At 41.9% G+C, this 144179-nt stretch overlaps 1 long non-coding RNA gene across 1 annotated transcript; it reads right to left on the bottom strand.

Annotated features, from left to right (window-relative positions):
- Nucleotides 1-31793: 31793 nt before the first annotated feature.
- On the bottom strand, nucleotides 31794-92841 carry LOC123365911. The gene is made up of 4 exons (XR_006577823.1): nucleotides 92605-92841; nucleotides 51676-51790; nucleotides 49534-49605; nucleotides 31794-31897 (listed from the first exon to the last, which is right to left on the bottom strand). It is a non-coding gene; the product is annotated as an uncharacterized LOC123365911 (long non-coding RNA).
- Nucleotides 92842-144179: the final 51338 nt, after the last annotated feature.

The following is a 144179-nucleotide window of genomic DNA, read 5'->3' as shown; positions in this document are numbered from 1 at the left end:
TTTTGCACCCCAACTGTTCTTGGACTCCCAAACAGCAGCCCTGGTGTTTCTCATTTTTATTTGTTAATCTTGGTCTGCTAGTAGGTTGCTGATACAGAACTTTCCATGATAGCCTATTCCTTTCCAGGATGGCTTACAGCAACATGCTCTATTTGGAGTTCCCATTGAGAACAAATTGTAAGCTTCAGCGGGTGCAGAATACAGATGCAGTGCTCTTTAATGGAGCAGATTGTCACAAGCTCATAAAACTTGTGCTGTCTGCATTATATACCTGACTATATTAAAACCAGTTTAAAAAAATGCAGACCTTTCTTCTTCCAGTCCATTAGCTTAGCCACCACAAAAGAAATCATGGACTTTAAATTGGTCTGTTCCTGTAAGACTTCTCAAATATAAAACCTAAATCTATAGGCCTATCAATATTTTACAATGCCATCAGATGCACTTAAAAGTTTATACTGTCAGTACTCATGCATAATTTGCTGTTTCTTTGCCTTAATGATTTTTTTTAAACCTGTTTCTGGATTGCTAATTTGTCTTTTTTATTAATTTTTTATGAATGATTGATTTTTAATGGATACTGTATTTGAAATAACATCCTATAATACTGAACGAGTTTGTCCACCTCTAGCAGATTGCAAGAACTCAATCATAAACATTATAGACAGGAATGCATATTAATACACAAGTGGCAGTAAACAAAGGAGTGAATGGATTCACAGTTCCAGGAAAGGCATATTATGTTTGGATATAAAATTCTTATGAATTAGCTTGTCCAACTGGAGTAAGATGGAAACATTCTTGACAATGTTAGTGCATATTTGACATTCAACAGGAGATTAATCAAGCTAGTCTGGAAACTTTTAATGTAATACAACTTTGTTTATTGTCTTTCAGGCAAAATGCAATCCGCTGCTCTTTGAGAGTTAAAAAGTAATAGCAGCTTTGTTGATCCATCTATACTATGAACCAAGTGCACAAGCAAACAATATGCATTTCAATATGCAAATGTAAAGTCATAGATTTAGAAACAAAGAATGCAGGCCATACTTACAGGATCTGAGACTCTATCCTAGGAAGCAGTGATTCTGAAAGAATATGTGCAATTTATGATGGCTAACCAGCTGAGCATGAGCTTCCAGTATGATGCTATGGCCAAAAGGGTCAATGTGAAATTTGTATGTATAAGCAGGGGAATATAGAATAGGAGTACATTGGTTATATTACCTTTCATATTTGGCACTAGTGAGACTGTGACTGGAATACTGTGACCCATGTTGATGTCCAGAATTCAAGAAGGAAGTTGAAAAACTGGAGAGGGTTCATAACCACAAGACTGACTAAAGGATTGGGAAAACATGCCTAATAGTGATAGACTCAAAGAGCTCTGTGTGTTTACTTTATCAAAGAGAAGGTTAAGGAATGACCTAATCACAGTGTATCATTATGAAGATGGGGAACTGAAATTTAAGACGAGGGTTCTTCAGTCTAGCAGAAAAAGATATAACAAAATCCAATTTTTGGAAGCTGAAGCTAGACAAATTCAGATTCGCACATTTTTAACAGTGAGGATAACTATTGGAAGAACTCACCAAGAGATTCTCCCTCAATGGCAATCTTTAAATCTAGATTGGATGTTTTGTTTTATGATATGCTCTAGTTCCAACTGGAATTAATTCAAGTAAATCCTATGGCCTGGAGGTCAGATTAGATTACCACAATAGTCCCATCTGGCTCTATAATCTTTGAATTTATGAAAATTGAATGTTTTTCCTTCATTTATTCTGTTTTGGGGGTTGTACTACGTCATTTGTTAGATTTCTGAATTCAAATGACTCTGCATAATGTGAAAAATTGGCTGAAGATGATAGTTCAAAAATTAAGCAACACAGAGTAAGTTAATTCAGTGTCAGAGTTATATCTTTATTATAAATCTGGGATGCCAAAAAGGACTTTGGATCCTCATCACAAGAAAATATACACATTTTCATATCTTCAGAGCTGCAATTTTGCAGGAAATAAATCGGAAAGCCCAGGGAGATCAAATCAGTAGGCAAAATAAAAGTAATGTCTTTCAACAAGCATGAGTAACCTCAGCCCCATCATTAAAAGTATTTATCCTTTGCTCTTCATAAAGAAGATTGTCTTTCTATTTCCATAAACATCTCACCAGTCTCTCCTGATCAATAGATGTGTTACAAGAAACAATAAAATAAAAAGTGGTTGAGCAGATATAATTGAGGGCACATAAATAGTATCTTTATTAGGTATTCAAAATTCCTTTGAGACCGAAACAGGAGAGTTCAAAATGTCAAGAGAATTAGAAAAAACAACTTTGAAAAGGTTGCCTCAGCTGTTACCAAAGGAAACCCCTGTGAATAATATTTGTTTTTATGTGGTATTCCATGGTCTTTATCTTTCTATACAGAAATCACTAGTCTTTATAAGGACTCACGTATTTCCATTTCAGAAACTGGCTCTAAATTTCCCTCTGTTTCTTTCCCATCTCCTCCATCCTAATTTCTACTTGGGAAGTTCTACCAGTTAAAGCATCCAGTTTTGATGTACAAAGTATGAATTTTAGTTCTAATCCCATAATAGCCAGAAGTTGTTTTGAAGAGAAAAAATGGATTACATATCTCTATTGTTCTATTTGCAAGATGGACTCTGATCAGGGAAGTTACAGACAGTCTCTGTTTTCTCCTTAGGTTTCATGAGACGTTTGGGGATAATATGTTTATTTAATGAGCCCCCTCCTTGGACTTTCTATTTTTTAGAAGACTGGATACTAGATTACATCTCTAATCATTAGGATGGGGTATGCCACTACAAAATATATCACCAAAAAGAATGTACACATTTAATAAAATTTCCTACATGAGCCATAATGGAAACCAATCAAGGCTCAAATTTCACTTCAGATCATCAGGCTCCTACCCAGCAAAGCATGTAAGCACTTGTTTAATTTTAAGCTCATGACTAGTCCTGTTGAAGTCAATGATACTTCTCATATAGCTAAAGGTAGGCATGTGCTCAAGTGCCTTGCTTGACTGGGGCCAAAATCATGTAAATTTCTCAACCCCTAAGAAAAAGAAAAAAATAACAGAAAACAGTAATGTATATGTGATGTTCGTACAAAGGGTACAAGCAGCAGTGATGTGAACTGATGGTGGTTTTATGATTTTTTTAAACCACCTGACACTGCTGCCATCAATCTCGGAGTAAGGCAATGAGCAGCCTAAGAGGCTGCAGCAGCAGCTACTGCTGCATGTTACTACTTGCATGCCACATACTGGGTGGGAAATCACAGATGTGGTTAAATAAGAAAAAAACCCATGGTAACATATTTGCATGATGGGCTGATCAGTTTATAAACTATCTGATGATGCTATGAGGTAGGAGACATCACCTTTTTATTACAGACATAAGAACATATTTTTGATAAAATTTGTACTTATGGGGGAAGCTGATTCACCACAGTGAAAAAAGACTGCATAATGATAGCTAGTGCAATCACATGGAGATGCTTGATTCAGTCTGGACCAGGTTCAGTGTTGCTGACTGCAGTGGAGTTTTGTCCACAGAAGAAAACTTTGCCCATAAACTCAAATCTGCTAACAACTAATGAAGAGTCTTTTTTTAGCTGAAGTATAGAAACTTGTGTATTTAGGGCAGCTCTATTTTCCATGCTGCATGTACAATGGGATTAAAAGACAACTGTGGTTTCTGTGCATGGTTGCAGTCATGGATTGTTATAAAAGGTTTGCTTTTTTTTCTAGCTGTATCACATTATTTTCATTGTAGCCCCCAAGTAGAGAGTGCTATAAAGCTGAAATTCCAGTTATAAGTCTGGATGGAAATAGTAGTGAACAATAGTCAAGGATTATTTTTAAATGGCTTCAGATCCAAAACAACCAAGGACCAGGAATTGATTTCTTCTGGTTTGTAGTTGTCAAATTACTTTATGGAAGTCAATTTAAAGTGATGGGACCTTTTTCTATTTAGCGGCTAGGTATAAAAAATAGTGTAATTGTTGGATGAGGTAGGCAGCATCAAATGAAAAAAAGTGTGACGATGGAAAACAGATTCAGAAAGCAAATGTGAAATTCACAAGGCAGGGGGTGAATTTTGTATTTATAATTAAACCTCTGGTTGCCCTTGAAGGCTGAATTGTGTGTGTCTTTTACTCTTGTTCCATAATTCTTTTTTCCTATTTTTTTTTTAAATTTTATGTATTTATTTTTTTGGAAAAGTAATCAGTCCATTTTTGCTGAACCAACAATATTAAAAATATGTTGGAATTGAACTGTTATTAGTTATCTTACTGGTAGAAAATTGTTATAACATGCCTTTCTGTGAGGCTCTTGGGCTGTTTTGAGAACTAAGCTCTTGATTCTGTAGTGAGATGTGTGCAGATAGCTATCACATTTAACCCCCAGTTAAGATTGGGGCCTCTGGGCACTAGTGTAATAGAAATCATTAATAATGATCTGCTCATTCCAGGATCTTTAGGTCTTCAGACACATGACCTAAGTAAGTCTTAGTCTACAATTCCTTTGTTCCCTGATATCTTTTAAATTGGTACAGAAGGCAGATCTTACTGCATTACTATCCATTATTTCTTCCATTGTATTACTGTATACATTCAGCTAACCTAGAAAGGGCACAACAGTTAAACTTTATTTTTCATGGTACTATGCAAAATGAAACTTGCACTAGTAGTTTGTATGCAATGAAGGGCACTGGTTTATCTTATTTTACAGATACCCTGCAAAAATAAACCAAAAAAACAACCCCAACGTCAACAAGTTTGATCAAAACTTAACAGTATGAAATGTAGCATTTCTGGAAAACCTTCTCTGAGCTAATCCATCATGAAACAGTCTCCCAGATTAACTGTTGCGATGAAGGACAAGGATTACAAATATAACTCTGTTTCAGATATAAAAATAAGTGGAGTAAACTATCCAGTTGTATACCCTATGAGGAGTATAGTAGCATAGGTATGGTGCCACAAGAATGCCAACATAACATCATAGAGTATATGCAGACTACAGCAACAGAAGGGGTTCTTCTGTTGCTGTAGGAACACTACCTCTCCACATGATGGGAGCTAGGTCAATGGAATACACCGGGGGTTAGGTTAGTATAGCGATACTGCTCAGCGATGTAGATTTTTCACACCCCTGAGAACCATATCTTTGGATAAGCTTACACTTGGAGCTGGGGGTGTGATTTTCAGCTTGAGGAAACATATTTGTAGTAGCTGTCATAGAGTTAGCACACTAAAAATCGAATGTAGCAGCAGTGAGATAGGCTAGATGCCCCAAGTACATGCCTACCATCTCTTGGGGCAGCTAGCCCATCCTGCCACTCATGCTGCTGTGGCTACATGCTATTTTTAGCACTGTAGCTTGATGACAGCTAGTGCAAGTATGTGGCCTAGCTGGGATTCACAAGCCCAGCTCCAAATGTAGACATACTGATGCCAACCTAAATTTCTAAGTGTCGACCAGGTCTAAGGAACATGAGGCAGTATTTGGTAGCTAAAGCACAGAATCTTAAACCAATGACATATGCTTAAATCAAGCCTCATCATCATCATCATGTTCCCATTATGCCTCTAGCATTTAGGGCAGCGACGAAGCTCCTCCAGTCCTGTCTATTTCTGGCAAGTCTTTCAATGGTTCCCCAGCTGTGCCCCAGGTTTCTCAGCGTGGCTTCCTCAGCTCTTTGCCATGCAGTTTTTAGGCGGCTCCATTTTTGCTTGCCTTCAGGTGTCCATCTTATTGTTACTCTGGCAATGGAATCAGTTTCCATCTGAAGCACATGGCCAATCCATCTCAAACACCTCCTGGTAATGATGGTGCTCATATCCTTTTGGCTGCACTGTGTCAATAGATCTTGGTTTGAAATTGTTCTGGGCCAAAAGATACGGAGGATATTTCCGAGGCAGGTTGTATGGAATGAAGACTGTTTGGACATGTCATATTTTCTCATTCCCCAGCATTCTGCACTGTAAAGTAATGTTGAAAGTATGCAGCTCTGATAAATCTTGAGTTTGGTTTTGGTTTGGCTATCCATTGGCTGAAAACTAGCCAAGTGCTGTGGGAGTGCAGATCTAAAAACTCCTCTCAATGAGTTGAGCAGCACCTATATCCAACCACAGGGAGAAAACATTTTGAAATACAATCAGCTCCTCCAGTCACATGCTAATATCCAAGTGTGATAGGGAGATCCACTTGTAATCTCCCAACAGGAAGATGATTTTTTTTTAACTAAGGCTTGGCCTACACTAGTTGCTTATGTCAGTATAATTACATCACTCGGGTGTTTGGAAAATCCACCATAATTATATCAACCTAACCCCCAGTGTAGACAGTGCTGTGTCAATGGGAGGGCTTCTCCTATTGACGTAGCTATCACTTCTCAGGGAAGTGGAGTACCTATGCCAATAGAAGCTCTCCTGTTGGCATAGGCAGCATTTTCACTGAAGCACTACAGCAGTGTTGCAAGTGTAGACAAGTTTAGGAAGGAATCCTCCAGGCTTTCACTAGAGCCACAAATACGGTCTGTGATGGAATATGTATTGGGAAGTTTCTATTCAAACATTCTTTTTTGGAAAAAATAAAGTCAGATTCCATCGACAATGCTTTTTCTATCCTATCATTAAAAAACACTTCTGTTACTAGGCAGAGAATTACATTCTCTGCTGTTGCAGCTGATAATACTTTAGAAGCTTGATGGGGTAGCTGTCAGAATCTTGCTCTTGCAGCTGAGAAAACTTCAGAGAGTAGTTTTCAATACTAATACTAATACTAATACATCTCTAGGTGAAACAGAGATCTGATCCAAAAATCATGTTGATATTTTAGACAAGGCAAGTTAATTAAATCTTAAAAATAAGCAAAACAGGTCTACTGCTACTCTTAGAGTAAAAAGTGTGAATGGAAGCCACAGCAGGTCAGCCAGCTAAACCCACTTACCAGTATCTCTTAGTGGATAGAGAACTGGACTGGAACTCAGATTACCTGAGTACTATTCCTAAATCTGTCACTGGCCCTGCTGGGTGACCTTGCCTCCATTTTCTTATCTGTAAAATGGGATAATGATATTGACCTTATTTGTTATGTGCTTTGAGATGCACAGATGAAAAAAAGCTATCTAAGCTAGGTATTACTATTTATTATTATAATCTATGCAAATTAACTGATGGGGACAGGGTTGCTCAGCAGCAAAAGGTGAACCTTAAATGATGATGGCTGACATCTAGCACAAGACAAGCATTCGCCCGGATCTCCACACATCCACTCAGTCTCTAATACAGTCCAGCTTGTCTCTCACACATCCTCCTTACTCCTCATTAACCTCTGAGTCATCTTGTGAAGACTTGCTGACAATACCACCTTGCATTCAGGTGTGTTTTGCTTTGTTTGGGGGGGAGGGTTGTAAATTCAATTTAAATTTTAACACAGATGCTATCTGACACTTGAGAGTATAATTGAAAGTAAGCAATCACTGGCCCACATCTCACAAGCCGCCTCAGGCTTGTTAAACATAGCAAGCCTGATTCTCCAGTGCCTTTCACAGGTGTAAAACAGAATGGTACTATTTTACACTCACTTTGCACTGTGTAAATGACTGTGCTGGCTGCAAAAGCAACAGAATCAGGCCTGTTGACTCTGAGGAAAGCTCAGGGTTTGTTTTGTTGCTGTATGGAGGGCTATCTTTGCTGCGGCTCTTTTCTATCTTTTCAGGTGAGATAAAACAGATATAAACAGTAACAGTCCCAGACACCTAACATTTTTCCATTGCGCAGTGTATCTGCTACTATGCTTGCATATGGCTTCGCTGTAGGAGAACTTAAGTCTGGAAAATAAACTAGTTCTCTGTTTCACCTAGAGATGTATTAGTATTAGTGGGATTTCAGGAGAAAACTCAAGCTTCCTTCTGCCCCTCTACCAGCTGAACCATCCTGTATAGTGAGTGGATTCATGAAAATGTATATAAGTGTTCTTTACTCTCAAAATATAATTGCAGAGCTTAGCTAAAAACACAGGGCTAGATTGTGGCTTGTGCTGTATGTACATGAATGTGTGTTTTCCATATTGAAACCAAATGCAGAGATTAGCATAGAATCATAGGACCTAGAGAGGCCTTTTAGTCCAGCCTCTTGCGCTCATGGCAGGAATAAGTATTATCTAGACCATCCCTGACAGGTGTTTGTGGAATCTCCATCATTGGAGATTTTTAAGAGCAGGTAAGACAATCTCCCTTGGCAATTTATTCCACTGGATGTTTTTCCTAATGTCCAACCTAAACCATCTTTGCTGCAATTTAAGCCCATTGCTTGTCCTATCCTCAGAGGTTAATGAGAACAATTTTTCTCCCTCCTCCTTGTAACAACCTTTTATGTACTTGAAAAATGTTACGTCTTCCCTCAGTCTTCTCTTCTCCAGACCAAACAAACCCATTTTTTTCAATCCTCCCTCATAGGTCATGTTTTCTAGACCTTTAATCATTTTTGTTGCTCTTCTCTGGACTTTCTCCAGTTTGTCCACATCTTTCCAGAAATGTGGTGCCCACAACTGGACCCAGTGCCCACAACTGGACCCAGAGGCCTAATCAGCACGGAGCTGAGCAGAAGAATTACTTCTTGTGTCTTGCTTACAACGTTGCTGCTAACACATCCCTGAATGATGTTTGCTTTTTTCAATAGTATTACACTGACTCATATTTAACTTGTGATCCATGACTCCCATATCCTTTCTGCAGTACTCATTCCTAGGCAGCCATTTCCCATTTTGTATGCATACAACCGATTGTTCCTTCCCAAGTGGAGTACTTTGTATTTGTCCTTATTGAATTTCATCTTATTTAGTTCAAACCATTTCTCCAGTTTGTCCAGATAATTTTGAATGTGAATCCTATCCTCCAAAGCATTTGAAACCCCTCCCAGCTTCTTATCATCCACAAACTTTCATCTAAATCACTGATGAAGATATTGAACAGAACGAGACTCAGAACTGATCCCTGCGGAATCCCTCTTGATATGCCCTTCCAGCTTGACTGTGAACCACTTCTCTCTGGGAACAGTTTTCCAACCAGTTATGCACCCATCTTATAATAGATCTATCCAGATGGTATTTCCCTAGTTTGTTTACGAGAGGATCATGTAAGACCATATCAAAAGCCTTACTAAAGTCAAGATATACCACATCTAACACTTTTCCCTTATCCACAAGGCTTGTTACTCTGTCAAAGAAAGCTATTAGGTTGGTTTGACATGATTTGTTCTTGACATGCAGTGCTGAGATGACTAATGTCAGAGTTGCCCCTAGCAGGTAGGAGGAAGCCATGCAAGAGCTGGCTGGGCGCAGGGATTGTGTGTGCACGTGCATTGTGGAAAAGGTAGGCCAGGGCTTGTGTGGAGCAGTAACAAAAATATGAACTCCCCAGAAGGAATTTTGGTTGGGTCAGTTGAATTCTTTCTGGAGCTTCTGCTACACCATGATCCATCCTTCCCTCTCCCTCCTGAGCTATGCCTTAAAAACACAACCTAATCCAGAGATTCACTCTATATACCTAACACAGGTGGCATTGTGGTTGGCCTTTTTAGTCACATGGGGCAGGTTCGGCCAATTAGGTACACAGAAGACCTTCAAGATGATTTACACCGCCTGAGCTATGAAAATCAGCCTCTGGAGATCCTCACCTATCAAGATAGCATAAAATGTTTCACTCTCCAATTTGGTGAAAGGCTTGCAGCCTGGGGTGGAGTGTTGAGGTGGATCACCTGGGAGGCTGATTTTAAGCAGCCAGACACCAGGGTTATTAAAGGGACTCACTAGGGGACTATTCGAATCAGAAAGGCTTTGAAGCAGCATATTGACCATGAGTCCCAGTAATGTGTCTTTCTGTAATGAATTGAGCCAGGCATTGTTTACTTGCCGCATTGAATGACTCCTGTAATGATACCTGGCTGGACGTTAATTGTAATCTGCAAATGTGCTGATTGCCCATGTGTATGAATTTCTGTTGTGACCACCCTGTCTAGGTCACAAATAAAGAATCGTTTTCTTTGTATACCTATATTTTTATTAAACAGCAATACACAGATTAACATTTCTCTGAAGTGAGGCTCTCACAGTTGTGTTTAAGTCCAGCCATCTTTATGGAAAATGTCCCTAGGTTGGAGTGCAAGGGGAACTGTGATGGGCCGGAATGTGAGAGTAATGTGTGTGGGGAGTTTGGCAGAGCAAGGAAGGCAGTTCTGTATGGGCTCCAGGGGGAGTTGAGCAAACATGTGTTCCACCTGCAGCGTAATCAGGGCCCTGATCATAAGAACATAAGAACATAAGAAAGGCCGTACTGGGTCAGACCAAAGGTCCATCTAGCCCAGTATCTGTCTACCGACAGTGGCCAATGCCAGGTGCCCCAGAGGGAGTGAACCTAACAGGCAATGATCAAGTGATCTCTCTCCTGCCATCCATCTCCATCCTCTGACAAACAGAGGCTAGGGACACCATTCTTACCCATCCTGGCTTTTAACCATTTATGGACTTAGCCACCATGAATTTATCCAGTCCCCTTTTAAACATTGTTATAGTCCTAGCCTTCACAACCTCCTCAGGTAAGGTGTTCCACAAGTTGACTGTGCGCTGTGTGAAGAACTTCCTTTTATTTGTTTTAAACCTGCTGCCTATTAATTTCATTTGGTGACCCCTAGTTCTTGTATTATGGGAATAAGTAAATAACTTTTCCTTATCCACTTTCTCAACATCACTCATGATTTTATATACCTCTATCATGTCCCCCCTTAGTCTTCTCTTTTCCAAGCTGAAGAGTCCTAGCCTCTTTAATCTTTCCTCGTATGGGACCCTCTCTAAACCCCTAATCATTTTAGTTGCCCTTTTCTGAACCTTTTCTAGTGCTAGAATATCTTTTTTGAGGTGAGGAGACCACATCTGTACACAGTATTCGAGATGTGGGCGTACCATGGATTTATATAAGGGCAATAATATATTCTCAGTCTTATTCTCTATCCCCTTTTTAATGATTCCTAATATCCTGTTTGCTTTTTTGACCGCCTCTGCACACTGTGTGGACATCTTCAGAGAACTATCCACGATGACGCCAAGATCTTTTTCCTGACTCGTTGTAGCTAAATTAGCCCCCATCATGTTGTATGTATAGTTGGGGTTATTTTTTCCAATGTGCATTACTTTACATTTATCCACATTAAATTTCATTTGCCATTTTGTTGCCCAGTCACTTAGTTTTGTGAGATCTTTTTGAAGTTCTTCACAATCTGCTTTGGTCTTAACTATCTTGAGCAGTTTAGTATCATCTGCAAACTTTGCCACCTCACTGTTTACTCCTTTCTCCAGATCATTTATGAATAAATTGAATAGGATTGGTCCGAGGACTGACCCTTGGGGAACACCACTAGTTACCCCTCTCCATTCTGAGAATTGACCATTAATTCCTACCCTTTGTTCCCTGTCTTTTAACCAGTTCTCAATCCATGAAAGGACCTTCCCTTTTATCCCATGACAGCTTAATTTACGTAAGAGCCTTTGGTGAGGGACCTTGTCAAAGGCTTTCTGGAAATCTAAGTACACTATGTCCACCGGATCCCCCTTGTCCACATGTTTGTTGACCCCTTCAAAGAATTCTAATAGATTAATAAGACACGATTTCCCTTTACAGAAACCATGTTGACTATTGCTCAAGAGTTTATGTTTTTCTATGTGTCTGACAATTTTATTCTTTACTATTGTTTCAACTAATTTGCCCGGTACCGACGTTAGACTTACCGGTCTGTAATTGCCGGGATCACCTCTAGAGCCCTTTTTAAATATTGGCGTTACATTAGCTAACTTCCAGTCATTGGGTACCGAAGCCGATTTAAAGGACAGGTTACAAACCTTGGTTAATAGTTCCGCAACTTCACATTTGAGTTCTTTCAGAACTCTTGGGTGAATGCCATCTGGTCCCGGTGACTTGTTAATGTTGAGCTTATCAATTAATTCCAAAACCTGCTCTAGTGACACTTCAATCTGTGACAGTTCCTCAGATTTGTCACCTACAAAAGCCAGCTCAGGTTTGGGAATCTCCCTAACATCCTCAGCCGTGAAGACTGAAGCAAAGAATCCATTTAGTTTCTCCGCAATGACTTTATCGTCTTTAAGTGCTCCTTTTGTATTTTGATCATTAAGGGGCCCCACTGGTTGTTTAGCAGGCTTCCTGCTTCTGATGTACTTAAAAAACATTTTGTTATTACCTTTGCAGTTTTTGGCTAGCCGTTCTTCAAACTCCTCTTTGGCTTTTCTTATTACACTCTTGCACTTAAGTTGGCAGTGTTTGTGCTCCTTTCTATTTGCCTCACTAGGATTTGACTTCCACTTCTTAAAGGAAGTCTTTTTATCTCTCACTGCTTCTTTTACATGGTTGTTAAGCCACAGTGGCTCTTTTTTAGTTCTTTTACTGTTTTTCTTAATTTGGGGTATACATTGAAGTTGGGCCTCTATTATGGTGTCTTTAAAAAGGGCCTGTGCAACTTGCAGGGATTTCACATTAGTCACTGTACCTTTTAACTTTTTTCTAACTAACCCCCTCATTTTTGTATAGTTCCCCCTTTTGAAATTAAATGCCACAGTGTTGGGCAGTTGAGGTGTTCTTCCCACCACAGGGATGTTGAATGCTATTGTATTATGGTCACTATTTCCAAGCGGTCCATGATCAAGAAGATCATGTCTTCTTGATTGTCCATGAACTTTATTATCCACTACTGACCCTGTATTATCCACTCCAGGACCTGTCTCCTTTTCTAGCTATCCATGTCTAGTTTCTTTGTTTGTCTCTCTCCATTATTGAGAGAGCTCTGTGCTCATTATCGGCTTGATCTGACGATTGCAGGACTTCGCTAAATATATCCTCCTTACTCCTCCTCATTCATCTCCTTATATGACAGAGGTGTGTAGGGGCTGGCCCTCAAAGGCACATCTGCAGAAGCAAAAGAAACAACACACAGAGTCAGTATTGTGTGTGCATTCACAGTCCTGAATTGTAAGTTATACACCTCTTTCTCACTTTCCCTTGGCAAGCACACATCATGGCCAGAGCACTAAATATGGTGAGTTTGGCCCAAGGGGCAGTATGGTGCAAGATGGGACAAAGGGTCTTGGTGGTTTCAAAAGTGGATCAGTACAAGCGCGTAGGGACACTATTCTGAATACCGGTACCATTTTCAACAGGCGAGAGCAATCATTGCTGAAATTGCACCCTTGCATGTTCGGTTACCCTCAGTAGTGATCTCCTGCATGCATGCGGCTTCAGACTGGGTCTGTATGCTGCTCGCCTGTGCGCTACTTTGGTTCCTCCAGAAGTAATTGCCAATTGGTGTGGCAAAGTTTCCTACAATGGGGAAAGAAACAAAGCAGTTCTGCCAAGGAACCTTTGTCAGAGAATTTCAGAGTATCTGCAGGAAAGTTTCCTAGAAATCTCTATGGAGGATTACCAGGAGATCTCAATGTGCATTAACAAACTTTTCCACAGTGCCTCTACTGCATAGCTGCACAGAGGAATGTGAAGCAGATGTAAACAGTACCTAGTGGTGTGTTCATTTTGATTCCCTTCTCCCATGTGCACCATATAACAAAATAAAGGACACCTCTACCTCATGAAACCTCTACCGTGCACTATCAAAGAAAAAAAGAGTACTTACTGGAGCTCCCGCTACTGCTTCAGGCACACCGCAGCCAGACTGGTGGGACTAGCTAGACCCCTCTGAAGTCAAAAAGAGGTCCTGGCTCACCAAGTCACTGGATGAGCCTGTTGCCTGTGCCACATCCTCCTCCACATCAACCTCTTCATCCGCCACCTTGTCCTCAGAGTTGACTCCACTAAGTGTTGCCTCCAGTCCCCCTGAAGTATCCACAGGGCTCTTGGTGGTGTCGCTGCCAAGGATGGTGTGCAGCTCCTTGCAGAAGCGACATGTTTTCAGCACTGCATGATCATCAGAGCGACAGTTGGCCTCTCTTGCCTTCTGGTACACCTGCCTAAGATGCTCGATCTTAGCACTGTATCAGAGGGGTAGCCGTGTTAGTCTGGTTCTGTAAAAGCAGCAAAGAATCCTGTGGCACCTTATAGACTAACAGACGTTTTGCAGCATGAGCTTTCGTGGGTGAATACCCACTTCTTCGGATGCAAGTGGTGGAAATTTCCTGGGGCAGGTATATATAAGCAAGCAAGAAGCAAGCTAGAGATAACGAGGTTAGATCAATCAGGGAGGATGAGGCCCTGTTCTAGCAGTTGAAGTGTGAAAACCAAGGGAGGAGAAACTGGTTCTGTAATTGGCAAGCCATTCACAGTCTTTGTTTAGTCCTGAGCTGATGGTGTCAAATTTGCAGATGAACTGGAGCTCAGCAGTTTCTCTTTGAAGTCTGGTCCTAAAGTTTTTTTGCTGTAGGATGGCCACCTTAAGATCTGCTATTGTGTGGCCAGGGAGGTTTAAGTGTTCTCCTACAGGTTTTAGTATATTGCCATTCCTAATGTCTGATTTGTGTCCATTTATCCTTTTCCTTAGAGACTGTCCAGTTTGGCCGATGTACATAGCAGAGGGGCATTGCTGGCATATGATGGCATATATTACATTGGTGGAAGTGCAGGTGAATGAACCGGTGATGTTGTGGCTGATCTGGTTTGGTCCTGTGATGGTGTTGCTGGTGTAGATATGTGGGCAGAGTTGGCATCGAGGTTTGTTGCATGGATTGGTTCCTGAGCTAGAGTTACTATGGTGCGGTGTGCAGTTGCTGGTGAGAATATGCTTCAGGTTGGCAGGTTGTCTGTGGGCGAGAACTGGTCTGCCACCCAAGGCCTGTGAAAGTGTGGGATCATTGTCCAGGATGGGTTGTAGATCCCTGATGATGCGTTGTAGGGGTTTTATCTGGGGACTGTATGTGATGGCCAGTGGAGTCCTGTTGGTTTCTTTCGTGGGTTTGTCTTCCAGTAGGAGGCTTCTGGGTACACGTCTGGCTCTGTTGATCTGTTTCCTTATTTCCTCGTGTGGGTACTGTAGTCTTGAGAATGCTTGGTGGAGATTTTCTAGGTGTTGGTCTCTGTCTGCGGGGTTAGAGCAGATACGGTTGTACCTCAGTGCTTGGCTGTAGACAATGGATCTTGTGGTGTGTCCGGGATGGAAGCTGGAGGCATGAAGGTAGGCATAGCGGTCGGTAGGTTTTCTGTATAGGGTGGTGTTGATGTGACCATCACTTATTTGCACCGTGGTGTCTTAGCACTGAACTGCTGTATGTCCCTTTCATGCCACTTCTCACACATGCCATGAGCAATCTGCATGTGGGTGTCAAAGTTCCTATGGCTGTATCAGAGCTGCAACTGCACAGCCTCCTCTCCCCAGAGACCCAACAGATCCAGCAACTCCAGCGTACTTCATAGGGGAGCTGGTTTGTTGCAGAAAGCCAGCATAGGAAGCTGGGAAGATGCAGTGTGAGATGCTGTCTACACTGAGAAAACAGGAAGTGGAATTTCAAAAATTCCTGGGGCTTTAAAGAGGGATGGGTGCATGCCTGTATACCTAACTGCAGGGCCATGGAATCAAAACTGCTTACCAGAGTGGTCACGCTGGGCATTGTGGCACACCTCCTGGAGGCCACTTAGGGTGCCATAAGCAAGCACAGTGTCTTCACTGAGACTGCGTCACTCTAACTTTGTAGCAAAAAGCACTATGCTGCTTGTTGAGGTGGCTTTATGATTTCAGTGTAGCAGGAGAGTTAAATCAGTGGGAGGAGCATTGTTGTGTGTACACCTCCACTGTTTTGTTGATGGAACCTGACTTTTGTCACCAAAACTGTGTAGTGTAGACAAGGCCAGAAAGAGAAACAGTTGTGAGCATACCTCTGAGTGGAAGCAGAGACAGAGCTCCTTGAGGCACAGTAGTGTCTAAAATGATGGGCTTGGAAACTGCTGGCTGTTCCTGTTGTGTTAGAATCATAGAATATTAGGGTTGGAAGAGACCTGAGGAGATCATTTAGTCCAACCGCCTGCTCAAAGCAGGACTAATCCCCGGACAGATTTTTACCCCAGTTTCCTAAATGGCCCTCTCAAGGATTGAATTTACAACCCTGATGCCAGAACAAGGAGCAATGGTCTCTAGTTGCAATGGGGGAAGTCTAGCTTGGATATTAGGAAAAAACTATTTCACTAGGAGGGTGGTGAAACATTGGAATGTGCAACCTGCGGTGTGGGGTGGGGTGGAATCTCCTTCCTTAGAAGTTTTTAAGGCCTGGCTTGACATCCCTAGTTAGGATGATTTAGTTGGGGTTGGTCCTGCTTTGAGCAGGGGGTTGGACTAGATGACCTCCTGAGTTCTCCCAACCCTAATCTTCTATGGTTCTATGATAATCCTACTGCATGCTGCTCACAGTTGGGGTTAGAACAACTTAAAGGGTATCTTGCTTTTCAATCTCCTCTTCAATGAGTTGGATTTTTGTCCATCTAGTCTTCTTAGACTTGAAAAGTCAGCCCATTAGTGGTACAGTGTACTTGAAACATTTGCCTAAAACACTACAGTTTAAAAAGTTTCTCAAAGATCTATACATAGGTCTACAAGAGGTGCCATACTAGATGAAGCCATTGGTCCAGTCCATTAGCCTTTCCCAACAGTTGCCAGTACTCTACGTCTAGGAGAAAGATGTAAAACCTCCATAATGGACAATCATGGGAAACTTCTTTCTAATTGCATATGTTTAGCGATTCACATATCTCCTGAGATAAGACATCCATTATATTTTTTTCTTAGCTAGCATAAATGTGGGTGCTGTTTTTACAGTGGTGTTGCTGTAGCCAAACCTGAAGAAGAGCTCTGTGTAAGTTCTAAACCTTGTCTCTCTCACCAACAGAAGCTGGCCCAATAAAAGAAATTACCTCTCCCTTCCTGTGCTGTTCTTATAATTTGTATAAATGCCTGCATGTGAAATTCTGCCACTTTTACCCATCGAGTAGTTCCTTTGTAAGTAGCCTCATTAGAATCTACAGGTATCCTTTAGAAGTAAGGTACCACACAGAATTAGGCCGTAAGTCTTTTTTAATCCTGCTTAGCTATTTTCCCAATATATATTGTAGCAGAGAGTTCCCCTGGCTAATTCTATGATGTTTCAGACAATGTGGGAGATATCTGCTTGATACTAGCCTGTCTGTCTGCATGTGGTTAAGTCAAAGGAGGCTACTAGGGAGAAACAAAACAACGGCAGAAATAAGATACTGGGTGTAAAGAACTTCAAGGGAGTTAAGATAGGAAGCTGGGACATTAAGTGTGAGGACTAGAAGGGGTCTGCATTGCAGTTTGCCCTGTAATTGTGACAGGTATATAAAAAGTATCTGTTTTATAACCATTTAAAATGTGTTTTGAGATCAAGGGTAAAACTAATTCCTGTACTGACACTAATTTAATTACAATATTCATACTGTATTGTTTAAACTATACAAATAAAAGTACTTCAGCAATAAAACAGTTAACTCATTTAGTAAAAATATCAAAGATATACTGAACAGTATGCTTTATCATCAGTAAAAAACTTCTTGTTTTGAACTTTCCCAACAGAATCTCCTTTTTTCTTGTAGATAAAAGGTACATAAATCTTAATATATGGCTCTTATGCAAATCATTGAAACTTTTACTTATTGAGCAACATAATGGTAAGTGATAGTCAACACTATCATTTGTCTTGTAGACAAGCTGAGGATGACAAAATAGTGTCGTCTTTCTTAATTACTATTTTTACCAAGGTAGAGTTCAATGTTAAATGACACTTATGGATTAATGCTGTGTAATCCAAATATCTTGTCTGAAATGACTTCAGAAAACAGGTTAAAATCAAATACAAGGAAAGTGATACCATCCAGGGACTACCTTGAGTGTTTGAAACATGCTCCAGAGTAACTAAAATGCAGTTTTTAAAGCATTCATAAGTTTCAGTTTACTTGCATCACTCACTAAAATTTTATCTGGTGTCTGATGTTAACTGCGACAAACCCAGCTAAGACACTTCAAAGAACACTACACTTATCTTTTCAAGCGAGCTCAACAATCTGACTGCATACTATGATCCATTATGGCAGTACAAGTCACACAATTATCCTCCAGACAACATGTCATGCAGGTTACGTCATGCAGCCCAGCAGACAGCACAAGAGATAAGGGTTCAGAGAAAACTCCCCAAGCCTCTGTTCCAGTTAAAAGAAACTCCTCAGGGATTTTAAAAAAAAATTGCTTGACTGCGTACTTTTTAAAGATACATTTTGTACAAGATGAACTTAACCTTTTTAGAATGCATTTCATGCAACAGTCCATTGTGTTAATCTTTGCATTACCTTTTCAGGGCCGACCATAACACGTCTCAAAATGTATGTGTGTCATGAAAGATGTCACTTTATTTCTATTAAGCTGATTAAATCCACCTGTTCTTCCTGCTGAGATTCACACAAGGAAGTTGTGAGGAAAAACTCTATCTGTTTTAGTCCTGCAGAGTAGAATATAATGAATGTTGGTGTTCTATAGAGCCTCAAACACTGACAGTATCCCAGTATGTCTTACAGTGAAGAAATAAGCTCATTCCTCCAATTTGTAACCAGGTCTAGATTTCCTATATTGAACTGGGTAGTCAAATTCAACAAATGAGTGGTCGGCCTATCCAGGGGTTCTCAAACTGGGGGTCGGGACCCCTCAGGGGGTCACAAGGTTATTACATGGGGTGGTCGCGAGCTGTCAGCCTCCTCCCCAAACCCTGCTTTTCCTCTAGCATTTATAATGGTGTTAAATATACAAAAAGGTGTTTTTAATTTATAAGTCTGCAGGGTCGGGGGGTCGCACTCAGAAGTTTGCTGTGTGAAAGGGGTCATCAGTACAAAACTTTGAGAACCACTGATTTACACAGTCTGATTTGGATGCAGCTTCATATTTTAAGCAACAGCCCCCTCCCCCCAACTATCCCTTTTCAGATTCAGGGCTAGATCCCTAGCCCATATGTATGTATGCAGGGTTATCTAAATCACCCCTGTACTGCGAGTGTTTACTTAGACTAACACCCTAAAGGCTAGGTTGTACCTTAAAGGCAAAGCTCTGTATTTGGGGTTGTGGGGAGTCATCTCATGCTAGTAGATCTTAAGTACTATGCAAACTGCACCATTTCCTGTAGCATGTGGCCATCTGCTACTCCTGAGGAACCCCAGACATTGGGAGTGAGGGGGAATATGAGGGCTCTAAATAGCCCTTCCTTCACTATGCATTCTGTTCAAGGCCAAGGTTAATCACACATGCCATGCTCAGGAGAGCACAGGGACAATTTCTTCTGGCAGATCCAGGGCTTCCCATGATTAAAAAGATAAGGAAGAGCTGGGAGAAGATGGACCATGTCCCTCACCCACACTGATCTGCTCTGCAGGCTGGACTTATGGGGGGAGCAGGCAACTCCATGCTGAAAACTGGCACAGTGCTCATATTCCTTGAGGTCCCGTGACATGGGATGACTGCACATAACCCCCCAGTACAGACTAATGCCTTAAAAGCACAAACTAACCTTTAGGACTGTAATTTAGGCCCATGTCTAGTAAATATTAATATTGCAGAGGCAGTGTAAATTTTAAAACTGCAGCTATTCTGCATTAAATAATAGCTCATACACAGATTTGGCACTGAAGCATCTTTTAAACATGAAAGAGAACTGACACAGTTCAGGGCACTTATATTTCCCCTCAGTGGTCCAGCAAGGGCACCCACTCTCAGGGTTCTGGCTCTCCATCTGTTTCCTTTTTTGGACAGAGACCCGAGTCGCCCTAGTCAGAAAGGAGTGAATTTCCTGGCTGCACAGTTCCCTGCCTTCCAAGCAGAGACAGGCTGCCCAGGCACATCTGATTTCTCTTCAGAGTTGGTTAACTGTGTGACTGCCCACAGTTATAGAAATCACATTGTTCTTTTAATTCAAGCCTATTTTCTTAAGGTAAAAGCACTACAGAGAAAACATATGAAAAACAATACAAGAACCTACACGCCTGCTAATAAGCTTACCCTGATGCTAACTAGACTCTGGGAAGGGGTTTCCTTGTGGTTTCAAGTTCATCACATCTTCAGCTCAGAACAAGCACAGAGTCTTATGGGGTCTCAGCAGTCCCAGTCCTTCCAACCGTCCCTAAGGATTGGGGTCCTCTGTGGACCATGGGTCCTGCTTAGTTGCTAAATCAGGAAAAAGGCCCTGAGCCTTTTTCAAACCAAGCTATCTATCCAAAAATCCCTCTTATGTCTGTTAGTCACTAAAGAATCCAGTTTGAACTAGTGTATACCTATCCAGATGGATGGCTGTGTAATGCCAACAGACCCAGGTCGTCGGCGGGCAGGATTGAACCTGGGGCCACTGGATGATCGAGATGCTAAAGGAGAATTCAAGGATGATAAGGCCATTATGGAGAAACTAAATGAATTCTTTGCATCGGTCTTCACAGCTGAGGATGTGAGGGAGATTCCGAAACCTGAGCCATTCTTTTAAGGTGAGAAATCTGAGGAACTGTCCCAGATTGAGATGTCATTAGAGGAGGTTTTAAAACAAACTGATAAACTAACCAGTAATAAGTTACCAGGACCAGATGGTATTCACCTAACAGTTCTGAAGGAACTCAAATGTGAAATTACAGAACTACTAACTATAGTTTGTAACCTATCATTTAAATCAGCTTCTGTACCAAATTACTGGAGGATAGTTAATATGATGCTAATTTTTTAAAAGGGTTCCAGATGTGATCCTGGCAATTACAGGCTGGAAAGCCTGACTTGAGTATGGGGCAAAGAGGTTGAAACTATAGTAAAGAACAAAATTGTCAAATACATAGTTAAATATAATTTGTTGGGGAAGAGTCAACATGGTTTTTGTAATGGGGAATCATGCCTCACCAATCTACTAGATTTAGGGTTGCCAGGTGCCCGGATTTCAACCAGAACGCTTGGTCAAAAAGGGACGTTAAAAGTCTGGTTGGCAGCATAGCAGGGGCCTGGGGTTAAGGCAGGTTCCCTGACTGCCCTAGCTCCACGTGGCTTCTGGAAGCAGCTGCCAGGTCTTTGCAGCCCTAGGTGCATGGGTGGCCAGAGCGGCTCCGCACGCTGCCCCCGTCCTGAGTGCCATTTCCATGCCTGCCATTGGCTGGGAATTGCAACCAATGGGAACTGCGGGGACAGTGCCTGTGGGCATGAGGGCAGCACGCAGATCCTCCCTGGCCGCCCATGTCCTCACAACCACTTTCTGGGAGCTGTAGAAAGTACCGCCTGCACCCCAACCCCCTGCTCCAGCCCGGAGACCCATCCTGCACCCAAACTCCCTCCTGGAACTGCACCCTGCACACACCCCCCCCAATACTCCAACTCCCTGCCCCAGCCCTGGGCCCACTCTTGAACCCCAAACCCCTCCACCCCAGCTTCATCCCAGAGCCCACACCCCCAGCCGGAGCCTCTATATAAATCCATGGTACGTCCACATCTTGAATACTGTGTGCAGATGTGATCGTGCCATCTCAAAAAAGATATATTTGAATTGGAAAAGGTTGAGAAAAGGGCCAAACAAAAATGAGTAGGGGTATGGAATGGCTTCCATATGAGGAGAGATTAATAAGACTGGCATGGATGGTGGATATCGTAGGCACAGGAAACTCTGCCTTCCCAAACAGCCTGATGTGTCCCTGCCCATGCTCCACCCCAAGCCCCATCCTGCCTGCTGTTCCCTTTGTGCCAGAGGCTGGAGCAAGAAGGCCACACTGCCCATCTTCCTGGCACTGGGGCCATGCTGCCTGCCCAATGCTTCGGCCACGCCACCTGCCCGTTCACCCACCCAGTGCTGGGGTTGGAGGCACTTCAGTCGAGTTGCCTGCTCGCTCGCCACACAGTGGGTCTGGCAGCTCGGTGCGGGGGGTGCTTTCAGGGGTGGGGAGGCTGGCCATCCAGGGGTCAGGCCCAGCTCTCCAGTGCTTCAGGGATGGGGGTGCTGGCCTGGGGCGGGGTCAGTGGGCAGGGGCCAGCGGCCACAGTGGGGGCTGGGCTCTGGTAGGTGCAGAAGGAGCGGGGCCTTAGGCAGAAGGAGTGTGCGTGGAGGGCTAGCCTCACCAACTCAGTGTTCACCCACTGCCCATGAAAACTGGGACTTTTCAGCTTGGAAGAGGGTCAACGAAGGGGGGATATGATAGAGGGCTATAAAATCATGACTTGTGTGGAGAAAGTAAATAAAAAAAAGTATTATTTACTCCTCCTTATAGCACAAGAACTAGGGGTCACCAAATGAAATTAATAGGCAGAAGGTTTAAAAAAAAGAAAGGGAAGTATTTTTTCATACAACACATACTCAACCCGTGAAACTCCTTGCCAGAGGAAGTTGTGAAGGCCAAGACTATAACAGGGTTCAAAAAAGAACTGGATAAGTTCATGGATGATAGGGCTATCAATGACTATTAGTCAGGCTGGGCAGGGATAGTGTCCCTAGCCTCTGTTTGCCAGAATCTGGGAATGGGCGACAGGTGATGGATCACTTGATGATTACCTGTTCTGTTCATTCCCTCTGAAGCACCTGTCACTGGCCACTGTCGGAAGCACCTGTCATTTGCCACTTTGGTTTGACCTAGTATGGCCGTTCTTATGTTATATTAACAGTTTATTCAGAAGAACAAGATCTACACCTTGTATTTTAACTGTTCAGGGTAGCAGTCACCCATTCACAAATTATATCTGTTAATTTTAGATCCAGTATGGCTAATGATTTTTTGATTTTTTAAAATATTCTGCATTACATTGTCAACCAACTGTATTGTCCCCTCTGATTCATTTTACTAAACCAGTCTGAGCCTTTTCTTAACTGTTTGCATGTCCCTTTGGAATGGTCAGATCTTCTCTTCTTGTACCCTTGCCACTTCTAACTGACTAACCAGATTTGATCTGTGCTTTCAGACCATCTTTCATCTCTTGATGATTTGCCTTTATCCTTTCTTGATCAGTTTTTACACCCTGTTGGGCAGTTTCATGTCTGGTTTTAAATTCCTTTTTTAGTACAGCTTTAATTTTTGCCTTTATAGAAGCTACCACTTATTTCTTCATCTCTGTTCAAGCAGGAACAAAAAAAAGCCCCCCAAACTTCCAGCTTTCCAGAAATATTCTCTATTTCTGACATCGTATTTGAATCAACTACCAAGACACCAAGCAGATTTAGACTCAGAGAATGGGGTATTCCTTCTTTAGGAAAGGGATGAGTGTACAGAGATGCATGATTAATTACTCTTGTCCGTTTTTATTTACAATATATGAAGTTTCTGTATAACATAGTTTTAAACAGAAGTTATCGTTAGACAGCGAAAACACTCCAGCTTAGTCTTAATTATTCACAAAGCTGTAGAAAGCCATTGACAAGATTGTCTGTACTGTCAGCCACCCCATTCACACACAGACCCAGCACTTTTCCCTCTCTCAACCAGCTCTGGGTTTAAATCACTGACAAATGGGTTCAGAAGCCAGTGAGATGGGCAAACTCTCCTCCCCTCACACTCTGCTGTGACTACAACCTCTTTTCTCTAGAGTCGTTTTATACAAAGGGGCAACACTGACAAAGTATAGCTCAGTTTCTCCCCACACACATCCCCTCTGCTGTGTGTTCCTGCTGTGTTTTGATTAAGGCTAGGCTGCAAACCATAGGGGGCCTATCACTGGTTTGATGGTATTCAGCAGACTGCAAAATGGGATGCCCCTGAAAGACAATGTGTCTCCATTACCTTAAATGCTCCCTAATTGAACCAACATTTTCAGACTGGGACCATGTGTGCTGGTTTAACTCTTCATTAGGAGATTCCTTTCCCTCTACTATAATATGCATGTTATGATATTAATGAGATAGACGAGGTAGGCAAGGTAATATATTGTATATATTTTATTGGACCAATTCTTGTCTCTCTCTCAACAACAAAAGCTGATCCAATAAAAGATATTATCTCATCCACCTTGTCTCTCTAATATCATGGGACCAACATAGCTACAACAACTCTGCATACATGAAGTTAATGAGTTCTATATCAGTCATAGCACTGTGGGGCAAATCCACGCCTCACCTCTAGGGCAGGGCAGAAGGGAAAGGCAAATGAAGGGGAGAACCTCACAAACATATTATGACTCCAGTGATTATGGGTTTTATGCAGCTCATGGAAAATATGATGAAAAGCTCCCAACTCATAAATTTTTCCTTATTCAAAATTGCCACCATATCCTATTAGTCAACGGGGCTGAAGCCAGCACAATGGCTCTCATTTCTCTACAGTCTATCTGATTGTGGAAGTGAGGCTGCCCTTAATATAGTTGGCTGTGAAGAGGCTCAGGGACACTGTGAAAGATCGATGGGGAGAATGAGGGGGACCAGGAGGCAGACTGATGGGTTGCAGGAGAATGTGGTACAGGGCGGGTCAGGGGCAAGAGGGAGGCTGAGAGTGAGGAAGATAATGAAGGGGCTGGGGGTGGAGGGGATAAAATGGCAGCTCCCTCAGCCTGGGGGGCAATGGTGTGTAAGAGGAGTCCTTTCTGAGCAGCTAGGTGGGAGGCAGTGTTGCCCAGGGCCGCCCAGAGGATTCCGGGGGCCCGGGGTCTTCGGCGGCGGGGGACCCTTCCGTTCCGGGACCCGCCGCCAAAGTGCCCCGAAGACCCGTGGCGGGAGCCCCCCGCCGCGGAATTACCGCCGAAGCGGGACCCGCCGCCGAAGCGCAGCCCGGTCTTCGGCGGTAATTCGGTGGGGGGGGTCCCCGCCGCGGGCCTTCGGGGCACTTCGGCGGCAGGTCCCGGAACAGAAGGGGCCCCCCGCCGCCGAAGACCGGGCTGCGTGGCGGCGGCGGCGGCGGGTCCCGCTTCCCCCCCCGCCTCTTACCCGAGCGCGTCTCCGGCGGGGCCTGAGCTCCGTCCCGCTCAGAGCCGCGTGGTGAGGGGGCGGGGCTGTGAGCTCCACGCCGAGCGGAGGCAGCTGCCCCGCCCCCTCCCCACGCCGCTCTGAGCGGGGCGGGGCTCAGGCCCCGTTGGAGCTCCCAGCCCCGCCCCCTCACCACGCGGTTCGGATCGGGGCGGGGCTCAGGGGCCCCGGCGGAGACTCGGCGCTTGATGCGCTGAGGCTCCAGGAGAGGGGCGGAGGTGGGAGCCTCCGCTCTTCTCTTGGGGGCCCCTGCGGAGCCCGGGGCCCGGGGCAAATTGCCCCCTTTGCCCCCCCCTCTGGGCGGCCCTGGTGTTGCCAACTCTCATGATCAATTTGTGAGTCACAGGATTTTGGAGCCTGCAGGAGAAACTGTCGTGAGGACACAAGAAACTCCTCCAATCTCATGATTTTCAGGTCTGAAAACCTTGAGGCTGTGGACCGCACTGCATACATGCCCTGCCCTGCCACTGAGATGAGCCTTCATGTTTGGCTATAGCACTGAGAAAGGCAGGGAACGGGGGAGTTGGGGAAGTGGTGCTGCTGGGACTTGGACAGAGGAGAAGTCTAGGGGAGCAAGATGAGAAGTTTTGCTGCTAGGTCAAGATAGTCATAAGAAATTGATGGCACTTCCTTTATCTTAGGGCTGAGAAGTGGGTAAGGGAAATCTGGGTCTGAGCAGCCATGGATCTTTGAGTGCATTAAAGGTTGTTTTTTAACCCAAAATTCTCTCTCACACTCACACTTTGACAGAGGAATAAAGATGAGTTTAAAAATCTCATGATTTGGGGGGATTTGACTCATGATTTTTGATCTCTTGAGGTTGGCAATACTGCCACCCCCTGTGCAGCACGATACTCAGCTATGCAGAGGAATGATGTGTAATTAATAAATCCAGGAAGATGGAAAATAGAGGGGAAATGATCCAGCAGTTAAGGCATTAGCCTAGGCCTTAGGAGACCTGAGTTCAAATTCCTGCTCATCACAGACTTCCTGTGTGATCTTTGGCAAGTTGTGTTTACTGACTGAATCAGTACACAAAGATACAACCTTCTTGGTGTTTCTTTTATGATGTTACAAACCTGAATCTTTATATAACTTCATTTTTTATTTAGCACTAAATGGTCTATATTGTGTTAAGGTGAAGAGGTTACTTAAGGCTGTTAACATCCATTGCTGAGGCATGATAACTATAACATGAATAGCAAATAGAAAGGAGAACAGATGCTAGAGAAGAGCTTTTAGTGTCTTGTAACAAATTATTTCTGCTGGCAGTGAGTTACGTAGTAAACATGTATCCTAATTACATCAGGACTTATAAGGAAATCTATGAGGAAAAACCGATTTTAAGAATAAGGAATCCTATTTATTTTAGGGGAATGAAAATATATTTGAAGGGGAAAGTAAACACAAATGATGGTGGATGGGAAGTTTTAAAATTTTCAGCAAGGAACCACAAAAGATATAATAGTAAAACTTACTGGTGACACATTGTGTAGAGCATTAGATATTTAAAGCATTCTATAAATATTAACTAATTAATATAAACCTCACAATTCCCCTGTATGGTAGGAAATTAAGTATTATTAGCCCCATTTTGCAGATGGGAAAACTGAGGCGCAGAGTTTGAGACTTGCCCAAGGTGACACACCAAGTAGTATCAGAATCCATGTTATTAGAACCCATGTGTTTGACTCCTAAACTTGGGCTCTTTTATCTTGACCATGATGACTGTTTGTGGATACAGACATATTTTCAGATATAATATAGTTAGAGTTCTACCAATCCCAAAGGATCAGACACATTACTTCCTAGGTTAATTAATATTTCAGATCTTACCCAAATACTTACTTACAGTCAATTCTTATTAACTAAACTAACGTTTATTAAAAAAGGAGAGCAGGTATTGGTTAAAAGATTAGTATACATACAGACATGAGTACAATTCTTGAGATTCAGATTCATAGCAGAGATGGTGAGCTTTGTAGTTGCAAAGAGTTCTTTCAGAATTAATTCATAGGTTATAATCCAATGTTTATATTCAGGGTCATTCCAGGTTTAGGACTGGAGATCTCAATTTTGGGCTTAAGCTTCCCCTGCATGAAGCATAAAGCAGATCTGAAATGAAAAGGATCAGGACCCAAGCATCTTTTTACAGTTTCAGGCGTTCTCTTGACAGGTCGGAGTCCTTCGGCGAACAATAGGCAGTCATGGGGACTTTGAAGTAGGTCTATTTCCTAAGCATTACTGGTAATTAGCTACAAAAATTAACATAAGGCAATTTATCCATTAGGCAGTCAGTCTATTACAAACTTTAAAGAGACATATAGAAATGACATTATCGCACCCAAGATTCACCTAAATGTTAATATCCCTTTTGATCTTTGAATCAACAGCTATAGTGACAGACAGGAACTGTTTACATGGCTAACATTTGACAAGATATGAGTACACACATACAATTAGTATCATCTCTAATTTCTAAGACTATAGGTTTGCATTTCAAAGTTCTAGACTATCTACCATGGAATGGCCCTAATTACCATTTACATACCTTTCTAACATCTCTCTAATGGTTGACTCTGGGTCAATTAGCCTGCAAGCTGCTTAACCCTTTCTGGCCATGTATCACACGTGGTATAAGATTCATTGCAATTATATAACAAGTGGTGGCAAAAATGGTTTGCATGGTCATACTTTATTCAGATAATGTCACAGGCACCCTCCATCCAAAATCATGTCAGGTTTTGTGTCAGTACCAGATGAGGGACAAACCTCCCAAAACCGGACTGTTCAGTTTAACATCAGACCAATGGCCTACCTACTCTGAACACCGCTTCCCATGCTTGTTTTTTTGGGGGGGGGAGGGGGGGAACATGACAGAATAGACTGGAAACTACTATAAAAGCTAGTGGGAAGCTTTGGATGAAGTGATTTATATAGACAGTTTTCTGGGCCAATTAGGAGCCAGGACTCCTGAGTCCCTCAGTGGGAGGAGACTCCCCTCCTGCTCTGCTGAGGGATAGGCTGCCTCAAAGACAAAAGGATCAGTTCTGGTTTCACTTTGGGGCTGTTTGAGTATTGACTGAGTTTGGAGCTGAGAGAAAAGCAGAGCAGCTTGAGGAGTCTTTAATCAACTCCCACTCCCCACACAAAGAGAGACTTCGAGTTACTGTGGGATGTAGTATGTGATGCAGGAGTGCCAGCCCAGCAGAGACCAGCAATTGGAGAGGCAGAGAACTAACCTAGTGTTGGCTACCTACAGCCAGCTAAGACTTGCAGAGGATTCTGGACCAGGGAGCTAGGAGAGGACCCTGCGCCACCCAGGGGTGAAGACACCATAAGGGAACTCTCCTCTTTTGATTTAAGCTGGCCAGCTCTCACAGCCCTGCAGCACTCATCGCCTAACTTATCTTCAGCGTCTCATCCATCTGGAAGGGTGCTGGGGGTTGTGTGCAGTGGTAAATGCAGTGAGGTGTGGAATATATTATATTGTTGATGTTTTAGTATTTTTGTTATTCTTAATTCTTCCCTTCCCTAGAGCCTCTGTGTCCTATCCCCAATAAAATCCTATGTGTTATACTGCTCTTTTTGAGTGTGGCATTTCATTGGCTGGAGCTTGTATTGTGGTGGTCGTGTACTGAGTTATATTCTTTGTGAATAGAGTAGTAGAATGTACTTATTTACCTTGTGTCCCAGGCACAGAGAAGAATCACCTTGGTTGGAGGCATGAGGCACTGCAGTAAAAAAAAACCAGGGCTTGGCTACACTTGAAAGTTGCAGCGCTGGTGGAGGCTTTCCAGCGCTGCAATTAGTAACTGTCCACAACTGCAAGGCACATCCAGCCCTGCAACTCCCTGGCTGCAGTGCTGGCTGACCACCTGGTCTGGTTGGGGTATAATGAGTGCAGCACTGGTGATCCAGCGCTGCTCGTCAAGTGTGGCCACACACCAGCGCTTTAATTGGCCTCCAGGGTATTAGGAGATATCCCAGAATGCTTTTAACTAAATTACTCTCTTTGTTTTGTTATGCAGCCTCTCTTTGTTTTGTTGTGAACTCCGAGCTCCGCGTGGAGCTCCGTTGCTGGTGCTGCTTATCTAAAAAAACAAACAGAGCTCCTGTTTGCTTTGATCAATCTGTACCTGGCTGTAAACAATCAAATGAGAGGCAGGCAGGGAGTGAGTGAAACAGCGGGGAGTCGTGTTGGATGCAGGCTGTTTGCAGTTAAGAGTTAAGGGTAAGGAATCGGGAACATGTTCTGATTTTTCATGGCAGGAAGGTAACACACAGTGTTGGCTCCAAAAATCCACTCTCTCTCTCTCCCCCCGCTCCCTGTCACACTAGACCTCACTCCACCCCCCTCTTTTGAAAAGCACGTTGCTGCCACTTGAATGCTGGGATAGCTGCCCATAATGCATCACTCCCAACAGCGCTGCAAATGCTGCAAATGTGGCCACACACCAGCGCTGGTAGCTGTGAGTGTGGCCACACACCAGTGCTGTTCCTGCACAACTGCACGACCAGCGCTGTAACTCCCAGCGCTGCAACTTTCAAGTGTAGCCAAGCCCCCAGACTCAACCCATGTGAGGAGTGGGGAGAAGCCTCTCTAATTTCTAATTAGCAAGCACTAGGGAGGAGACTTGAGCTATGCCTCAGGGGAGGGGCTATGCTCAGAACAAAGAAATGGTCCTAACCCCGAACAGTTTACTGTCTAATGTCATGCTTCCTACTGACTGCTGCAAATGCATCTGCTCCCTTAGTGACTGGGCCCCACTTCTAAACTAGCATTTGCCACTCTGCACTTAATCCAAGTCTTTTGATATGTGGTGTTACAGGTGCATAAGAACCTGCATCAGTAAGAGAGGTGTAAAGGCTAGGAGAATAAAAGTCCACAAAACATTATATTTTTAATTAATTCACTTTCTCCATTGTGCATGAGCTTCTTTTTTATATCCCATGAATTTAAATGACGAAGCTTTACTGCCACATTCACAGAAAAAAAACAAATTTTAAACATTCACAAAAAAAGCATTTGTAAAGGCTTCAATTTCCCTTTGCAAGCAACAAGTACTGTGCCAGAAATACATGCAGATGCAATCAGGAACAGAACTAACATCCAGTGACTTAGCTGACCTATTACAACTAAGCAACAGCTGAATTATAAATATTCTTTATCGATCCAAGGAGTTAATTATATTTGTTGAATAAATTCCAGTGTTGAATACAGTCAAGAAGCCATGATTTACTCAGCTATTCCATGAGACAGAAAAGAAGCTAAATTCATTCAACATATTATTCATTGGGAATTATTTGTTCCTTAGTAGCAAACTTCTGTTTGTACTATTGTCAGAGTACTTACGCATACAGGAGGGAACAGATTTCTGGATCCTGTTAGGCTGAGACAAAATAGATCTGAGAAGGGTTATGATCTGAATTTAGTTCTCCTCGATGGAAGGGATCCTTTGGGTTTTCCCTTTTTTCTGCAGTTTATTGGTTGTTGAGTCAGTTACTACGCCCAGTTGGATCAAGACACTGTTAACATATGTAGTTTAACAACTAAAGACATGCTGCAACAAGAGGAACTGTCGATTAAAGCCAAAAGATTTAACAAGATCCCAAAGGAGTCATCTTTAGGTTTATAGGTTTAGATAGAGGCAGCTTTACTGGCATGCCAATCCCTGGTACTAGTTACGCCAGGAAAAAAAAACAGAAGCCAATGCAAATTGCACAGTTTTAATATGGCAGGGAGTTAACTGATTAGCCTGACAGCTGAAGTTACAGCCTGAACAGGGGGGATTTCATTTCTGGCTTTAAGATGCTCACAAATCAAGGCCTTACAAACACTGTGCACATTGGTTCCAATTTTCTCAAGCAGAGAACAGGAGCACTACAGTCTGTTTTACAGTGATTTCCAAGGAGAACATCTGGTGATCAGAGATTCTTTCACAGCAGAATTGACCTTCTTCTGACTTGTCATTTGGGTCACTGTGTTCAGCTTCTTGAGTAGTGCAGGGAAGTCTATTAAGAGCTGTGGAGTGTAACCATGGATCAGCAATGCATCTCTCTGGCTTTCCCTTCATTATCTTTGCCAGCACTTCCTAGAACTCTGAGATGAAACAAGAGTATTCAGAATGCAAGGGGGACTGCGAGCAGTTCCAAAGTTTTGTGATTCTGAAACTTGGCACAGAGGGACACAGTTTCAATTAAAAATCTATGTTCCAGGAGGGTTGGTCCTACAGGACTTTGCTCCTGGAAAAAGCATCAACTACAAAAGTCTCTGTCATAACAATGTGTTGGGAATTAAAGATCTCCTTGCCTTAATGCAAAGGTGATGCGGGCGGGGAGGGGGAAAATGTGGCATCATATGCACCCCCACCACTTGCTGCTTGGCTTCGACTGAGCATGCTCACATGGACTGAGCATGCATGGTAATCCTGCACAAGCCTGCTGCCCTCACTCTAACCCCCTACCCCTCTCATCGGCAGGCCTGGGTCACCTCTGCCTTAATGCTTCACTGACTATACATGAGGTCAGACAGCAGAGCTCTGTTGAGAGATTTCCAGTTGTATTAAGCACTCCAGTGAATCCCACATTTTTTTTTTTTTTAAAAGGTTACCCAGCCTGATATGGGGGCATCAGTCTCTAGAAACTGGGGAGCGGGAAAATCTAAAATAGAACTAAACCTCAGAAGATTTGTTCTCCTTCACATTACAGCCAGCCAAATGGCCTGCCGTGAGGAGTGGAGGGGAGAGAGATACTAGCTTTCTATTCAGAATTTTTTGTTTGTATCTAAATAATCACCTGAAATAGTGAAAACAGAGCTCAGCTATCAGAAACTGTGGAAGCTTTGTTGATTACCATTGGTGGACGGTGGGGGGCAGACTTCACCTCCTGACATCATTGCTATGGATTACCTTTGCAACAGCAAATATTTAGTATTAGAACCATGGCATCAACCAGGAATTCCAGGAAGACTAAATTATAAAAAAGGGGTTAAAATAGATTTTCTGAACTCATCATGCCAGGAAAAAAAAAAAAACCTCAAAAGGCTGTTAGCTGCTGACTGCAGGTAAAATATACAGCACTCTGATTTCTCATGATTCCATCGAATTGCAGAAAACATCTAAGTAACTGAGTAATTTTGCTCCAGGACAATTTATGTGGATTAGCAATCTCCTTGCTATGGTAGAGCCCCTCAGGACAGCATACAGGCCAAATGCCATTATCCTCCATTGATAAAATTAATCCATTCTAAGAGAACCTTAGAAATATTTGTTGTTAGAACTATTGTAAAAGGTTTAGAAACCTGACCCATCAGGAAAGGTTAAAAAAATAAATAAACTGAGCATGTTTAGTCTTGAGAAAAGAAGACTGAGAGGGAGGGAGGAAGACCTAATAACACTCTTCAAATATGTCAAGGGCTGTTATGAAGAGAATGACGATTGTTTGTTCTCCATGATCACTGAATGTAGGGGAAGGAGTAATTAGCATAAGCTCCAGCAAGGGAGATATAGGCTAGATATTAGGGAAAAGTTTCTAACTATAAGGATAGTGAAGCACCAGAATAGGTGACCAGGGGAGACTGTGGAATCTCTGTCACTGGAGGTTTTTAAGAACAGGTTAGACAAACTCCTGTTAGGGATGGTCTGAGCCTACTTGGTCCTGTCTCAGAACAGGGGGCTGGACTAATGATCTCTTGAGGTCCATTCCAGCCCTACATTTCTATGATATAATCTGGATGCATAAAACTATTTCCCAGGAATTGTAAATAGTGACATTTATGTTCTTGATGGAGTCTCTAAAGAGCTGGGCAGTCATCCACAGTTTAAGAGTTTTTACTAGGGCTGTCAAGCAATTAAAAAAATTAATCACGATTAATCATGCTCTTAAACAATAATATATGACCATTTATTTAAATATTTTTGGATGTTTTCTACATTTTCAAATATATCGATTTCAATTACAACACAGAATACAAAGTGTACAGTGCTCACTTTATATTTATTTTTGATTACAAATATTTTAACAGTTAAAAAAAAGAAATAGTATTTTTCAGTTCACCTAATACAAGTACTGTAGTTCAATCTATTTATCATGAAAGTTGAAGTTAAAAATGTAGAATTATGTCCAAAAAAACTGCATTCAGAAATAAAACAATGTAAAAGTTTTGAGCCTACATGTCAACTCAGTCCTACTTCAGTCAATCACTCAAACAAACAAGTTTGGTTGCAATTTGTAGGAGATAATGTTGCCTGCTTCTTGTGTACAATGTCACCTGAAAGTGAGAACAGGAGTTCACATGGCACTGTTGTTGCCAACGTCACAAGATATTTACGTGCCAGATGCGCTAAAGAGTCATATGTCGATTCATGCTTCAACCACTATTCCAGAGGACATGTGTCCATGTTACTGATGGGTTTTGCTCGATAATGATCCAAAGCAGAGCGGACTGATGTATGTTAATTTTCATCATCTGAGTCAGATGCCACCAGCAGGTTGATTTTCTTTTTTTTTGGTGGTTCGGGTTCTGCAGTTTCCTCATTGGAGTGTTGTTCTTTTAAGACTTCTGAAAGCATGCTCCATACCCCGTCCCGATCACATTTTGGAAGGCACTTCAGATTCTTAAACCTTGAGTTGAGTGCTGTAGCTATTTTTAGAAATCTCACATTGATACCTTCTTTCCATTTTGTCAGATCTATTCTGAAAGTGTTCTTAAAATGAACAATGGCTGGGTCATCATCTGAGACTGCTATAACATGAAATATATGGCAGAATGCAGGTAAAACAGAACAGGAAACATACAATTCTCTCCCAAGGAGTTCAGTCACAAATTTAATTAATGCACTATTTTGTTAATGAGCATCATTAGCATGGAAGCATGTCTTCTGGAATGGTGGCTGAAGCATGAAGGGGCATACAAATGTTTAGCATATCTGGCACGTAATGACCTTGCAATGTGAGCTACAAAAATGCCATGTGAACGCCTGTTCTCACTTTCAGGTGACTTGTAAATAAGAAGCAGCCAGCAGTATCTCCCGTAAATGTAAACAAACTTGTTTGTGTTAGCGATTGGCTGAACAAGAAGTAGGACTGAGTGGACTTATAGGCTCTAAAGTTTTACATTGTTTTGGTTATGAGTGCAGTTATGTAACAAAAAAATCTACATTTGTAAGTTACACTTTCATAATAAAGAGATTGCACTACATTACTTGTATAAGGTGAACTGAAAAATACTATTTCTTTTGTTTATCATGTTTACAGTGCAAATATTTGTAATAAAAATACTATAAAGTGAGCACTGTACACTTTGTGTTCTGTGTTGTAATAGAAATCAATATATTTGAAAATGTAGAAAAACATCTAAAATATTCAATAAATTTAAATTGATATTCTATTAACAGTGTGATTAATCGCGATTAATTTTTTTAATTGCAATTCATTTTTTTGAGTTAATCCCGTGAGTTAACTGCGACTAATAGACAGCCCTAGTTATTACATTACAACACATTGTGGGAGCTTGTCACGGAGTGTGGGGGAGTCAGAGCCCTGCACCCCCGGGCTCCCTGCGATTCACCAGGACTCTCAGCCAGCCAGTAAAGCAGAAGGTTTATTTAGACGACAGGAACACAGTCCAACACAGGTCTTGCAGGCACAGATAACAGGATCCCCCCTGTTAGGCCCATCTTGGGGCCCCAGGCGCCCCACAGCCCCCATTGGGGATCAGAGCCCTGTCTCTGCTTCCCTTCTTTTCCCCAGCCAGCTCCAGTCTGCCCAACCCCCTCCGGCCCTTCCTCTCTGTTCAGCTTCTTTCCCGGGCCAGGAGGTCACCTGACCCCTTTGTCTCCAACACCTTCAGCCAGCACCTTTGCAGGGAGGGGCCCGGGCCATCAGTTGCTAGGAGACAGAGTGTCAGGCATTCGGCTGCATGGCCTTTTGCTTTGCTAGATACTTAAGATCTGCACACAGCACCCCAGTAAGAACAGTCCCACTTCGTCACAGAGCTATGCCAAATCCAAACCCCAATAGCTACCCTGCATAGCTGGGCAGGTCAAGGGGAGAAATGTGGGTGTGATATATAGAGAGTAACTTTGTAGAGGCTACTCTAGCCCAGTGATTTGACTAGCCAATGTAGGCCTCTTACAACATGGAGGAGTGGATAGGAAAAAGATTCATGTAGCAATGAATCCTGTACTCTAACCCAGTGGTTCTCAAAGTCGGTCCGCCGCTTGTTCAGGGAAAGCCCCTGGCAGGCTGGGCCGGTTTGTTTACCTGCAACATCTGCAGGTTCGGCCGATTGCAGCTCCCACTGGCCGCGGTTTGCCACTCCAGGCCAATGGGGCCTATGGGAAGCAGCATGGGCCGAGGGATGTGCTGGCCACTGCTTCCCGCAGCCCCCATTGGCCTGGAGTGGTGAACCGCGGCCAGTGGGAGCTGCGACTGGCCGAATCTGCAGGCGTGGCAGGTAAACAAACCAGCCTGGCCCGCCAGGGGCTTTCCCTGAACAAGTGGCAGACCGGCTTCGAGAAGCACTGCTCTAACCCATCCCATAGCCCACGTATGCTCTGTTTCTTCTACATGTGTGGTGCTGCAGCAGCAACATGGTTCCTTCCTTCACATGGGAGGGCAAAGCCTGTGTAGCCTCAACCTCTAGGTTTCTTTTCAACTGTGAAGGAGTCCTATGCAGCTGCTGAGGATGAAGCAGGATTTGACCCAGAGTTCCTCTGCCAACCTGACCAGTGTTAATGCACCTGCATTAGGCATTCTCTTCCCTGTTTTAAAATATTACAGCACTCTCAGACAATCTGCCTTTGGTCAGCCAGAGTAGTTTGTACCAGTATTATTACTCCTGTCCACTTAGACTGTAATCTCCAGTAGGGCCCCTCTGTGTTACATGCAGCACTTAGCACACGGTCAACATGTCAGAAATAATAATAAGGTTAACATCATTGTTAATCTGCAACCCAAAGAAGTGTGTCTTTTTTTAGAAAAAGCTCCAAAACACAAATGCTCTAAATTTTTGTTTGTTTTTGATTTCATAGAATCATAGAATCATAGACTATCAGGGTTGGAAGGGACCTCAGGAAGTCATCTAGTCCACCCCCTTGTCCATTCTAGTCCATTCCAGAAGGATTTGTCCTTCTATGTAATCCAAGCAAAACATGAATGATGCTGCAAAAAAAAAAAAAAAAAAAAAAAGAATAGCATACTAGATGCTAACTTTTAAGGTATCAGTTATTTACTGAATATTTAAGTCTGTCACAGATCCAATGCACATAGGACCAGATTCTGTTTTCCTCTGTTCTGTTTTTATACTGTGCCCCCATGATCGCGGTATCTGAATTCACGTATTAGGGGACAGCACACACATACCCCGCATCCCCTGCGTCCTTTGTGCAGTTGCATAGAGGGCAGCTGGAATCCTTGTGCACTCTCCTGTGTCTGTTAACAATGAGAGGCCCATAAAAAAGTACCGCTTTAAAGGATGTTGAAATTATCACTTCAATGTGCATTTCCCTCATGTGCCAGTAGATATTCTGCCTGCCCCTCACAGTCTACTTGCTCTTCCACATCCCCCTCCCCTCCCTTCATCGTGGTAGCTTTAAAAGCTACAAAATGACAGAGAGACATCAGAAGAGAGCAACATTCCTGCTAACCTGACAACTACTTTTCTGTCAAAGTTTCATCAGGATGTAAAAAAATCAAGTATACTCTGCAGGTGTCTTTATTTATTTAGATTTAAAATAATTTTTAAAATGCCTCTCCAATGTATAAATGCTCTAACATCATTCATAACACAATAAAGTGCCAGCAGCATTAAAGTAATCATTGCAACAGGAACTCACTTCCCCCTGCCTATGGGGTCCCAGAGGCCAGGCTCCAGCCGGAGCCTGAACATCTATGCTGCAATTAAACAGCTCTATAGTGTAGCCCAAGCACAAAAGGAAGAATGGAGAGTAGCAAAATACAGACCCTGGACTTCAGAAAAGCAGACTTTGACTCCCTTGGGGAACTGATGGGCAGGAATCCCTTGGAGGCTAATATGAGGGGAAAAGGAGTCCAGGGGAGCTGGCTGTATTTTAAAGAAGCCTTATTGAAGGCGCAGGAACAACCATCCCAATGTGCAGAAAGAATAGCAAATATGGCAGGCGACCAGCTTGGTGAGCTTAAACTCAAAAAGGAAGCTTACAAGAAGTGGAAATTTGGACAGATGACTAGAGAGGAGTATAAGAATATTGCTCAAGCATGCAGGGGTGTAATCAGGAAGGCCAAGGAGTTGCAGCTAGCAAGGGATGTGAAGGGTAACAAGAAGGGTTTCTACAGGTATGTTAGCAACAAGAAGGTCAGGGAAAGTGTGGGACCCTTACTGAATTGGGGAGGCAACCTAGTGACAGATGATGTGGAAAAAGCTGAAGTACTCAATGCTTTTTTTGCCTCAGTCTTCACAGACAAGGTCAGCTCCCAGACTGCTGCACTGGACAACACAGTATGGGGAGGAGGTGAGCAGCCTTCAGTGGTGAAAGAACAGGTTAAAGACTATTTAGAAAAGCTGGATGCACACAAGTCCATGAGTCCAGATCTAATGCACCCAAGGGTGCTGAGGGAGTTGGATGATGTGATTGCAGAGCCATTGGCCATTATCTTTGAAAATTCTTGGTGATCGGAGGAAGGTCCCAGACGATTGGAAAAAGGCAAATATAGTGCCTGTCTTTTAAAAAGGGAAGAAAGAGAACCCGGGGAACTTCAGACCAGTCAGCCTCACTTCAGTCCCTGGAAAAATCATGGAGCAGGTCCTCAAGGAATCCATTTTGAAGCACTTGGGGGAAAGGAAGGTGATCAGGAACAGTCAACATGGATTCACCAAGGGCAAGTCATGCCTGGCCAGCCTGATTGCCTTCTATGATGAGATAACTGCCTCTGTGGATATGGGGAAAGCGGTGGATGTGAGTCGCTTTAGCAAAGCTTTTGATAAGGTTTCCCACAGTATTCTTGCTAGCAAGTTAAAGAAGTATGGACTGGATGAATGGACTATAAGGTGGATAGAAAGCTGGCTAGATTGTTGGGCTCAATGTGTAGTGATCAACAGCTCGAGGTCTAGTTGGCAGCCAGTATCAAGCAGAGTGCCCAAGGGGTTGGTCCTGGGGCTGATTTTGTTCAACATCTTTATTAATGATTTCGATGATGGGATGAATTGCACCCTCAGCAAGTTCGCAGATGCCACTAAGCTTGGGAGAGAGGTAGATACGCTGGAGGGTAGGGATAGGGTCTAGAGTGGCCTAGACAAATTGGAGGATTGGGCCAAAAGAAATCTGATGAGGTTCAACAAGGACAAGTGCAGAGCCCTGCACTCAGAAAGGAAGAATCCCATGCACCACTACAGGCTGGGGACCGACTGGCTAAGCAGCAGTTCTGCAAAAAAGGATCTGGGGATTACAGTGGACGAGAAGCTGGATATGAGTCAGCAGTGTGCCCTTGTTGCCAAGAAGGTCAACAGCATATTGGGCTTTATTAGTAGGAGCATTGCCAGCAGATCGAGGGAAGTGATTATTCCCCTCTATTCGGCACTGGTGAGTCCACACTTGGAGTACTGTGTCCAGTTTTGGTCCCCCCCCACTACAGAAGGGATGTGGACAAATTGGAGAGAGTCCAGCGGACGGCAACGAAAATGATTAGGGGGCTGGGGCACATGACTTACGAGAATAGGCTGAGGGAAGTGGGGTTATTTAGTCTGCAGAAGAGAAGAATGAGGGGGGATTTGATAGCAGCCTTCAACTACTTGAAGGGGGGTTCCAAAGAGGATGAAGCTCGGCTGTTCTCAGTGGTGGCAGATGACAGAACTAGAAGCAATGATCTTATGTTGCAGTAAGGATGGTCTAGGTTGGATATTAGTAAACACTATTTCAGTAGGAGGGTGGTGAAGTAGAAGGGTGGAATGGGTTACCTAGGGAGTGGTGGAATCTCCATCCTGAGAGGTTTTTAAGGCCCGGCTTAACAAAGCCCTGGCTGGGATGATTTAGTTGGTGTTGGTCCTGCTTTGAGCAGGGGATTGGACTAGATGATCTCCTGAGGTCTTTTCTAACCCTAATAATCTCTGACTCTATGATTCTAAGCCCTGCTAGCCCAAGTCAGCTGCCATGGGCCAGCCGCAGGTGTTTAATTGCAGTGTAGACATAGCCTCAGTTGCAAACTCTAGTTTATTCCTTCAATCAAATATATACTTATGATTAATTCACAACAATAAGCATTCAGTATCACATGCCTATGTGAAATCCTACTGCTTTAGTAAACATACTATACCAGTTTAAAACTTTTTATAATCACTTCAGAAAAAAAAGTGCTCTAACTGGACAGTCTAAGAACTGATAAAACTTTTGTCTATCCTTCCAGGAAAAACCAGCCACAGTCTTTACTATGGCCAGACAAACAAATACACAACATGACATCCTAGCTTCAGGGTCCTTTGCATTGTAGTTTAAAGAGGAGGGCACACATGCATGCACAAAGGGACACTCTCTGCTTCTTCCTCATTATAATTCCATGGAGTCATGAACAAGTAGAGGATGAGTACAGACAAATGCACAGACTGGTACATGCAAAATGCATGTGCGTATTTGAGAAATTGGCTCATAAAGATTTGCAATTTGTTAAAAATAATCCTGTTTTTTACACTTTCTGTTCTTCACTCTGAATCTTCCGTCTTTCCCCTTCTGACTTGATGAAAAGTGATAACAGTGAGAGACTTCAAATCCTAAACTGAAAATGTATTTGGAATTGTTGGAGAGATGTATATTGAAATTAAACTTTAGTAAAATTCACATCTCCAAGCTTTATATATTTAACTTATCAAAAAATAGGATCTCTGTCTTTTTAAGTGCCAGTACTCTACAGTACACATTGTCCCGGAATCCCTGCTCTTTTGACCTGTTGAGAGATGATAGACTAGAAATGCTCATTACACTACCTGCCTCACAGCGAAAAACAGTTTACTTAGAAGCTTTATAAACACTGTCCTGGACCTGAGCCTGTGTAAGGCTAGAAGGACTGCAAGACAAAACTTGAGACTTCTTCACAGTTGCCATCTATTACACAAGGCAATAAATGGACACCCACTAAGGTTATTTACAAGTACTCTCAGAGATAACTTAGAATTCAGTCTCAACCCTATGGCTTACTACTGCTTTTGGAAGGTGCTTCTAAATTCCTATGCAGTGACTTTGAATTCATCTTTGCATTTGTAAAATCAGTAGACTGTTCACCAAACTCAGCACATAAGAATTGTAGTAACACAAAGGGCCAGATCCTGCCCTGTCCTAAGTCCCCTTTTATCACTCCAGCAGTGTAAAGTGGACTTAATGTTTCCCTAAATGGAAGGAATCCTCAGCTGATGTGGTGCTGGCTATGCAGTTTTCCCCAGCATAGGGCATGTGAAGTGCAGAAAATGACACCACTTGAGCCTTGAGGCTGCTCTAATTTGTGTGTGGAGATGAAGCAGCCCCTAAATTGCCCTTGGGCTTGGAGGAGCAGAAAAATGGCTTAATGATGTCTTTCCCCATTGCCCTTAGATGCACTTGAGCAGGGGGCTCACACATTCAGTGTCTCAGAAGCCCCAGAGCTGATTTGGTTGTTTCACTGTGTGCAAGGGGGATTGACTTGATTGGTGGAGTGATAGAAAATGGATGCTGGGCGTGGCCAGGGAATCTGTTGAAATTACTGTGTGTTTTTGGGTTTTTTTAATTTCAAAAATCATAAAGCAGGATTATGTAGAAGTTTCAAAAACATGTACATTTAGAAACAGGCAGGGGTGCCAAGTTATTTATTTTAAAATAACTGTTTTTAAACTTTCATGAATTAAAAAAGTTAAAATGGAACTAGGGACAGAAATAGATTATTTTTTATAATATAAACAGACAAAATTATGTTGAAAGAACATTATTAAAGTTGGAGAAGTCAAGCCTCAAAAGTTAGGGAAGGCCAGAATTAAGGTTGCCTGTGTGACCTTAATTTGGCCCCTTTGTGTATGTGCATAATGATCTAGTCTTAAATTACATGATCACATACTATTTTTTTGCCACAGGCCCCCTGCCTCATTCAGTGTACAGGATGAACTTTTTCTGGAGATGAATCGGGTTGCGGAGAGAAGAACACTGTTCTCCGTAGAACCACTTTTTCATTTGTTGCAGAAGTTGGAAGGCATGTGCCTATTGTGAAACCAAGGGGATGGTGGGCCTAGGCCCGCCCTATAGGGGCAAGAAGTAGTGGTGTGGGGGGTGCTGCAGCACCCCCAAATTTTATGTTGGGTCCCAGCTGCCGGCCCCACTCCCGGCCACACATGCAGGGTCCCAGCTTCTGGCCCTGCACGCAGGGTCCTGGCTGCCAGCCCCACTCCCGGTAGCACATGCGGGGTTCTGCATCCCAGATACTGGCCCTGTGCCTGGGGGTCCCGGCTGCCAACCCTGCAGATGGGGTCCCGGCTGATGGCCCCGCTTCCAGCTGTGCACACTGGGTCCCGGCTCCCAGTCCCACACATGGGCCTCCACTATTGGCCCCGTGCCTGCCCCAGCCATGGCCCCCTTATCCCTGTACTTGTCCCCCCTTTCTAGAGACACGACCCTGCTCCCAGCTTCAGCTCGGGAGGTGGGGGACAAGTTTGGGGATAGTTTTGCTAGCTTTCAGCACCCGCACTATAAAAAGTTTTCCAGTGCCACTGGCCTGCCCATAGCTAAAGGTGCTCTCTCTCATATGAGGGGGGTGCACGATGGACCCAGGCCACAAATTAATATTGGGGACAACAAATGAAAATAAAAGGATGGGAATAAGGATCTTAGGACAAAAATCAGGTCAACAGAAGGAGACACCAAGCAGAATGCTCCCGACAACACCCACTGCTCCTTAGGTGTCCAGGGTACCAGTGGACACTGCACAGAGGAACTCTGTTAGAGGTATGACTTTACAAGGGATAAAAAATAGGCCCTACAGTGGCAAAGCATCCTCCCCTCCACCCCTCTGTCCTGATATAATGGATGGCCCTCTTGGCCAGCACCAGGAGGAGATTGACAAGGAGAACCCATCGCTTTGTGGGACCACAGATAGGGTGTGTATAGATCAGGAAGTGTGGGGGAAAGTGCAGTTAGAAGCTCAGTAAGAGGTTCTAGAGGAGCCAGAAGGGGGGGTGCAACCTGATACTTTCCATTTAGATGTGTGCCATGGTGTCCCTCATGTGTCGGGAGAGTTCATGAACCACACCAGGTACATTCTCATGCTCATGGCTCCATGAAGGAGCCATCAGCGGATATCCCTGGTGGGTTGTGGGACTAGAGTGGAGTACAGATGGGGCCACTGCGTTCCTCGCCCTCCTTAGGTTGCAACAGGTCTTGCCTCTTTGTGTCAGAGGAGGACATGACGGTGAGGAAGCAAATAGTATATGAAGCACAAGCATGTGCAGATATTTACTGGTTGTGGTTCAGAGGTGACCCAGCTGGATGGTATCAGACGATTTAGATTTTGTGTCAGGGGTGGCCAGAGAGGCTCATGGACAGGGGCCAAATGACAAGTTCCAGAGGACCTGGGGTTAAAAGGAGTGCAATGAATGAGGCTGGGCATTGTAAGAACAGAAAGGATGGTCTCATTGTAAAGTCAGTGAAATGCTGCCCTGGAGAATTAGATTCCATCCCCTGCCTCTGCTACTGAGTTCCTGTGTGAGGTTAGGCAAGTCAATTAAACCAAACATTTCAACGGTAGTCACTCATTGTGTGTTTCTCATTGTCTGGGTATCCAATTTGCCAAAGTGCTGAGTACTCATAGGTACAACTAATCTCAATAGCAGCTGCACTTTAAGTGCTATATAATACTAAGTGCTCTGAAAAATCAGATTCTAGGTGTCTTAAATTGGACACCCAAAATTAGTGGATATTTTTAACCTTTATATCTCTGGGCCTCAGGTCCCCATCGGTAAAGTGGAAATAGTAGAACTTCCTCAGCTCAGAAGGGCACAGTGAAGGTAAATTAATGTTTATGAAGCATTCAGATACTATAGTGATAAGCACTATAGAAAAGCCCATGTGGAAATTCGTAATTCTGTCTTCAGAGCAAGGTTTGAACAGCATGCAGTAATAAGGCATGGGACCACCCATTGAACAAGAAGAAGGAAAACAAAATATTGAATAGCTGTTCACCGAATGAGCACCATCCATCCTGTGCACTGGAATAAGTCAGGAGTCCCGTTGAAAAAAAATTGTATGTGATCACGTAATTAGAGCCCAAGCACACTGCTGTGTGAATGATACTCCTGTTCGGAAGCGTGAGAGCTGCTTGCATACACTAGCATGACCAGGGACAGCTGCCGGTGAGCCTGGTGCCTGTCCCAATGGGCAGGGCTAGGAGCGGCACAGCCATGCTGGAGGAGCTGTCCAGGATGGACGCTGGCTTCTGTGAGTGGCAACCCAACATGCTTTTGCTTTCAGCGTTGCAGTTCCTGGCCTGGTCGCTGGCCATGGCCCTGCTGGTCTCGTTTATTGTCACTGTAGCCCTGCAGCTCCATGGATATTTGCTTTATATCCATGGATATCCGCATCCACAGATATAAATTTTGTATCTGCACAGGGCTCTATATGTAATTTAATATTTTATCATAATGCAAACTCACAAGGGGCACAGGCAACCTTAATTCTGGCATTTCCTAACTTTTAAACACTTGTAGGGCTAATCATCACAGGATGTGCCTCCCACAGAGGGACTGGTTGGCAGTGCTTCCTGTATTCCTGATTGGTCCATGCACACTGTTTAAGCCTGGAGGGGACACCAGGAAATTGTCTCTGCAAGTAGGTGGATCCCCAGTTGGCTGCTACAACAGGCCTTGCTCCTTCACTTGCTTTGGTTCCTGGCTTCAGACTCTCAGCTCTGGTTCCTGGCTTCCAACCCCAGCTCTGACTCTTAGCTCTGGTTCCTGGCTTTCCATTCCAGCTCTGACCATCAGCTTTGGTTCCTGGCTTCTGACTTTGCTCTGACCCTCAGCCCTGCTTCCTGGTTTCTAATTCTGACTCTGACCCTTGGCTCCAGCCCTACCCAGTAGACATGACTCTGGTTCCAGCCCATTAGACCAGACCATCCATGTCCTGGCCATGACAGTTTGCACAAGACATCCTTGATCTCTCCATGATCAATATCCCAGCAGAGATATGGAGGGAGCGGGCATCCCTTTGTCTAGTGAACCCCATAGGGCACCAGATTTGCAGAGGAGAGTCACTCATTTCCAAGCAGAGAATCATGTTCTGAGGCTCAAGTGTCACAGCTTCTAGTGGGGAACTAAGCCCTCTGTGAACAAGTGGTTCAGCTACAAGCAAGAAACATAGCACTCCATTGCCCTGCCACTGGAACAGGGTTCCACCATGCCCTTAACCAAATGTTTCAATGGGAACCACCAGAAATTCAGGGATTTCTTGATCAGTGTCGCTTATTCTTTATGGTCCATCCCTGGACCTATCCCACTGATCATCAGCCTGTTAACAGGAGAAGTCTTGGACTGGGCCTCTCACCTGCTGGAACAAGATAGCATGATCCTGACAGACTGGAATCCTTTTCTCTAGGCGTTCTCCACAATTTTTGACAGCCCCCCCACTGCACATGCTTGACTGAAGCCTCCATGCGGAAGCTCTGACAGGCAATGGATTTGGTCGCTATGTATGTCGCAGATTCCCATCAGCTAACAGCAGACATGGAATGGAATGAGGCAGCCCACTTGTATCAGTTCTGAGCAGGATTGAGCAAGGAAGTCAAAGTGAATAAGCTCATGTGAAGACTCGTATGGGCCTGGATCTATTTACTGATATATCCATCTGCATTGATAACCAGCTTTGTGAGCGGAGATAGGAGAAGAGGGGAGTCATGATGATGCTGCACCATCCACCCCAGAGCCTACTCCCCAAGCCCATGGAAGCTGACCTGGCCTGAAGCCGATTTTGACCATTGAAGAAAGAGAACCGTGCTGATGCAACAACTTGCATTTTTACTATGATGAGACTAGACACACACACTCTACACGCCCCTCAAGGATTCCTGCTTGGAGGAAGTCAGGAAACAAACAAGCTTAGGTCCCAAAGGGGGGCAGGCCTGGGCAAGATTTCAGAGTTACACCTTGGAACATACCCTCCCCTCCCCCCCGCCCGCAAGTCTTCACTGGCACCCAGCCTGAGCCGCCTAGGCTGTTGCCACCTCTCTGGGTGCCTGTTCAGCTATGCATTCTGGGCAAGATGCAGCAGCTCCCACCACAGTGGGCCCTTATCAATTCCAGTGCTGCAGACAGCTTCATAAATGCATACATGTCCCAGGCTCTGTGAATCTCCATCCACGTGAAATCTCCAACTCTCTCCAAATCTCACCCAACTTCATGGAAACAATAGGAGCCAGTAACTCAGGAGACTGTGTTCCTAAAGAACACAATTCAGGAGCACTGAGAAATATTGCGGTTCAGTATGATCCATTCCCTGCACTTTCCCCGGATCCTCAGTATCACCTGCTGGCAAGACACAACCCACACATCCTCTGTCAAGAGGTTCCTTACTTTTGACTTTGGCTCTGACACCTGGCCTGGTTCCTGATTCTTTGGTTCAGGCTCTACCCAGTAGGCCTGACTCCAGCTCCACTCACTAGCTTGAGTGCCTATGCCTTGACCATGACACTCCTGGACAGTCCCAGTTGCCATAGGCCCTAGCTTTTTCAGGCTTCTCATCCCAATCTCCTTGCCCAGCAAGTCCTAGTCTTAATCCTTCCTGAATCCACATCCCAGTCTCAGTTTCCTCACTGCTTCTGGCTCCTTACCCATCTGTTTGCAATTCTTTCCCCGACCCTGTCTCTCCTACCACCATCCTCCTTCCCGCTGCCTTACTGGTTCTAAATGTCCAGCCAGTCCCAGCCCTCCCTTATCCAGTTCTAGTATCCTTGCCCAATCAGTCCCATTCTCTCTCCAGCTCCTAATCCCAATTTTTTGCCCAGTCAATTCCAGGAGTTCCCCTGCTAGCCTCCAGTCCTAGTCTCCTTCTTCCATACTCTTTGTCCCAATCAACTCCCCAACACCGCCAGGTCTGGCTCTTATCCCTCTGCATCTATATCAGGAAGCTGCACACGGAAGGAGGGATCACTCAGAGCACAGAAGAGACAATTTCCCTGCTTTCATTTCCACTGTCCAGCTCTGCGTCCCAGCCCACTGCATCCTGGAACTGCAACTGAGTGAAAATCCTGCTGAACCCTGCACAGAAGCATGTCCAGTGCAGACAGAATCTTTGAGGAATTTAACTGCAAAGCTGTAGGAAGCCTCTTCTGAGCATGTACGAACAGCTACAAATTTATAACTTGGTCAACTCGCTAGCCTACATAAACATATAACCTTCTCACTTGGAAGCCTTACCCTCCTGCCCATTGTTTATGAAACCCACTTGTTATTGTTTGTCTTAAAAATACCCTTTCCTCCACAGCCAGCCAACACACCTGCTTAACTGTAGTACTTTGAGTAGTGTCATTGAAATCAATGGGATTGCTCATTGTGGTTCAGTGTGTGGAGAGGACCTTAGGTCGCGACCTCTTCAGAACAGAGACTGTATCATACTGTGTGTTTGTTTATTCAGTGTCAAACACAATGGCAACCCAGTCTTGACTGGGGCCTTAATGTAAATATTAAAAAATAGCAAGGAAACCTCAGAACCAAGTAAGGAGGCAACACCACTGCATGAATGAACATTTAAGCTGAACTCTGTTGGAGAAAACCTATGCTTTGTCCCTCAAAATGTGCTGATTATATTAATGCTGCAGCATAGTGTCCAATTGGTGTAATTTGAAATAGATGAGGGACATGAAATCTTTGATTAGAAGGGGAGGGGTCCACCCTGTGAGGTTTTCAGCAAAAATCTGCTTTTTGGAACAATCTGATTATTTCATAGCTATCTAGATTTTTATATGGCACCTGTCACTGGGTTTTTGCACACCTCAGCCTTATATAAAGTGAGCACTTTAATCTCTCTCAATCTTCCCTTCAGTCTGCAGGGACTGGAGTTTGTGAGGTTTCATTCATTTTATATTTTTGGAGGAGGTTGTTTTTTGTTGGTGTTATTATGTGAAAAGTAGATTCAAGTGGTGGGTTTTGCAAGCTTTGCTCTTCAGAAGCATTTGTGAGGCCCTGGAGTAAAAGCAATCTCTGCCAGAGAATCTGGCCCATCTTAAACAGAAGTTATGCCAATTTTTTTGATGGTGCCTACATACTACAGTGGTGGGCACATTAGAAATGCCTACACAGATGGAGAAGAACTTTGCAATATCCAGAGAAAGGGAAAGGCAATCATACCAAACCTCCCTTTAATGTATTTGTCAATGTTTTTAAAAGGCCTCTCAAGCACCCCCCCCTCCATATAATACTGGTAAAAGGACTACAGAGAAGATGTGTAAAGTGTGTTGTATATACAGGGAGTAAGTAAATTTATATATGATATGTGTAGATATGTTAGGGAGGAAGATTTGCAGAGTATTTCTGGGTATATGGAGTCTGTGTATTATTTTTTGTAGCTACATGGAAAGGGACAGTTCCATGGAGTGCTTGGAAAAACACGTATGTTACTGTAGATGTATGAATAGAATATTGGTTGGAAGCTGGAGGTGATGGCTGGAAAGCAGTATCGGCATGGATGAGAAGTGGAGAAAATGGTGTTCTGACACTTCCCCTAGGGGTATTAAAAACATAAATAGAAAGGAAGAATTTGGGGATAGGGAAGGAAGAGGAGAGAGCAACAGAAGGAGGAAGAAAGTAAGAGAATGTGCAAACGTAGAGGGAAGACAGAGAAAAGGCTGGCCAAAAACTGGGAAGGCTTTTCACCAACATTTTAAAGCAAAACATTCATCTTAAAAAAAAAATTGAATAAATAATTTGGAAAATTTCTACCAGCTCTACACAAGGTGTGGGGGTGAGGTGGGAAGTGGGGAGATGTCGACCTGAACAAATAGTGCAGATTTTTTTCCGCAAAGAGTCTTTTTAAAATGAATTTATTTCATCCATGTTTGTGCCCGATTTGTGTTCATTTTCTGCAGTTAGCTGTATGACTGAGCTTCACTGGCTCATGGAAACTGAATGGCCAAGTCCTGTGTGAGGGTTTTTGTGGACAGTGGGTTCTACATTCACCTGCACAAGAATTCATTCTAGAATGTGTAAGCCACGCTCACCCAATCAGGAAACAGAAACAATAACTCATGGCTTATCAAAACTAACCAATTCATCTCAAAAGAGGATTGATTATGCCTAGGCAGGGGAATGCAGAGCTGCTCCATTCCAGGGGGAGCTCTAGGAGCCATGCTGTTTCTTGAAGGTCCTGTGCTTGGAATCAGTGCCTTTTCTGGGTGTAGATTTCTACCCTATCACAGATGGACAGCTTCACTGGCTGCTGTAGAGTGGGGACAGAGCTTCTGTCTCATCTCCACCCCCCACCTGCCCCGTTTCACCCTCCTTGAGAAATTGTAAGGTAGAAGCAGTCCTCGAATGCCAGGATTGTCCTTGTACTTTGTGCCTTCCCCACCTCACAGCTGCATGAGGATATGGTTCAATCTGGCCCTAAAGGCATGCCTCTGCAAATAAACTCTGAAAACAAAGGGATAATTTTTCACATAGAAGAAAAGTTTGCAGGATTGGAGCCATGAAAATTCTTTGAATTACTCTTTGAGAAGAATTTTTGTCTACTTAAGAAGCTTTGAAATAAACATGCAGTATTGCCATGGTAGAAGGGGTGAAGTATTATTTGTCCCTTAGTGAATCCTCAAAGGAAATCAGACAAAGGAATAAAAAAGTTTTGCAGCAGATGAGAAATTCCCCAACCTTTTATTTTCTCCCTGTTTATAATTGGTTCTGTTGATACTTGAGACTTCTTATGCATTCACAACAACATTTCTCAATTTAGTGAGCATGCCATGGCAATTGATTTAGACAATGCAATAGCTGTGACAGCAATCGGGAGACACTCCAAATTTAAAAAGTAACAGGACACGCAAAATTGAAGCCTACTGACTGTTTTTGTGATAATTGAATTTCATTGAGTTTTAGCAGTGAGACATGAGCGATAAAAGGGCTGTTTCCAAACTCGGTTCTAGGAAATGACTAGGGCAGCATGCATCGGAGACGTATACATTGAGCATTTATATTCAGAAATCGTCTGAGTTACTAATTCAACCCCAAAACCTTCAGTTCCTTTTTAGCTGCAGTTCAAATATAACAGGCAGGCCAGTGAGATGGAAAAAAAAAAGATAAAAAGAACTAATTAATTTCTTATAGCTCCAGGGCTGCAAATTGACTGTGTGGACAGTCTTTATATGTTCCAACCTGCAATGTTGTAAATGAGGATCATGTCTGTTGCTGTGTCTCAGAATAGTTCATAAGTGAAGTTGTTTTCTTGATACTTAAGAACTTAATTTTGTTCAACAGGAAAAGTACATTGGCTTTTTATGATGTTTGAACTGGGTGCTCCTGGAGTGATTGTATTTCCAGAGGTCACCCTAAGGTCTTGTTTTCAATAAGAACAGTAGTTACCTTTATTTCTAATGCACTTCCAAGTCACTTTGCTGGTGTTCACCACTGGTTTTAGAGGAACAAACTTCAGACCTAACAAAAAAAACAACCACACACACGTTAAAGAGTTGATTATAATCTGTTTTCCATGGAAAATAAAGATTCATGACATGCCTTTCTAATGATCCGCATTCCTGCAAGTGAAAATCAGACAGGATTAATAGAGAACTGCTATAAACAAAATCTCTGTAACTGTTAATTTGACTACAAATATTGTTTCTCTCATATGTTAGCAGCAGCTTTAGTTTTAAATAATTTCACCTTTTTTATAAAGCTGTTCCTGGAAGCCAAGGGTTTATCACCTGCTTTTTATTGGCTTCAGTGGGAGCTGCATGTGTTCGGTACCTCAGAAACAGGTCATTAATGTATGTGTTATATAGGATCAGAATCAAAGCCCACAGAAATCAATAAGAATATTCCTATTTACATCAATGGGCTTTGGGTCCAGCATGTAAAATTTGAAGTGCTGCCATACTGGGTCAGTGCATCCTGACCCATATCCTGCCTCTGACAGTGGCCCATACCAGGGCTGCAGAACAGTGCAATTATGGAGCGATCCACTTACAGCTTCTGAAAGTCAGAGGCTTAGGGTGCAGTTTTGACTATGTTGGCAAATAGCTATTGATGGACCTATCCTCCATGAACTTAGCCAGTTCTTTTTTTGAATCCAGTTGTACTCTTGACCATCATAACTTCCCATAGCAGTGAATTCTATAGGTTAGTTGTGCATTGTATGAAAAAGTACTTCCTCTTGTTTCTATGAAATCTGCTTCCTATTAATTTAATCCTGGTTTTTTTATTGTGTAAAAGGATCGACAATACATTTCTGCTCACTTTTTCCACACCATTCATGATTTTATCAACCTCTTTCATATCTCCATCATTTATTTTCTAAGCTGAACAGTCAAAGACTTTTTTGTCTCTCCTCATATGCAAGTTGTTCCATACCATGTATCATCTTTATTGCCCTTCTCTGAACCTTTTTGAGTTCCACTCCATGCTTTTGAGATGGGGAACCAGAACTGGACAGTCTTCAAGAGGTGAGCATACTATGGATTTATATAGTGGCATTATGATATTTTCTGTGCTCTGTCACAGGATCTCTCTACTTGAGAAGAGGCTCTCTTAGAAGACCTCCAAATTTATATCTATGGCTAGGACACACACTCCTCCCACCTCCTATTGATAATTGGGTCCTGGCCTCTACTGACTATTCCTATGATCTAGGGCAGAGGTGGGCAAACTATGGCTAGTGGGCCACATCTGCCCGGTAGGACCCTCCTGCCTGGACCCTCAGCTCCTGCCCCGGGAGGCTAGCCCCCAGCCCTTCCCCTGCTGTTCCCCCTGCCCCGCAGTCTCAGCTCGCCCCGCCACTGGTGCAATGCTCTGGACAGCCGGGCTGCGAGCTCCTAGGGCAGTGCAGCTGCAGTGCCGGGGCCTGACTTCGTGCTCTGTGCTGCGCGGTGGCATGGGTGGCTGCCTGTCCTGGTGCTGTGGGCGGCACAGCTGTAGCACCACTAGCTGACAGTGTTCCAGGCAAGTGCGGTAAGGGGGCAGGGAGTGGGGGTTGGATAGAGGGCAGGGGAGTTTGGGGTGGTGGTCAGGAGGCGGGAGTGTGGATAGGGGTCAGGGTGGGCAGCGGGCGGGGAACAGGGGGGGTTGAATGGGGGCAGGGAACCCCAGGGGGTAGTCAGGGAGAAGAGGTGGTTGGATGGGGCAGGGGTTCTGGGGGGGCAGTTAGGAAGGAGAGGAGGGGTTGGATGGGGAGGCGCGGGGCAGTCAGGGGTGGGGTTTCCAGGGACAGGGAACGGGGGGGCATTGGATGGAACAGGAGTCCCAGGGGGCCATCAGAGGGTAAGAAATAGGAGGGGGTCGGATAGGGGGCTGGGGCCGGGCCATGACTGACTGGGGAGGCAGAGCCTCCCCTAACCCACCCTCTATACAATTTCGGAAACCCAGTGTGGCCCTCAGGCCAAAAAGTTTGCCCACCCCTGATGTAGGGTAAAAGGAGAATGTTTATGACTAATGAAACTGCAGGAGCTTTGAAAGTCAGTGTTGCCTCACAGCTCAGCTTTATATTGAAGATGCATATATTGTACTTACAGTGCATTTATGGGGAGTCTGTGTGTTGCAGTAACATCCAATCATCTAGAAGCTGTAAGTTTCAATAAGACCATGTAGAACTGGGTTAAGAACTGTTGATTGAGGTCTGAGATATCTAGAGAATGGCATTAAAAGGAATCAGGAAATAACTTTTTTATATACCTGCCTTCCCTATAGAAATATAGTATAACAGGAAAAGATTTATACTGCTCTCAAAATGAAAAAAGTTTAGCTTAACGAGTTTTTATCACTTGTAACAAGCTGGAAGTGCATAGAAATGCCTAAAAAGAGTAAGGCTAGCAGATGGTTTTTTCCCCCTTAATTGCTGACTAAGCTGCTTTTATGGTCTTTCTTTTATATATTCATAGAGTCAATCATGTTACCTTGAAGAGGGGGGAAAAACTGCTATGAATTTGAATATAATTCACGGTAATAGATTTGGGGCAGCACTTAATCAACTAGGTGCATTGCCTCTGCATAAATAAATGACTTTTTTGTACAACTGAATAAGCCAGTTATGCATTGCACAGATAGCACAATATTCATAAAAAAATGAGTTACACAGCCACTCTTCGATTTTCCCATGCAACTTTTACGCAGGAGTCAGTGTGAATCAGGGCTGCCAGATTCAAAAATAGAAATGCCTTCATTACTCATTTATGTAGAGGGAATGAGGCAGAGTTGGGTGAACATACTGGTGGACATGAAAATCTGATAAATGTACACGGAAGCAACAATGGCAGCACAGGGTACCATAAGCCTGATGTTGATTGGCATAAATCATTAATTTGTATTTGATTTGTGATCCAGCCCAGTGAGCACTGGGAAACAATACATGGTTGCAGTGCTGAGCTTAGAATTGCTCTTCTACTTCATTCTAAAGACCTGGTATATTCCAGAAGAATGGCCATTGCCAACTTTTTGCTCATATATAGAATCTGACCCCAGGGATGATCAATGCCCTTGTATTGTGACAAAAAGTTTGAAGCCACATTGCAACAATTCAAGGAGAACAGGGAAAGCAAATGTGAGCCAGCTAATGGAAGAACATATTGGATACTTTCTGCTGCATAACACTTAACCAGTCATGTGTCATGGGCGTGATATAATGACACCACTAGAGGAAACATTGGGTAAGAAACCTTGAAGGTTCATGACACTGCCCAACTCAACACAGAAGGAAGGCTGCCCCTTGGAAAATGCACTTTTCCCTTCTCTCTTCTGTGTAAGTTAAATTTTAAAAAAATCAATAGCTTATTAAAATATTTCAAACATTTATTTCAGACTGTTGTGCTCTGATATGCATGGGTTTGAGAATTTTATCTTTCAGCAGTATGTATATGTGTCAAGCAGTGCTGGGGATTTTTCAAGGTTTTTTTCTTTTAATATTGGAATAAATACTAGAGCAGAATCCTGTGTAAATGTCAAAAGTACAAGCTAAACCTGCAGGGCATACTTTTTTTTTCTGCTGACTCTGCCCCCTCTTTGCCTTGTTCAGCGTACAGGTGCACAAGGAGGAAATAATTCCTTGCATGCAGAGGAGAAGCAGGCTACTTAAACCACAGACTTGCAATAGGAAGATTACATTCTACACACACCCCGAAAAGGCAAAAAGCTCTCAAGAATTGCAGCTAATGTTTTGATGAATTAAGCTTGCAGCAGAGACAGCTATTTGTGCTTCATTTAATTATAATACAACATAGAACATCATACGTTAGCGCTTTTGTTTATTGCAACTTGTCAGCTGCCTATAAAATCTGAAGAATATGTTTATTCCCCTGCAAGGTGTATTTCATCACCAATTATTTCACTGTCAGGCTTCAGTAGTCATTATGGGGTGGAGGTTGCCAGGGGAGTGCTGATGCTGTATTTAGACATTTTGCTAGTTAGGATTAACCTTTTAATGGTGACACTAAGATCGCCTTGCATATCAGAGAGAGAGGATGAGTGCCAGGAGTGGGAGTCAGAATTCTAATCCTGGTTTTGCCATTGATTCACTGTGTAACCTGGTGCAAGTCAATTAGGGCCAGATTCTGATTTCAGTTATGCAGATGTAATTCAGGAGTAAGTTCACTGATCTCAGTTTAAAAACCATGTGAGATCGGAATCTGGCTCTTGATATCTGTTTTGGATTCCTCATCTGTAAAACAGAGATTATAATACTTATTCATCTCACAGGGAGACTATGATGATTCATTAGTTAATATACTGTGCTTTGACTATATTAGGTGCTGATTATTATGATGAGAATAAGCAAAACAGTAACAGCAGCTTTAATGTACATAGTTATCTTTGTTGTGTAAAGGTTTACATTCAGTTAATGCTACTGTACACAGTTTTGATGCAATGTATACACTGCAGACATGAAATACCTGTTCAGAATTTGTGAAGGATCAGCAAAATTAGAATCAGGTTTGGAAAGATATTTGGCAGGTTGGTGGAGAAAAGGGGTGTATGTGTGACAATTTCCTCTGTGTTTTTCCTACCTTCTTCTGGTAATTCTTAGCTTGTTTCTTGAGCTGCTCTGAAACAGTAAATCATCTTTTCCATCCATTTATCCTGCAGTTTATCGCTGTTGGTAAATGGCCTTAGATAAATGTGCATTATCTGATTGTATATTTTCCCGTATCAGTTCCTCAAGTGGACCACTGATTGCACAAAAATCTTTTGCATGCATACAGAGATGGGTTGTTGAAATGTGACCTGGAGTCTTAGGGTCTGTCTACACTGCATAAAAAGACCCCTGGCTGCAAGTCTCAGAGCCCAGGTCAACTGCCTCAGGCTCGCATTGTGGGGCTATAAATAGCAGCGTAGAAACATTTTGCTTGGGCTGGATCTGGGATTCTGAAACTCAGCAAGGGAGATGGGCCTCAGAGCCCAGGAAGCACCATTTACACTGCTATTTTTAGCCCCATAGCACAAGCCTGAGTCAGTTAACCTAGGCTCAGAGATTCATTGCCATAAGGTTTGTTTGTTTTTTTTTGCAGTGTAGACAGAATCTTATTGCCCTGCTGGAAAAGCCATCCTGATATATGCCTATACAGCTAGAGAGATCTCTTCTGTCATTTTATTGCCAATGATCTAGCAAAAACAACAGTCCTATTCCAGACTAAAGTATGTTACTTACAGTGTCTCCCAGGTAGCTTGTGGCTACATGTAGTTACACCAAATTTACACTGTTATAACTGACATCAGAATCCTACCCTCACTTGGTAAAAATGTTTAACATCTGTATGACACTTAAAAATAACAAAATATTGCTGCTGCAGCCTGGTTATTTTTATTTATATTAGCATCAAAAAGGCTGGATTTACCTTCCAATGATAAAATCCATCGGAGGTGGCTAAGGGGAGGAATACTAATGGGAGGCTCTCCTTTTGGAGTTTCTCCTGTATTGTTCCATCAGTGGGTGGGAGGGACCAAGGTTTGCCCTACCCTATCCCCTTTAAAAAATATGAACCCCGAGTGCACCTATAAACATGGAGATCCCAGGAGGCCATAGCCATCTGCACCACTTCTGGAACCATTTTGTCCCCACCACTGCTCCCTGGCAGTGTGGCTTTAAAGGGACTTCTGTGGCCACAACTGCCCCCAGAGCCCCATTTCCACCACAGAAGGCTCCAAGAAAATTTTCCCAGGGCTAATGAGAAGGATTGTGTGCATCTATCTAACCTTATTTTAACCCAATAAGGGGTACCGAACAGAATGCTGGGAATCATCAAGAAAGGGATAGATAATAAGACAGAAAATATCATATTGCCTCTATATAAATTCATAGTATGCCCACACCTTGAATACTGCATGCAGATGTGGTCACCCCATCTGAAAAAAGATATTGGAATTGGAAAAGGTTCAGAAAAGGGCAACAAAAATTATTAGGGGTATGGAACAGCTTCCATATGAGGAGAGATTAATAAGACTGGGACTTTTCAGCTTGGAAAAGAGGCAACTAAGGGGGATATGACAGAGGTCTATAAAATTATGAGTGGTATAGAGAAAGTAAATAAGTAAGTGTTATTTACTCCTTCTCATAATACAAGAACAAGGGGCCACCAAATGAAATTAATAGGTAACAGGTTTAAAACAAACACAAGAAAGTATTTTTTCACGCAATGCACTGTGAACCTCTTTGCCAGAGGGTGTTGTGAAGGCCAGTACTATAACAGGGTTCAAAAGGGAGCTAGATAGATTCATGGAAGATAATTCCATGAATGGCTATTAGCCAGGATGGGCAGGAATGGTGTCCCTAGCCTCTGTTTGCCAGAAGTGGGATTGGGTGACAGGGCATGGATCACTTGATGATAACCTGTCTGTTCATTCCCTTTGGGGCACCTGCCATTGGACACTATAAGAGGACAGGATACTGGGCTTGATGGACCTTTGGTCTGACCCAGTATTGCCATTCTTATGTACCTGGGAGTCACCACACTGCCTAGTGAGTGTTGTGCTCTCCACAGACCTGTGGGTAAAAGCAGATAATCAAAAACTTTGAATTGGAAATTTTGTAGACTTCACTTTGCCTCTTTTTTTTATATTCAATATCTTTTTTCTAGGCTGTATTAAAGAAAAATTGCCACAATTACATTGCCTGAAAAGGTACACTTCTACCTCGACATAACGCTGTCCTCGGGAGCCAAAAAATCTTACCGTGTTATAGGTGAAACCGCATTATATCGAACTTACTTTGATCCACAGGAGTGCGCAGCCCTGCCCCCCCGGAGCACTGCTTTACCGCGTTATATCTATATTTGTGTTATATCGGGTCGCATTATATCGGGGTAGAGGTGTAGTCTCTTTGGATGTAAATAGCAGTGTGCTGTTAATTGTTGAAATGTTTTGACTAACTTTAAAGCTCATCACAATCCCCTAAATTTTCTGGTAAGAAAACAATTACATTTTTTGGTTCCCCTTTCCCCTCTGAAAATCTGATTTTAAATTAAAATTTTATCCAAAGCTTGACATTTCCCGTACTTCTACACCAATCCTTTAGGAATTGAACAGCCTTCTCTAGTAGTTACAATTAGTTGCTTGCACATGGTAATAGTCACAGATATTACAACTAGGTGACCCTCTTCACGTTTTGTTGAATGTCAGCTAGAGGATAGTGCAAGAAACAGGCAGCATCTCTGGATAGCCCAATTTTTCTATTTAGGGACAGCCCAGCTGGCTGCAGCTAGACAGAGGTCAAGAAAAGGCCTGTAAGAAAGAGTTTGTTTAATTCAGCTATTGTAGTGGGAGTGGAGGGAACACAAAATATGTGGTCAATGATTCAAAGAAACAAAATTAAAGACTCAAATATTGTGTAGCTATTGCTATTTGGAATACTGAACGCAGTTTGTTCAACAAGAGATGAGCAGATCTCAATTTAGAATTGCTTTGATAGCTCAAGAACTTGCATGTTTCATTATTGACCTTACAGCCCCAGTTAGTAGGAAAGGGCCAATTCACTGAGGCTGGCCACAGTCCAAGACCTCTTTTTGGAAAGAAAAAACAGATGAAGGGGACCTGAGAATTATAACTTCATGAACATATATACCCATCAGTAGTTGAGACCCTTGGCTTCAAGAAAAACTAGAGCCAAGATTGGCTTGTTGTAAACTATTTGGCCATCAGATGCCTTTGCTAGACCAAACATACATTTCCGTCCTGGATGACCAAAAATCTGTAGAAAAGTTGCAGATTGATACAGAATTTCAAAGTTAATTCAAACTGAATGCAGGTATATGAAAAGTATTTTGGGGAACTAAAAGAGAGACAAACTACAATGAGAAACAAGTCCTTTGAAGCAAATAAAAATGTGTTTGGTCTGTCAAAGATGAAAATTGCACCACTGCATAGGTGGGATCAACATCAATTGCTTTCTAATGATAAAGTTCCATCTCAAAAGTTTAAATGTTTTGCTACCCTTAATCATAAATCTATTATGACAGAGAACTGATTTCCCCTGTGAAAGGATGAAGAATAATTGCAACATCTCTCTTACTTGTGAAGAGGTTTACAAGCCATGACACCAGTGAAAAACAGTAAAAATTCTGTTGAAATCTATACATGTGGCTGATGCACTGACTCAATTACTCTATTATAGCTAGGACAAGAAAGAAGCACAACAACTTACATATTCCCAGTGTCCCATCCAGAAGTGAAAGAGACCCCAAATGATAGTAATTTTTATAAAAGTATCTCTTTACTGCAGGTGCAGACAAAAATATAGTCAACAGTGCTTTTTAGCACTGGAACCTAGTACAGCCCTGGAACCTAGTACAGCCACCTTATTTCCATGTTACAATGTGGTTTTAAATCACAGCATAGCAGTGTCTCAGGGTCTTTGCTTGAGTATTGCAATAGGGAACAAAAGGGAGACACATATGTGGTATTTGTAAACCTGATGTTAACAGGTCAGTTTTTCTGGTCTTTGACAGTTCCAGAAAAAAAAATGTATGTCCAGATAAGTGGCCAATATTATATGACAGCTACGTGGTGGTTTGGTTGGATGACTCATCACTAGCTGTAGATTTCTTTGCACTAAAATTAGATCAAGCAGTTTGTGATCTATCCTGAGAATAGAAATTAGAATCCATTCAGGCAAATGTTTTAATCTATCTTATTTGATTGCATCCCAAACACCTTTATTAGAGACTTATTGGTTGCACTTGCAGGCCAGTTAGAGCAAGACTTGAAGATAATGGCATCTCATTTTATAGCTGCTTCTGTAAACTTTGGCTTAGCATTTCAGTGAAGCAGATTTGCACCAGAGCCACATAAACAGTATACTAAAACGAAACACCAGGATTAATGGTATAATACTAAATACACTGACAATTTACCTACATCAGAAGCACTCTCATTTAGGGTAGGTCTGCACTGCACATCAAGCCAGAGCTCTGACTCATGATTGAGCCCAAGCCCCCTTTCTATCCACGTACAGTCTGACTCAGGTCAGCAAGCACTCAGGACTGAGATCCTAGTATCCTGCTAAGGAGGTGGGTCAGAGCACAAGTCCGACTGTGACTTAGGTCCAAGCCCTGTTATTTTGCAGTGTGCCTGGAGCATAAACCACAAACCTGAGTCAGGTCTTCAGAGTGTAGTTGGACATGTTAGCATGGCTGTGAACTCTGGATCCTACAACTGTAAATCCAGGTTTACAATGTAGTGTGGGCAACCGAGCTTGCAAATACTCACAGATCCGGGCTTAGTGTGCAGTATAGATATCCCTGTGAATATGTTAGGGTATGTTAATTTTATATCCAAAATCCTATTCTTCATTTGTTCTTCTACTAGATCTTATATGGAATCAGCATAGTATTGATCTTTTTTATAAAAAAATCTAATTTTACAGTGCACTAGTATTTTCTACTCTATTAGGTGATGTGGAGACATCACTTGCTACTAATGTAATATGCAGGTACTAGGAAATTTCCATATGAGATCTTTAGTCATGCATGAGTACAGAGTACTAAGATAAAATATTCAACAACATTTTAGTGGAGTGTGCTAGACTGAAAAACATAAATATGGACACCAAGTAAAGCAGTCAGACTATGGCTTGTTCATACCTAAAAGTTATATGAGCATAGCTACATCAGTCGGGGTTATGAAAAACACCATACCCTGACAAATACCCTATTTGTAGATGCAATTATGCCAATGGAAGAGTGCTTCTGTTAACACAACTAATGTAATTCATAGATGTTTTAGAGTAGCAACCGTGTTAGTCTGTATCCGCAAAAAGAACAGGAGTACTTGTGGCACCTTAGAGAAGTGGTGTTCCTACACTGTTGAAAAAAGCTCCTTCTGTTGGTGTAGGCTACAACTGCACAAGGGGGCTATGCCAGCATAGCCAAACTGGCATGGGTTCTACGGTGTAGACATACCTTAGTAGCTAAGTAATGAGGCACCTTAGAAGTACCTTATGATTCTGCAGAATCAAGTCATATCCTAAGATAAATAGTCATGTTCTACAAAGGGTTTGGAAGCATATACCAAAACAGTTGATCTACATTATGATGAACAAGCTGATGAAGCAACACAAATTGAGCACATAACATATTTAAAAGATACTTTAACTTAAAGTTGTGTAATACTTACAGACATAGGGAAAATATATCTGCCAAACTATTGTTTAATTATCAACAATGAATTAAAAAATGGTGTAGTAAAGCTCTTTGAATATAGTTGTCATTGTCACAGCAACCCAAGACACCAACTATGTCAGCTGCAGTAATAGCTAGTGGATCAGCCTCTTCACTATCCTCAACCCATCTACTCCAACTTTGCCAAAAAGTGCAAGCCACAAAGGCCAAAATGTTCTAAAGTGGCCTGTGATTTTGGGTGCCCAGTCGTTGGGTATCCCGTATTAGATGCCTTGTGCCTATTTTCAAAAGGTATTGAGCACTGATGTCATACTTCTGAAAAATCAGATTCCAAATGGATTTTATAGCTATGAATAAACTCAAGTAAGTTGTAAAACCTACAGTCTTTAGTTACAGAGATCACTACTATAACCTCTTTGGAGTTTAGAGAGCATGGCCCCTTTAAAACTTTTTCCTAGGCGGGAGGAGGAGAGTGAGAAAAAAGGAGGGAAACTCCAGGGGGTGGCTCTGGAGCTGGGACGTGGCCCGCAGGCTCTCGCAAAGGAAGCAGCAAAGAACCAGCCTGGAGCCTGGGAAGTACAGGACGGTTGATCGGGGACACCCCAGGACAGGAGCCAGGAGGAGCCCTGTGCCAGGGAGGAATCGCCCAAGAAGGACAGGCCAGAGCTGGACCCAGTATCACGGCTGCCCAGAGCTGCATGGGGCTGTGAGTACTGGGGCTTGTGACTCTGCATTGGGAACAAGGAGGGAGGTTGCTAGATAGTTAAGTGGGGAGGTGGTCACTCTGTGGGGCTTTGCAGAGAGCGGCAGAAGAGAGCACCGGAGGGTTTGTTGGGGGAAAGTTCACTGGCGCCAAAGACGACCAGGAGCACCCAAGACTCACCACTGGACTGGAACTTTGCTCAGGACTCCTGAACTCTGTGTGCAGACACATTGCTCAGTGTCTGCCCCTCCAGACTGTGCTACCACTGGGCCCGCGGGGCCTTGGCTTGGATGCAGCCCTGTTTTACTGCTCCCCCTGTATTTCCCCTTGTTGTTTTTCTCCTCTCATCCCTCTGTAAATAAATACCTCCCTTTGTTATATTCATTGTACTTTTCCTGTGGGTGGGTGTGTTCACTCTGGGGGGTTTGGAACAGGTGCCCCTGGGGTAGAAGGGATTTCTCCTGCTGCATTCCTGCGCGTGCCTTCTCTTGGCCAGAGCTGCCTGCAGAGCAGACTCCATCTTGGCCACGAGGGCGCTAAAGTTACATTACATTTTATAACTCTTGAAAATAAATACCAGTTAAAACAATTAAAAAGCCAATTAATATTTTTTCAATTTATTATTAATATTTGTTAATAATTTACGTTGTTTTGAATATCCATCTGAGAACAGATGCTTATGTGAAACAAGAAAGAATCTGCTTTCATGCGGTAGCTTTGACCTCCATGTACTAAAGAGGAGATGTTAACCTTAGAAATTCAGTAGAAATTGGGTTGAAGAAATGGTTTAAAATACTTTGTTTCTTTTTCCTCAGAAGTCCTCAGCAAACCAACTTTTCAGCCAGCCTTCATATTCTGCCTGTGTATAACTCATATTTGTGTATGCCAACATTCACATTGTGAATTTACATATTCCATGCAGATAGTTAAGAGCTCAGCTGAGATGGGAGGCCAACTGAGAATTGGATCCAACATGTTATTTTTGATAAAAATTTTTTGCAATATACTGTATGATAAACCAAGTTACATTAAATTTTATTTGTGCTTTTCATCCCATTACACCCTTCTCTTTTCATTCAAGACTTCAGTCTGTAGTGTTAACAAGTTCTTCAACTGCTCCTAACTTGGAGTGATACCTGACTTTGGGGAATAAGAATGAGCAGCAATAAAACTAGAGCTTGATTGCTTAAAGAAGTTTCATAAGATCAGCTGCACAAGGTCAGACAAAGTAGGCTCCTGTAAATGTTCATCCTTTGGAATGCCCATTAAAACGGGAAGTAACTACTTGTTAAATAATTAAAATACATACTCAGGGGTAAAGAGGGTTAAGGAATCCTGGTATTAAAGCTTGTTAACAGTATTGATTGAAAAGTACATTTGTGGTTAAGATATTATACAAATGAATCATTTAAAAGTGAGATTCTTCCCTGCTAAAATAGAACCTGAGACAGTGGAATTCTTCTTTAGATTTACTGGAAGATTATTGGCAGATCTTCAACTTGGTTGCATTGTTAGACTTTATAATTCCAATCATTAATTTGGTTGCTATGCAGTTGAATGTGGTAATTAACCAAGAATGTAAACAAACTGCCATTGTTTCTGCAAGATATAGTTGACTATTTTTGAAGAGAGCAGGATTATACAAACCGCGGCTGCACACTCACCATGATATTAAAGTGTTAATAAACACACTCAGCCTACCTAATATTCTAGACACTTCACAGTGCTGTTGACTACTGCTGAATAGCTGTTCTGTGCGTGAACAATAGATGTGGATAACCTCCACTTTAACATGCAGGAATGGTAACACAATAAACATTAATATCTATGATTATAGTGTACAATATATACCATTGTTGCACTCTTTTTTTCTTAATCTACTTTGTGTTCTGCTGAGGAGACCTATATTTGGAAATCTTCATTAGGCTTTACTGTGAGGATTTTTATTTTAAACGTTATTTTTCACATGGTATATTCAATTCTATCCTGGTGCATTCTCTGTCTTGTTTGTTTGTGTCCTGTGATGTCAAACAAACAATGTAGTTGTAAGAGAAAAAGAACTCACAGCTGCCAATGGGAATTGACACTAAAGATGCCACTTGGAATAGTTAATTTAGCTAATGCGCAATACTCTCAGAAAGTCACCTGTCCAAAGCAAATACAAAAACTGTCACAAATGAATGTGGGATGCAAGGACACTGAAGTCAGTGAAAGCATTATTATGAACTTTAATAGCCGCTGAATTGGGCCACACTCTTAGAAGCATTTTTCCCTCATGTGAACCTGTTCCCCTTTTACAGGTACATTCCTCACCCCATTCCCAGTAGAGTTTTTAGCTGGAGGCTAGACAAGGATGTATAACAGAAGTATTTACTGTGTACGCCGTATCTTCTCTGACCTTGAACTGAGGATGAGCAAGGATTCTGGCAGCCTGCATCCCAAACGATGACTCGTCAGTATGCATAGGGAACATGCTGATTCTCATTTTAGGTTTTAAAATGGAGCTGGATTTGTAAGGATCATTCTTCTGACTGTCAGACCATTACCTCCTTCAAACTGCAGTCAAGCCTTACTGTATGTTCCTGTAAGGGTACACTGTTTGTTTCATTGATCTGCTCTCACACTGTAAGATTCTGTGAGGAGGGTACTTGAACAGTTATTGACATATATTGTCAACATCTGTGACAGCCTCTGAATCCTATCCAGTCAGCTTATCCATGAAACACAGTCTGGTGGACTTGTCATGCTGCCTGGTATGGGACACAGCTAAAAGTGCCAGTCTCAGGTCAGATGGCCAGAATACAGGGCATATATTCCAGAGAGATGGTGTAGTCTGTCATAAGATTTCATCAAGCCAGTAACAAATGTGTGCTTCCAAAATACTGTACTAATTATTATGGAGCCACAGACAGTCCCCTTCGCCCCTCATGTACCACCCAGACAAACCAGACTTCTGTGATAAATTATTAATAAAACCAGAAATCACGTATATTAGGTTCTTCCAGGTCCAAAGAACCAGACACACCCCAGATCAAAATATACTTCAGATCATACCCAAAAACGATGCTGATAGACAATCCTTTCGTAAACAAAAAGTTTGTTAATATAAAAAAGAAGAGTTATTAAAAGGTTAAAATGAATCTTATACATTACATTTCAGAGTTTGTAGATCAAGGCCTGGTCTACACTACGAGTTTATCTCGAATTTAGCAGTGTTAAACCGAATTAACCCTGTACCCGTCTGTCGCAATCCGTTGCACAGTTATGGCTATGTATGGCCACTTGTCGGTCCACGGCCATCTTGTCCTGCTAAAAGGGCAAGGCAGCCTCCATCTTGGACCAGGTTCTTGTTGTATAGGAGAGGCCAGAGAGTCAATCCTGCCCAGCAACACTGGCTGTGTATGCTCTCTTGTGTTTTTTGTTTTTTTTCTTTTTCTGTTGCTGGGCCATCTAAAGGTCAGGCTAGTTCTGTGTATGAAGGCCTGATTCTGCCCAGCAACCTGTTTTTTTTGGGTCGGTCATCTGGAGGTCAGGTTAATTCTGCCCAGAGACTCACTTTCCTGCTCTTTTTGGACCCAGTCATCTAAGGGTCAGGTTTGTTTACTCATCAACTCCAGTGTGCCGTGTGCAAACCTTTCTGACGTGGGGTGGCAACAGCTCGAAACCTGAAGGGAGGAGGGACCAGGGAGCCAATCAGATACTGACACGAGGGAGTGAGACCTGTCTATAAAACTAGGTTCCCCCCCAAAATTTGTGTGGAGCATCCGCGTGTTAGCTGAAGGACCTGATCACTCGTTCGGCCAGGGTCTCCTCCCAGTAAAGTGCACTCGTGTCGTATCGTTTGGATTCGTTGTCATTTGGACCCGATCCCTGTCAGCTCGTCATGCTTCTGGTGTCTGTTCTGCTGGTCAGCTGCGCCTGGAGTGCGGTATTTGCTTTTTGATATCCGACAGTTAGTTTATTTAGCCTCTTACTTTTCCCCTCCCTAACTTGGTACCAAATATCTACTCAGGATATCAGGATTGTATTAGTGAGCTCAGAATTGCACAATTGTTTAGCTAGCTTGTATTATTGTTCTATTTGTTATTGAATTGTTAATTGCAAACTGCTTTATGTGTTTGAATCACTGCTCTGTCTGTGTCCAGTGTGTGTGTGTTTAACTGGGGAGCTGCCTCTACTTAGAGAGTAGCTGACCAAGGGGGTCCAGTCCCCGTGGTCTGAGTGAGTGGAATCTGCCCAGCTGCAGCCGCACCACACTCTGGATTTATCCTCTGTGTGAACGCAAGGGTGGCTGAGGCAGTGGCCCGTGGGTCTCTTTTCTGTGTTTGCTCCGGGCACCGCCCTGACGAACCCGATTCCTATCTGTGTGATTGGTGTGCCTGTCTATTTGGTGGTGTGGTGAGCAGTATACAGTACACTGTTATTGGTTTGAATTTGCTTGCATTGTTTATCTGAGTCCCAGTTGGAAATTGCCTCCTCCCCCGGCCCAAGGTGTAAAGAAATCCCTAAATAAACACAGCCACTTGGCTTTTCAGTGTTACCCTGGTCCTGCCTGTCTTTTCCTCACTCAATACCAAGCTTGAACGAACCCCCAGCTAATTCAGACACCGTCCACACAATGAAGCCCTTTATTTCGATATAAAGGGCTCTTAATATCGATATCTGTACTCCTCCCCGATGAGGGGAGTAGCGCTCAAATCGGTATTGCCATTTCAAATTAGGGTTAGTGTGGCCACAATTTGACGGTATTGGCCTCCAGGAGCTATCCCACAGTGCACCATTGTGTCCACTCTGGATAGCAATCTGAACTCAGATGCACTGGCCAGGTAGACAGGAAAAGCCCCGCGAACTTTTGAATTTAATTTCCTGTTTGCCCAGCATGGAGAGCTGATCAGCACAGGTGACCATGCAGTCCCAGAATCAAAAAAGAGCTCCAGCATGGACCGTACGAGAGTTACTGAATCTGATCTCTGTATGGAGAGATGAATCTGGTCTATCAGAACTCCGTTCCAATAGACGAAATGCAAAACATTTGAAAATCTCGAAGGCCATGATGGACAGAGGCCACAACACGGTCTCGACACAGATGGACTCAACACAGATGGACGCTCAGGGGTGGCTCTAGGAATCCCGCTGCCCCAAGCAGGGCGGCGCGCCGCGGGGCGCGCTCTGGCGGTCGCCGGTCCCGTGGCTCCGCGGGACCTCTTGCAGACATGCCTGTGGAGGTTCCGCTGGTCCCGTGGCTCCGGTGGAGCATCCGCTGGCATGCCTGCGGGAGGTCCACCTGAGCCGCGGGACCAGCGAACCCTCTGCAGTCATGACTGCGGAAGGTCCGCCGGAGCCGGCTGCCGCCCTGCCGGCAAAATGCCGCCCCAAGCGCATGCTTGGCGCGCTGGGGTCTTGAGCCGGCCCTGTGGACGCTCAACATCAAATGGACACTCACGGAGGGAGGGGCGACTGGCGACTGTAGCTATCCCACAGTTCCCGCACTCTCTGAAAACCATTTGAATTCTTGGCTGAGCTCCCAAAGCCTGAAGGGTCAAAAACATTGTCGCGAGTGGTTCAGGGTATATGTCGTCACCCCACCCCCACCCATGAAAGCAAAGGGAAAAAAATCTTCTCTCGCCTTTTTTCAATGTCACTGTATGTCTACTGGATGCTGCTGGCAGACGTGGTGCTGCAGCGCTACACAGCAGCATCCCCTTCCCTTCCCTTGCGGACGGCAGATGGTACAGTAGGAGTGATAGCCATCGTCGTCCCGTGAGTGCTCCTGGCTGGCCTCAGTGAGGTCGGCCGGTGGCGCCTGGGCAAAAATGGGAATGACTCCAGGTCATTCTCTTCTTTAATTTTTTTCTAATGGAGATTCACTCCTGCCTGGAATATCATGGCAGCTGGAGGCTGTCCTCCCCTCCCTCCTTTGATCTCTGCTTGCAGAGGCAATAAAGTCAGTGTTGTTTCTTATTCATGCATTCTTTATTACTTCATCACACAAATGCAGGGATAACTATCACACTATGCAAAGCAAATAGAGCAGTATAACAGGATACCTTCAGTGTTGGGGCACCTCCTTTTGCCTCAGTCTGGGGATCAGTTCTCAGGTGGTCTACTGCTCACCTCCATCCGTTGTTCACCCTGGGGTCTGTCTCTGGATTTGGGATGTTCCCTCTTCGTGACTTGGCCCTCCTGCCAGATAACTATAGTTCTCTCCTTCAGGGGGGTCCAAAGTCCCACTGGACATGTGAGCCTGTCTGCAGTCTCTGGCAGTCTTTTGATCCATTTCCAAGTCTGTACCACTTGCACAGTGGGCTGTATGGGAACCCAGGCATGCCTGCTACTCTTGGTTCCAGCCCAAGGACTTTATTCCCCACAATCACAGTCTGCTCAAGCTCTGACCCTGTTGTTGTTTCCCTGGACTCTCTCCTACCTTCCTTCTTTATTTTCTGTCCCATCTCTGTGATATCACTGGCGTTTCCTCCACTCCCCATAGCTGCTTCACCCCTCTCAGCTTCTTGCCAGAGTTCACAGTCCAAGGCAAGAACTCAGGACTTACTCTCCTCTTTGTACTTAGCCAACACCCCTCCTCTCTCAGGAGTGATTGCAGAGCTTCTCTCTGTAGCACTCCTTCTACCACCAACTTCCTTTTTTATATATAAGCCTATCCCTGCTCCTCCCCTCACTGGGCTTCATTAGCCATTAGGCCTTATCAGACCCTGGCTCTCCTCCAGGTTCAGCCTATAAGGTTAAATGGCTTAATTTACCTGTTCAGTCCTTGTGTAAGATTGACACTGTATCACAAGCAGCAATGAAGGGAAAGGAACATTTAGTGTGAAACTTCATCCAGTGGAGGGGAATGCATTTTTCCTCTTCCAAATCCTATCTATGTCTTCATGTAATTCAGAAATGACCTCTCAATAGGCAGTACTATAGTTCAAAAATAACAACATATGCCATGAAGGGGTATGCTATTGTACTAAGAGAGGGTACAGAGTATAATGCATGATGAGTGTGTGAAATTTGGTGATACCACAGTGGGAATGGGGAAAACAGGGTTTTGTTTTGATATGATCTTTTTGAGTGAATGTATTGAAGATCATTGACTGAGGACCAGAATCAGTCTGAGTTTATGCTCTTATCTGCTGATGTCAATCCAGGTTCAGGTCCTAGGCATTGGGATTCTCTCTGAGACCTTTCCACTGAGGTTATCCAGAACACCCTCTTCAGAACACTTCATCCAGATCTCTGGGATCCAAAAACTCAGTTCAACTCCAGGTCATCACTCAGGTTACTTTATTATGTAACAGCTCTTTGCTCATGCTGGCCAGGCTCAGGAATAGGGGGGCTAGGTACACGGCGATACCAAATTTCAATACATGTCATGCACTACACAATGTATATGCCTCTTTCCTAGCTACTAACATTTATACTTATTTCATGTAAGGATCAATCACTTTGCTGATTGTGTAAGGCAGGCTTATCAGTTCAGGGTGTTTTTGCCTACTTCATTTCTTATAAATATACCCACAATAGTTAGCTTTGTTAATTTCAGCCTCCCTTATTTACTATAGACATATTCACAATAGTTATTTGTTTCAGCAATTACTTGTTTGGGCATGTTCAGCAGTTACTTGTTCAGGCTTGTCCTTTCTTAAGTTGGGACTGCTCATGTCAACCAACTTATCACACTTGGTAGCAGAAAATGTATAAAAGGAAGTGTGCAGTGGTATGAAGTGCACTTGATATCACTTCCCTTCCACCAGAGGGACACTGGAAGTTATGACAGCCCCAAAAGTGAGGGGTGTTAGCTGAGAAGGTGGCTTGGGGTGTATCAGGGCATCCCTCAGCAGCGTCTATCAATGATGCTCTAACCTAAAACTCATCCCACAGCAGAAACTACAATGAGGGCAGGGTGCTAGAACTCATGGCTAATCACAATCTCACCACCCAACAATTAGCTCTCTATAGCAAGTTCTAATTCATTTGACTGATTCTATTAAGTACAGCAAGAGACCAGTGAAACAACGGATAATCATAAATGCTGAAGTCATAAATACATAAATATTTCCATAACCTAAAGGCAAGATCCAACTATACATAGAAGTACTACACAGATGGTTATTTACTTTTTCCTATTTGTATTGAAAATGAACTCTTCAAATGTGGCCTCTATGTCTTTTTTTCTACCTTCTGTGCAAAATAATAATAATAATAATAATAATAATTAATAACAATGTCAGAGAGAAAAAAACAGGAGAGGTAAAGGCCAGGGTTGGAGTGTATTAATCATTTGTTACTTATAAAGATGGCCTATTCTCAAGATGTGATAAATTCCCAAAATGGTCCTCAGAGCTCTTCAAATTTATTATAGTTATTTTGTAGTTTATAAATAATTATCTCGCGTGATGATGCCTCCATTAACCCTGAAATCTATTCTCATTCTGTGGGCTTTGTCTCAACCTTCCAATGCTTTGGCAAGGCCAGTTTTGCTTTCATTATTGACAGCATAATCCAAGAAATGCTTTGCTTGGTAACATTCTGAAATCCTGCTGTGTTCGTTACAATGGGCACAACTAGAGTGAGCAGTGGTATGTGACATGATTTGAATAGGCTTTTTTTTTCAGAATTATGCTGTGTATTAGACAGACATGCATCTAACCTCTCATTGAACAAATGAGTTGCATAGAGAGTCCAGTTTCTTTCAGTTCCACAGGACCAAACATTGCTTTCTCATTGCAGTGGACACAGAAGCAAATATTGCCTTCTCATGTTGCCCTTCTGGACATATAAGTTATGTCTGCACAAATCTCACACCTCAGGTTGACAGATTTATGTTAGTGGTGGTGGTGTGAGGGGAGGGAGCTGGGGGGACTCACACTAGTCTGCTAAAAATAGCGGTGTGGATGTTCCAGCTCAGGCTGGAGCTTGGGCTCTGAAGCTCATCCCCTTCCCTGTGCTTCACAGCCCAAGCTTCAACCCAAGCCTGAACACCCACACTGATATTTTTAGTGCACTGATGTAATCCCCACTCCCTCAGGTCTGTCAACGTGGGCTGCAAGACTCACTCCCAGCATCCATGTAGACATACCATAAGGCCCAAAATGATTTGTAATGGTTACCTGCATGGGCAGGTGAAGGAGAGCTTGGGTAGGGAGTCCTGACAACCTACACGCTCCTACATATAAATTGGATACTTTTAAGACATCCTCTCCCAAATACAGTTGAACCTGAGAGTTACGAACACCTCGGGAATGGAGGTTGTTCATAACACTGAACAAAACATTATGGTTGTTCTTTCAAAAGTTTACAACTGAACATTGACTTAATACAGCTTTGAAACTTTACTAGGCAGAAGAAAAATGCTGCTTTCCCTTTCTTTTTTTAGTAGTTTACATTTAACATAGTACTGCACTTCTTTCTTTCTTTCTTTCTCTGCCTGATTGTGTGCTTCTTGTTCCAAATGAGATGTGTGGTTGATTGGTCAGTTTGTAACCTTGGTGTTCGTAACTCTGAGGTCCAGAGTTTGGTCAGTGTATTTTGTTATTGTTAAGATTACATTTTAAATTATTCCATACAGCTCTGATATGCAAGTAAATGAAATGCTGAAAGTGAAAATAAATGTAATCTCTAGTAAACAAAACTGGAATAATAAATAAACAGGTAGATCGCAGAGGGGCCTTTTGTGTTCTAGGATATTGGTATATCTACAAATATTAATAACTCTGCATGTGATCATTAGTAGGGACAGTAAGATTCTAGAAAAAAAAAACTAGAGGGATAGCTCAATGGTTTGAGCACTGGCCTACTAAACCCAGGGTTGTGAGTTCAATCCTTGAGGGGGCCACTTAGGGATCTGGGGCAAAAATTAGTCCCACTAGCAAAGGCAGGGGGCTGGACTTGATGACCTTCCAAGGTCCCTTCCAGTTCTAGGAGATTGGTATATCTCCAAATATTAATTAATATATGATTGTTTTCTTTTTCTTTCTTTGCTATGATTTTATGTATAATCCACCACATCATACAAATGGAACTGTAAAGCAAGGTGATACATCAACTACTTTCACATAATACGGTTCATTGTCAAATAGGGTTGAGATCAAGTTTTTGCACACACATAGTGCTAGTGGACAATTTCATATTTTCAAAAGGCTGGCTATGAACAATGGACAAATTCTCATATTTCTACTGTTGGATCTCTCAGCTGTGTTCACCACAATGGACCAAAGCATGCCACTTATACAGCAGAAAGTCTTGACATGGAAGAGGAGAAACACACCAAATTAGATCAGATCATGCCACTCTGAATGACCCAAAACATTTGTTTTGAGTAACTGCATCTCCCCATCTGGAGCCCTCATTTGTGGAGTTCTCTAGCCTCTCTCTCATCCTCTCAACGACATATATAAATCCACTAGTGTTGTGTGATTGGATAGACCAACCCCACACCGGACAAGATGATTTAAGGAGCTGTTATGGGCTCAAGATCCCAGGCAAGATAATGGAACAGGACTTGATTAATAAAGAACTAAAGGAGGGTAATGTAATTAATGCAGGCCACCATGGTTTTATGGAAAATAAATCCCATCAGACTAACTTGATACCTTTTTTTCATAAGATTACAAGTTTGGTTGATAAAGGTAATAGTGTTGATGTAATATACTTTGTCCTCTGTAAGGTGCTTGTCTTGGTGCCACATGGCAATTTGATTAAAAAACTAGAATGATATAAAATTAACACAGCACACATTAAGTGGATTAAAAACTGGCCAACTTATAGGTCTCAAAATGTAACTGTAAATGGGGAATCATCATTGAGCAGGCATGTTTCCCGTGAAGTTCACAGGGTTCAATTCTTATTGCTACACTCTAACATTTTTACCAATGACATGGAAGAAATCATAAAATCATCACTGATAAATTTGGAGATGACACAAATTGGGGGAGTGGTAAACAATGAAGTGTCCAGCAATCTGGATGTCTTGGTAAACTGGGTGCAAGCAAACACTGTGTTTTAATATGGCTAAATGTAAATGTTTATACATCTAATAACAAAGAATGCAGGCCATACATTCATGCTGGGGGAACTCCATCCTGGGAAGCAGTTTCTCTGGTAAAGCTTTGGGGATCATGGTGGAACACTAGCTGTCAAGGTGTCACCCCCACTCTGAACTTTAGGGTACAGATGTGGGGACCTGCATGAGATAACCCCTAAGCTTATTTACCAGCTTAGGTTAATAGTAAGCTGCCACCACCAAGCGTGATCCATATCTTAGGGGAGAGCCACTTGGAACTCTGCCTTCCCCCAAATTATTTCCCCAGTCTTTATCCCCCTTTTCCTGGCAGGATTGAGACTGATTCATCTCCCACTAATTCCCGGTAAGCCCAGATCCAAAAAACCCTTGGATCTTAAAACAAGGAAAAATCAATCAGGTTCTTTAAAATAAGACTTTTAATTAAAGGAAAAGGGTGAAAGGAATACCTCTGTGAGATTAGCATGCAAGCTACTCTCACAGACAACAGATTCAAAACACAGAGGATGTCCCTCTGGGCAAATACCTTAGTTACACAAAGACACCCAATTTGATTCTCCCTCTTATGCAAAACGAAGTCACAAAAGAAAATAAACATAATCTAATGCATTCCTTCTCTAAACACTTACTACTTTTAAGAAATGTTAGATGGCTGATTCCTGGATCCTTCACTCTGGCACAAACTTTTCTGAACAGACAAAGACTGATTTCCCTCCTCCCTCTTTGAAAACATCTTGTCCCCCCATTGGTTCCTCTGGTCAGGTGTCAGCTAGGCTATGTGAACTTCTTAACCCTTTACAGGCAAAAGAGGAATTAACCCTTAACTGCCTGTTTATAACACTAGCTGAACACGAGATCCTAGTGCAATACTGTGGCCAAAAGAGCAATTATGATCCTTAGATGCATCAACAGGGGAATCTGAAGTAGGAGTAGAGAAGTTGTTTTACCTCTATATTTAGCACTGGTGTGACTGAATACTGTGTCTAGTTCTGGTGCCCACAATTCAAGAAGGATGTTGATAAATTGGAGAGGGTTTGGAGAAAAGCCACAAGAATGCTTAAAGGATTAGAAAACATGCCTTATAGTGATAGACTCAAGGAGGTCAATTGATTTAGCTTAGCAAAGAGAAGGTTAAGGGCTGACTTGATTACAGTCTATAAATATCTACATGGGGAAATATATTTAACAATGGGCTCTTTAGCAGAGAAAGGTATAACACAATCCAATGTCTGGAAGTTGAAGTTAGAGACATTTAGACTAGAAATAAGGTGTAAGTTTTTAAACAGTCAGAGTAATTAATCATTGGAACAATTTACCAAGGGCCCTGGTGGATTCTCCCTCACTGACAATTTTTAAGTCAAGACTGAATTTTTTTCCCCTAAAAGATATGCTCTGTGAATTATTTTGGGGAAGTTCTGTGGCCGTGGTTATACAGGAGGTTGGACTAGATGATCACAATGGTCCCTGCTGACATTATAATCCAGGGGTCGGCAACCTCTGGCACACGGCTTGCCAGGGTAAGCACCCTGGCGGACTGGGCCAGTTTGTTTATCTGCCGCATCGGCAGGTTCTTCCGATCATGGCTTTCACTGGCTGTGGTTCACCATCCCAGGCCAATGGGGGAGGCGGGAAGCCGCGGCCAGCCCATCCCTCACCTGCACCGCTTCCTGCCACCCCCTTGGCCTGGGATGGTGAACCGCGGCCAGTGGGAGCTGTGATCGGAAGAACCTGCCGACACGGCAGATAAACAAACTGGCCCGGCCCGCCAGATGCTTACCCTGGCGAGCTGCATGGCAGAGGTTGCAGACCCCTGTTATAATCTATGAAAAACAGTAAGGGGTCAACATTCAGCAGTCAGAGAAAAAAAAGGGGTTCACCAATGATTTTTTAGACAAATTACATTTTTTTATTCAACTGTTGTTATAGGTCACTAGATTCACTCTAATGACTTAAAGCATACAGAAAAATGCACTGGATATAGCAAATTTGTCTGTTGACGATATTTTGTGCCAGTACCCTAAGCAGCATATATAGTCTTTGATTATTTTTTTGCATATTTTAAAACACAAGAACTGTTGCCTGATGGTCAGTGCACTGTCACAGATTTGGAAGATCTGTATTCACTTCCTACATCTTCCCTTAGTCCCTGTGTGGCCCTTGGCAAGTCATTTAATCTGTCTGCCTCAGACAAAAGGATATTATAAATAGAATGGTGATCAATTGTTCTACATGTCTGCTGAAAGCAGGACAAGTATTAATGGGCTTAACATAAGAACATAAGAACATAAGAAAGGCCGTACCGGGTCAGACCAAAGGTCCATCTAGCCCAGTATCTGTCTACCGACAGTGGCCAATGCCAGGTGCCCCAGAGGGAGTGAACCTAACAGGCAATGATCAAGTGATCTCTCTCCTGCCATCCATCTCCATCCTCTGACAAACAGAGGCTAGGGACACCATTCTTCCCCATCCAGGCTAATAGCCATTTATGGACTTAGCCACCATGAATTTATCCAGTCCCCTTTTAAACATTGTTATAGTCCTAGCCTTCACAACCTCCTCAGGTAAGGAGTTCCACAAGTTGACTGTGCGCTGCGTGAAGAAGAACTTCCTTTTATTTGTTTTAAACCTGCTGCCTATTAATTTCATTTGGTGACCCCTAGTTCATGTATTATGGGAATAAATAAATAACTTTTCCTTATCCACTTTCTCAATATCACTCATGATTTTATATACCTCTATCATGTCCCCCCTTAGTCTTCTCTTTTCCAAGCTGAAGAGTCCTAGCCTCTTTAATCTTTCCTCGTATGGGACCCTCTCCAAACCCCTAATCATTTTAGTTGCCCTTTTCTGAACCTTTTCTAGTTCTAGAATATCTTTTTTGAGGTGAGGAGACCACATCTGTACACAGTATTCGAGATGTGGGCGTACCATGGATTTATATAAGGGCAATAATATATTCTCAGTCTTATTCTCTATCCCCTTTTTAATGATTCCTAACATCCTGTTTGCTTTTTTGACCACCTCTGCACACTGCGTGGACATCTTCAGAGAACTATCCACGATGACGCCAATCTGCAGCAAGGGAGATTTAGGTTAAATATTAGGAAAAAATCTTTCTAACTGTAAGGACAGTTAAGGTCTGTAATAGGCTTCCAGGGCAGGTTGTGGAATCTTCCATCATTGAAGATTTTTAAAAAGAAGGTTGTTCTGTGGCCGTGGTTATACAGGAGGTTATACAGGAGACCCTATCAAGTAGGGTCTAGGTTAAGTCCTGCCTAAGTACAGGAGGCTGGACTAGATGACCTCTCAAGGTCCCTTCCAGCCCTATATTTCTATGACAGGCTAGACTATGACAGGGAGATCTGAGATACAAACAGCAAGTAACTGACTTCCAACTCTATTCATTCTTCACATCAAATTTTAACAATTTCCCTCCCATCTGTCTCAATCCCTACAGGAGATCAGCTTCTGAATGAAGAGCAGCTGGTTGCAGCTAAACCTAGACAAGACAAATATGATTAGAAGGAAGGAAGAAACAGTTTGAAGAACTATCCAAAATCATGACATTGCCCTCAAGCAAGAGGTCTGATGTGTGATCATCAAGAGTTCACAGCCTCAATGTTCACCAAGATCCTTCACTGCTATTCCCAAATCTGGCAGAAATGCCTTCTTCCATCTATGAGTTGCCAGCAGGTGCATTCACAACCTGTCAGATGCAGACTTGGCAATGGTGTTACACACATTCGTGGCTTTCAGACTCCACTCTTACCGTATTTTGTACTGGGAATGACATGATACTCCTGCACATGTCCAGCCAATCAAAATTAATCAGCTTGCTAAACATCACATGTCAGTATGGTATCATCATGCCACTGCTCAGACAACTACATTGGCTCCTCATTGAATGTTGGATCATACTCTAGGTTCTAATTCTAATCTTCAAAACCCTTAGTTGTTGGGGTCCAGGTTCCTTTAGGGACAAAAGTCTTTCTGACTCTCTTCCTCAAGAGCTCCACTCCCACAGTTGTAAAGCAATTATGAACTAGAAGGGTGAGTCATGAGAGCATGAGACAGTTTTGTTGGTGCCTAACTCAGGAACTGCCTTCCATGAGAGGGTTGGGATTACCTTGAATCTTCCCGCCTTCTGGACAAAATAGAAAACAGATCACTTCACTATAAGTAATACAATTTAAGAAACGCGTAATACACCTTTCCCTTCTGACCAGGGAAAGACCCATATTTTGAATTTAGATAGTAAATGCTTTAGAGAACTTGAGTTTTGTACAACAGATACTGCAGTGGGGGAATTTGGGTGGTATTGCAACACAGCATCTCAGTGTTCAGATGCCATTATGACAAATATATCAGATTACCTATGTAGGCCAGATCTGCACCTACTTGTGAAAATCTGTAAGTCCCATTTCCAATCCCTTGAATCATACAGTCTCAGCCAGTGTGTTTTGTATTATTCAAACTAAATACATCCTGAAATAATCATTGATTTGCTTTTCCGAGGGATATGTCATATTTCAACCCTCAGCCACTCAATAAAAGTACAGAAACACATTCATTAGACTTAAATCAATATGAGAACAAAAGTAAACAGAAGAGAGTTTTGTTTTACTTTAGCATAAAAGGTAAAGAATGGGCCAGCAAAGTAATGGACTTGTTAATCTTATGGCACTTGGCAGCCTTAAGTTTAATTCTTGTAACTTACAGTCCTAGTTGGGTCAATAATCAGTTTTACTGCAATTAGCATTGAACATATACAGACTTACAATCATGCTAGCACTTTATGCCTCACATCTGTTTTTCTCTTAGTGGCAAATTCAATTCACAAAGATTAAACAAATCTAGAATTGTGAAATGAGAAAACTCATGGTAACACTTAGCTATTACAGTGTCGGGGACTGACCCATATCCCAACTGTGAAACAAGTTTGGCAGTAATGGGTCAATCCTCAGCGAGTACAAGTTAGCATACCTCAAGTGAATCAGCTGTTAGTAATTGATATAATTCAAGTTGATGGAGCTCCACTGATTACCTCAGATATCAATATTGACCCAGTATGAGTGCATTTGAACTTCAATTGCACACAAACCATTTGTAGGTTATAGGAAGTTCATATATACCTTTCTCCCACCTTTGCTAAAATCGATTTTGTAGTCCAAGCAGCTGTGGACCTTTTAGCTACACTAGTCACCATATTCAAATCTTTTAAATTTATAACAGGAATGAAACAACAACAATAAACAGCTCTGTGAAGGGTGGGGTAAACTGAATGAACCTTCAGCCCTGTGTCAGAAATTTATTTTGCTGTTTTAAGCCTTTGGCTATTAGTTTTCAGACTTTCTTGAATTCTCAAGATCTGACATAATCCGCCAGGAATGTAATAGGCTATCTGTACCAGGATATCTCCCCACAGGGAGAGGATCTGGAGGACTATGCTGGCATTTTATGTGGACAGATGTGGTGTTCAAAACTTTAATCTCAGGGTAGTGATCCAAGTGCATTGGAGATCCACCTTATGATGCAACAAGTTGACCCTGGTTCCATTGGGATCCCTGCACTGTCCCCTTTTCTTGAGAATCTCTCACATGAAAATGATCTCCTGGATTACAGTACTTGAAAATTAAACTGTATGGTGCCTAGCAAAGTCCCTCTTCTGCTGGATTTATATTGATCTTCCTTCTTCTGTAGTCTTAGTAAGTCAGGTCAATAAACAGCTACTTTGGAAAGGATGACTGGGAAGAAAGTTGAGATCTACAATCCCATCAGTGGTTCCACTGGGCTTAAGCCATTTGCTAGAAGAGTGACCAGTAGGCCAACAGGACAAGGTGAGGATCTGAGGATTTAGAAAAATGTTTTATTTTCTTCACTACATGTTCTACTTCCCCATTTCTTTGGGAACTGTGGGCTGGATGTGACATGAATGGAAACATAGGTATCTACAAAGATCTGAGACGAAAACTGAGAACCATTGTCAGATTATTTGCTCTGGAATCCCAAAAGATGAATCTTCTTCTCTCCACAACCGCACTTGATGTTTTGAGCAACACTGCAACATCAATCAAAAGACTGTATTATCCAAATAGAGAAGATCAGTCCCAACTTTCTGCCATGGCCTGTCTGATAGAGCAGATGTTAGTAATGGTCCTGATAGGTTGGTTCTCATGTGAGCACAAATATCACATTTCTCAACTCTCTGTCTGGAGTCTGGAGTTCTTCTACAGACCTTGGTTTAAGGTAAGAGCAGCAGAAGCCAACTAATATTGTTTCATAAAGATTTCTGACTGTCTGCAGCTTTTTGGTTGTTTTAGCTGGGTTGGAGGGCTTGCTTGTCTGTTTTCCTTTTCCCTTTTTGCAAGGTTGTTCTATGATCCATTGAGTCTTTATTTGATCCCACTTTCACACCATGTAGAGATTACGGAGACCCAGGACACTGTAGTCATGGTGAATGCAAGACTGTCTTTATTTCCTGTTTACACAGACACTTCCAGTGTGCTCCTAGTGGTGCTAAATCTTCACATCTAACATAACCCCTTATACAATGGAATATCATCAAGGGAAGGAATCAAGCATAAGGATTTGCAAATGAGTCAGATGAGGATCAGGCAAAGGGGTACAATGGGGGGAAAGGTGAGTGCTGGTTAATTTTGGAATAAATGAGTTGGAAATTTGAATGTTGTTTAGTCTTTCCTTATCTATTATTAATGGTTCTTAGCATAGGTACCAAACATTTCTCTAGAGAATATTACAAATTAATACACCAAGTTTGAAATATTAATTGAAATACTGTTCAACATAGAAAAATAGTTCTCAGGTTCTAAACAGACATATAATCATCCTTTTTACTGCCTGTCTGTGAAGCATCTTTTCTCATCCAGAGCTAGGCAGCCTTCATTTCTAAAGCACAGAATCATTGTATTCCATGAGCTCTATACATTTTTTAGATTATAGAGGCAGATGGAAATTTCTCTGTGGTTTGTCAAAGACTTTTAGGAGGCAGTAATTGTTGTCATTGCCCATGGTACTTGCCAGTAGCCTTGGCATGGAATTACAATTAATGATATATGGCTGGGTTACATGCAGGATGTCAAACATATGGACAATTGCTGCAGCCAGAAGATACAAGCTGTTTTCTGGCAGTGCCACATCATATGCTATATTTTTCTATTATATCAGAATGTCTTCACTAATCCTAATGCAAAAAACGTTAAATTGCCTAGATCTATCTAGTGCCATTTTAGGTCATTTAACATTCACAATTAACAGTAGCACAATATTAAAGGTGCAAGGATTTTTTTTATGCATAGATTTTTTTTCTTAATATGTCTTTTCACCTATCCATCTATGCACCAATTTTTAGATGGTCAAGTTTTCCTAGAAAGGTGCTTTAGACTATAGGCATCAGCAAGATGTGAGTGTGCATCCATGCTACACAAGCTTTGTCTACACTGTGATAAAACACCCACAGGACTGAGTCTCAGAGCCCAGGTCAGCGGACTTGAGTTCCCAAGACTCAGACTGTGGAGCTAAAAATTGTGGCGTAGATGTTTGAACTCGGGCTGGAGCCTGGACTCTGAAACCTTGCAAGAGGAGAGGATCTCAGAGCGCAGGCTCCAGCCCGAGCCCAAACATCTGACCTGCAATTTTATAGCCCTGCTGCCCAAGCCATGAGATCAAAGTCAACTGATTCAGGCCAGCCATAAGCAGGCTGTGGGTCTTTTATCGCAGTGTAGAAGTACTCTTAGAGGCTCAGTTCTAATCTAATGAAGGGAATGATTTCATGTGTGGAAAAATGAATATTAGAAATAGAATTTACAAAGCACGTTTTCTTCTTACCAAACTAAGCAGACTCTTACTAGTATACTCATTAACATCATTTTATTTCACACTTTGGAAGGACATAAGACAATTCCAGTTTAATGTTTTCTAATATAAAAATCACATCACAGTTTGTGTTTGTGTATGTCTTAAGACATATAAAGAGCTCTGCTTTAAGAATTATTTTCTCCCAACTCTTCCAGATATTTGGAATATGCAAGAGTCACAATGTAGAGGCACTAGTCAGTAGAGAAAAAAAAAAGAGTTGTTACAACCTTTCTGCACCAGCTAGATCATAAAAGAACTCTGCTCATGGCTCTGCACAAGATGACCAGTTTCATGGAACAAGCATCAGCAGTTGCCTTTTCATGGGTGTTTCTTGGACCAGTGTTCCAGAAAATGGAAAGCAGGGGCTTGGATTCTGACTCTTCAGAGCCAAAAACCTTCTCTACATTTTAAAGTTTATTGATTAACTACATCAGTTAGAAATAGGTCACTGACTGCCCTGGAATATTTCTTGGCTGTCCCATGACCAAGACAGACAGCAAATACCAGTATCCTGTCTATATTAATTATTCCTGCACAATTCAAAGACACTCCAAAATAATGAACTTAATGGTAGGCCAGATTTAATCATCAACAAAGTTTCAAACATGTCCATGATTGCACACATCGACCAAGGGAGGCCCACTCAGAGTAAGTCCCTGGACTGCAAATGCAGCATCATCAGTTCTGTCAGTACTGATGAAACTTATTTGAGAGACAAGCGAGAAAATGAAAAGTAAAGATGCTCGTTTTCTCACTAATTTGACTGACTGGTTTTTCCTAAGAGATTTATTTTATGAAGTTACAGCCAGGGGTACTGGAACAATTTTTATAGTGGGGGTGCTGATGATGGAAACCATGTATTCACTGTTTATTATTACTACTTCAAGCCAGGGGGTGCAGTAGCACCCCCAGCACCTTTAGTTTCAGCACCACAGGGTACAGCTACTCTCCATTTCATTAATAATACAGTTGGCACTGATGACTCTGGGCCAGATTCAGGAGTGAAGCTACATAAGTCTAAATAAGCCTACAAGAAAAGGCAATTTTTTTCAACCAAACTATTTTTCTCACAGGAAAATAAAAGAAAAAAAGGAGATTCAGCAACAACCGAGATGTTTTGCAAATTTATGGTGGCATTGTTGAATTGTTTACGGAAAAAAACAAAAATCTAAAAAAAAAATCAAAACACTTCATTTCCAAATTTTCAGTAAAATGTTTTTATTTTTTTTGTTCAGAACAACTTTTCATTTTGAGATTTCTTTTAATTTTATTTTTAAAAATCAAAAGTGTTAAAGGCTCAAAATTGAAACGAACATTCCAGATCCCACAAAAATCTCATGACAAAAATTATTTTTACTTTAGTTTTGATTCTCTGAAATTGTCAAAACATTTCCATTTTTGTCCAACCCAAAACACTGTCCTCCTGCCCTCCCTCCATTTTCAAAACTGCCAATGAAAGAAAAAAAATCAGGTACTCACCCAGATCTAACTTATATTATCTGTATTCCATGTTGTAAGATAATATTTGCATGATTTATTGTAAGCCTCCGTGAAAATCACCATGAGAGAAAGAGAAAGAGATATTAATTGGTGTGAAGGGCTCATGTTCAACAGAAGGTGTTATACCCTTCCCAAAAGGAGAGGTCCATTGATACCACATGGAGTACAGTGGGATGTTTCAACTGGAATTTCCATGTGTGCCAGCACCAAGAAGACTAAAGACTTTTATTGTCTTGCTTTCCTTGCTGAGAAGATAAGTTATGCAAGTGGACTTATCCCATCAGCTGTGTTTGCAGCTCAGAGCATATAGCAGAAACAGGACAAAACCCAAACCAAATTAACTCTCTGCTTCTTGGACTCTAAGGGCAGGGTCTTTCTTGGCATAAGCAAGTGCCCTCCAGCTGCTTTGCCAGGGTTAGCCCTAAAGGACATGTAGACCTTGCTTGTTATAGAAGCTTCTATTACCTTTTGAAAGGTAAGATTGTAATTCATTTGTGTACTTATGTTTACCTGTGTTAATCTTGTAAATAACTCTATAATTTCCTTTTCCTATTTAATTAATCTTTATGCAGTTTATTATAGGACTGGCTACAAGTGATATCTTTAGGGATAAAGGTGCAATTGACCTGGGGTAAGTGACTGGTCCTTTGGGACTGGAAGTAACCTGAATATTACCGTGATTCTTAGTGCGAGGGATCATCTATCACAAAGGTAGGCTTACCCGGGTGATGAGACAGATCAGAGTGCCCAAAGGAACTATCTGAGATTACATGTTTAGACTGTTAGGGTATATCTATACTACCCGCTGGACTGGCAGGCAGTGATTGATCCAGCAGAGGTTGACTTATCATGTCTAGTCATGTGATAAATCAACCCCCGAGCACTCTCCCGTCGACTCCTGTATTCCACCGCCGCGAAAGGTGCAGGCGGAGTCGATGGGGGAGTGGCAGCAGTTGATTCACTGCAGTGAAGACACTGCAGTGAGTAGATCTAAGTACATCGACTTCAACTACGTTATTCACGTAGCTGAAGTTTCATAACTTAGATCAGTCCCTGTAACGGGTTGACTCACCCCTGTGGCGCCTCCTACTGGTTGCTCTGGGGAATTAGCTCTTTCCAGCACAGGAGCGCCCTCTGCAGGCCGGTGATCCACCTGTCCTCTGGCCCAAGTCCCTCCCTGGACCCCGGTGCCCTTTCACATGGGATGCTGCTCCCAGCAGTAACCCCTTTTCTCTCTGGGTTTCCCCTGCCTCAGGAACCCCCCACCCTACTATCCCCACTTCACCTCAGTAGTGGCTACTGCCCAGTCTCTATCTAGCCCCCGTTCGCTGGGGCAGACTGCAGTATCCAGTACTCATCATCGGCAAAGGGGGTTTGGACCTGCTGCCTTTGCTTACCCCTAGGTTGCCCCTTGCAACCCCCAGTACCTTTAGCCCTCTGCTAGGCCGCAGCCTGGGGTTTTCTAGGCTGGATCTTCCCCAGCTCCTCAGCCTTTCCCCAGCCCTGCTTCACCCTAGGTACCTTGTTTAGCTACTAAGCAGCCAGGCCCATCTCTCTCTGAAGGCAGAGAGAGACTGTGTGGCTTCTGGCTTCCCTGCCTTCTTATAAGGCCCTGTTGCTCTGTTTGGGGCGTGGCCCCCAGCTGCAGCCACTTCCCCAATCAACTCAGCCTTGAGAGCAACTGCTCTCAAGCCCTGCCAGGCCACTTTTTAAACCTCTTCACAGCAGGAGCAGGGTCTACCCTGCTATAGTCCCCCATCCCCAGTGTAGACGAGGCCTCATAGTGCCTGAGGAGTTTACACTTGATAATTTGGTTGTGAAATCTTAGTATAGAACGCAGAACCAATTTGAGATTGTGCCCTGGTTCCTAGCAGCCTGCCCTGAGGTTAGTACTCATGCTCTTGAATCACTGGGCAGGAACATTACAGTACATCATTTGTTTTGGTAAAAAATGGAAAGGAGCTCAACTCAGTAGTAAAAATGGTCTGCTTCTTAGGGAAAATTAACCAAGACAGCTTTCATGTAGACAACACTGAAATCCATATGTCTACAAGTTTTCAGTGTGAAAAATAGCTATTTTGTCAAAATGGCAAATAAAGTAAAACGAGGGAGTTTTGCTGGGAGCAGTTAAGAATATAGCATGAAATTAACTAACAAATAATTGTAATGCCATGGTAAAGAATAGTGAATTTCACACTTCTCTAGCAAGAAATTGCTATTGATCTAAATGGAATTGTTCTCCACATATATGCTATTTTCCAGGTGCCCCTGTGATTCTGAGTTGCTGACACTTAGCCTCAGACAGCTCATCATTTCCAGTAATGAAACTGAAGGACTCCCAGACCGTGCTTAGGTCCTGATCCTGCAATGAGATATTTATGATTGGAGTCCTGTGACCATGCACAGCTCCACTTTAATTACCGGGGCTCAGTGTGGGTACAAAGTTATACTCATGTACATCACATTGCAGGGTCAGGGACTTAGTAGGGTTCTCTAATTTTATGCTTACTTCCCCTGGTTCTCATATGGTCAAGGTGATCACAAGATATTAAATAGGGCTATGCAGTTGTTTGCTTTCTACAGTCATATTTAAATGACAAAACTTTCTACTGAATCAGGACAAGTTGAGTCATAAAATCAAACAAAGACAAAGAGAGACTTAAGCTTTTTGATCCAAAGATTTTTTTGGCCTACTAACTGTAAGAAAATTAACAATACTATCACTTTACTAGCCCCCAAAGGGTAAATATAATAAAAATGACAGTTTTGCATACTTTCACTATCTTAACATATGGAAGTAGGGTTTTTAATCTTTTGCCAAATACTGAAACTTTGAAAAAGCTTTACTGAATGTGTCTGAATAATAAGAGCACCTATCCATGGTAGTAAAGGTGATGAGCCCCAAGCAAAATGACCACATGTTAACAGAATTTTTATTAATCCTCCATTTTCTATATAAAGTCATTGAAGCTGCAGTGCTAATGATCTTATTTGGCTCAAGTTTATGCAGAAAATATTTGCCATCATTTTGGTCAATGAGGGATTGTGCAAGTTAAATAATGTGATATTTTTTATGGGACAGAAAAATAACCTAAAATACCAGTGTTTTGACCAAATAACAGTTCTTTCTTTTTCCCCAGTAGCCTAAATGCTTTGCATTCTCAGGGCCTCTGTCCACTGAACTCCCGCTGAAGTCAAATGAAATTTCGCACAAAGCTGGCTTGCAAAATTGGGCCCTAATTTATTGCTCCAATGGAAGATGGAACATTACCTATTCATTTACAGACAGCATTAATGTGTTATGTGGCCTGATATCTACTGTCATTTACACCAGAGCAAAGCAAATATAAAGTGCTGCCAGTCCTATTGTGGACATATTGCATACCCTCTTTGCAGTCATTTTGCACAGGTGCAAATGACTTCACCATGTAGAATGCCCTGGAGAACAGGGCCAAAAATTCAATATTTTCCCTTTGTCAATGCAGTCTTCTTTATATGCCAGTTCCTATTAGCTATTGCTGTAACTCTTACTGTGAAGAATAAAGCTATAAATGTCTATATACCAGTGCAAGAAATTTAAAAGCAAAAAGAGGTGAACTAAAATACAAAGCAACGAAAGAGGACTTAGACATTATAGGCATTTCTGAAACATGGTGGGATGAAAATAATGAATGGAAGACTGAAATGCCTGGGTATAAACTATACAGGGAGGACAGATTAGATCAATAGAGACAGGGGAGTAATACTATACTGTGCTTAAAAGTCAATAGACTCTATTGAAATAAAACTTCTGAGTGGAGAGGATAATAAAGTAAAATCTGTAGATATCCAGATCCCATGTCACAAGGATATAAATATAAATTAAATGTAAAAGAATACTACTTCTCTCTATATCAGGGTAGTGGTAGTGAATGGACAATGCTGAGAAAAATGATAAGCAATAAATTTTTCTAAAACAGTAATAATGAATGACTATAATTACCCAAATATTATCTGGTCAAGCACTCATCAAGACTGGAGAGAGATGAAACATGAGGGAAATTATTTGCAAACATTTTGACTAGATCTAGGCAAAAAATGTCATGAAATGTTTTGCAAAAACTTTGCCCTCCTTTTTTATTCTTCTGTGAAAAAAATGAACCTTTTTGAAGATCAAACTAATTACCATTCAGAAAATTTTGACCAGCTACAAATTTGAAATATTAGAAGCAAGTTTTTATTTGCCATAGCCACTTCCTTTTTTTTTTTGCTTGTTGTGAGTATTGCTAAAAGAGAAGTCACGCCAAGGATTGAATGATCATAAAGACTAAATTACTTTCCCTCCTATTACTTCTAACTCAAGGTTGAGGCATATTTGAGTGACAGTGTGGGGAACCTCATAACACAGCTACCCACATTATGTCTCCTCTATGGACTGAGTGTTTCGGTTTCCAATGCTGCCAAGGGTACCTTTTACAAGAACGAAAGAAACAGAGATCGATTCAATGCTGTATTACAGCCCTTTTACACCAGAAGTTGTATGAACTTCCCCATACTGTGTCTTTACTCTGAGGTAGAAGAACCACCCCAAGAAGTAAGATCTGGCTGTAGCAAAGCAGGGAATTGAATCTAGATCTCCCAAATCTGAGGCTACAGCCCTAATGCCAAGACCAGCCTTTTGCTTTCATAGGGTCACTGGCTTCCCCTCCCTCCTTGAGCTACTCCAAGTCTCCTTCCTTTTTGTATCTATATAAATTTTCTCTAATGTAATTTTTCTGTCTTGGCCAATATAGTCACCATGCAGCATATCTTCATCATAATAGGAGATGGTTGAAAAGAAAATGTTTTGAGCAAGTAACTGGGATGAGACATTTATAATCTGATATCTCATCTCTCTCTCTCTCTCTGTCAGGTGCAATTTTAAACGAAAGAAAGATGGAAAGAGAAAGAACCAGGGGACTGCTTTTTAGGGAAATTAAATTATTATCCTGATAACGTTGCAAAGTGTGACTGGAAAGGTTACATGCTTCATGACACACAAGTGTTCTTCACATTTTAGTTCATTCAAGAATGATCCTGAACAAGATAAACAATGTTGACATGATTGTCTCTCGTCTAAACTTTCATCCTTTGGGTGTCAGGAAACAAACACCTTTGAAGCAAAAGAAGACACTCAGAAGCCCTAGAGCAGCCAAGGAAGACTTGATTCAGTGTTTCTCAAGGTTACACAACACTTTGCTGCAGCTAGACATAAAATTCCCTTTAGTGTTATATGGCTTTCCAGAGACATAATTTAGAATGTGACTAGCACCACATTTTCATATGCCTTTCCATACAAAATACTATAGTACTGGATATGATGCTTCAGAAATCATTGGGCTATAATTTACTCCATGGACAGAATGCAAAAAACCCCCAAAATGCAACAAAACAATCATATACATGAATCCTTTGAAACAAAAGGCTAACAATCCGGCAGAGTTTCTTATTGAGAAATATAAAGATCAGGTATATTGAGACTATAGTTTGTTTAATAGTTTAGTTTAATCCACCTCTAAAAGTGCTGCACTTGCATAGATGTTTTAAGTGGCAATTTACTAGAACTAAAAACTTAATAAATCAAGCCACTTTCTTCAATGTTTCCAAATAGAAGTAATTCAGAGACCCAGGGTCTGATTTGCTGACACTGCATTTCTGACATCTTTTGTGGTGCACAGTCACCATGATAGAAACTAAAGAGAACTAACTAAAAGAGCATTTGATTAATAGTGTCTCATATTTATATTAAAGAGCCAATTAATATTTTGGTTGAACTTAGTTTGTACATCCTTCACTGGCATATTTTCCCTGTTTAAAAATCAAGTTTTAAATACACCAGATTATCACCAATTAACCAGTTCTTCTTTTCATATACAAACAAATGTCTGTTTCTGCTTTAAAATAACTAGTTCTCTAGATTGCTAGTTCTGTAGGTGTCATTGTTAAGGTTATGTTCCGTTTCGCAGTTAAGGTCGGACCCAAAGCCCCCACTTTCTCCTCCCCTTTCATATCAGGGACTCTGTATACCCCACATTTTCCCTTATACCACATGCCATGGGTTCTGTGTCCTCCATGTTTCCCCTTCCAATTATTCCCCATTCTCCCCCCCCCCTCCATTTCCCACTTCTGTCCTGCCTCCCATTCCCTCCCTCCATTATTATTTATTTTCTTTTGGCCTGGTACATAAATGACACCTGGGTCACCCCACCTTAACTTGCCATTTCCATAATTTGTATTGCTTAGGGTATTATCAGCTATGTGTTTTGTTTAAGGGTGGCATTAGTCACTGTAGCAACCTTAACTGTAATGTCACCAAGAATATAAATGAGAAATGTATACATTACACAGTAATAGTTCTGAATTTGTTATTTCAAATGGCAGCAGAGTGTCACAAGGCATAGATTTATAGTTTGATCAAACAGGAGCCCATGATTATTTTTTTAATTGCTAAACAAAGTATAGCAATCCTGCAGTTGTAAGAAAAATGCTTAAGTAATTCGCATAGGTAACTTATTCAAAATAATTGTGATTTCATGTCAGAGTGGCTTTTTAAAATTATTTTCATAGTTATGCCTCTGTGTATGCAAGAAAAAAAACCCCTATGTACTCTGCATCAAACAGGTTCATTTTAAGGTAAGATCCCAAGGTTCAGATTGACATCTTTATACTGTAACTAGCAAAGGAGAATAGGTTTAAACACATTTAATAAAAGGAATAAGCAATGAGCTTTTAAACTGTCCCTAGAAAGCCATGGCCTGATATTATAACTTAACAATATTATGGTCTGACATTATAACTTAGAAAAAAAAAAGCTTCAAGCTCCAGCGTGTTTAATGAAATACCAGACAAGGAACCAAAATACAGACTCAGAGGGCCTGATTCAGTTCTCATTTATGCCAGTGTAAATCAGGAGTAATTCCATGAAATCAATAGAGGTTGCCTCAGAGTAAAACTGCAGAAGGTGAAAGCAAAGGCAGGAGGATTCTTATCTTACTATATGAAATAATGACGCCCCTAGTCAGGTTTTCTGTGAATAATAGATAATCGTCAGGATTCTGGAAGGAGCCCTCAACCTCTGGATGTACAAGAATGAGCCTCTAGTCTAGCGCTTGAATTAAAGATCCATTAGTTCAGAGGCAATAGAAACTCAAAACCTCTGTACACGTACATGATCTAGCCACTAGAAGGGAGACAGAGTCACTCTGTTAGCACAGATTACATCTATATGAACCATTAAATAAATCAAAAGGAATTTGATGACATTGTGGGAAATACTTAAACATGTCATTAAACCAATCGAGTCTTTCTTCCAGCCTGCCTGCTCCAAGAAACTCCAGTTAAAAGGGACAAAGACTCTGATGCAGGTTTAACCAAGCTGAAGATTGTAGCCTTTTTATGCATATAAGAACTAATTTTCTAGGGCCTTATCTTCCGAAGTGGATCCATTATTCTGAAACAAAATCATTTTTTTTAAATAAAGTGCCACATGGGGGAGTTATTCTGGAATAGGTATAGCAAAATAACAGGTTTCAGAGTAGCAGCCGTGTTAGTCTGTATCTGCTAAAAGAACAGGAGTACTTGTGGCACCTTAGAGACTAACACATTTATTTGAGCATAAGCTTTCGTGGGCTACAGCTCACTTCATTGGATGCATGCAGTGGATGCATGCAGTGGAGTGCCTGTAGACCCGCCACTCAGAGTGAATTCCCTTGAATAATAATGAGTTCCCTTAAACAAACATATTTATTTTCTTCAGGATGGGAATAACTGTATAGGTGTAATACTGTAACTTTGTGGATGCATGCATCTGATGAAGTGGGCTGTAGCCCACGAAAGCTTATGCTCAAATAAATGTGTTCGTCTCTAACGTGCCACAAGTACTCCTGTTCTTATAGCAAAATAGTTATTCCAGAATAACTGGGCTGGACAATTTCCTCATGTAAACAAGCCCTTTACTTTAAAATGCCAGTGCTCTTAGGCTTCATTCCTGCAAATACTTTATTCCCTTTACTCAGGTGTCTTCAGTGGAACTATTCACATCAATCAAGATAAACATGTATTTAAGTGTTTGCAGGAGTGGAGTCCTGATAACTTTGTTCAAGAGCAGACAGGTCCAAATATAATGGAGTTGTTTTCTGTTCAGTAACAGAGGTCCATGATTGGTGCCATGAAAGATTTTATGGGGAGGTGATCAAATGTAAGCAGTACAATGAAGATTTCTGTTATAAATCCATTCTAACTGACTGAGACATTGCTGCAGCTTGCAATCTGGCATATGTATTCTGAGCCAGATGTTAGGTCAGACTAGTTTCTTTGAAGGCAGTGGACCTATGTCAATGTAAACCAGCTAACAATCTGGTCCTTTGATTGATCATATGGGCAAATCTTTCAACAAAAATTATTATACTGGATGTAGACTTTTCTTGGGAGCATGGGGAAAGTAACATGTTTAAAGGTTTAGGTGCTTTCCTGTCATGATCTAGCTAAGAATATTAAGGGCCAAATTCTCTAATGGAATAAATGGGCACAGCTCCATTGATTTCAAAGTATTTCGAGCCATCTTCACCAGCAGAAACTATATTCCTAAGGGTCATCTACTGCCTTTGATCTCCACACAGAATTCTCATGAACATGTACTGAAGTCCATAGGAATTGCAAGCACATAACTGAGTGCATGCTGAAGCCCATAATAATGACATTGTGAAACATGAATTTTAAGAGATCTCTTCTCCTATAGAAGACCTCATGTGCATAAGTCCTGTTAGAAGTTATTCACATGTGAGGACTGAAGAAAAGATTGTTATAAACACAAATTCTGTCCTCAGACTGAAATTCTGCCCTTGGCTCAACTGTGTCTATGATAATTGAAACAAATTGTGTGTTTGTAAGGCAGATCAAATCCTGTGCTAAAAACATGATATATTTGCATTTTGCTATGCTGCAAAAAGTACAGATGACCAAATTCATATAATCACAGATAGTAAGGATTGTGTTAAAAAAAATCAGTTTCTGCTAAACTTTGAAGACATGCTGTTATCCTAAACAGGTGCATCTCAAACGAATATTGTAAGCATAGGTAACTGCCAATTGTAGCTGGAATAATCTATGTTCATGAAACTACTTTGATATGTAAACTATAGGGACTACTGGACTCCATGAATACAATATTTGCATATCTTTCTACTAAAGTGGACATAAAAATGGTACTTGAGGAAATTACATATATTTGTGGAACTCATGGAAATACTATGATTAAATAGTCTCATGAATGGATTCCACTCATCCACCTATAGTCTTAGCTGTTTTTGTGCTGTTGAGTGCTTGTAGACCTGCCACTCAAAGTGAATTCCCTTGAATAAAAATGAGTTCCCTTAAACAAACATACTTATTTTCTTCAGGATGGGAATAACTGTAAAGGTGTAAGACTGTATGTAACTTTGTCATCTGTACCAGGTGCATTATAAATAATCCTCATTTAATAATGAAAGAGTAATGACATACAAATTACTAATGTAAGTTTCAAATACTTTTCACTTTATATAACAGTACACAGTACAATAGAAATTGCTTTTACAAATTATGATACAATATAATGGTCAAGCAAATTTTATTGCTGGGCTGTGTGTATGCTGTGATTAAAATGTTCAAGAATAAACAATGTGAAATGTGGATCTATTATATTACATATAGAATGTTGGATATGATGTCTTCGTATCTATCACATACGCATCACAACTTCAGCAAAACTTGGTTTAAGCCTCTTACATAGCTAATAACAATTATTATGATATAATCTTGTCTGCTAAAGAAATGACCAGAAGTCATTCTGTACTAAAACAGCCCAAACTCAGCCCATGATAGAGATAAAAGACTTAAGCACAGACCGTTGGCCTAACTACTTTATGTGATTTTAGTACTATGAGCTAAATGTTGCAGTCCTTATCTCAGATAAATTTCTACTGGAGTCCTTAGTAAGAAATAAAAGATTGAATTCAGTACGTGTAAAATATGGACCATATTTTCCAGTCACTCAAATATGGAAACCCCACCCACAGCCTGATTCACACAAAGACCTGATCTAAGCAACAGTGAGAATATATTATGAAATTCCACATCCCTTTATTGTGTGAGTAACTCCTTCTAACATTAATGCAGTCTCCACATGTGCATCAAGGGGTGTATAGAGCCCACAGTGAGCAGAGAGCCATTGATTTTTTTCTCTCTCTTAAGCACTTTTTTCTTCAAATGGGCATCATTTTAATAGTCAGGAAACAAGAGGCCATTCCAGTTTTTTGTGACTTTATGATTCAACTGCTTGCTGTTATAGGGGAAGATTTTCAAAAGCACAAATGGGCAGTTAGGTGCCCAACACTAATTGAAAGTTAATGGGAGCCGGGTTACTAACTCCCATTTGTGCCTTTGAAAATCTTTCCCGTAAGCTTTAAGTATAATTAGTCAACTCAGTGCTGACCTTGTATTACACATTCTTGTTTGCACTGCAGACCTCAACCAAAACTCCAGCATGACAACAGGGCAGAACTTCACCATTCATCTGTAGTTTGTACTAGGGAATAGTAAAAAAAAAACAAAAAACCAGCAAGTTACAGCTATTAAGGGCCAGCCCTTCCATGGTGTGCAAGAAAAGTTTGCTACAAGGAGCTTTCTCCCTATCAACACTGCACGAGGGACCAGGCACAACTGCTGACTCTGTGTTCCCCACTAGAACCCCTATAATACTACACAGTACAGAAGGAATAGCAACAGGCCCTGCCTGTCCTCTGCTGTGCACAGCATAGCAGTCCAGCTGTGGAGAGAACACAAAATGTATCTTACTACTGGGGTAGCACAGCAGCTGTACTCCTCACAATGCCTCCTATAACTACCATTGGGTAGTGCAGCTCCACATGAAGGATTGTGCCCGAGAGGCTCCATATACCTGTTAATGTTCCTCACCACACATGTTTAATACCTAAATACATACTCTAGATTACAACCGCATTGGCATAATTAATCCACCATTGTATGGATTTTTATTACACATGATACATCAGTACAGCCCCTCTGGATGTTTTCTGAATTATAACGTAAAATCCCTCTTCCTGCTGTAAAGAATCTATATGCCAAGAAGAATGGCAATCACAATGATAGAGTACAGTGGTTCTGAAGAAAGTGTTCTGATGCATCATGTCACATGTCCTTTTATTTATGTCTGTACAGATTAAGGCAATCTATTTTGAAAGCTGCATCTGATTAGCATGAATTGACCCAGGACATTCTAAGCAGTGAGAAGGAGCCTTATGATACATCAGTTCAGTTCCATGCAGTAATGCTTTCAAGTGACTCCTTTTCAGACTCTACTATGGTGCTGTGAGGATGTGATGCAGTGTGTCAAGGATCTAGTGATCTTTGACCTACTTCACAGCATCCTCAAAAACTGTGATGCAGGCTGAAACTGAGATGCCTGGAAAGAGCAATGGAATATATGCTAATCCACACACCTAGAGTACCCCCCTCTTTTTTTGATATTTTGCTTCTCTAATAGTGTCTTGGAATGAAACCCTCAAAATGCCAAGGACAAAATGCCTAGGGCAGGAGTAGTTTTGGGGTCATTTCTTTATGAAGCATATATATATATATAGTTATATTTCTGCATTAAACTAACAACAGGAATGCTTTTCTCTAGATGAGTCATAAATTAATCATTTAATTCATTTACTCACTGGATTATACCAAGATGGTACAGAAGATTCAAAAGATGGAGGCTTAAGCCCTATGAGGCATACGTGGTCTTCTCTGCATAGTGCTGATGGGACCTAATTTGATCAGAAAGGGAGCCACTGGAAAAAATGACTATGTCATTATCTTCCCCTCTAACTCCACAGATCAGGCGCTCAGCTCCATGAGAAAAGGGGTTGAGGGGAGACTCTGGAGAAACAATAACATATGTAGCATGTTCTGCTCTCTGAGCAGTGTAAGGAAAGATAGCTATGTGGCAGATGATGCAACAGATAACAAAGATGATACAATAATGGAAGCTGTTACTCCCATTCTGCATTGCTTGATGCATTAAGAGAAGTATATGGTCCCATGATATTGCAGTCCTTACAAATTAAAAATTCATGGCTGATTAAAACAAGCAGAGAGACACTTAAAGCCATTATTGATTAAGTTTATGAATACGCCCCTTCAGGAGGCCAAGCTGCCAGCCTTACTTAAACAAGCAGCAGTTCCGTCTTTGCTGAAAACTCCATTTTTGGATTATATTAAACATGCCAGTTACTACCATCCCAATTTTCATGAAGATAATTGAGGTTGTGGTGATAGGCCAGGCCCAACAACACTTGGATTTCACAGATTTCTTTGTTCCCTACCTGTAAGGTGAATACTTGAGTAAGGAAATGAAATCATACTGATATCAATGGTTGATTATCTTTCTCTAGTGACAGATGTGGAATCTTTTAGATCTGTGAGCAGTGAGATATTGTTGAATTGTCTGTGGGTTATTGCAGGAGTAGTATCATGGAATGATTCTTTTGTGCATCCACACCTTTCTCTTTGGGAGAAACCACAGGTTAATGCCAGGCAAATGCTCATTCTTTCCAAAGGACCTCACATTTGGGAAGCCCTACAGGTTCCTCCTGCTCAGTGTTGGCATGCAACCATTAGAGGGGATTGTGAGATGTTTGGGAGCTACATTGTTACCAGTATTTTGATGATACTCAGCTTTATGCCATCTTTTCATTCAACCCAGATTCTAGTCTTATTACCAGGCCCTGAGCCAAAGACCACTGAAGTCAATAGGAAAGACTTCCAGTGATTTTAGGCTCCCAGTGTCTATGTCTCTCGGGAATCTGGATTAAAATGAACTGTCTCTGACTTAACACCGACAAATTAAAAACAAGGCTTATTGCTAGGCAGAAGCATTTGAAGAGGTGGTGGAGATTATATCTGCAACATCTATGGAGGTCACATAAATGAATTTCACAACATTATTCTTAGCCTTGAAATCTTATTGGTACCATCATTGCTCCTAGATCCTATCTAGCAAGCACTAGGGGGTCTACCATCAACCTCTGGCCAGGACACTTCAGCCATTCCTTTCTAATGAAGAGCTTAGAATAGTCCCCTTCTTGTCTTGACTACTATAACACACTCTGTTTAGGGCTGCCCCTGTAGTCCACCCAGTGATGTTTGTAGGCAGGGAAATATTTTTGAAGAACTGTCCAATATCTTGACCTTTCCAGCCATCAAGGATATGAGACCACAGAAAATTAAGGGGTTCTAAAAGCTTGGGGTCATGCTGAGCTCATAGGTATTCCTGAACGTCGAGACTGACACAGTAGCAAGGAATAATTCTTTCTGTCTCATCTAAGACCTCCTCTGAGACAAGCACTTAACTTTTGTCTCTTCCAGGTTAGACTTACTCTTTTTATTTGGGGTAGAATGCAACCACAAAAAAAATGGGTTCTGGTCACTGAAGCATATATTTCCAAGACCTGGAAAGTATAAATTTGGCAGTCTTCCTTTTTTGATTCTTTAGAATATAGTTTTTGGGGGGAGAGGGGACAGAGGGGATTGTTGTTTATACTAGAAGTTTAGGGCTTGTCTATCTTGAGGTGACTAATTACATTTATGAAATATCAAGAGACTGAAAGCTGAGCCATTGAGAGGCGAATAGATGTTTATTCAGAGTGTTTAAAACTGTGTTTTGCTGACACCTATTTAATTTCAATGCCTAATGACTATTTGAGACAAAGTATGTTGTGATATAGTGCTAGTCTATAAGTTACAGACGTCTCTTTTCTGACCTCCTGCGCCCAACCTAATCTCCACAATATAGTTTTGCCTTCATATAGGATTTTTCCAGCATTCCTTTGAAAACTGCAGCCCTAAAATAACCATTTTGCAACTGGCTGTTGCTTGCTGCATCTCCTTCTCATTCAGCTGCTAAGTATTCATTTCTATCGTTTTCTCCCAAATTTTCCTGCCTTATTCCTTCCCATATATGTCTCTGTGAAAAAGTTATTCCTTTCAGTTAAAGGTGTGAGAGTTAACAATAAGCCCCTTTTAGACTCCCAAGAAAGTTTCCCAAAACAACAGAGGACACCAGACTTGACATTCCTAACATTTAACATGCAGGAGATTTAAAACAAGACAAAAACAAACAAACAGAAGAGGTTTTCTTTACATATCATAAAGAAGGGAAACCCCTTAATAAAACATGAATGCTCTGCAGGTCACCTTTAAACTACACAGATTGGCACAAACTGTGTTCTCTCTCTCACACACACACACACACACACACACACACACACAGAGTCTCTATATGGAGAATAGAGAGAAATATTGCCTCCTTTAAAACTCACAAATTTTCTCAGTGTTTTGATTCCAAAGTGATAGATGCTTTAGAAAAACAATAGCTAGATTAGACAATGTTCTGTAATTAATGTGCTTAGATACTTCAATGGCAAGTAATATAGAAATGAGCAAGCTGGATTTGAATTCACAGTCAAAGAGTTTAAGGCCAAAAGGGATCACAGATCACATAGTCTGACCTCCTGTACATTACAGGCCACCAGAACCACTGAGCACCTGCATACTAAACCCAACAATCAGAATTAGATCAAAATATTACAGCCCACAGGAGATTAGAATCTTATGTGTCACAGGGAAAGAATAGACGGGACCGAGGTGCACCAGTGCAGTGGTAGGGAAATGATTTGGTGAAATAGAGCCAGATAATCCTAGCAAGTGACCTGCACCCACACGCTGCAGAGGAAGATGAAAAAACCCCAAGGTCACTGCCAATCTGACCTATGGGTGGGAATTCCTTCCTGACCCCACATATGGGAATCAGTTAGATCAGGGGTCGGCAACCTTTCAGAAGTGGTGTGCCGAGTCTTCATTTATTCACTCTAATTTAAGGTTTCACATGCCAGTAATACATTTTAATGTTTTTAGCAGGTCTCTTTCTATGAGTCTATAATATATAACTAAACTATTGTTGTATGTAAAGTAAATAAGATTTTTTAAATGTTTAAGAATATTCATTTAAAACTAAATTAAAATGCAGAGCCCCCTGGACCAGTGGCCAGGACCCGGGCAGTGACTGCCACTGAAAATCAGCTTGCATTCACATTTCATTACAATCTGTTGCCTTTTCCCTTTTGGCCAGTTCCTTATACACCTTACAGTTCTTGTACTGATCCCCATCTTCCTTAAATTAACTAATTTCCCATGTGGTATCATGTCAAATGCTTTACAGAAGTCCAAGTATATTAGATCTGCTGCACTTCCCTTATCTAAAAAAACAGTTATTTTCCCCAAAGAAGGAAACTGGATTGGTATGGCATGATCTCCCTTTGGTAAACCCATGTTGCATTGCGTCCTCTTTACTGTTTACCTCCATGAATTTAATTATTCTTTCCTTCACAATTTGTTCTACAGCCTTGCATATTACTGAGGTCAGTCTAACAGATCTGTAGTTGCTGGGATCACTTTTTCCCCCCTTTCTTAAATATAGGTATTATATTAGCTATTCTCCAGTCATATCATACCACTCCCAGATAGCTTTATTAAAAATTGTTGTTAGACTAGCAGTCCCATGTGCCAGTTCTTTCAGTATTCTGGGATGGGAATTTTCTGGTCCCACTGCTTTGATCACATTAAGCTCTTTACGTTTTTCTTTCACCCCAGATGTGATAATTTCCATTTCTAGACACTCATTTCCATCAGCTGCATTACCTTCATGGACATGTTCCATATTATCATCCTTACTGAAAATCATGGCAAAATATTTCATTTACTTTTGGGGCCATACCTGGATTATCTTTAACCTTCTTCCCATCCACATTGCATTGTGGCCAAACCTTGTCCTTCTTCATTCTCTGTTTATTTATATAACTAAAAAAAACCCTCAATTTATTTTAATTTTCTTGGCAAGAGCTAATTCAGCTTGACTTTTAGGAATTCTCACTTTATCCTTGCATTTTCTAACCTCCATGATGTAGCTTTCTTTGCTGATCAACCTCCTTTTCCATTCCCTCTATGCTCTTACTCCTAATAGTCTTATTGAGGTGGTTGTTCATCCAGATGGGTTTGGAGCCTTTCCCTACAAGCTTCGTTTCCTTGATTGGCATGCAAATTTCACATAGTTGATTTGAAGAAATTCCAAGACACATCCACATTGAAGTCTTTGAGCTCTTCAGTCCAAATTAACTAATTTCCAGAAATGTGCTGTTTTGAAATAAAAAATAATAGTTGACAACCTGGCTTTGATTCTTCCATTTAAATTACACTGAATCAATTACTCATGATCACTCAATCCAAGGTTATTTCCTATGACTAGCTCTTCTGAGATGTCCTACTTACCAGAACTAAGTCTAAAAATGCATTGCCTCTTGTTGGTTAGGTGACAACTTGATGAAGAAAACTGTTATCAATGCGATCCAGAAATAACTGGACCCTGCCAGTATTAGTAGCATTCATTCTCCAATCTATATCCGAGAAGTTAGTCTCCCATTTCAAGAAATACTTTTGGGAATTGTCTCTCTCCAATAATATTAAAGAAATCATATACATTTAGGACTGGAAGGGACCTTAAGAAGTCATTAATGCCCCTGCACTGAGGCAGGACCCAGTAAACTTAGACCATCCCTGATAGGTGTTTGCCCAGCCTATTCTGAAAAACCTGCAATGATGGGGCTTCCACAATTTCCCTTGGAAGCCTGTTCCAGCACCTAACTACCTTTATATCTAGTTTTCCCCCCTCATAACTAAACTAAATCTCCTTTGCTGCAGAATAAGCCCATTATTTTTTTGTCCTGTCTTCACTGGACATGCAGAACAATTGATCACCATTCTCTTTATAACAGTCCTTAATATATTTGAAGACTGTTATCAGGTCCCCCTCAGTCTCCTTTTCTCAGAACTAAACATTTCCTTATAAATCAGGTTTCCTAGATCTATTATCATTTTTGTTGTTGTCCTCTGGACTCCTTTCATTTGTCCATATCTTTTCTAACATATGTTGCCTAGAATTGGATACGGTAGTTCAACTGAAGCCTCACCAGTGCTGAGTAGAGGGGGACAGTTACCTCATGTGACTTATATATGACACTCCTGTTAATACACATGAGAAAATTAGTCTTTTTTGCAACTGTATTACATTATTGACTCACATTCTATTTGTGATTGTCTATAACCCCCAGATCCTTATCAACAGTACTAACACCTAGTTATTCTCCAATTTGTAGCTGTTCATTTGATTTTTCCTTCCTAAGTAAAGTACTTCACACTTGTTTTTATAGAACTTTTGTTGATTTCAGACTAATTCTCCAATTTGTCATGGTTATTTTGAATTCTGTTCCTGTCCTCCAAAGTGCTTGCAACCCTCCCAGTTTGGAGTCATCCACAAATTTTATAAACATGCTCTCTGTTGATCTGACCCAGTACCTCTCTGCAGTACCTGACCCAGGACTGACACCTTCATGACCCCGCTATATATGCCCCACTATATATGCCCTGCTAGTCTGACAGCAAACCATTGATAACTACTCTTTGAGTAGTCTTCCAACCAGTTGTACACCCACCTTAACGTAATTTCATCTAGACCCCATTTCCCTAGTTTGCTTATGAAAATGTCATGTGGGACAGTGTCAAAAGCTTTATTGAAAAGCCTCCATCCATTAGGGCAGTACCCCTGTCAAAGAAGATAATAGATGGGTTTGGCATGAATTATCCTTCACAAATCTATGTTGGATATTCCTTATAATCCTATTATCCTCTAGATGTTTACAAATTCTTTCCAGGTATTGAAAAAAGGCTGACTGGTCTATAATTCTCCAAGTCCTCTTTGTTCCCCGTTTTAAAGATAGGTATTATATTTTCCATTCTCCCTACATGTGCTCCATGAGTGCTTGAAGATAGTTGCTAACAGTTCCTACGTTCCTTCAGCTAGTTACTTAAGTACCCTAAGATGAATTTCATCAGGCCCTACTGACTTGAATACATTTAACCTATCTAAATAGTCTTTATTCTGTTATTTTCCTATTCTGTCTTGTGCCCCCTTGTTGTTAATATTAATTGTGTTGAGCATCTGGTCACCATTAACTCTTTTAGTGATGACTAAAGCAACATAGGCAGCCATCTTGATGTCCTCCATTACTAGCTCTCCTGTCACACTAAGTAGAGGACCTATACCTTCCTTTGTCTTTCTCTTGGTTCTAGTGTACTTAAATAACCTCATCTTATTGCCTTTGATGTTCCTTGCTAGCTATAACTCATTTTGTGCCTTGGTCTTTCTGATTTTTTCCCTACATTCTTGTGCTATTCTTTTGTACTCCTGCTTAGCAATTCATCTATGTTTCATCTTTTTGTAGGATTCCTTTTTGATTTTCAGGTCATTAAAGACCTTCTGCTGGAGACATATTGGCCTCTTACTATTCTTCCTATCTTTCCTTCACATCAGAATAATTGACAGTTGTGCATTTAATATGGTCTCTTTGGGAAACTGGCAGCTCTATTGAACTCCTTTATCCCTTAGATTTTCTTCCATTGGATCTTACCTACCAAATCTGTTGAAGTCAGTTGTCCTTATTTTGCTTTTCTCACTCCTTCCTTTCCTTAGAATTATGAAACCATCATTTCATGATCATTTTCACTCAAATTGCCTTCCACCTTCAGATTTTCAAGCAATTCCCTTCCTATATGTGAGAATGAAGTCTAAAATGGCTGTTCCACTTGTTAAATCCTCCACTTTCTGAAACAAAAAGTTGCCCTCAATACATTCCAAGAACATAATGAACAGTCTGCGTTTTGCCATGCTGGATAGTTAAATTCCCCCATTGCTACAAGGTCTTATGTTTTGGATATTTCTGTTGTTTGTTCTAGAAATGCCTGATCCAGCTCCTTTTCCTGATTTGGTGGTCTATAGCAGTGTTTCTCAAACTGGGATCTGCAGACTCCTGGGGGTCACTGAGGGGACTCCAGGTGGTCCATGGACCCTGCTGATCAACTCCTCCCCTCCCTCCCACTGCCTCCTTCATGCCAGGGAACAGTTGTTCCTCAGTGTGCAAGAAGTGCTGGGAGGGAGAGGGGGAAGTGGGGAACCCAGCTCCATGCCACTCCTGGAAGAGGCCGGCACTCCCTGCAGCCCTGGGTGGGGGTGCAGAGGGTCTCTGTATGCTGCCCTGGCCCGAGTGCCGACTCCACAGCTCCCATTGGCTGGGGACTGTGGCCAATGGGAGCTACAGGGGTAGCACCTGCAGGCGGGGCAGCACGCAGAGACCCTCTTCCCCAACCTAGGAGCCGCTGTCAGAGGGATGTACTGGTCGCTTTCGGGAGCCGCCTGAGGTGAGCGGTGATCCCTCTCACCCCAACCCCTTTCCCTAGCCTAGATTCCACACCCCACACTCAAACTCCATCCCAGATCCTGACACCTCACCCCCTCCTGCACCTAAACTCCCTCCCAGAGCCTGCACCCTCACCCCCCCTGTACCCCAAACCTTGCCCCAGCCCAGATCCTGCATCCTGCACCCAAACTCCCTCCCAGAGGCTGCACCCTCTTTTGCACCCCAACCCCCTACCCCATGCCAGTGAAAGTAAGTGAGGCTGGGAGAGAGCGAGTGATGGAGGGAGGTGGGATGGAGTGGGTGCAGTGAGGCCTCAGGAGCGGGGGAAGGGGCGGGGGAAGTGCTGAGCTTGGGAGTTCCAAAATTTTTAAAATTAAAATGGGGGTCCTCAGGTTGCTAAAGTTTGAGATCCGCTGGTCTATAGTATTCCTCTACCATGATGTCATCCCTATTTTCCCTCCTATTTACTTTTCCCAGAGAATTTCAACTGGTCTGTCTTTCTGGAAGTCAGAACAAGCATATATTCTTTATGTATAATGCAACACCTCTTTTTCCCCTGTTCTTTCTTAACAAGCTATATCCTTCTATACCAATATTCCAGTCAGCGATTTATCCCACCAAGTCTCTGTGATGTCAGTTAAATCATAATTTACCTTCTGTACCAATACTTCCAGTTCTGTTTTATTCCTCACACTCATTGTGTTTGTGTACCCATATCCAAGTCTGACCTGGGGGACCATCACAAACCCCCTAACTCTGTCCCAAGAGAACCTATTTTACAATCCTTTCTCAAAGTGATTTTGAGGTAAGTAGAATTTTTTTCTATTTTTGTCCATACTATCACTTTATTTTTCTTTACAGTTTACTGCTTCATTGGTGTACATTGCTAGTCCACCACCATTACCCCATCTCTAACAGCACATACCCTTAATCCCTGTATTAGTTTCATGAGCACAATTTTACCAGTGTTTCTATCATACCTATAATATCTGGTTTGACCTCCTGCACCAGTAATTCCAGTTCCTCTACTTCATAGACCAATCTCCTTGCTTTTGTGTACAAGCATGTCCTTTGCTTCCCTTGGACCTCACTGACTGGTGTATGGTAGTACAGCTTTCCAATACTTCACCCAAGATAATGTTCTCCAGAATCTCAACTTTTATTTCAAAAGTAATTCTTTGGTCTTTCTGGTTGTGAAGCAGCATTCAAGAGTAATTATTGTGACCAGTTGCAGATTCCGTCTGTATGACTTCTGAATTTTGGATTTTATGAAATTATATTATGAAATTACTGTGTCATGGAAAGCCTATATGTGTGTGCATCCCCCTTGAGATAGCAGGGGTTTGTCATGTCCCTGGCCTGACAGAGATAATGGTGAATGATCAGCACCTGATGATCAGCTAGTCAAAGTAAAAGACCTTGGGACAACTGGTTTCCTGTAGCAAGGAGAAGATGCTTCCTCCCTTTGTCTGAAGGGAGCATGGTTTGGAAGTAATGGAAAACTATCAAAAGGCAGAACAGAAGAAGCAGGTGACTGAGCCAAGCCAAGCCATGCCCATGGAGGCAGGTAGAGCTCAGAAAGCACAAATTATCATATTCTGAACATCTGCATCATCTACTATGAGCAGCATCTCATTCTGGCTTCTAAAGTGAGCAGAGCTTGGAAGAGTATTTTGTTTTCATTTAGATTCCCTTATTGTACATGAAAAGACCACAGGCCTTATTCACGACTTTAGAACTGTTCAGGCACAATGAGCAAATGAAACAAAAAGTACGAGTCATTGTGTCCCAGTGCATAAGGCATATGCCTGTGTAACAGAGTTCGACTCACCACTGTGGCACCTCCTGAGACTTAGCCTAGCTCACCAGTGTGCCGTTGTCTGGTGACATCTCACTGCCATCACTTCTGCTCCAGGACCCATGTCACCCCAAGAACCACGGTGTCCTCTTCAGGACACAGCCTTCCAGCTGTGTCACAGTCTGTTCTCCCCACCTTCTGGGGGAACCGTAGTCCATTGTCCAGCCACTTCCTCGGTGGCAAGTGGGGGAGGGGAGGGGACCCTGGCCCACCCACTACTCTGGGTCCTTTGCCCAGGGACCCTGTAAATGGCAGCAACGTGCTGCATCCCCTCTAACCCCACAGTCTACTTCCACTTCTCCGTGGCCCCAGCACCTTCTCCACCCTTGTCTCAGGGCCCCAGCATGTCAGCAGTTGACCTTTATGGGCTAGTGTGGGGCAGAGAACTGGGTTCTGTTCATAACTCTGCTACTGACTTGCTGTATAACCATGAACAAGCCACTTAACTACTGTCTGACTTATTTTTTCTCATCTTTAAAGTAGGAATAATGCTACTTTGATCCCCCCAAAACCTCTTACTGCCAACTGACAAGGAGGTGCAAAGTGGTACAGGTGTCTCTTGATTCTGGTATATTTATTCTGGTTGACCAAAGAATGTCATGTGAGGTCTCACATGAAAGCGAGTGTCACAATGGTCATCAATATCATTATGATATGTATGTACAGGTACTATGTAAAGAGTTATGTATCTGTATCAGCAAATTATGTTCTTAAGTATGCAAGTTAAAAGCAGGTCATCAAAAGGTGCCATACCTCCATCTGGAGGAACCAAAGTAAGACAAGAAATGTGTAAATTAAGCACTCTAAGCTAACAGGATGAATGGCTATTTACATACAAAGTCAAATGTCAATGAAGAGATGTGAAATCAACAGGAAAGGAGCACACAGGGGAAACAAAACCAAAACAAGCCATGGGCCTTATCCTGTCTGCATAGAACCTAGGAAGTAAATGGACAGTGCATTTTCATTCCTGAAAGCAGGGTCTGAGCCAACCTTGACTGAAAACACTGAAGAGAACTTCGGGTGAGATAAAGTTATTTAGCCAGGAGCTTAACCTGTTAGTTAAGTTTAGTCTCTAGAAAGTGTATTATGATTTTGCTTTATATATAACCATTTGTCTCCACCATACTCACTCATTACCACCTGAATTTCTAGTCTTTGATAATAAATGTATTTTTGTTTTCATTAGAAATATTTCTCAGTGCTGAGGTATTAACCAAAGTGCTGGTCCTGGTTTGAATCTTACAAGCTGGTGTGTACTGTTATTTTGAGACTAGCAGGCCTGGTAATTCTGTAAGTGTTCCGTGGATAAGGAGCTGGACACTTCAAGGAATACTCTGAGTATGCAGTGTGCTTATCACTAACTGTGCAGAGAGCAAGGTCTGTGGAGGCAAGGAAGGCAGTACGTGTGTTGCTGGAGGCGGGTGGTTTCAGGGTGCTGTTCCACAGCAGGCACAAACAAGGCTCCTTCCTTGTTAAGGGCAAGTAGAGGTAAGATGCCTCATAACGCTAGCTACTCCCGGGGAGCACCGCAGGTCTTTACAAACCTCCCTTTGTAAAGGACTCTGATATCTATGCCTGAAAGTTCTATATAAGTGCCAATAATATTTAATCCAGGGGTTCTCAAACTTCATTGCATTGTCACCTTCCCCTTTTGACAATAAAAAGTACTTTACATGACCCCAGGATGGGGAGACTGAAGCCTGAGCCAGTCTGAGCCCCAACTGTGGGGAGGCCAAAGCCGAAGGTCAAGGGCTTCAATCCCAGGCAGGGTCCTGTAATCTGAGTCCCAATGCCCAGGACTAAAGACCTCAGGCTTCAGCCTCAGGTGGTGGTCCCCAGTCCCCAGCAAGTCTAAATTCAGGGCCGGCTCCAGACCCCAGCGCACCAAGCGCGTGCTTGGGGCGGCATGCCGCAGGGGGCGCTCTGCCTGTCGCCGGGAGGGTGGCAGGCGGCTCCGGTGGACCTCCTGCAGGCGTGCCTGCGGCTGCTCCACCTGAGCCATGGGACCAGCGGACCCTCCGCAGGCACGTCTGCAGGAGGTCCACCGGAGCTGCGGGACCGGCGACCGCCAGAGCGCCCCCCGCGGCGTGCCGCCGTGCTTGGGGCGGCAAAATTGCTAGAGCCGCCCCTGTCTAAATTATCCGTCGACCCCATTAACATGGATCATGACCCACTTTGAGGTCCCGACTCATAGGCTGAGAACTACTGATTTAATCAATAATACAGTTACCTTCAATGTACCTTACTTTTGCTGATTTAAATAAGATTCTCAGTACTACCTAATGTCTGAATTTTAAGGGCATGTCTACAGGAACAGTAGTGCATCACAAGTTGGGGTGTAAATCTACCTGGCACTACCCTGTCCTGCACTGAGTGTGGGTGTGGACGCTGATATCCTGAACTGACATTTCCATAGTGTGCTTTGATCTACTCATCACTGAAAAGGGACTAGATCAAAATCTAGTGGTGGAAAGGACAAAAAGTTCAATGGGTTTCTATAAGAAACTTCTTTTTTTAGGAAATCTGGGCCCAGAACTAATGGGGGTTAGGAACCAGCAATCCCAATTTTAAGCTTGGCGAACATTTCTACAGCTCACACACTGACTTCAGAATTTGGCACAGTTCATCACAATGAGTGATCTGCACGATAAATTCGATGGTGGGCAGCTGAATTGCATGTCAGCAGTGAAGTGCATCAGTAGAGGAAATCTGTGTGGGGAAGTTCTCACTGTGCCTGCCCACATGCTGCCTGATTCTAGCCACTTTTAGAATCTTCTTATTGTCATGAATACAAAAATTAATCTTAGAGGTGAGTTTCAAATACAGACCAGAATATATCTTTATTATAAAGTGTTCAGTTCTTCACATATGCAGTCATTTTTGGAGTAGAATTCAGAAATAAACATCGAAAAAAATGAAGCAATCACAAGAAATACTCACCACGAGATGGCAGTAATGTCACGTCTTTTCCTGCTGATTTTCATTGCCCTGAGATTTTTGGGGTGAGAAACGCAACAACATTAATACATAAATACAAGCTTATTACAAAGGCAGCCTCCTCCGTTCAATACCCATTCGCCACCTTACCGCAACTTACAATGAGAAAACAACGTTGCATATTTTACCAAGAAAGAAAACTCATCATAAGTGAATAATTACAACCTTGAAACTACCTCTCTCCACGTGTATCGTTTCTTTCCTATGATCCTTTGTAATATTTTAATTACTGATATAGGTAACATCAAGCATTAATTATATAGTTATGCACAGTGTGTAGTATTAGTGGTTATAGTGTTTTAATTCCTATTGGATCTAAACCAAGACTTGGGGCTCTCTTATTTTTAAAGATATTTTCTTAATTGTAAAAAGAGACTAGGTGCAAAGGTGGGGTGAGGGATGGGGGGAAGCACACATATATCCTAACCCGGGTAACACTACAACATATAATATGCTAAAGTTTTATTTTCATCAACCTCTCCGAACAGTCTCCTTTTGTGTTAGGGTCATGTCTAAGAGAAGCCCTTTCTGAGTACTAGCCTGAAATGTCTGGGTTTTAGAAACGTTTTTTAATGGCAGAAATCCTTCTTGGTGACACGAGTCATTAGGAATAGGAGTGCAAAGACAGGGCACCGTTTCTCAAGGAGACTTCGGCTCTTTTAGTCCCCCTAAGAAGATCAATTTGTTCTGACTGAAGAATTTGGTGTGAACTATTGGAGCACATAACAGGTCAGAAATGCTTCCTTTTCCAAAGCTAGCTTGTGTCTAGAGCTATCAGGGATTTCCTCCTCCTCCTTCCCTCCCCCCCCCCACCCCCCCAGCTCTGGAAACTCGACATAGCGATTACAAATCGCGGAGGCGCCCTAGCCAGGGAGCGTGGAAGAGGCACCTGAGAAGATTGATCTAAGAGCCGGACCTCATCCAAACAGGGTGGTTCATTTCGTAACCAAGTGTTGTGCAACACAGGGCATTGTTCGCCCTTCTCTTGGCATCTGTGCGAGCTAATTGCGTGCAGTGAAGGCCAGGGGCACTCTGACAGCAAGTAGGAGCCAGGAGGGTGTAGGAAGGAAGCCTTTGCCTTCATGGGACTCTTCAAGTGTAGCTCAAGTTGCCTCGCCTTGCTGTCCCCTCCGCATGCGAGTGCCTGAGACAGAGTGACCCCGATGCTTTGGCAAAGGCGCCTGGTTCTTGAGCGGCGAGTGTGGGTGCCTGCACGTTGCGGCCAGGAGGCTGCTCACGGGGGTTGGTGTGTGCTGGCTGTGCAGCTCCAGCCAGGCTCCTTCCCCTCTCTGTGGGAAGTGATGGTTGAGTCCAGCAGCAGTAGCAGCAGCTCCTTGTGTCGCTAGCAGCCCGTCTGCTGCGCTCTCGATCCCTCCCTCTCTCCTCCTCCTCCTCCTTCTCGCACTCGCTGGATCGCTCTCTGCCTGCTGCCTCTTCTCTCTTGCCTCCCTGCTTCCCTCGATGCCTCTCTGCCTGGGTCTCTGCTTGTTTTTCCTCCCCCTTGGACCGGCCAGCCCGCAACCAGGCTCTAAGCATCCCAGCCCTGCAGTGGCTCGGGACCTGATGCTATGAGAAGAGCGAAGCGAGCCGAGCGACCAGTCCTGCAGGAGGCGTCGGATGCTGCGCTGCTCTCGGGACCTGGATCTTTCCCCTCTTCCTCTCTTTGCCCTTTGGTGATTATTTGGCACTGTCCTTAGTCCCACTGCTCCTCGGAGGAGACGGTCACAGCCGAGAAGAGCCACCGGGGCTGTGTGTGGGTGTGTGGAATAACTGCAGACATGACTGCGTGGAGGAAATTCAAGTCTCTGCTGTTTTTCTGCGCGGGGCTCCTCACTGCAGCTCAGGGTAAGATTTGGGTTTCTTGCAATCAGGGTCTGTATTTGTGCTCAGGAAGGAGCTGACTGGGGATCGGGGCGATTATTTCATCCCAACTCTCCGCTCCCCACAGGCGAGTTCCCCATCACAGATTTCTGTTCAACGCAATTACAGGCATTCGGCTTCCCAAGCCATCCCCCCCTTTCCCCTATCCTCCCTCTCCCATGTGGACTTCTCCGGGCTTGGGGTTCCGAGCCAGCCCGATGGCTCCTGACAAGCGCCGGGGAGAAAGCGGCGAGCAGGAGCCGGACCCCCCTGCTCTCTGCCCGCTGTGGTGCTCGGCGCGGAGCTGTGCGCATAGGATGCGGAGGGGACTTTGCGAACAGTTCGCCGCTGCACACCGCTGTGCGGTACTTACCCGCGTGCTGTGGACAGCACCGGGCGGGCAAGTTTGTCCCTCCCCTCCCTCCCCTGGATTTAAATACACCTCCCCACTCCTGACACCGCGATCCGGCTCCCTGCTCCCGCGGCCGGGCGAGCGGGTGGCTGGGGGGAGTCGCCCCCGCGTCCCCTATGGTCGGACTTGGTCTCTTGTAAGTTCCCAGGAGTGGCCTAGCTGGGGAAGTAGCGGAAAGAAGGAGAGCGGGGTCCGGCTTCTCTAGAGCCTCCCTCCTCGCCTCGCCTCGCCTCGCCTCTCCCCCGCGGGGCTGAAGGGAGCTCGGTGCTGCCCAGCGCTCCCCAGCCCAGCAGCTTGCCTTGCGCCTGGGAAGGAGTTAGGGGGAGGGGGAGGGGCTGCAGAACGGGGTTTCACAACTTCAGGGCTGGCCTCAGCCCCAACACTTGCCTCATGCCTGGAGACAACAACTTCCCCGTGCATTATGGGCTTCGACTCTCCTTAGCCGGGTCCCTTTAAGTGCTGCGCTGGGGGGGAGGGATGCTCACCTCACAGCAAGGCACCTGTCCCTGTTTCCTAGTCCACCTGCTCGGAGCTGTTTTCTCTATATGCAGCGTGTCCTGGGAGGGGGGGGGGGGTCGGTTTATTTTGATATCTGCACAGCGCGTGGGAGGTGGGGGCAGGGTCCCTTCCTCCTCCCAAATTTTCAAAATGTTTCTTAAAAAGAAATAGTTGATTCCGTCTTATTTTCCTCCCGTGTTCTGCCTCCGTCTGCTGCTCCCCAGTTGTTGTTGTGGGTTTTGGGGGGGGGGCGGTGACTGAAAATAGGAAGGAGAGAAAGAAAGCGAAACGCCAGACTCCAAACTGAGGAGGAGTTTTAGCTCCTCGTTCCCTGTCCTGCCCTCTCCTTTGGGCACCTCGGGCTGGGGGTCACGTCTGCACGGGGCGGCATTGCAAAGTGACCTTTGATTTTCGCATGTCCCCGGGGTAGCTTTGCCCCGCAGACCGCGGTTCTGAGAGGGGTGCGGGGCAGTAGGTGTAGATCTAGTTCTGATCCACTTTGAGCTGGGCAAAGGAACCGACGGAGCAGCAATAAGACACGTCTGGTCCCGAACCCCCCGAGGACCCTGCCTCAGCCCAAATCCTGGGGCTGCCCCGGGTGACAGGGCAACATCGGGTCACTAGGCTACCCCCGATCTCCTTTTGCTGGTTGGGAATACAGAGCAGAGAAGCACGAACATCGGATTGATGTGGTGGTGGTGCTGAAAGGGCAGCTCCTTGAATGGGGGTTGTCCTTGGTGCAATACATGGTGCACTCCAGTCCCAGGAAAGCAAAACATCTGTTATGTATAATCACCTATCCAGACGTCCGGCGCCCCCAGCCCCCACCTGCCTACCCCTCTTCTGCCGGCTGATCCTTTCCCCCTGGTTGGCAGGGGCTATTTGCCTTCCCCCCTTTCGGTTCCGGATCCTCCTCCAATTAACCGACGCTTTGCACTGCCCTGCGGCTGTTTAATAATCCCCACACGTGCCTGGCACTTCAACCCCTGCCTCTGGATTGAGTGGGTTTGGGGGATAGTGACATGAGGCCGGATCCGCTGGCACGTCGCGCTGGGGCTAGGAGGCGGGGGTGATAACAGCTGCCTGGGTCCAGCAGCGCCGCCAGCTCCAGAAGATCGGGGCCGGGGGGAGGGATAGGCTAGGTCAGGAACTGACACGCAATGGCAACTCCCAATTCTGCCCCTGCTCCAGCCCACCCCACCGGAGCAAGGCTAATAATCTGTCCCCTGGCCGGGCCTCGGGGGTGGAATGGGGCGAGTCGCAGTCAATGCTACTATTGTCTCGGCTCTCTTGGAGGACTTAAACCCGCTCCTCATTTATAACATACACTGTAGCTGGTTCTGGCGTTTGACATTTAAATGTTTCTTTGCACGGCTGACAGCACATATGAAAAGCTGGAGGCTGGATCTTGGTTATCCAGCGCCGATCCGACGTGGTTTGGTTACATACAAAGAGCTTGGCCAGGCATATTTGGGCACTACCTCTGATGCTGGGCTGCAGAATATAATTATACCTGGTTTAATATGGAGCAGGAACGCACTCACTTAAAGGTTGCAACCTGACTTAATAGTGAAGCCAAACAACAGGTAGAAGAGGAAACAGCAGGGATATTTGACATAATTCTTCCCTGTTAAGGTCCCTAGGCAGTTGCGCACAGGTATCTATATTTAGTAAAAGATAAACCTAGGGCTGGAATTAGATTTACAGAGTAAAAAGAGCGAGAGAATTCATTGCTTAGTAATATGAATAGCCTTTGCTTCCAGAAGCCCATAAAATGTTAATGAATAGATCCCAGGAACTCTTTATTTTAGCTGTCCAATGACGGTGAATTAATTTGCTGTTCATTGTAATAGGGATTCTCTTGGGTTTGATATGTAAAGCTCCAAAGTGCTGCATTTTTCTGTAGGTGTTGCCTTGCACGTAGTTTTCCCTTTATCCAGCTATAAATGAGAGCTCTTCTACCTTCTGCATTGCTCTTTAACTGTAGCGTTATGAAATGAAATTCAGACCCTCTGCTGCTGTACAATTGGCTACAACTTTTCAAAGGTAAAAAGCGAGGAATGACTGTAAAGAAATGCGCACATTTCCCCTTAATGTAGTAAGTAGACTTAGAGGCATTGCTATGACTTCTATTCAGCTGCTACCATTATGTTATACTGATGGATGTGAGCATTTTGCAAAAGAGGTAGAGTTTTTCTCCTTTTATATGCTATAGAGAGACAGACATGGAGTTATTTAAAAATATCACTCCTTCAGAAACTACCGGAGAAAAGAATGCTTCACAAGGCAAACATCAGCAGTACTCAGCTCTGTAGGGGAAGGTGGCTTGTTTATCATAGTGATTTGTTCATTTGGATAGGCTACATCTCAGCCAAAAACTTCCAGGAGTCGTTAGTTTCTTTGAATCTTGCAAAAACACAGTAGCATTGCCCTCTCTCTCTCTCCTTCGCTCTCTTTAAAAAAGATGGGAAACATCTACTAATAGGAAAGTAAAGCAGAAGATTTAAATTACTGTGAGATTAAAATTTCTTCAGGCTATAATAAAATAATCTCTCTACTGGAGGAATCTTTATTCTTTGCTTCTCTAGCTACTTTTATAGAAGACAACATAGAAGAATGCATGGATGAAATGTTTTATACTGGGTACAAAACGTTTTCAAATATTTTCAAGATCAGTTACTGTCCTTTTTCAGATCACTTTGGCAATGAAAGAGAAAGTACGCCATTTAATTGTCTCAAACAGAATTTTCATAAACAAGTTTTATTTTATATTACAACCTCAGAGGTATAGTTCATGTTAATCAAAAAGAGAGAAGGAAAGAGATTTCTGTGTTCAAATCATATCCAGTCTGGGAAAGCACTCACACATCTACAGTTTAAAGATCTTGTTTAAAAAAACAACAACCCTGCATTTTATGTACTATCTGCTTGCTGTGGTCACTTTGTCAAATAATTACTATGACTACAGCACCTATAAGTTTCCACTACATTTAAGGCCTGCTCAGTATATTGAATTGAAAGCGTTTCTCTCTTAAACTCATGTATTTTCTCTATCTGCAGAGCAATGTTTCTCAAACTGTGAAAATGGTGTCCCTAGAGAGGCTCCTATCTCCTCCAGAGGAAGCTCAAACAAGCAAGGAGAAAATGAGTTAAAGAGGAATTTTTTTTTTAATTTTTGCACTTAGGACCAGAGCCAAGTATTGGATGTTCAGAAGTGAGTGATAAGTACTCAATGGACAATCCCTATTCGGCTCAGTCTGAAGTGGAAATGGCCTAACAAGAAACAAAAATGAGCAGGCAGTTCTGTCCCCAGGATTAAAATATGCTGTCCTACTGTACCAGTGTGCTCACTTTTAATAAATTATCTCCTCATTTTAAAAATACACCTTTACATTAGGAAAGACCCATGATTCTGGTTTTACACTAAAGTAAAAATATTAGGTAAAGTCTGAAAAAAACTACACTGTAGAAATTATATGAGTTCATCGGAGATCCCAAGTACACGGCCACCTTCTGGTTTTAACCCTCCTATTAAAGATAGTCCAAAAGAAGATACAGTAGTGTGCTAATATGAGACCCTGATGATGGAGTACAAGAGCCCAGTTGTGTAAGGTGTACAATGACTTCAGGGCTCACTAAAATCAAAATGAGTGTTGAGGGCATACGGCACCCTCTGAGCTAGACTATAAGCACAGGAAATATTCTCTGGGCTAGTTTCAGTTGCTTACTTTTGCACCTAGAGATTTATGCCCTTTCACACATATGTATGATTTAGGCTAAAGCTTGAGAGTATTATGTGGGTTTTTTTGTTTGTTTTGCTTTTCTGCTAAGTGTTCCTCCTATACAAATTTGGGGCCTGATTCTTGATCTCATTTGTACTGGCTGTACAGCAGCGTAATGACGTATTTATTTAGGCTGGGATTTTCAAAGAAGCTTAAGGAAGTTAGGGTCCAGATACCTTTGAAATTGAAACTTTGATCCCACTGAATACAAGTGTGTAAATCTCAAGGAACAGAAACCAACACATTAACGGTTTGCTGTACTGAGGGTCCTATCTGGGAAGTGACTGAGAACCCTTATTGACTATTAATTTGAAAACGTACAAGTTCAGTCTTTTGTACACCATCATTTGACCTTCACATTAATACCTTATTTCAGAGTAATCCACTGCTTAAGGTGTGGTGCTGTAAATTCAAATCTTACTGTGAGTTCAAAGCCATGAAGTAACAGGGATCTTTACATCTGTGGCCCCTGAGGCCCAGTCTCCGCTTAAAAACTAGGTTGGTAGGGGTGTGATTTCTTTTGCCGACATCATTATGCCAATAAAAGCCCTAGTGTAGATGCAGTTATATCAGTATATCTTATTTTGATTGGCTGAATCAGAGTAAGCTATAAGCATTTTTATGACATTATAATTGTCTATACAAAGAGGCATTTGCCACTTTAATTATGCTAACATCATTAAAGCAGCAAAACTTTTAAGTTTAGACAAGGCCTGTAGTGTAGTTGAGTGGCATTACTATAAAGGTATCCTAGTGTAATTGCAATAAGATTATGGCCCTTCTGGAATCACATCAACATGGCTGAAAAATTAAGATTATAATGTTATGCTGTTTCCCCGCCCATTTCTGCAGTGATGTATGGATGCTTATTTTACTAAGATACTTTACTTTTCTACATCAGCTGCAATTTCCTTTCCAATGGTTCTCAAACTTTTTTTTTCACAAACCACTTGAAAATTGCTGAGGGTCTCGGCGGACCACTTAATGATCTTTCCAAATGTTGTTTGTACCATTAGCTAACTATTGTCAAGCGCTTTGGATAAAAGCGCTATATAATAAAATAATAATATAATAATTAAGGTTTTTTTGCTACACGAATAAAAGCACACAACTCATATTTTAATATCAATAGTCCTTACCTTTCTAATGTGATGGATGTGCCCTCTCTCCCTCATCGCAACAGCGCCCAAGGGAAAGAGAGGAGTCTCTCCCCTGCCACAGTAGCCACAGAGCTGAGGCTGGGAAGGAGGGCTGTCTTTCCCTGGCAGACACAGCCCTGGAGCTGGGGAAAGTCACCTCTTTCTCTGGCTGCCACAGCCCTGCACATCCCAAATTCCTCCCCCCACTGGTCCCTCCCACCTACCCCTCTCCCCCAAGGCCATCACCTCACCTTACATGTGCATCTTCTCCAGGGTCCAGGCACCTAATTAGTGGAGCCATGCCTGCACAGCTCCACTAATTAGGTGGGTGGCCTTTATTCTCTCATGTGGGGCTGCCCAGGCACGCACCTTGGAGGGAACTATCCACAGACCACCTGAAGGGAGCTCTTGGAACACTGGTGGTCCACGGACCACAGTTTGAGAACCTCTGCTTTACACCATTTTGATCAACCGGTAACTTTTGAACTAGGGACAAATACCCTCAGTGCCTGAGGAAAACTGTGAGATCTTGCTTTGTCCTCATATATCTTTATTCTAGCTGGATGAAAGATTCCAGTAAACCACACAACATTTCTTCCATATTTAAGAAAATCCACATTAGCTTGGTTATAAACATTAATTAATGCTTAAACAAACTACTTGGATTAGTGCCAGTGTTATGCTGATATACAAAGGCAATATTTATCAGTTGTCTACATTTAGGAATTTAATTGTAAAAGAAGAAATACACATGCATAGAGACCTCACAAAAGAAATACTACATTGTATTGTCATTAAAGAGTCATACCATTCTTCAGAGCATACATATTTTTCTCCAAGATCGTATGAAGTTGAAAAACTGTAAACCACAACAGTTTCCCATCATTTTTAACTGGAGGGCCCATTCGGTTAAAAAGTACGGCAAGATTTAATTAGTCTCATATTTCTTATGATTAACCAGATGCCTCTTGATTAATCAGAGAATTGTCAATAGTTCACTTTCAGTGAAAGATAAGCAAAAACAAACAAACAACCCTCCCCCCAATGATTTCTTGCAATTTTAGTAATGCTCTAATTTCAGGTATAAAAATTAATTGCAATTTGTTACAGCTTCACAGTTATTAAATTATGCATTTTTAATTACCGATTAGCTATGTAATAGCTATTTCCATCTTTATATAACTTAACATTCAGAGACTTTTTTAATAAAGCAAAATAACTTCTTATAATTTTGAGGGCCCAATACAGCTGTAAGTGATGTTAATAGGAGTTTTTCTGTTGATTTCAACAGTAGCTGGATGGGGCCCTTGGTGAATGATTAGTTCTCTGAATAAGGCTGAGAAAAGATTGTGATTTTGTGATGCAACACCCTTTTTCTCAGGTGAACTTTCAGTCACTGGGGTCCTCTGTCAGTGTTTCCACTGGCGTAAAACAGCATGAACTTGCAGTGAATCTGGGTCATTGATCTTGGCAGCATTAATAGGCTCATATATTTATGAAGGTAATCTGTTCTTGAACAATTTATCCAATATACAAAACAGATATAGAATTTTACTCAACTTCTAGTTTGCTGCTTCTCCCCACCCCTCTTTAAGAAATTATTGTGGACAATGTGCAGAAAACACTACCATCATTTTAGTCTTGAAATGTTTTATGTCTCTTCTACAGTATCCCAGGGATACAGGATCATGCCCCACAATCATGTCTCTTTTGTACAGTGGTATTCTGGAAAAAAATTGTTTGCTAAATTGCAGCTCATACAGTGTTGAGCATGATGAATAATACTTTGCAAAGCCCACAGCCTTTGTTTTGCAAACAGTTACATAAAATATTGTCACCATTTTAAAATGGAATTTTGCAGCCCTTGCCTTTTACTTTATTTGTAATTTCAAAGTAAGATTCTTTTACTGAAAAGTTGCAAAATGCAAGCTTTTGCATATTTTTCTATGAAAGTCATCTTTGTTTTTTTATTATAGAGTAGGCTGATAGTGACACCTCTAGTTAGATTAAGCTTTTTTTTTTTAAAAAAAAAGCTTAAACACCTTAATTGTTGGCATCAAGCCTTTGAAATTTGGCAGAGAGTGTCCTGGGGCCAGAGATGTGCCTTTTCTTTTTTCCATGAACTTCTGATCAAATATAAAAGTGATGTAAAAGTTTGAAAATAATCATTTCCCTCCTTTCACGTGTGTTGTCAGCATCATTTTGGCAGCAAACCAAAATAATAATGGAACATAAAATTCGAATCTAGGGCCTGGTTTACCAAAGCTGTGGCAGTGCACATTGTATTGGGAACCCCAGGAGCAGACCAAATCTCCAGGAGTTGGGAAAAGGAGCTGGGCCAGGCTCCATACAACCATCACAAACACAACATATGGCTCCAGTGGCCCATTCCCACTACTGGGGGCACCAGATTGGAAAGGAGCTCCGCAGCTTTCACACTGAGAGAGAGAAAGAGAGCTGACACTGGCAAACTTAACTGACATTTTTCCTGCTTGACTTTACAATCTAAATAAGATTTTGATTTATCATATTGGGTTTTTTTTAAATGTAATTATTGGCATTTTGTATGTAGTTGCAATGAGATTATAGTGCTCCAAGGAACCACATAAAATCAGGGCACTGTATTTCTAGGCACTGTAGAAACATATATGCACACATGGATCCTGAAAGAGAACAAAACAAGTTACTGTAACAAAGAATAAGAAAAGAAGAGGGAACAAAATGGTGAGGGTAACGGTATGCTTGAGAAGGGGAAACAGGAAGTATCCTTCTGATCTTTCTTATAATATAATACAGGAGTTGAGTCAGACTAAGCATTTGGAGACAATGGTACTGCACAATTCACTTTGAGAACTCTAGTACCATCGAGCAGCTGCTGATGTTACAGTATATGACCTTCAACATTTGAAGACATATCTCTTGTGAAATGAAATTGATTTTCTTTATGTAAGCACATTAATATCTAGAGTATTCACCTTGACTCATTGTTTGCAGTGGCTCCAGTGGGAAGAATGTGATGCTAGTAGATTTTAGGAAAGCAAAGGTGGCAACACAAAAGTATATAGATGAGTGACCTTTGTTCAGCTAGGCCTCTCTTGCTTACCTATGAACCTATTTAAAAGAGGCTATAAAACAAGCATAAATGCTGCAATCTTGTTAAGCCTTTTGCAGATCCACAGGGTTGTTAATTTGAAAAGAATCGCCCAGCCTGTGGTTGAAATCCTTGCCTCTATTCACAGCTAGCCAAATTTGGCTTTGATGTTGGTACTGTGCTTTATAGTTTAAGTTTCCTAAAGGATGAATCCTGAGTAGTTGGAACCTGATCCAAAGCCCAGGGAACTCAATGGCCATTATTGCATCCTCGATCCATGAAGAAAACTCATATCAAAATGAGGACATAGTGGCAAGTCAAATATTGATGAATAGAGCCCTAACTCTTGCATAATATTAGTATTTGATATTATGTAGATAGCCACAGAAGCGTCATTTATATTGAAGATCCATTATATTTGAAATCTGTTGACCAGCCTGAAGTTATCCTCTCTGCTCCATTTCAGTAGCATTTAATTTATTTGCTGTTGAGGAGAGATTAACCTTTAATTGCTTTCTTTAGTAACATTTAGTAAACAGACTGATCAAATGGAGATGATCTGTGCAAACAGTAAAGAAGGATTTCTACAACTCACGTTGCCATGACAATCTAGTTCTTTCTGTCAACTCTTGAGAGGCTCTAGAGTCTTTTTTTAAAAGCCAGTGCATCAGATAATACTTTGGAATATGAGGTTTCCCTGGTTTTTATATTTTATGGTTTAAGACAGCTGAGCATCTAGCCCCTAATATTCTGTATGTACCTATAAACAGTAAAAAAAAAATTTGGTAGCATGTTGCAATCCAATCAATGGAGTTATGTTGCTTTATACCAGTTGGGGATCCAGCCTTAGATGTTGTGTTATCAGGCTGTTAAGATTTCCTTTGTAACTATGTGATGATAATAAATAGTAATCATCAAAATAATAATAGGTACTGGAGAGTGGAGAGGCCAACTTACAATTGTCATTTTGATCTCCATGACAATATTTTATCTTGAAGCTTTACATTTTGAGGGAATTACACTACAGAAAGGATTAGAGAACAAAAAAGGATTAATCATTTTATTTCTTTTACAGCTCCAGTTACAAAATTAGTTCAATGAAATGTTACAGTAGGAAAGAAGAATAAAAGGCTATGTTGCCTGAACATTTCAATTACTATATCTGAGGTACTTCTAACCAAACTAAACTTTCCCATTTGATTTATGCTCAGCAAAATATTTACATTTTGACTCTTTTGAAATACATAAAAATAGTCTAAAGATACTTTAAAATAGTTTCTAAAGAAATACGTTTTTGGTTTAAAGAGGTATTTCTTAGATTACAGTTAGAAGTGAAAGGAATGTGGTATGAAAATAAGATAAAGTGCAGTGCTATTTCTACTGTGAAAATAGGTTTCTTTGTAATGAAGGAGCCCTGGAACAGATTTTTTTTTCAAATGTTCCTGGAAGATGATGGTCAGACAGTTGGTGTAGTTTCTTTATCGCTTGGTAATGGATTTGAGATGACTAATATTACATTAAAAAAAGTATAGGAATTGTTTTGTCAAAGTAAATTCAGCTTTCAGTTTCTCAGGAATACCTATCTGATCAGTTCTATCTGCATATAGACACATAGTAGTTTGGATCAATAATAGCTAATCATTTTACTGTTATAAGTCTGAGTTTCTACTGCTGAAAACTGGAACTAATCAGGTATTTCAAGTAAGGATGTAGGGCCAGAATCTCCTCTCAGGAACTTTGGTGCAACCTCTTTGGGGTGGTACCAATTTAACTGACAGGAAAATGAGTCATTTCAACTCCTCACAAACCCAGCTCTTCAAGCCTTGCTCAGACAACACTCTCCTTGGTTTCAGAGGGAGTGTTTGTTGAGTAAGTACTGCAAGATTAGGCCCCAAGAGTTCAGAGACCTTCTCCCTCCTATCTCACCTTCTCATGCTCTTTAAAACTTGCACTTTACTAGTACTGCATCTCAGTGTCTGAAGAAGACCTGAAGAAGTTGGTCCAATAAATAATAATACCTCATCCACCTTGTCTCTTTTATTTAACAAAGAAACAGACTTGTGGATGGAATACATTTGTGATAACATCGAGACTCAAGTCATACCCATTCTGCCTGCAACACAAACCCTTTGTAACCAAGTATCTGATGGAAGGGTAAATCTGTTTACTGATTAACAGAACATGTGCAAACTATAAGGCTTCCGCTAAGCAAATTGTAGTAAAGAAACAAGTTTTAGAGTAAAGTCCAATGCACTTGGAAGAGTGGTGGAAACACTCTTTATTACAAGATTCTAGCTTTATATGAGTCTTAATTTTTGCATTATTTTCAGAGTTGTCAAGTACCTGCAGGTCCCATTGACTTCAATGGAACCTGCAGACGCTTGGCTCCCCAGAACCTCTTGTCATTTGTGCCTAATTTACATTTACTTTTGAATGGTAAAGAGAATGGATACAATACACAATATCCATTCACCTTTTGTTAAATGTGAGGTACCTTTTGCTAATTATTCTGTAAGATCCAAACCTCATACAGCTTCCAAGTATAAACCCATTATCTTTGCTTTATTTAAACACCAAAGCATCCCATTTCCCCCCATATATAAAGTCACACTGAAGAAAGAGATCTGAACATGACATACTCAGGAACAGAATAGCAATTACAGAGCAAAAATTATAAAGCAGTGCAAGTTGCAATTTGAAACTAAGCCAATTCACACTTCATGTAGATTGTATTGGATGCCTATTAAGTGGCTTTGTCCAGGCCCAGGACTAAGAGAAAGCAAACAACAAATACTCTACATTATTTCTTCTGCTGGAATTATGTCCTGTTTTCTCTATCTACCTGGTTCTGATGGGCAGGGATTATCTTTATTTTGGGTTGTATTTATTCCTCTGAGGAACAACCTATTGTAGGAGATGGCACAGTGCCTCACTACCTTGAGGAAATACAGGAAGAGCTTCCGAACTCCTCTACTGAAACAGGTGCAGCAAGCACATGCCCCCCGGGCTAGACAGCTTTGCTGGCTGGTAGGTGAAGCTAGTGGAGCTATGGCTTTGCTTACTCCCTGCCCACCCCTGCTCACAACTGACAACTTGCTTCTATGGGGATTGAGCAACTTTGTAGCTGCCTCTGCACTTGGGAGAGCAAAGAGATTGTAATTCTTACATGGGCCCCATGAGTTAGGGAGGTATCTTATTCCATCCACTGTGGAGCTGCATGAGGGCCAGACACAATTAAGCCATCTCTGCCTTGTTTAGCATTAGACACGTTTTCAGTGATTCAGAGAGACAAATACAATGTCCACTGAAACCAATGGAAGGAACCTCCCTATTGACATCAGTGAGCATTGGATCAGGCCCTAAGCAAATAATAACAATAAACTATATTTTCTGGTGGTGTATATAATACAAAAATCTTTGTCACTCCTGGGCCATGTTCCTGACAGGTGTAATTCCATGGTCTTCAGTGGAAAATTTCATAGACTTGATCAGTGTAACTCCAGAGCTGAATTTGTGTGAAAGTGAAAGCTTTGCCATAGAGTACCTACACTTTCAGAGACAGTTCTGTAGAACAGAAGCATTATAAAGGACTTACTCACCCCTGGTCACATCTTTATGTTTTACTGAATGACACTGCACATATCTAGGTAATAGCTAAAGAAAAGCACAGTGCAGAAGGATCTATCCCATGGGAACAAAATCAATTAAAAAACTAATCACTCTTTGACACTGGAATGTTAAAGCACTGCCCATGATGAAGAAATGGGCTATTGCAGTAACAGAAATTGTGTCACCTGAAGTCTAGCATTCAGCTTGCAGGACAGCACAGACAAATGTAAAAACCTTTGGAAACCATTCTTAGACTTTATCGGCTCACTCTCTGATAGCATTAGATAAAGAGATAAGCGATATAAAATGGAATACATCACTACGTTGTGCACTGAGACAGTCAGTTACCACTTTTTTTTTTTAAACAGGAGTCTTTTTCCCCCTGATTTTTTTTCTTTTCTATTCCGTTAATTATAATAATTTGTCACTTATTATTATTTTAACAGGACTATAAGTATGGGGTGCTGTACAGGTAAATTCATATTTATTTTAGTAATAGTTAGAGCCCCAAATGAGAGTGGATCCCCATTATACTCAGTACTATGCAAAACACAGAGGAAGAAAAAGCTTATACTCTAACTGAACAAGATACATACAAATGGGGAGGGGAAACAGATGCACGGAAAGGTGAAGTATTTTTCCCCCCAAGTTCACATAATAAGAGCTGGGGAAAAGAACCCAAGTCTCCTTGCCTTGCCCCCAAATCAGTGCCCTATTCATAGTTGTCCTTAAGGGCTGATGATCAGGATGGTCATGCTGGATGCCATGTTCTAGTGGAACCAAATCATGATGGTGGGGAGACAAAGTGCCAAATCTAGGTTTGGGGGTTGAATATTCAACCTTTTGGGGGCCACCAAAACCCTTTTTCATCATGGATGACAAAAGACCTAGGGCCAGCCCTGACCCTATCCACTGCCACACACTGCCTCTCTATTTGACAGTACATTTACTTAAAATCATTTCACTGTGTCAGTACACTGGCTGCAATTCCCAGCTTGGCATTCCTTATCTGTTATTCCGGTTTTCTTTTCTAGGATTCTTTACTGCTATTTGTGTTCATTGAAAAAGCTTTAATAAAAATGATTAACACTATAACTTTCCCTCTAAACAGCTCCTTGCTGATCACTTACAGGCTACTGCCACCACAATCTCTTTGAACGCTAATGTACTGACTGTAAACCACATATACAGAGCCTTTAATACTGCTTCTGTGCAGTCAAAAATATCTGTTTTCCAGTACTCTAAGTGTGAAGATTAAAAGTTTGAGAACCCTTGTGACACTGCAGTGCAGGTCCAAACGGGGATGTAGGATACTGCCTGGGCACAGTGATGTATGGTAGTAGGCTAAAATTCACCCCTGCACAGAGGGCCAGCACATAGTCTATGAGCCATGTAAATCCCATTTAAGCTCTATTTTGATGGCTGAAACGATGCATAGGTCTTGTGCTGGCCTTCTGAAGAGAGGTGAATTTCATCTGGGGAGAACCCTGGAGAACAGGCACAAGCTAATCTTCAAAATGAACATTTATGACCTTCTTCCTTTCCTTTTCCTGTCTCTTTAAAAATCTTTCCCTGGGTCTTATATTGCACTGTTTATTCACTGCATAATTTCTTTCTTGCTCAAATAAAAGAGTTAGAAACATTTTTTGTTATGCTCCAGTGTGATTTGTTGATACTCAGCTCCCAGCTGGAGAAAAGTGCAGGGGATTACTACTGGGAGCTCTTGTGCACATTGCTGTGCAGAGGTTCAACACAAGAGCTAGGCACTTCTTGAACCCTATGTAGGGCAAAGGTGAGACTGACATGGTGCCCAGGTCTTGTGCTGTGCCTCTGCACCTGAGCGAATTCCACCCTGTGAGCACTTCTGCATTCAACAGAGAACACAGGATGGTTCAAACTCTTGCGCTAAATCTTTTATTTCACAGGAAACTAAACAACTCCACTGTGGATGTTAGCAAGTTCCTAACAATACAAATGAAGTGTTCCCTAAGGCCTGTCATATAATTTACAACGATCATGATGCTGTAGTCAGTGTTGCTGATGGCACTTTTTAAAAATATGCATTTGATTACTGTTGTGTATTTGGTTGTCATGGTTTTTGTTGCTATGGCAACTGAGTTAGATTATTATGGGTTAGCTCAGCCGGTTTCAACCAGCTGAGTGAGCTCTCTGTATATCTGTAAATAAAATGGAGGTTTTGGTTAGCTGCCTGCTCTCTGGCCTCAAGTGATTGCTTCCTACACCGGCTGCCCCAAGGATATAACAATTACAAATGACCATTTGGGCCCATTCCATTATCTACTGTCTCACTATCTAGTTCTCATTCTAGGCACACTGGTTGTGATAATTTGCTTTTCTATGCGCAGTAACAATTTTACCTTGTAACCACCGAAATAACCATGACATGCTACTGTCTCTCCCATGAGGGTTTTTTGTTTTCTGAGGAGCAGCTGATAAAATACATGTACAGAGCTGGTTTCTGAAAACAGCTGAGTGCCTCATGCCAGGTGCTAAGTGACCTCCTCTCCCACTGAAGTCAGCTCCCACTGAGTTGTGTTAGTAGGTGGCTGGTGGTATACACCACATTGCACAATGGGCCCTAATTGTGTACACAGTTTGAATGAAATTTGTGCCTGTACAGTGGTGAGCACAAGGACTATATAGCACTCAAATCCCCCCATAACTGTGTTTTGAGAGATTAAGTGGGATGCAATTAGTGCATCAACCTTCTGTGGTCCCTTTGCACAGGGGTGAATTTCACCATTCAGTAATACATTTCTAAAATAAATATAACACAGGCTAAATACATTCAATCATCTATAGTAGTAGCAAAGTTCCTTCATAAGCCTTTTAAAGGTGGATGCACTCAGATATAACAGCACTGGGTGCCGTATGATAACCTAGGTAGACAGATAGATGGAAGAGACAGGATGTCATAGGACAACCATAGTTGTAGGGTAAAGAGATGAGGAGAAGATATTAGTTTTAAAGCTAATCCTTTCCCTTTCAGTGATGTGGAAGCTCTGGCTCTCAGCCCGCTTCCAAAGCCAGTTAAAGGCTTTTGTCCTAATCTTCAAAGCTATAAATGGTTTAAGCCCTAGTGATATCAAAGACCAAAGTTTGACCAAGAACAACCAAAACATTTGTACTCTTCTGGGACAACACAGATCACAAAGCCCAGGACAAAGCATGTGAGAGCTGGGGACTAAGTGTTGTTTTTGGCTACTGAACGAACTCCAGAGGAGGCTAGGTGAATCCAGAGACTGACCATCTTTAGGAAGCACTGCAAAACCTTCCTCTGTGCAAAGGCATTTCCACTATAAGAAGGACACAATACTAAAACTCCCTTCAACTCAAAAACCCTATCAACCCCAAAACAAACCCAAAACACAAACACCCAAGAGTAAACTAACACAAGTTTAATAAAAAAAATTAAAAAAAATTACTCCAAACAGAGCTTTACTCCGAACAGCGAGACATGCAAGAAATTCCATGAACTCCACTTGGAACTTGGGTATTGCTATTGATATTACATGGAAAATCCTGATAGTACAAGGATCGGGGACAGCCTAAAACACAAAGAAAGAAAGAAAGAGAGAGAGAACTGCTTCTATTGCTGCCTGGGAGTTTGCTCCTCATATGTGCATTTAGGTTTGACATAACATGGCTCCCCAACCCCCCAATCCCACTCCAGCTTTAGGGATGTCAAACTGCCCATTTGAACAGTAAATTCTTTGCAAATATAACTGACATGTGCAGGTAACACTAGCATCAGCCAGCAGAAACCAGAACCTCATGATCATTAGTAGGATGACCAGATGTCCTGATTTTATAGGGACAGTCCCGATATTTGGGGCTTTTTCTTATATAGGCACCTATGACCCCCCACTCATCTTCTGTCCCAATTTTTCACACTTGTTATCTGGCCACCCTAATTATTAGGGAGACCATGATGACTTCAAACAAAGCAGCCAAGTTTGCTCATTTTATTTCTTTTTAAAATGAACCCAAATCTTTCCTGATAGGTTATATTTACGGGGTGAAGTTGTCTCCTATCCAAATACCAGAATCCATCTTGCTTAGATTGTGAACTCTGACAAGATAACAGCTTGGAGCAATATGGGTGGAAGAGAGTTAGAGCTGAACAAGATGTCGCATACCTGCTTTACTGCAATTCCTATTCCCAGTGAAACAAATGAAAGGTGGAATTTCAACTTTCACTGATTTTTCTTGACTTGATTAGCCTAATCTAAACCCTTAACATTATTTTGGGTCAGGTTGTTTATTTAAACAATATTTCTTAAAGTTAGCAAAACTTTATGAACATATAATCAAATCCCAGATTTAATTTACAAATACTCTGTATTCACTTAAAAGTAATTATGAATATTGAGTAGCAAGTATTTAGTGAGAGGTTCAGGGTGACATCAAAATGAATTGTGCAGTTCTGTGACTCTGTATAAAGCTTGCCTGTTTTTAAATTAATCACTGAGCATAAGAAAACACTTTATAAGGGATATTTCAACCAATCTCATAAAAAGCTAACGTCGTACAATACAACCATTTTTTAGAATTAATACAACTCCATTTCTTCAAAGAAACTTGTTTAAATGGCTTTTGTTGATAAATTGCGACATTTTATATCGTTATGCTGCTGGTGCAGCCTTCAAATATCAGTCTTTTCATCTTTCTGCATAGGCCTAGTCTACACTAGGAATTTACGTCAGTATAGCTATGTCCCTCAGGGATATGAAAAATCCACACCACTCAGAGATGTAGCTATACTGAACTAGCACCTGTGTAGACTGTGCTAAATTGACAGAAGATTTCTTCCATCAACCTAACGCCACCTCTCGGGGAGATGGATTACCTACACCAACAGGAGAATCCCTCCCATTGGCACAGGTAGTGTCTGCACAGAAGGGCCACAGTGGCAGAGCTGTAGCATTTTAAGTGTAAACATGCCCGTAGTTTTGCTTCTGTTTAGTATAATGAACCTACTTGAAAAATTCAGGAAATCAAAACCTATTGATTGTTCAGATGTGACATAAGGCAACCTACTATTTCAGGGTCTGCTCCTGAGAGACAAAGAGTCCTTCAGTTCCTGATTAAATCAATGTTTTATCTTTTCGGGAGATGATCAGTATCTTTCAGGATTGGGCCCTTGGGTACCAGCATGTTTAGTCCTTCATATACAACCTACTTTAACAGTATTGTAAGCTTATAAAGAATACTGTGATATTATATGGGGGGTTGTTTTGCTTGTTTTCTCTCTTTTGGACCTAGACAAAGTGTTTTAAGTTCTAGTGCTATGTTTGACCACAGAGCCAGCAAACCCTGTTCCACAGCTCTGCTGACATCATAATGATACTGGAGAGGAGAAAAAATCTAGGTCTACATATAAACAACCCATTTGACTGTGCATATATTTATTGTAAGGTGTTCAGTTACCATGGTGACAAAGGCAGCTTTTTATTTGAGAGAATGAGAGACAGACAGAATTGCAGTCACTCTCATCCTCTGTGGAAGGGAGTTCCATGGTTGTGGCCCATTGTCACCTGAGTACTGACCCTTGCTCCCATTTAATCCCATTGCTCGTGAATGCAGCTATCATCATATATCTTAAATACCACATCTTCCTGTATGGTTGAGATAACCAACCCCACCTCATTGGGGGCTTTGAAGATCAAGTCCAGGATCTTGAACTTAATCTATTATTCAGTAAGGACTAATTGTAGTGCCCGAAGCACAGAGACGGTGTATTGGCAGTGTCGTGTATTGCTTAGCAGCTGCGTCGGTGCACATCCCCAGGCATGGTGTTTTGCATAATTGAGGCTAGAGGTCATGAATGCATAGATTAGTCCACATCTCAGGATGGTACTTGGCCAGCCACAGGTGGAAGAAGACATTGTGAGCAGTTGTTGGTGTTTAAGTATCTAGTATTAGTGAGGAACACAGCTGGTCAGAAAATGGGTGGATAATTTAGACAAAAACAAAAACCATTTTGGTTTTCAATTGTTTTTTGATGAAAACTCAATATTGTAGTGGAAAGCAGATACTTTTTGCAAAAACAAAAATAACCCCACCACCACCTCAAAAACTCATAACACCTTTTAGTAGAAAACCCAATTTACCATCAAAAACAGTTTTTATGTAAAATTTTCAACCAGACCTAGTGAGGAGTCCAGAGAACTGTGCACCAACATTATTAAAAAGAGATCCAACTCAGAAGTGAGTCTTGAGGATTGAAAAAGGCAAATGAATCTCCATGATTCAAAAAAAATAGTAAAGGCAAAACAAGAAACTATAGATCAGTGAGTTTAACAAGCTTTGTAGGGAAAATGAAATCACCATAAGGAAAGTGTGAAAGAACAGCTTGAAAATCAGTTTGATTAAGGATAACCAGCGTAGATTCAGGCAGGGGAGGTCATGCTTAACTAACCTGCTGGAATTCTTTGAAGATGTTACTGCCATGATAAATAAGGGAAATGCAGTGGATGTAGTCTACTTACAGGCATTTGACAAGGTACTACATAAGAGATTAATGGCTAAGGGAAATCATCATGAAGGCAAAACAGACTGCGGGATAGAAAACTAGTTTAAGAGTAGGACACAAAGAGAACGGACAGCTAGAGCATCCTCAGGGTCAGTATTAGAACCTCTGTTGTTCATGATTATGTACAACTATGTAAAAATGATGTGGGTGAGAGTTTGTAAACAAAGATCTCCAAGTTTGCACAGGATACTAGAACTGAAAGCACAGAAAGTAATGAGGAGCAATGCAATCATATTCAAAAGGATTTGGATAATTTACATGACTCAGTTAAAAGAAATGGAATTTGATTAGAAAAATATAAAATAATTAATCTAGGAACACAAAACCAATTTAGGAAATACTTGCTAAATAGAACAATCATCCCATATACTGAGCTAGAAAGTGATTTGGGGGTTACTGAGGAAATAAATTGAAGCTATCAGCCCAGAGCAAAGCAACATTTAAAAAGGTCAAAACTGAAATGCAAGGATGTTTTAGAAGACAGAGAGGATATGAAATAAAGCAGAGGACACTGTTAATGTACACAGCCACCCCTTGTAAAACCTCTTCTAGAACATATAACGTGATATTGATAACCATAGCACAGGGAAAATATTATTGTCTTGGCTGGAGTCCAGCATAGGGCAACAAAGAAGGATATTAGGTACAAAGAATCTATGAGGAAAGCTGGTGCTGTTTTACTATAAAAGAATTTTCAAAGAGAGGAATAAGTGGATAATTTTATTTGTATTTCAGTATTTCAGTAGCACCTATAGGCCCCAACCAAGGTTGGAGTCCCATTGTGCTAGGCACTCTACAGACACATAATGGGAGACAGTCCCTGCTCCAAAAAGCTTACAATTTAAGTGGATCTGACAGACCTAGGGTGAAAAGGAAACAGAGTCACATAAACTTGTCTAAGGAGACAAAGCATGTCAATGTCAGAGCTAGGAATAGAACTCAAGATTCCTAGCCCACTATCAGGGCTGGCTCTACTGTTTTTGCTGCCCCAAGCAGCACGCTGAATTACTGCCACAGATGACGGGGGCAGTCCGTATGCCGTCAGGGCGGCACATGCATTTCTGCGGCGGCAGCAATTCGATGGCAGCTTCTATGTTCAGCTGTCCACGGTGGTGCAGCTTCTGTCTTCCGGCTGAAGACAGAAGCTGCTGCCGAATTGCCGCCGCCGCGGAAATGCGTGTGCCACCCTAACGGCACATGGACTGCCCCCGCCATCCGTGGCGGCATTTCGGCACACTGCTTGGGGGCAAAAACACACAGACTGCCGCCCCTTGCAGATTGCCGCCCCAAGCACCTGCTTGGAATGCTGGTGCCTGGAACCGGCCCTGCCCACTATCATATCCGCTAGGCCAGATTGTCTCCATTATAGTGATATGTTTTTTACCTGGAATAGAGTAGGTGACATATTCTAAAAATTGGGGGGCTAAGAGTCTTACTACCCCTTCTTTATACAAACTTCCATTGAAGTCCAGTGAGGACTAGGTTAAAGTCTGAGTGAGGATTCTTCATGGGTATCCCTAGAAAATGACATGGCAAGCTAATAAATGTATGGAACAAGTTACCAGGGAAGGCAAATTAAGTAAATAGTATAAATGAGTCAGTTCAATAGACACTTACATTGTTTCTGCATGAGAGAAATGTGAGGTTAGAAACAGAATTAAGATTGACCAACAAGGTAGCAGTTGTTGGTCCAGACGGACTTCTCTTCCTAACGTTTCTTATGCTTCTAGGTCTGCTAGAATAAAGAAATATTCTCTTTTAAAAAGATCAGCTCTCCCGACTGGTTATGCACAGTTTCCTTATTGTATGAGCTAGACCTTTGAAGGTCAAGTTCATATACTCAAGAATTTCTCTATACATGAAGTCTTTTACTAAATGACTTCAGGGTTGCATCCCAATGCAGCTAGGTATAGAGGCCCAAAATGGTTTACAGCAAACAGGGAATTAACTCCTTGTTTGCACAGGGATGACATGCTGAGGAGTGTAGGCCCAATCAAGTTCTCATAGTGAATACAGGAAACTCTAAGAAAATAGCTACTGACCTTTCAGATGGTGAATCAACACACACAATTGTTAAACACTAGGTTTACTCCATGATGATGCCCCCCTACCTCACCTGTTTTCTAGTTATGTAGAACTGTTTCTTTTTTTATGTTTCTTTTGCTGTAAGCAAGAACTCTAAAACCTGAAGAAAAAAATCCGAGGAGGAAATCTTGCAGACTGAAATACTGTTCTTTATTGCTGAAATAGCTAATCTACTCCACAAATGGATATCCAGAAATAACATATACCTATTATTGGTCCAGTCTCTCTAAGTTACCTAGAGAGAAAGGGAAAGACAGAACACTGGTATGATCACAGGTATGATTTATCTGGATTACAGTTTTGATAATTATATCCTCATTGACTTTAGTGAGGGCAGGAATGGACCTTCTTAAAATGATCTCTCAGGTCTGAAAAGGTCCCAGATATGTTGCATGTCCAACTTAAAATAAACTAATTAGATCATGTGCATGCTATTTTTCCTTTCTAAACCAAGAAGAAGTCAAGTTTTATAACAGGACTTGCAAAATATTGCAAGTGGAAGCTATGTTTTTAAATGAAGGGAATGAGGAGCAAAGGCAAAATGATGAAAAGAAGCATCAGCCTTGCTTCTGCATAGTTGAAGTAAGATTTAGTACTGGATTATTTACTCTAGCTTGTTATATTCATGGTAAATAGCTGATATAGAAGTTGTACACTTTTTTTCTGTTCAGCTTCCCTATTAGGTGAATTTTTGTCCTGTAAAACTAAAATCTAAATTCTAGCTATCTATTGTATTTTCTTCTTTGCTAATGTTTTGAGGATTCCACCTCTTATATGTTGAAAAAAAATATTTTTATTGTTGTCTTATGGCTCAAAACATAGTTTTAGACATCTAACTTGGATCTTTCATAAAAACAAGCAAGGAAATATCATGTAATGCTTCCAAACACGCTTTACTTAGCTAAAAAGATTTTCCTGAATTCCATTAAATTGCAAAGTCAATAAATTAGCTCTTTACACTGACAGGAAGACATACATTTTGAAGACAGATGTCAAAAGGAGGGATATATTGTCTGTCTGACAGCTTTGCTTTTTTTATTCATATTTTAAATATGCAGGGAAATGAGTGATGACAAAATTTTTAAATTTAATGGAGTCACTAAATGTAATTAATTCTTTTACTCCTTCTAATTCCATAGTATCTCACAAAGACAAAGATTTAGGCATAGACTCACATAGGGTCCATTCTGAATAGCATAATACTATTGTAGCAATGCCTATTAGCAACTCTGCCATAGTTAAGGATCTATCAGAATTGACATTTTCAGGAGTTTATAACTTGCACATAAAACTTTGCTATGGGCTAAGATTGGGTTTGCTAGGTATACAAAGCATGAGTCTGGAATTGACTTTTTTTCCCTAATAAATGTTTTCAAAATTGTTTTTTGATAGAAGTTGAACAGGTTAACATACATTGTACTCATAAAACTCCCAGATTTGACTTTAGGAAATATAGCTTGGCAGTTATTTCATTGACAGATAAGGTTTAATTTTGGTAGTCTGAAAACACTCCTAAAAACCTGTAGCACTATTTTGCTTTTAACGTTGCTACTGTGCACACAGTTATTTTTACTGAATAATTTTATCCCCTTATTAAATGCACGTATGTGATCAGGGTAACGTCACTTATATTGACTATTTAGTTAGCTGATCGGATTTAGGGAATATCTCAAACGTATCCCAAATAGTCAGCCAGGAAATTCAAAAGCTGAGATTCCAATAGCAAAGTTAAGCTAGGCCGCTTGGCATATTTGTATATATATTTAACTATCAAACAATTAAAACAATTGAAAAAAAATGTTTACTCATTTCTGCAGACTGTAATCAGCCCCTCACCCCCAGCCTCAATAGGTCATCAAATCAATTCAAGTTTGGATGAATGGGTAACATTTTCTAAAGCACCTGATTGATTTAGGAATCAGAATCCCTTTTTCAAAGTGACTTAGGCCCTTGGGAACATAATTTAACTGAATGGGATCCAGGCTTCTAGGGGGTTAGCGCCACAAAGAGATTTAGGAATTGCTTTTAGGCACCCTGCCACTTACTAGAATTCACAATCCTGCGTTAGGCACCCAGGGTCCCTATACAATGCATGGGGAGAATAAGGCATCTGAGAATTGGATTCAGATAAGACAGCAAACTGATTGGGGAGCCAACCAAGTGGAACCAACCCCTCAATGGTAGTGAGGCACCTCACTGAGGATTTACAGCTGTGAACCTTCTCTTGAAGTTAGATGCCTAAGTCAGGTCAGCAAAAAGAATGAGGAATAGTTGTGGCACCTTAGAGACTAACAAATTTATTTGAGCATAAGCTTTCATAGGCTAAAGCCCACTTCATCAGATGCATGCAGTGGAAAATACAGTAGGAAGATATATATATACATACACCGAGAACATGAAAAAATGGGTGTTGCCATACCAACCCTAACAAGACTAATCAATTATCAATTTGCAGTGATAATCAGGATGGCCCATTTCAAACAGTTGACAAGAAGATGTGAGTAACAGTAGGGGGAAAATTAGCATGGGGAAATAGTTTTTAGTTTGTGTAATGAGTCCCGATTATCACTACAGAAGTTTTTTTTCTCCTGCTGATAATAGCCCACCTTAATTGATTAGTCTTTTTAGAGTTGGTATGGCAACACCCATTTTTTCATGTTCTCGGTGTATATATATCTTCCTACTGTATTTTCCATTGCTTGCATCTGATGAAATGGGCCTTAGCCCACAAAAACTTATGCTCAAATCAATTTGTTAGTTTCTAAGGTGCCACAAGTACTTCTCATTCTTTTTGTTGATATAGACTAACGGCTACCACTCTGAAATAAGTCAGGTCAGCCTTTTCTCAAAGCAGAGAGAGGACAGAGGGGGCAAAAAGGAGGGAGGGATCTATTATAACCAATAGCCAGAGGTTAGGACACTCACCTGGGATCTGAAAGATCCAATTCAAGCCCCTGCTCGAAATCTGGCAGAGTGTGGATTTGAAAAACAGGTCTCAACCAGGGTATGTGTACCTCTGAGAGTACGCAGTGTAGCCCTGAGGATTAATCTGTTGGTCTGTATAAAATGTCTTTTTGATAAAAGTGTGTAGGCTGCATAGATTAATAGAATTTGCAATAGCTGTAAATGCAAGATACCTAGAAGCTTCTAAACCAGACATCCTGGCCTATTTCCTCTGTGATGCTGAAAGCAACCTTTAAGACCCTTACTCAGAAAAGTGATAATAGGAAACAAACCTACGCAAATTGTCTAGGGACTTTCTGAATATCTGCTAACCTTTCACCTAGTTAGGTGCAAAAGTAGGGTATTTCTGCCCACAAAATACAACAAGTCTACCACAAGATACGTAGATAGTTGTCATTAATACGTATACAAAGGTCAGCCTATGAAAACAGGTACCCTCACCTTTCCATGGGGAAAGCCAAATTTGGGCATAAGAGGAAGGATTTCTCCCTATAAAAGGTGTGATAATCCACCATTAGGGCAGGCGATACACCCATCCTTCTATTCTCCATCGCCTCACCCTGCCTACACCTACGAAAGCTGTCAACTAATGATAAGTCGTAGTGTTCTGTCCTTTCACAGCTGTAAGTATGAAATAATTCTTAATTTCTACTTCACCTCTAAAGCATCTATGCTAAGAAGGGTTTAATTCATAACCAGTTTCTTTATAACTATACTTCCTCTAGCAGAGGTGTGAAATTCACTCTAGTACTATTTGCTGCAAAGTGCATTAGATATCATATCATATCATATCTTAAAGAACTGTGATATTTTGTAACTTTGTAATCAAACTGCTTTTAACATTTTACATTTACTTCTTGTTTTATTGGTTTTAAATAAAAGGTCTTGTTTGACTAATTCTGTCTCAGTATAGTTTTTCTGTCACATAACCCAATCTCCTTGTATTAAATTCTGTGAAGCCTGATTCAAGACGAACTTTTATCTTCTGATCACACATATTGGCGAGCCATACCCATATTATTAATATTTATCACTTATTACTAACATTCTTAATTAATTAGAAAATTAATTATTACATACAACCAAATTAAGTGGATAAATTCCACTGTCCCTACTAACCCTCCCCAAATCAGGCAACAGACTGGCGAGCCGCCAGGAGGAGATTTAAGGAGTGTGTGACAGGAATTTCAGGTATTCCAGACGTTTCTGGACCCTTTAAGAGACTTTTTCTTTGAAACGCAAGTAGATAGTTAATTTCAGTAAAACTCTGAAATCTTTCTCTTAAACCAGAGTCCGAATCAACTGTGGTTATTGTTGCTGGCAGTACGCCCAGTATTTCCGTTTTGTATTGTGGTTATACATCCGAAAGGTTTTTACTTTCACTTTTGCCGAAAGGATTTTAACTGTATTAGCTAACTGAATATTAAAGTAATAAAGTTTAAAAGTGATATATGTGTACAGAAAGGGGTTTTTATATGTTGAAGAAGTTAATGAATGGTACCGAATAAAATATTTGCAGTAGCATCTGGATCCGATGACCCACACTAGTGGTGGCGGGGAGTTAATAAAGCAAGGTATTCATAGCCGCCAGAAAGGCCGCAATCAGTCAGAACTTGAATAGTTCAAAGATACCTTATCTTAGTCCCATTAACTCTTCCGGACTGCACCTCTGATCCGTCTGCCTCAGTATTCCCCGATATTTGGCAGGTCCCGACAGAGGGGAAAGACCTCTCGATCTGCTATAAGCCATCGAGAGAAGAGAGAAGAGAGTATCCCCACTCCCTCTATTTACTTGGGACTTTTATGATACAGTGTTTAAACCGGTTAAGGGGTATTATCCTGTTGTTTTCTGTAAAAGGGACGCCTTTTTGTGTATCAGAAGTAAATCGACAGAGGTTTGATTCTAGTGAATATACTAGATTCTAGTGAATATACTAGGAAAAGAAAGAGATGAATTCTCTATTTCGTAGTAAGAGTGTTAAAAGTGAAGATAGAACTGGAGTGGAGTGTGTTGGAATTTCTAGCAGTTTAGCTTTGGAAAACTTTGCTAGGAAATATATTCAGGAACATGGTGGAGGTTTGGAGCAGCTGAGAAATAGTGGAATGATTTCTGAGCAGAGAAACCCGTGGGGTTTTGTGAGTAATGTATTTGAGGATGAAACACAGCAGAAAAAGAAGAGAGCTAAGGTGGTGAAGGGAATAGCTGTTGAATGCTTGCTTGTAGCTTGTAGTTCATTGGGAAAGAAATTGGATAAAAAGATGGAGTTACTCAGGGAAGTTCAGCAGATGCTGATAGCCTATAGAGTTGACCGTGGTCGGCTGTTGGAAAAGATTAAAGAACTAGAAAAGGGAGAAAATAGAGCAGAGGAAGTTGAAGAATTGATTCCCATCCCTATTGGTATGGTGGATCCGAGAGAGGTAGAAAATCCTATTGGACCAGTGACTAGAAGTAAAACAAGAGAATTAGCTCAAGCAGACACAGTACCTTCAGAAGCGAATTTGCAAGTTGAATCTGTGGAGTCAGAGGAAATTGGCAGTGCAGCAGTCACTGACAGTCTGCTGGTAGAGGACGGAAGTTCTGAAGTGACAGTTCAGGAGGCGGAGACAAGTGTCACAGTCAATGAAGTAGTTAGTGACACAAACAGAGAAGCAGAGAAAGAGGAAAAGATCTCTACTTCTGTAGAGACAGCTTCTGTGAGTGTACCTTTAGAATCGGTCATTGTTCAAGGGTTAGAAGAGGCTGTATCACAGGTAACACAGGTAGCTAATGCATGTGATGTAGTGATCTCTAAGTTACAAAGAGAGCTACAACAACAAGCAGGGAATAGAATTCCTGCTCCTCCACCCAATGTTACATTAGCACCATATAGAGTAGAAAATCCAGTCCCTTTGGGTGGACATTTATTGGCATTCGGGCAATCAACATTGCCTAGACCCCAGGAATTTCGTGGGTCCTCTACACCCCCGTGGTATATGCTGGTATCACCTAGTGTATCGGTAGAACGCCCTACCACGCCAGACTTTAGTGGACTAAAGGATGTCCTGCGTCAGTGTGGAGACACTTTGAATGTAACCCATAGACATTTCATGGAAAATTATCCTAGATACCCAGGATTATCTCCAGTGGAAAGTTTTGATGGTTCAGATGAGGAAAATGTGAATCCAGGTAGAAGGAGGCAAGGAATAGAAATTGTAGATTTAAGCTCAGATGAAAGCTCAGATGAAAGCTCAGATTCAGATCCAGAAGAAGGAACTGCAGGTTCCAATTCTGATTGTCCTGTAGCAGTTGTTACAGATATTAAAACCTTAGACCTGGTAGCAAAGCAAGTAGGAATGATGGAGGATTCTTCAGTTGCTATGCATGCACAACGTGTGCAGGAGACAGCAAAAGTGTTTGGCTTACCAAGGGAGGATTGGGTTAAAATCTTACAACTCACAGTGAATCGAGCATTGTGGAGTACTTTGCCACTTAAGTTTAGGGTAGGAGAGAAAACTTTTCAAGAGACAGTAGCCCTATTGGAACATAATCAGCACCCAGGGCAAGCTGGAGTAGCAATTCTGTCTAATTTAAAGCAGAAACCTAATGAAACTCCACATCAGTTTCATTTGCGGTTAAGTGCAGCTTGGCGGAGTCATATCAAAGAAGAAACAGATGAACTGCCATATATCAGTCTGCTTGTTAATAATTCCCTTCCTCAGTTAAGAGAAATGGTTAATATGCATATCACTGATGATATTTCTTTAAAAAGAACATTAGCCTTACTGGCTAAAGCACATGCACAGGGAGGCTCTAAATTAGGTCGGCGTGGAGCCCCGGTTGCAGTACTTCAGGAACCACAAACTAATCCTACGGTGAGGATTGAGGGACCTCAACCTCAGCCAGGATTAGGACGAGGAGTTCCTAAATTCCCTAAGTATCAACGTTGGCAAAATGACCCTAACCCACGTAATAACCCTGGACCTTCGAGTGGCCAGGCCCCTCGACAGGGTTATGCGTTTGGATCCTATGCAGGAGCCCGGGATCGTGTTCCTTTCTTTTCAGATGCTGCACAGAACAGTTCACGTCTGCAGAGACCCAAATCACCGCCTTTGCACAAAACTGAGGACTCAGTTGTGAAAATGTTTAAAACAGTGCAACAGACGCTTGAAGCTCAACGACGGGCTATCCGAGAACTTCATGCCCGTGTGAATGAGCTGATGATGATGGAAGGCCAAGGCTCAGCAACCTTGAACCGTCCAGTGGCCTCCGTCGATCCATCCCCTTTTCCCCAGTGGACAGCCACTCCTCCAGAATTGGCTGCCTCTGAGGAGATAGAGGAGGAACCCCTTGATTATCTGACAGCATATGCTGCATGACTACAAACAACCCCGAGTGTAGTCATAACCCCGTTAGGCAGAGATACAAGTGGAAGACCCACAATATCTGCAGTGATAGAGGGACTAGACAGGAATCTCATTATAGATACTGGAGCAGCAATCAGTATTCTCCATGTCGAGGATCCTAGATCCTCTCCTCTATCATCAGGATGTACCAAGACACTTGCAACCTTTGCAAGTAATCAGGTTACTACCACACTTTCTACACCCCTTGAAGTACAGATAGGTCACCTAAGAAAGAATCATACTTTTGCATTAATGAAGTTAGCAGACCCAAAGAATTCCTTATTGGGAACTGATTTCTTATACAAACAGGGATGTGTTCTTGATTTGTGTAACCAATTATTGTGTCTTTCAGTAGAACAGGAAAAGGATGACTCTCCAGTAGTCATACCTGAGTGTGGCATGGTATCTCCAGTGGAGGACTTTGAACCTGAAGGGTATAATTTGGACGAAATAGTGGCTAAACATGCAGACCAACCTGAGTTACAGGCATTACTGTACAAACATGCAGATGCCTTTGCTAAACACAAACATGACTGTGGATGCATGGCCGTCACTATTGTTCTGGAAGGAGGAGAAATTTCAGCCCAAAAACAGTATCCTTACCCAGAACAAGCAAATCCATACATAGAAAAGACTATTAAGTCTTTGTTGACACAGGGAGTACTACGAAAATGTACTTCCACTGCAAATTCACCTATTTGGCCTGTTAAGAAACCGGATGGTTCGTGGCGTCTCACAATAGATTACAGACGCCTAAACCAGGTCACAGCAACTAAATTGGTACAACCCAAAATACCAGATCTAAAAGATATGCAAAAATTGGATAAGGACATAATAAAAGTAATTCTAGAGCTTTCCAAAATAGACAAAGAGGGATCACTAACAATAGACCCTTTGTATCTACGACATGAACAGCAGTTACAAGTCGTAGATGGAGTTCTCATGTATACAGGAGGTCCTTTCCCTGTGTGGGTAGTTCCAGCTCACCTACGGAGGGAAATGATGTACATGGTCCATGACACTCCTACAGGAGGACATCAGGGAGTGGACAAAACTGTCCAGCGTCTTGCATCTGTAGGGTGGTGGCCACTTCTTAGGATGGATGTGCAACAATATTGTAAAAATTGTCTGGCATGTGCCCAAGCTAATCCTACTCCATCCAAAAGAAATGCGCCACTAAGATCCCAGGTGTATGAAGGTCCGTGGATGGCTTTGCAGATTGACTTTGTAGGTCCTTTGCCAAGGACCCAAAGAGGTAACCAATATCTATTGGTGATTATCGATCCTTTCTCAAAGTGGATAGAGGCATTTCCTCTTAAAGCCAATACTGCAAAAGCCACTGCCAAGATCTTGGTAGAACAAGTCTTCTCTCGCTGGGGGATCCCTGCAAAGGTAGAATCAGACCAGGGATCACATTTTACAGGACAGTTCTTTAGGGATTGTCTTAAATTGATGGGAGTCCCGCAGAGACTACACATCCCATACAGACCACAGTCATCTGGGATGGTGGAACGAACCAATCGGACTATAAAAGTGATGTTGAGGAAACTGGTTGATGCCAATGGAGGTAACTGGGACACCCTCATGCCTTTAATTTTAATGGCATTGAGGGCAAGACCGGCTGCATCTACTAATAAAACACCTTTTGAAGTGATGACAGGCCGAACAATGAGATTACCAGAACATTTAATTTGGCAAGCTAGTGGCACTCAATTAGAGGGAATAAAAATGGATACCTACCTGCAAAATCTGCAAAAACATTTAAATCACATTCACTTGCAGGTAGCTGCTAAATTGGGAAAATCCAGACGTAAGGCAAAGGCTTACTTTGACAAAAGCCAGAGAGAGAATACTTGGGAGGTAGGAGACCAAGTAATGTTATTGTCATATAAGTCACCAGAACATGGGTTGTGTAATCGATGGATTGGACCTTTCCAAATCATTGATAAACTCAGTTCAGCAGTATATAAGATCAGAATAACAGGAGGAAAGCATAATAGAGACAAAATTTATCATGCTAACCAGTTAAAGCTGTATCGATCGTCCAGGTCGCAGGAGCAACTTCCTCCTCAGGACTTAAGTGATCAGACGAAATTGCAACAATTGGAGCCCAGCAGTTTGCAACCATGAAATTGACATTGACATTTTTGACTTATTACACCCTTATTGTTGCTCTAAGGGTAGGACTATGCCAAAATCTTAAGTCTGAAACCGAACTATTGCAACCCTAGGAAACCAGACGACCAGATCGTACTCAGTTGTCTGAGCCCAAGCAACAGAACATACCAACAAAGAAGGAACGGACTATTATACTTAATCCAGAACTGGTCAACAACCCGATTCAACAGGTTAAGGGAATTCGGGGGGAGGATGTTACTTTTGAATATCAATTAGTAGAAGTAACTGCACTACCCTCTAGTGGTTGGAAAAAGATGTGTTAATTGCTTTTAAAGTTAATTGCTTTAAACAATGATCAGAAAAGAGATCAGCATTTGGGGAAAGAAATTATATGTTCTGCATATGGGGAATATGTTGTAAGTACAATTACTGATGCATTGCGATCCTTAAAATTAGGAGAAGTCCCTGACTTAATTAAGGATGAACAACTAATGAGTTGGTATTGTCCTAAATGTTTTCAAAAGCTGGAAAAGGAAAGATCCACTTGTTTGGATGCATGCCAGCATTTGTCAGTGGGTGCTATGAGAGAGATAGGATCTGTGACACCTCACCCCAACCGAGACAGTTGTTCTCTTACAAAAGATTGTATAATGGCACGGTCTTTGTATGTTTCATTCACGGTCTCGTTACCAGTGTTTGACCCAGACAGAGATGTGTACAGGCAATTGGCTGCTATCCATTCTATAGGTCACCTCGAAGATGACATCTACAGGGAACGCGTTAATGCACCTCCCCTGGTAGTCTATCACACTCCAACTCAGACTTGGAAGGTACCACAGATGGCCTGTTGTTCTGAAAAAGGACCCCAGTATATCTGTAGGTGTAATGTGTTTGAAACAGACACTGTTTTGTGTGGACTACAGGGAGAGAAAGCACAGAATTCATCATCGTCATGCCTGGTGAGGCTGACCACATGGAAGACTCCGATGGAGAGGGTGACCTATGCTGGAAGAACCAATTTTGCGTGGTTACCAACCAAAAGAGGTACCAGTATGGTCCCTTGGAGTGTCCTGTCACAGAGCCAAATTTCTGTTTTACCCCAAAGCAACCCACGGTAATAGGAAATCAAGTTATTTCCCCTATTCCTATTTTTGAGAACATTACCATTATTCAGTCTAACCCTGATTACCAGAATTTAACTATTCAAAGTACATCTACTTTTCTGGCTTATATTCCACCATTAGGGTTGCAACTGAAATCCTTAATGACTCGTAAGGAGACTCACCTCATTCAAATTACTAACAATATGGATGAAGCCCAACAAGTTATTACCCAATTAATGAATGAAGGGAATGAGCCTGCAACAACTTCTAAAGAAAAATTCGGATTAGAAGTATGGATAATTATCCAAGGAATTGGAATTGTGATTAATTTCCTTATGTTAGGTTATATGCTGTATAAACGCAACAAACCCAAGCCAAAAACTAGGCAGAGACCTAGACAGACACCCAAACAATCACCTAAACAAATGCACAGACGAGCACCATCTGGGGATAAAGATGAATATATATACATGGTGCCCATTCCTGATACCTACCAAAATTTGCCCAGGTATGAAACTAAAAAGGGCCCCACAGATGTTAAGTCCTAGGTGACGGGGTTTCTTTATGTAAACCACCCCGTCAAAGGGGGGCGTGTAGCCCTGAGGATTAATCTGTTGGTCTGTATAAAATGTCTTTTTGATAAAAGTGTGTAGGCTGCATAGATTAATAGAATTTGCAATAGCTGTAAATGCAAGATACCTAGAAGCTTCTAAACCAGACATCCTGGCCTATTTCCTCTGTGATGCTGAAAGCAACCTTTAAGACCCTTACTCAGAAAAGTGATAATAGGAAACAAACCTACGCAAATTGTCTAGGGACTTTCTGAATATCTGCTAACCTTTCACCTAGTTAGGTGCAAAAGTAGGGTATTTCTGCCCACAAAATACAACAAGTCTACCACAAGATACGTAGATAGTTGTCATTAATACGTATACAAAGGTCAGCCTATGAAAACAGGTACCCTCACCTTTCCATGGGGAAAGCCAAATTTGGGCATAAGAGGAAGGATTTCTCCCTATAAAAGGTGTGATAATCCACCATTAGGGCAGGCGATACACCCATCCTTCTATTCTCCATCGCCTCACCCTGCCTACACCTACGAAAGCTGTCAACTAATGATAAGTCGTAGTGTTCTGTCCTTTCACAGCTGTAAGTATGAAATAATTCTTAATTTCTACTTCACCTCTAAAGCATCTATGCTAAGAAGGGTTTAATTCATAACCAGTTTCTTTATAACTATACTTCCTCTAGCAGAGGTGTGAAATTCACTCTAGTACTATTTGCTGCAAAGTGCATTAGATATCATATCATATCATATCTTAAAGAACTGTGATATTTTGTAACTTTGTAATCAAACTGCTTTTAACATTTTACATTTACTTCTTGTTTTATTGGTTTTAAATAAAAGGTCTTGTTTGACTAATTCTGTCTCAGTATAGTTTTTCTGTCACATAACCCAATCTCCTTGTATTAAATTCTGTGAAGCCTGATTCAAGACGAACTTTTATCTTCTGATCACACATATTGGCGAGCCATACCCATATTATTAATATTTATCACTTATTACTAACATTCTTAATTAATTAGAAAATTAATTATTACATACAACCAAATTAAGTGGATAAATTCCACTGTCCCTACTAACCCTCCCCAAATCAGGCAACAGCAGAGGTCTTCCAGGGGGTACATCACCTCATCTAGAGATTTGCCTAGTTTGACAACAGGATACAAAAAAAGCACTAGCAAAGTGAGAACAAAGTAAAATGTCATACAGACAATGTCTTGTTTATACTGCTCTGTACACCATATACTGAAATGTAAGTACAATATTTATATTCCAATTGATTTATGTTATAATTATATGATGAAAATGAGAAAATAAACCTTTTTTCAGTAATCATGTGCTGTGACCCTTTTGTATCTTAATGTCTGATTTTGTAAGCAAGTAGTTTTTAAGAGGGGTGAAACTTGGGGGTACTCAAGGCAAATCAGACTCCTGAAAGGGTACAGTAGTCTGGAAAAGCTGAGAGCCACTGCTCTAACCACTGGGTTATTGAGTTTTCTTATATACCTATACCCAGCCAACATCCTGCTATGGTCACCCTGATTTGTGCAAGGCCCGATCCAGTATGCATGCTCTGGTAATGCCTACCAAATTGGGCCCAGCACACAAGATAGGTGGGGAATGCCTAATTTGAGAATGCTGCCAGGCGTAGGCACCCAGTAGGGCATCGTGCAACTTGGTGGCATCGGGACTTAGGGAGTTTTGTGCACCTCCAGTGAGGAAATGTAGGTGCCTACAGGGTTAGGCAGCAACTGACTAGGCTTTGGAGCATTTCAGTGAAGCATAAATGTTGGATGTTAGCACCTGAAGTGGCATTTAAGTCCCTTTGTGGAGCTAGCCATAAGTACCTAAATCAGTTTTGAAAATGGGACTTGGACTCCTAAACCACATAGGCACTGTTGAAAATTTTACCAGTCACTGCAGGATTGGGCTCTTCATGGGCTCAGTCTCACTTCCATTACTCAGGTCATCTCATTAAGCCTTTTCTGTAGTGCATTTCACCCTGTGTAATCATGTACTTGAGTGAAAAGTGAGTGTACAAAGCCACCAGATCAGAATGATAGTGTCTTCCAACCACTTTGCACAGGTGTAAATTACTACATAAAGTGCAAGGTGGAAGAAAATCAGGCAGATTGACATCAATGAATAAATAATGTGAACAGGACTTTGGTTCACAATGTATAATCTGTCTGAGTTCATTTTGACACTGAAAACTAACTTTTTGCATTTTCTTATTTCTCTATTTTACTAAGTAATTTAGATTCCTAGAATATTTAACAAAAATTTTATTTCTCCATTTTTAACAGGAACTTTCCAGGTTATTAAATTCTAACTCAGTCATGAGGTTCGCATGGCAGGGTCCTTGTCTCCTTTTGTGTATGTTAAGTGCCTTGCAAACTTGTCCCACAATAACATTAACAAACAATAACAGTACATAAATAATACAGGTGTATTAACGTATGTTTTTGCATTTACTTTCTTTATTGTTTTCCTAAAGTACAGCCACACAGCAGATTTCTGTGGCAGTGAGAAATTATGCAGTTTTTATTTTATGCAACTCTATAGATTTTAAGCTGCACCACTATATAGATGTGGAAAATCCTAGCTGCCCCACCACAGAATGTCACAGTTATGTACTGCTACCCAGTGGCAAAATTTAAGCCTAAAAGAAAATACCCAATTGTGTCCTGTGCATATATAGCACAATAAAGGTCAGTGTGATTTCAATGGGAGTGTGGATGACTCTGAGTACTGTACTAACATACCTAGATTTGGAAAGCTAAATTGATTAAATGTGCTCTCACAATTGCAATAATTTTTCCTTCTGTACAATGTGGCTTTCTGGCACAGATTACTACAACATCTTATACTGGGACAGACACTATTGTTGCAGCACTGATTAAAGATTTTCAGAGCACAGCTCTGCTGTAGAGAAAAATCACTGATGCTTTCCTTCCAATTTTCCTCCCTCAAGTTGAAGAAACAATGGCCTTGAGGCGCATGACTCTTAACTGCACTATGAAGATCTGTGAACTCACTGCTAATTACTGTATTTGCAATTCTTGACCATGCCAGCCATTCCAAGAAGTGAGTTACAGTCTCTGAGTACATTAATATCCATGAGCTATCCCTCTAGCTTGTATAGCCACAAGGAACTGTAGATGTAGTATGTCACAGTACATTCCCATTTATTACACAGGAGTATCTGATCCTCTAGTCCAATATAGGTGCTTGTGCTTCTTTTGGATTAACCTTTAGATTATTAAGACAAATATACTGGAACTGGAAATGAAGATCGTTCACGTAATTGGGCTTAGTCTTATGTAGTTATATTCAGCATCATGCACTGTTAGACTTCCAACAGCAGCATATTCTGTTAATATAGTAGGCTTGCACCTCCTATTAAGAATAATGGGAGATAGCCACCTAATTCTCTGTTTGTTGCTCTGATCTCATGTTACTAGGCTGCTGGTGTTCTACTTGCAGTTTGTGTAGTAAGTGACTGTTGTCTGTATGCTAAAGTTTATGCTAGATGGACTTCAGGGTAGCACTTCCGTTTAAATATCTCACCATTGAATTTTTTTGACATTTATTTTAGCAGCACTGACCATAATGAATTCATTTGGTATTCATTGTAATAGCATTGATCATAAAGAATTAATTTGATATTCATGTGGAAGTCACAAGTATTTCCATAGGACTTAAGAGATGACTGAAATGTTAGGATCCTTTAATGGATACTTATTCCAAGTTCAGTTCTGAACAGATCACCTACTTCTTTCCAATGGACTGACTCAGCTGTTGTCATGTAGAGGTATTTGTTCAACATATTATGTAGGAAGTGTTCACACCAAACTAATAAATAGTAAGTTTGACTCACATAATGCCTATCTACTATCTTAATATTTTATCTGTTATGTTTAGCCAGTAACCAGCCATAGATTTAGGTGTAAGTGATTCATTTATGGGCCACAATCATGCCTTTTTGCTGAGAATGAACAGTTACAAATATTTTTAGCATCCCTTGCAATGATAGAAGCAAGATATTTATCTTGCAAATGTGAGACTAAATATGAAAAGGGATAAAAAGGCGTCCTATATTTCTGACTAATGGCGATTCAGAATGTACTAAAAATGTGTAGATTAAACAAATTTCCAATGAGGCTATTGACAAAAAATAATCACAATTACATTAATAAGTCATAGATCATTATCTTAATACAAAAGATATTAAGTATGAGACATTCATATTTGTAATAAAGTCTTCTGCATATGCATTATGAACTGCAATGCTTTTTAATATTAAATGTGAATCCTTATTTGACATGGATCCATGGTTATTTGACATGGTAAAAATATTAACTTTTATAGCAAGAATGCAAATCAGAGTTTGAGCACTAATTATAATTGTAAGAATCCACTCAAAAGTGAGGCCTTATCTGACTAATGGTTCCAGCAAAATGAAGGAATAGCCTGCTTCTCTCAATAGGCAACGTATCTTGATTTCTTCTAGCCTGCCCTTAGAATTTGCAGGGACTCTCACCAAACCATATTAAATACGTGTGCTCCCAGGTAATGCCTTATGAAGTCACTATAACTATTGTTATGTAATTGCTTCAAGAATGAAGAAAAGCTTATTTTAGATTCATCCAGATTCACATACCTCATACATACAGTCCCCAGCTAAAACCCCTCCAACGCATTATCAGGGATCTACAACCCATCCTGGACAATGATCCCACGCTTTCACAGACCTTGGGTGGCAGGCCAGTCCTCGCCCACAGACAACCTGACAACCTGAAGCATATTCTCACCAGTAACTGCACACTGCACCATAGTAACTCTAACTCAGGAACCAGTCCATGCAACAAACCTCGATGCCAACTCTGCCCACATATCTACACCAGCGACACCATCACA

The sequence above is a fragment of the Mauremys mutica genome, chromosome 3, assembly GCF_020497125.1.
Source record: "Mauremys mutica isolate MM-2020 ecotype Southern chromosome 3, ASM2049712v1, whole genome shotgun sequence".
NCBI classification, from domain to species: Eukaryota; Metazoa; Chordata; order Testudines; family Geoemydidae; genus Mauremys; species Mauremys mutica.
This window is presented reverse-complemented; position numbering and strand designations above follow the sequence as displayed.